At 39.0% G+C, this 144,179-nt stretch overlaps 1 protein-coding gene across 1 annotated transcript; it reads right to left on the bottom strand.

Moving 5' to 3' along the window:
• Positions 1–6,489: 6,489 nt before the first annotated feature.
• Positions 6,490–81,722, bottom strand: LOC128733992 (uncharacterized). Its single transcript, XM_053827942.1, has 4 exons — positions 81,331–81,722; positions 17,726–18,056; positions 8,666–11,696; positions 6,490–7,647 (listed from the first exon to the last, which is right to left on the bottom strand). The coding sequence occupies exons 1-4, from the start codon at positions 81,355–81,357 to the stop codon at positions 7,260–7,262; spliced, it is 3,777 nt and encodes a 1,258-aa protein (XP_053683917.1). The 5' UTR covers positions 81,358–81,722; the 3' UTR covers positions 6,490–7,259.
• Between the last annotated feature and the right edge of the window lie 62,457 nt (positions 81,723–144,179).

Below are 144,179 nucleotides of genomic sequence, written 5' to 3' on the forward strand. Positions count from 1 at the left end.
AAGTTACGATGCTGTTATCGATAATTCGATGAGCTGCATATTTTGCATGCATGTTGCTGAACTAAAATTGTTTATACTTTCCATGGTTATTACTAGCTTTAACGGTTTGCCAGTCGTTATTGGATACGAATATTCGAGTTTTTGAATATTAGCCAAAATTTATATATTTGATAATACTTTTACGCCCTAATTTGAATACGTCTTTAAATATTATTGTTTAGACTCTACAATAAACAATATCAAAATTCTTCGCCTTTTCAAGATATCAAATTTGGCTCAGGCAGTTTTTCACGTTTTACATTATATTTCCTTTTCACTATTACTTCTACAACAAGTTTAAAAGTGTTGTTAGAAAACCTATCACCTTAAAGCAAATGAGTTCAGTATTCCTATGCTATCGAGCCCTATTGATAGCACAAGCATATCGTAGCATCGTACTGTGCTAGCGGTATGCAGCAGATGTGACGATATGGAAACTCGCAGTATCTGGACTGGTATGGTAGTGATGCTGAGCAGGATCAAGGACACCGTCGCAGTAGATACTAACGACCGGCATCGGTAGGTGCGTGGGATGTTGAAGGCCCGATACGAATTTAAATTTGTTAGAAGTAGAGAAGTAGAGACGGAGGAGGAAGCGTGGTGGTATGCTTTGCTGCTAAGCTATAGTATGTGGCCATCCTTGATTGTTGATGGAAAACTTGGGGCAAACTGTGATAATGTTGTTTACGAGATATTTGTCCTGCTGGTTATTGACACCCTGGAGTTTGTTAGCTGGAGCATTTCAGCAGCAACTATTTGTATATATTAACGTTATCTGTTTTTCCGTATCGTACAGAAAAAATGTAATAAAAGCCTTGATTTGTTGAATAAACACTATGTGAGTCAGTGTTTTTGCATAGATCGTTGATTTTTGGCGGTGACCGACATTACCCGGTAGATGCTGTGACATGTGATTAATTATTCATTTCTGTGACCCAATTAGGCATCCACCAGAACGAAATACGATTAAAGCTTATGTTTTACAGCGACCCCATGTACAGCAGTTTACATTATATTCTATCATTCTACATTCGATAACATGTGATGCAATATTAATTTCCCATCAGATGCTAAACTATTAAAGCTGCTTAACCGTTGTCATTCGTAAAATGAATATGTCTTTGACTTGGTGTAACAACACACCAATATATTAGGGAAGCTAATACAATACATTTTAAAAAAACTCTTTTTTAATATCCATGTAGATGATCGATTATGGAATAAGTAATTATATGCGTTCTCACGAACAACGATTTCAGCAGCAAACACGTTGATGTATGTTCATGTACCTACTAAATAACACCACTCCCTAGATAACTGAGAAGCCGCTTCCGGTGCATGCACGCCGACGTAATTCAAACTTTCACTTAATTTGAATTTCGCCCAGGCAGAAACGCCCCGAAGTATACTACACAATATGTATACCTTCCCACATGTACGTAGTATAGATTTAGGGCGATTCAAGTAAGAGTTGGGTTTTACCCATGATTTTTACCGTGGGTGTTACCTCATTATTGGATAGTGACATAGGTAACACATAACTTACTGCCAAAACAAAACATTACGCAATCGTGAAGTATCACTATGATTTGGCGAACAAGAAAAAAGTATTTCAATAATTTTTTATAGTTAGAATAGAGTTTATCCGATTTTTTCCTTATTCCTCCCACGTTGGACTACGTCTCTCAGGATAGTAGCTGGTACTGGGCTAATTCCAAAAATTAATGCGAGCACCGCGAAGGAATGAAATATTTTAAACGCTAATAGCTGTCAATTTTGAATGGATTTTGATGGTTTGAATACCCATCGATTCATAATAGTTGTAGCAGTTATGTGGTTTTTATTACAATTTTCACTTTCAATCACTAAAAAGCAGTGTTGGGCACCGCTAATTCGCTAACCGATACAATTTGCTCGTTAACCGTGGAAATTTCGCTAATCACTAATCGCAAATTGCAAATTAACAGTTACTGTTTATTTTTGAACATATCGCAATAACTTGCATTGTAATCTATCGCTGTACAAATTATTTGTAATTTACATTTATTACATGGCTTTTCTTAATTTACCTAAGATCAAAACCTATTATAATGGATAAAATGCTTTACAGGTTATTAATTTTAAAATAAACAGCGGCACTTCATTTGGAATCATGGCCCAGCAACAATTTGGCTAGTCTGAGTGTAAATTATAAAGTATAACTAGCGTTTCTCGATTGGTCGGTTAGCGAATTAGCGAATTAGCGGTGCCCAACACTGCTAAAAAGTGAAAGTTAACGAAAAGTGTCAAGGTCAAATACATTTTCTTCATGATTACTTTGCCTCACAGGCAGGGACGATAGTTAAACACATCATTTGTTTAGTGTGGTTTCCTTTTACAAAATAAGTTACAAAACACCTTGTCCCAACAGGTCGAAGATTATTCAATTCGAAGATTATACCAATTTGATATTTGTGTTTGGGAAATATGGCAGAGTGCAAAAACACCCGACACCCCTTTTCTTCTACCAATTTTATCATTTGAACGTTTAACCTAGTCCAATTTGATGTCCTGAAAGTAAACTATTTTGTTAAAGTGTAAAACCACCCTTCTTCTTCAACCGGTTTTCTCTTTAACATTGAATTGCGTCCAATGTGATGTCCGTCAAGTGAAACGTCCGTCAGTGAAACGTCATAGAAAAGTGACCGGTTACCCTTTCGTTTTGCCAGATTGCATCCATATACTACAAGAATATGCTCGGAACTGTTGTCTTGCACGGAAATAGAGCTGAAGGGATATTTGTACATGTGACGTGACGCAGCAATTCTCAAAGCGAGGAAAATCAGCGCCTCGGTTAAGAGAGAGAATAGTGTTTGAACGTTTCATTTGCTGCTTTGCGTCAGTTAGTAGCTTGCAGTTTTTTACATAATTTCGATTGTATTTCTGTCAAGTATGCAAATAGCCGTGAAGTAGAGGGCCGAAAGGAAGTAGTAAGATGCAGCCAACAAACATTTTTGTTATACAATATAAGCTATTGTATAGCAAAAATGTTTGTTGTCCAGGCGATATTTCCGCTTTTATTACCCGTATAGCGGTTGAAAAAGCTATCAACGCATGCATTAAAAAAAGGACTTTTTTCGAACGGTGATAAAAAAACTTAAACAGCTAATTGAGTTGGATAAATTTCCCATGGAAGGTAATTATATTAGCTTACTTGCAAAAAGAATCTACAGCTCTATCAGTCGAACTCTAACCGTGATGGCGGAAACAGTGATGCTTCTCCATTCAGAAGAGCGCTCGTTCAAAGAACGGTGCCCCGCCGCGTCGATAACGGACATCGTGCGGTACTTTGTGGGCGCCGGATACGCTCGTTCCAGCATCTACAACATCTTGGCACTATTGGACAACAATCAGAGCATCGAAAGAAAACCCGGTTCCAGACGGCCGACAACCCTGAGCGACAAGAAGCTCTAAAGGATGCTGGAGAGGAAGACCGAGGGAAAAGTGGCCACATCGCTGCGTGCGCTTGGCCGGGAGGTCGATGCAACCAGCCAAACAGTGAAAAAGTACCTGGTGAACATAGACATACATGTCAGGAAGCGGCAGTCCCGTCCACTGGTCCCGGAGCTGTAGGCAATGACGCAGCGCCAGCGGCTTAATAAAAGATGGTCAACACGATTTTCCCGGTGAATCGCGACGTGGCGGTGGTGATGGACGACAAGACCTATCTCACTCTGAATGCCAACGATTGGCAGGGCACTTCATATTTTACTTCCCCCACGAAGGAAGTGAGCTCCGAGGTGAAGTTCATTTCACACACCAAGTTTTTCAAGAAGGCGCTGCTGTGAGAAGGGAATGTCAAAGCTTTTCTTCTTTCGCTCCTGACTGGCCGTATATGCGGAAATATATAGTACGAAGTGCCTGCCGGAAGTTACGTCGTTCATCAAGAAATACCATAAGGACGAAGCCGCGGTGTTCTGGCCGGATCCTGCGTCGGCCCACTACTCGAAGCGATCGTTGGAGGAGATAAGTGGCTGAATATAATAGCTGAATATAAGTTGGCGAACCCGCCCAAAGTCCAATCGAGAATGTCTGGCCAAATCTGAAGCGTAAGATCTACTTCGACAATTTTGTCGCGAAAACTGAGGAGGAACTGATAAATAAAACGAAGAAAGAACTCAAAAACATGCATGCACATGTGAACTACACTTATGTTTGCATCCACCATGGCGAATGTTTCGGTTAACTGCCGGAAGGCCGTTCGCAAGGACGTAGAATTTCTTTTTAAGAAAGCTAATATAATTATTTTCCATGGGAAATTTATCGAACTCAATTAGCTGTCTTAGTTTTTTTATCACCATCCGAAACAAGTCCATTTTTTAACGCATACGTTATTCAACAAAAATGTTTGTGGGGAGAGGACGTAAGCTAATTAATATTTTAACTGGCTGTCTACATGTTAGTTGTAAGACAATTATACTTCAAATCATTCCTTCACAATGAATGGCCCTATCAAAAATTTTGTGGAAATTGACGTTTGCGAATCAGTGTCAAAAATGATAACTCAGAATAGTTATTTATTTTTTAATTTATCCGTAGTTGTAAGCAAGCTCCTTAAGTAAGCTAACTTCGTCAAGTGCACACCCACCAGTTTCAAGCCAGTTACTTAAAGTTGACTAGTGCTGCAAGTCATGTAAAATAGTCAATTACTTCAACTTTAAGAAACTGAAAAATTTAGATACAAACTTGAGGATATTTAACCTTAACTTCATTTAACAAATGTATATAAATGTTTTGGGGCTTTTATTACAATACAGCTAATTATAAATTAAATTGTCAAGCATTGTCGAATTGTACCTGCATTCGTAGTCCTACACACTTAAAAAAAAGTGCCGAAGTCAGCAAAATTTTGCCGAGATTTGGACAGCCGAGCGTTCGGTAAAATTTTTTATGATGCCAAACGTTAGTAAAGATCCGTAAACGTCGAATTGCAAAACTGAAATTTTTACCGAACGCTCGGCTGTCCAAATCTCGGCAAATTTTGCTGAGTTTTTTAAGTGTGTATGTGAACCCCTAGTTCGTTCCCCTTGGCATAGACCTCCATAAGTAAGATTCGGAGGTGTATTGTCAACGGAAATCGTACATACTACGAGTACTGATGAACTGACATGACACATGGCAGAAAATCCTTTAAACACCATCATCCTACACATTTTGCTTTCACACTAGCACCCTCTGTTATGCATGTTGCGGAGTAGCTTGCATTTGCAGGATCTTATGCTGCAGAGTTTTTACATTTGTATGGTTTTATACTGAAAATTCGGAGCAATACCCGCGCGCCACGGTGTGGTAATGTTGCTTTTTTGAAAAATGAGTAGTTTTTGATTGGACAATGGAATTAACGCGAGTGTCTCGTCTGTTTGTCTGTGCTACTAGCTCCAATGCATTTAGGATGCAAATTTTGCTGCCGTACGAAGTACTCCTTGTACAAATACTCATAAGAACGGGTGTTCTCTAAAACCACAACCATGGTAGCGCTTTAGCGCTTGTCGTTCGAAAACTCCAAGTTCTCACTAGTCCTACTCTAGCATTGTTCATGGCTCATGTGTTTAGCATCGTGGGCAGCGTGCAGGAAGACAAAGACAAAAGATGAATCACAAGCTTGCATCTGTTAAGGTATTTGACAGACCTGTGAAACCACGCCCCGGCTGCGAGCCGAATTAAAATGTTCTTCTCCGCTCTCTGTTTCGGTGCATTTTGGCGACTCGCTAATGAAACAAACCGACACCGTATCTCGGAGCCAATATATGGTGCGGTGCTATGTGTTCGGAGCGCACCGTGCGATACCGTGCCAGAGCGTCAATTTGGGTTAGAGTGCGAAGCACGAGTATGGAGCCTGAGTAACATAACAAGTCTACTCGGTAACCAATAAACATTACCGTTTATTGGCATATTATTTTTACTGCAAGTTGCTATATATTAGCATTTTGACTGCATAGCTGTAGGAAATGGGCATCCAAAATTCTATTTTAGCTCTTCTGGATTCTGGTCAGTAATCAGCTGCAAATCAGCATTGTCAGCGCTATAAGAGGGTTAGCAGTAAAGTAGGCGTATTTTGCCAAAGTAGTTTTCGAGTTGTATTTAAGGTGGCTTAAATGCTTATTGGCTTGCATTTAAATTGCATTTCTAATGTTTATTGGTTAGCTGGGTAGTATTTGAAAAATAGCTGAAGCTGGTCAGATACGTAGACATGACATATTGTAAGAAAGTCGGGAGCAAATGCTGTTACATGTCATATTTAACGTCTTATACTTTTCTTCAGAAATAAACGCTACTATCCTTTCTGCTACAATGTACATTTATTTTCAGGAAAAAAGAATCAGCTGCAACAGATCTATGTATTAAACAATGAAATAAACTAGATTTATTCAACATTTGTAACAATTAGTGTCATATTGCTTCTGAGTGGCATTGTGGCGAAATTTAGTAAGAAATAATAATTTACAAATTAAATTTCGAAATTCATCACGTATCTAGAGCAAATTTACCAGTACAATATTATTATACAGAACATAAATAAATTTATCGTAATGGTACTTTCTTATATTCCAATCCTTTCCATATGAAAACAATTTATCTAAAAATGTCTATATGGAAAGTGAATTGAATTTTTCGTCAATGAATTTTGTGTTTTTTTTTCTTCATTCGACTACTGCGTAAAATACTGCGCATTTCGTTATAGTTTCGAACTACGTACTACTGACTTTGTTGGTCATTTCATGGATTTCTGTATTTCTAAACATATGAGTTCAGAACTCATAATATACGGTACCACTGGTCGAGTTGTGTGCTAATTCGATAGTTGTTATCCGCTATTTTATATGGTCGATTTACCAGAAACAATTCGGGCTTATTCTAAGAAGTTATGGTTTTTATTATGTACAGAAATTTTCTCCTACGCGCGAGCCTACAATAAGCTATTAAACTATTAAAATGAAAGGTTGTCCTGTGTCAATACTAGATTCTATATATGGAATTTCGCTGAGCGAGTTGGTCTATGGTAAGCTTGTCGAAATCATTTAGGAAGGAAATACTAATTAATCTCAAGCATTCTGCACACTCCTGGCAATAGAAAACATTTGAACTATTCATAAGACTTGATCTATTTCACACTTGACTCAGTAGCTCTCATTAACATAAACACACTCACATGCTCTAATTCTTTTTCGACTGTTTTTTTTTCAATTCTTGATATTACTATAACCCGAATTGATCTGTATTCTACGATATTTACTGTTGATTGGGTACACGTATATTGGTTTATGCTCCGATGGTTCTGGTTGTTCATCTTCCAGAGATGAAGAGTCACTAAGACCATGGCTGTACAGATCCTCGTCCTTTCCGCCGTTGTAATCGCTGTAGTCATGCGTGATATGTTGTCGGGAGTCCTCAGCTGTTTCCATCTGTTCCACAATTCCACTATCGACTATGGGCATTTCATCCAGATTGTGCGTGTTGGCATTTTCTTCGGCAACTTTCACGAAGGCCAGCGACAATTCACCGTTCAGGTGTGTTACACCCTTAGTGGCAATGTCGTACATGAAGATTTCCTGGTCGTCGTTTTCGTTTCTGCAAAAGGAAAAGTGGAAAAGAACATCATTTTGATTAAAACCACTTTTTCGTTCGGTTAAAAAAGCAAACCCTTGGGTATAAACGCCTTAAAGCTTTGGCCCTTATTTATCAACAGACTTCGTAACTGGTTACTAGAGTACAGACTAATTATGGGGCTAGTGCAACGGCCCTACTGGCTCTAGCAGCACCGCCTTGCTCAATTGTTTTCAAATATTTGAAAAATTAGTTAACAAATTTGTAATCTAGTATATTGTCAGAGATGTTTAGAAAAATTGCCAATTGATTGATTCAAATATCTTTGAAATGTATTGAGGATTATAAGTATAAGTATTGAATTATAAGTATGTAAAATGTTACCACTTTGATACATGTCACATACAACGCCAATTTGGAAGGCTTTTTCAACCAATCATGAAGCGAGAATTTCTAGTTGGACAATGGATCATAATTCTTGAGAATTGACTGAATTATAAGGATGTAAAATATTTTCAGTTTGATGACTTTTTTTCTAACCAATGACGAAGCGAGAATTTTTATTGAACTTCTAACGATCAACGTCGTCAAAACAATACAAACAAGTTGATGTTTACTGCTATTGTTCAATATTGAAAATTGTTCATGAATCCGCTAAGTTATTAGCGTTTAGAACCTGCCTACTTTTCGAGTTAGATGTTTTGGAATAATACCCTATCTAGCCAAGGTTTGCCGTAAGACGTAGCTGTATGTTAAAAGAAAAAAGTTCAACTGATCTCTAGCGTTTTAAGATAATATCATTTGTAGCAATAATTTCGAATTCGCGAGGATGGAGTCTTAAAAGTATAGTATTGATAAGTATCCTGATTCTGAATAGTTTAGCATACTGAATTAGTCATTTTAGATGTAACTAACCATATTTTCCTATAACCAAAAAAAACTCACTATTCAGATTTCGTCTGCATCAAATCCGAATAAAAAGAATATCGTTTTCGAAACAATCTACAAAAACCTGCACATATTTTTACTAAATCATACTTACTTAGTAACAAGTAAGACAACACTCTGGAGATCTACATCGGTTTTTCCTTCTCGCTCGAGCCATCGTTTGAAGTTTTCTGTCGAAGGTTTCTTTATCAGCTGCTTTAGTGCCTCGTCAGCGATAAACTTTATTTTCTGTGTATCCAGCATTGCGTCCCTTTCGAATCGTGATTGCTCCTCTGCACTCTTGCCGTCCCGATCCGTGTCGGCGTTTATAACGAAGCTGTTGTTCAAACCAGTAGTGTCAACCGGGGCCAGCACGACGACACTGGAAATTTTTCTACCACGCAGCTCCGGGGCATCCGGGATCGGAAACTGTGCTCCGTTGATTTTCAACGGTAGATAGCGATTGTAGGCAGTTTCGGCACTATCGGAGTTCGCCTGTACACCAACCGACGGTAGTACGGTAGAATCCTGTTTAATGTACCGATCGGTAATGTTCTTCTGATTAGAAGAATCGAACCGCACTACTTTCAAGTCTACGTTTTGTTTTTCCGGCATTGTTACCAGTGTCGTCTCATATTGACCTTGTCGTTCACCTTCCGTTTGACCTTCGACGACATATTTTACTCTCTTGTCTTTAGCATCGTAATTCTTGCTAATAAATTTCTTCGCCACCTTATCACCGTTAGGTTTCACCACCGAAAGTACATTGCTGGAGCTGGCCAACTGTGAGGCTCCACCTGAGCTGTAGAAATTAGCCAGGTGCTCTGCGGGAAGATTCTCTAGTGCAGTTTCTCCTAGTTTATCATAGTCCAATACGCTGATATCGGCGTTTTCTAGAATACCGGAAGAGAGCAGATGTTGACGAATATCATCTGGTACTTCATCGGGAAGATCCAGTAAGGCTTTCTGTTTCTTCTCACTGTTTCCGGATTGTGCTGGTGCCTCTGCAAGGGTTGTAGTTGAAGGGCGTTGAGTGGTTGTGGTTCGCGTAGTTGTGTGTTGGATTGGGGTATGTTCGGGTGTGGTGGTCGTGCGAGTTCCGAATGGCGCTTGCGTTTGTGTCTGGAAATTATTGTAGTGCTGTTGAAGTTGTTGTGTATGTTGTTGTTGTTGATGTTGCTGCTGCTGCTGATGCTGCTGTTGCTGCTGATGATGCTGTTGCTGCTGCTGCTGCTGATGCTGCTGTTGTTGCACTGGTTGATTTTGGAAATTTGATGCGAAACCAGGAGCAGTGGGAGGTCGAGTTGGTCCTCCGTTCCAGATGAAAGATTTATGCTGCTGTTGTTGTTGCTGCTGCGATTGCGACTGGTAATTGTTACGGGGTGACACATTGATAAATTGAGTAATCTTATTGGCCAGGCGGACGTTATGGTTGATAGGTTCGGAGTTAGGAATGATTTGAGGTGCAGCATTGCTGACATACTGTTGAGGAGTTGGCAGAGGCTGAACGAAGTTGCGCTGTGAATGGCTTTCAACTTGAGGAGCCACCGAGTGGCTTATTAACTCCTGAGAGGGCAGAATCTTGTACGCAGGTCCTCGAGCGAATTGTTCATTCTGTGCGCCGGTATTTGGAGTTTGTGGTTGCTTCCGTTGATGGTCATTATTAACGTGCTCGGTGATGTGGGTTTCGTATTTGGGAACGCTAGCGACTACTTCTCCGCCAATGGGCAGGATGTTTTGGAGGTTGTTCTGATGGCCAGCCGCGGTGGTATGATAGTCGGGTGTCCGCGTGGTACCTAGATTGGGAGCGGCTTGTTGGACGAGTCCGCCTTGCACGGGTGGGATGTATTCGAGGAAGTTACCGCGGTTTGCTGGAGGCCGATTATTTTCTGGAAATCGTGGCTGCTGTTGCTGTGGCTGGTATGGAGGCAATGTTTGTGGCAATGGCGTTGGTGCAAAGTTATGACTGGTAGGTTTTGGAACCAGTTGTGTTTGTTGGTGTTTGTAGAAGTTATTGAAGGGTTGATTATATTGAGTTTGTGCTGCAGGTTGGGTGTATTGTTGCCTCAGTGGAGGTTGATTGTTTATGTTGTGTAGTGGAATAGGTATCGGTTTGGGCTGAGATTGTTGTTGGAATTCTGGAGGTGGCTGGCGATGTTGTTGAGGTTGAGGTAAAAATTGCTGTTGTTGCGCAGGTGGCTGCCGAACGGGGGGTTGTTGAACAAACTGTTGTGATTGTGCTTGTGGTGCACGATACTGCTGCGGTGGAGGTTGATGAACAAAGTTTCTGCCTTGATCGAACTGTTGGAAGCGATTTGGGGGTCCTTGGAATTGCTGGAATTGATACTGTGACTGAGCGCGATATTGGGGCACTGGTGTTGGAGTAGCGTAATTTTGAACATAGTTTTGTTGCAGTTGTGGAGGCTGCTGATGGTATTGTGGTTGCGGAGCGAATGGAGCTGCCGTTGGAAACGACCTTTGTTGAACAAACTGTTGATGTTGTTGGTAGAATTGATCGGCTTTATGTTGACTAGAATGGTGATGGTGTTGGTGTTGCGGAGGTGGAAGAACCTGCGTTTGTTGTGGATGTTGATGAAACTGCTGTTGAGATCTCGAAGTTTGTTGACCTTGCGGTAGAGCTACGACAGGCTGTGCAACACTTTCACTTTCAGTTTCTGATACCTGGTGACCACTCTGGTGTTTATCTTCTACACCAAAGGATATGCGAATGCCACTGTTGCTGTGGTATTTTTCGGAATCGGGATTAATGATCGCCCTTAAAGTTGTAGTCTTTAGCGGCGGGTTTGGAGTGACCACGAATTGTTCTTCATGCACAGGATTATGAACTTCTTCTTCCTCAGTCTCATCGGGTATAGGCTTTATGGCAGGCACTGGTGAATCCAAAACAATTCCATTCTTTTCATCCTTGTGATACTTTACGTAGAAAACTTGTACTTCTTCTTTTTTCTTCGGAATCGAACTTGCAACTTGCCCATGTTCATAAGGGACCGATTCGTTGCTCTCCTTGATGATGATTTCGATTATTGGTTCTGGTGCTTCTAGGTAGACTGGCTGATGGTGATGATGTGAAGATGCTGGTCCTGTGTGGAAGTTGCCAACCGTATTTGAGAGTTCACTCTCGAAACCTGGTGGATAGATAAATGAGAGGTTAGTATGGGAGTTATTTGTATTAAGCTTTTAGTAGTATTTTAATAGCTGAACGGATTATTTAATCAAAGAAGAAAAATTCTGCAAATAAAACCTGTAGAATTATCTAGAGACAAATTAAAATGTATTATTTGCAACCGAACTCAGGACAAATATCCTATGAATCCTATTAAAATGGATTACTTTAATTGTATAGATTTCACCTCTTGTTTGAAATTAATACTTCAACTGCTTCTCCTTAAACAGCTTTTGAGTTTTCTTGGTAAAAAAATGTATCTTACTTGGTCTGGTAAACTTGCGAACTTTTGTGGTAGCCATCAAAAGCTTTTTTTATTAGATCTCAAGTAAACTGTTTTTGAAGGAATTTATATCTGCTTATGAAATCAGTTCGTCTTGTTTACATAACTGGTTCAAATTGTTATAATATCAATTATCTTATAGATAAGCCGTCTTGCTCAAACCTTTGTGGGGGTATGTGGCAGGACTATAATCATCATCATTATCATTATTTTTTTAGCTTGAAAAAACTCGACAATTGCTCGAACAAGAAAACTGAGAACGAGAGAATTGGAGGTTTGCTCCGTAAAAAGCAACGTTTGCCTAGCACGGACAGTGGCTATTGACGGTGATGAACTGGAAGTGGTTGATGAGTTCGTATATTTGGCTACCTTGGTCACCTCCGACAATAATATGAGTAATGAGATCCAACGACGCATTCAAGCTGGATATCGAGCCTACTTTTCCCTCCGCAAGACGCTTCGATCAAGAAATATACGCCGCCGCACAAAACTGACGATGTACAAAACGCTAGTCAGATCGGTAGTCCTCTACGGACTTGAGACATTAACTTTGCTTACGGAAGACAAACGTGCACTTGCCGCATTTTAACAAAAAGTGTTATGGACTATTTTTGGCGGAGTGCAAATGGATAGCGGAGAGTGGCGGAGGCGTATGAATTACGAGCTACAGACACTGCTTGGAGAGATTCCCTTCGTACACCTGGCGAATGTTGTCGCAAGGGGGTCGGACAACTGTGCAGTGAAATTCATTCTCGTCAGGAAGCCCACCTGCACCAGGAATAGAGCGGTTCAACGTGCTAGATGATTTGACGCGCAACGAATTGATGACGAGTTGCCCAGAACCGAGTATAACATTTTTGACACGGCAAGAATCGCCCCGACTTTCGGCTAATAAAGTAGTAAGTAGTAGTATAAAATATTGGTCGCAATATTGGTTTACGGATTACCTACGAATGGCCGAAACATAAATGGCCGAATCACGGATGGCCGAAACATAAATGGCCGAAATACCAAATGGCATAATATATCTAATGGCCGAATCACAAATGGCTGAATCACGAATGACCGAATCACAAAAGGCCGAAACACGAATGCCCGAACGCCATATTCTGTCGAAAATATTCATGGCCTTCAACCTGCACAATCGTTGGGTACATGCTGTCCTTACTCGCAGCTGCTCATTCGGATTTAACTAAGGGATAATCCCTACTAGTCAGTAAACCTAGGAAAATGCCTGCACGTAAATAGTAGTGGTTTCTACGAGGGGGCTACCTTCCGCAGTGGCCGGCGCTTCGGGTTAACGGCGGGTCAACGGCGCACACTCGCGGCAATCATCTAGGATACATTTGCTACTGACACTGACACGGTCTCGCACCTTATAATGAACGTAAATCATTTGCAGGGCGCTGCGAGTGGAACAGAAAGCAACAGAGGGAAAAATTTTAAGGGTTTTTCAGGGGGATGTGGTTTTGTTTTATAGTAAATAGTTGTGTTGCTTATTTTGTTTTTTGTTTGAATAAAGTTATTTGTTAACTGCTTGCCAATTTATGTGTTTTATTGAATAGTTATTTAGGCATTCCTAGAAAATTCGGCCTTTCGTGATTCGGCCTAACGAAATTTCGGCCTTCTGTGACTGTTGTTGAAATTCGGCCATTTGGATTTCGGCTATTCGTGATTCGGCCATTTGGTACCAACCCTGGTTTACAGCCTCTTATCGAACAACTCTCATCGCTTCTTCCTTGTGGTACCAACCGAAATACAACCAATCTTGGTGGAGGTCAGGTAACCAACCCCGGTACAGGGTCATATACTAACAGGAAAGGAGGGCTCTTTCGAGCTGGATTGATCCTCTGACGAGTCACGGGATTAGTGCCGGAAGCTGTCATCATGAAAAATCAAGACGAAATGAACGAAATATTACAAATTCGTACTTAAACAGTCGGAATGGACCCATGCGAGGAAAACGGACTACGGATGAAAAACTCGGGACGTGGAATTGTCGAACTCTCAACGTCCAAGGGAGCACTCGAGAGCGTAATAAAGAACCGCAAGTTCGACGTTGTAGCTCTGCAGGGCGCGTGTTAGAAGGGTTCTTCAATATAAACATCATCAATGTGTACAGCCTCACCTCGGACGTACCGATGACGACAAGAAGGAATTCTTCGTGCGGATGAAACGTACGATTACATGACTATTAAAAGATCGTCATAGGGGATTTCAATGCTCAGATCGGCCAGGAGAGTTGGTTGAAATGTGCCCAGAACTTTCCGTTGTGAACAGCATCCGGTATCGACCGACGTCAGTCTTGGTTGAATCTCGCGAAGCTGGAGCAGCGTGACCGAGCCGTAAACGACGCGTAGTCATTTGAAGCTACGCATCCGGAAGAGGACAAGTTGGACGAACATTTCATGGAATATTATTAAAACAGCCATTAACAGTGTAGCATAGAGCATCGCATGTCCCATGATGAGCACGGAATCTGCGGGACGACTTTTACACATTGGCGTAGCCAGCAAATTTCCCTGGAGGGGGAGGGTTCACTTTAAAAAAAATTCTTTAACCCTGTTACACCGGCTGCCACCGCTAGCATAGGGTTTTGGGAATTATCAGGCGGGCTTCAAGCGGGCCCGCGCATCTGCGGACCGGATGTTTACCATCCGACAGATCTCGCAGAAATATCGGGAGTACTACTTACCTTCTCATCACATCTTTATTGATTTTAAAGCAGCATGCGATTGAGTAGATCGAGACCAACTATGGCAGGTAATGCACGGACATGGTTTTCCGGATAAACTGACGCAACTGATCAGAGCTACATTGGATCGAGTGATGTGTTTCGTGCGCATCTCCGGTATACTTTCGAGTCCCTTTGAGACACGGAAAGGTTTGAGACAAGGTGGCAGCTTATCTTGTGTGCTATTCAACATCGCTCTTGAGGGGGTTATCCGATGAAAGCGGAATCTAGGAGGATTGAGCTAAATTTAAATGCGTCCAAAAACAAATACATGAAAGGAATAGGCTCAAAGGAAACAAACGCGTGCCTCCCATGGACGGGATTTTTGATGACGACGAACTAGAAGTTGCAGATGAGTTCGTGTGTTTAGAGTCGCTGGTAACCGCGGAAAACAACACTGGTAAGGAGATCCTGCGGCGTATTTAAGCTGGAAATTGGGCCTACTTTGCCCGTCGTAAAACGCTAATATCAAGAAGCACACATACTGCGCACTCTGTGACACTGCACACGGAGGACATACGCGACCTTGCCATGTTCAATCGGAAGGTACTGCGGAATGAGTTACAACTTCTGAGATAACCGGAAAATTGCCGACTAGTGGCCCAAGATAGATTTGAATGGAGACGACTGCTTGAAACAGGATGAGCATGGAATCATCCAGTCCAAAACACCCATGGATTCAAGGTACACTCAAGTCTTTTTTTACACAGTTTGTTTTTTTCGATTACTCGAAAACGGTGCAGCTAAGGAACTATTTACAATCTACGTGAGGAATGTCGAGCTACTTCCAAATGTATTGAGAAATAAATGAATGGTCTCTCAGTTACCCCGTTCTTAATACTCAAAAAACTAAACCGTGTAAAAAAAGTACTTGAGTGTACATTGAAAAAGGCTAGACCTGACTGCGTATATGTCTGGGTGCCCGGACACTTTGGCATACCAGGCAATGAAGCGGCGGATCGACTAGCATCCCTTGGAAGAGGAAGCAAACTCTACACCCGTGAAATCCCTAGCAAAGATGCTAAAAAGGCTGTTGATGACGCTGTACAGACAAAATGGGCTGTAATGTGGGATAGAAACCCAAGCCAGTTACGAAAAATCAAAAATACAACAAATCCTTGGCGAGATCGACAAAACTGGAGAGAGCGGGTGGTTCTATCAAGAATACGGACGGGGCACACTCGAGTGACTCACGACATGACCGGCCGTGACGACTTCCAGAAAAAGTGTGAAATCTGTCAAGTAACCCGTACAATGGAACACATAATATGTGTATGCCCGGAATTCTATGGACCTAGACAGGACTTTGGCAATTCATCGAGTCTACGTGATGCACTCAGCGAAGATCCCACTGCGGAAACCAGATTGATTTTATTCCTCAAAGAAGCGAAACTATATGATAGTATATAATGAATATTAGCGTAGAATATAAGATTAGATTAGATAGTATATATTAATATTAATGTAGTTAGTTATTAGTATTAGTGCAGTTAGTTAGTTAGTTATTAGTTATTAATGTACCGAAATCTTGTAATGAAAATTGTAAAAAAATTTCTTGGGGCGAACCAACCAACGGTTGAAAGCCCCATCAAATAGTAAATAAATAAATAACAGGATGAGCTGGGGTGGGAACTAGGCTACTGATGGCTATTGACGACGACGACAACTACGCGTTTGCGATGCCTAGTGAATAAAAAAATACATCGACGCAGTGGGAATTGTCCTGAATTTTTATCCGGTTTTGAAATTCTGATTGGCGAAAATTTCTAGAGGGAGCCTGGTCTCCCAGGAACCCCCTCTAGCTACGCTAATGCTTGTATGGTGATTAATATAGGAGGTGATGGATGAAATGAGCTTAGCACTGACGGCAAGAATGTGTAGTGTCATTCGTCAGAACGTGGAAAGACTCATACAGTAGCGTACCCGAATCATCCGGAAAAATACACACTCCTTGGAAGAACATCAGTATGCGGAGCTGGAGCAGCTGCATCATTCATAGGAGTCGCAAAAGTTCTACCAGAAACTGAACGCATCTCGCAAAGGCTTTGTCCGAGAGCCGAAGTGTGTCGGGATAAAAATGGCATTAGTTTGACGGACGATCGTGAGGTGACCGGATAATGGAAGCAACAGTTTGAAGCAGAACAGAATGGCGCCCAGGCGGTGGGCAGTAGCGATGGGGAAAGCAATTTCATCTATAGTGTTCACAATACCTTCCTTGCGAATTGCGAATAGATTGGTGGGAATTCATCAAACCGGCTTCAATGAAGGACGGAATGAACGACAGATCGTGTTCATTTGAATTACATAGAGGGCTTCATCAAGGTGATGCGTCTCTGATGCGTAACGTAGTACTAGGTACAAGGTTTTATGAACAGCGTGGATATTAACACGCGGGGACGCCAATTCATTTGCTTTGGCGATACGATGAACATTATCGTGTCAGCAGAACATCTGTGACTGGAAAATATTTGTGGCCGACATTGTCAGCAGAACATGCTGGCCGGCGGAACCGAGGCCAACCGACGCCCTTTGGACTGTAGTGTAATGATCGATGAGCGATGAATTCGAGATAGTTGACAAATTTATTTTGCATAGTTCATTGGTGATGGCGATCAATGACACCGCACACCGGCCATGATATTTGGGAGTGTATTATCAGCAAAAGCGATCGAACCGACTAACCCCCGTACAAAGTGTATCCTATACAAGACGCTCATAAAATCAATTGTCCTCTACGGGCGTGAAACGTGAACAATGCTCTATGGGAGATCTGCGAGTGCTCGGAGATTTCGATAGACGAGTGCTAAGAACGATCTTCGGCGGCGTACAAGAGAGCGGAATTTGGAGACGGAGGATGAACCATGAATTCCTATTAGTTTATAAAAGCGTGCCAGGCAAAAAGTCCTATTTTCTAATTAAATAATCCGATGCAGAAATTTATAATCTTATGTCTCAATTAGAATCACTTAATTACCATGGTAGGGATGTGCTGGGGGCGCTCCTACTAGCGCCTGTGGGTGGTGCGCATAGTTGTTCGATTGATAGTAAGAACTGGGATCTTGATAGGCGCTCGAGATTCGGCGTTCCGCCCCGAGTGGCACCGTTTGATAGTAGTTGTAGCCGTTGTGAATTCCCAACTCCAAATTTCGCTTTCCGCGAACGTCTAGGTTGGTGGCCTTTTCGGTGGCATTCCCTTTGGTCTCTACGGTCTCCTCCTTTTTGGTTTCACTACTGTCCGGGCTCGTTATCTCGGAGGTGTCGTTTTTCGCTTCCACACAGTGATGTAATACCAGCACGGTAATTATCTGGAGTAGAGAAATAACAAAGAAAAAAAAAACATGAAACACAATTAGATTAAAGGGGAAACGGAGATCGTCTGAAAAGATATAAACACGTGATCTGCCCTAATGACAATTATGTAGATCCCGTCCATTTACGGCGGACACATATCACAATTTAGTGGAGGAAATTTTAGTTTATCTACTTTATTTATAGCAGCGTTTCTCACAAATCACGTCGTCTAGCCAACGGACAATCGCGGAGGCTGACGGCGATTAGAAAGACCACCGCAGGGTTTTTTTATGCTCGGACACCCGTAATTGCTAACTTTTTGTCTGTTTTGCTGTATTTCAACAATCGATTGGTGTACCAATTAGCTCTCGACAATAGTGACGCTTTTCTTGGCGTTTATGGGAATGAGGTAATCCGGCTGCAAGTGGCTACTAAGCGGCAATGAAAGCGGAAGGGTTCAACGCCTTAAGGTTGCTTCCGATTATCGTACCAAAGACAAGATCGGAACATTTGATCAACGCTCGCCTGCTCACTCAAGTCCATGTGTCTACGTATACATTCAGACAATAGCTTGTACGTAAAATGGTTATTGTGCTTAGTTGTACGTAACAGATGACAGAGCCGACTTAAATGAGTCGTTTTAGGTACTATAGATAGTCTCAAAATGCTTGCTAGGTGATACGATCTAATTGGTCTGTGTACAAATAATACCGACGATAGCGGAAAGCTTTGTTTAAGTTTACTGTCTTTGGTGTTCCTATTCAGCCGATAGTAAGAAAAAACTGAGCGCCTGCTTTTCATAAATAAATAAAATATATGAATTATATTAACTTTGTTCTTGTACTGCAATAATTTTATTTAACTATCACATACAATATTTTTAAGTGTACTGTTTTTTTTGTCTTAATTTTTTTTTTCATTTTTGTAGACGCAGTTTGTCGGCAGTTTTTTTTTCATTTTTATAGAGGAAATTGTAGAAGTTATATTTTTGGAAGTTTTTGGAGCGTCTTAGTAGAATATTTTTAGGATTCGTAAATGTTTTGATGGGCATCCAACCATCTTGCTATCTCGTGATGTCGGAACGTTTCCATTATCATTTAGAACTTTCCAATTTTGATAAAGTACAGAAAAACTAAAAATTGGAAATATTCAGCTTCTGGATGTAACTTTTTTGCCATCGAAATTAAGCTTTTTGAGTGGTTTAATTCCTAAATGTTGCCCAGAGCATGAAGTATTTCGATTTAATACCTTTTCAAGTAACGTCTGCATTGAAATAATACGTAATTTCATTTGCGTATGCAAAATTGTGAACACTTTAAAAAAATGTATAATGATGGGGTGAAATGGACAACTGCTAGTGTGGGTAAGATGGTCAGTGAACATATTAAAATAAAATTGTTGATTTTGCTTTTTAGTGATATCTCAAGCATATAAATGAAAATTTAACCGGCAAACGTGAACTTCAAACAAATTAGCAGCGGCCAGGCATGAAACAGTTTTTGAAATGCTTGTTCATATTGCAGCTGCCAAACAATTTGCTATTGGCTGCCTCTAGTGGAAGGGAAAGGGCTGCCTCCTTCATTTTTTGCGCTCTACACCACGATATTTTACGTATTCAATTTGTTAAGGGTCAAAAATAATAATATGCTCTTAGTTGGGGCGATTTACAATACCTGTCCATCTTACCCCCACACATTGTCCGTTTCACCCGCAGCACTAAAAAAGTTCACGTTTTCGGACCATTTTTAATACTCAAAATACACTTTGAAAAACATTTTTTGCTAAATATTTCACTAGCTGCTTTTGAAAACAATATATTGAACTGAAGTAAACTGTATTTAGGTTTTATAAATCATAAGTTCTCTGTATTATATTAGCCGTTCTTCTTAACCTGTTCGTCTTACCCACAGCTCCCCTACCTAAATCCAAGCAGTCAATTTGTGTCGTTAAAGTATCGTTTCAAGCAACGATGCTATTTGATCTGGTTTGGAAATTTGATTATCTGTATTGTTAAAATATCAGCATTAAATAATTTCATATATCAGTGTAATATTATTGAGAAAAAGTATTCGGATGTACATAAATGACGTCCTTAGGCGCACCAGATGCGACTGCTAGGTCGATTTCGCGAAAACTAAGCGGCCGTGGAGACATAGCTCAAACCGCTAGAGCGATTTTCTATTTATTCCGATTTGGTTCAACCTTAAACACGATGTGGTTGGAGTTCGTCACTTTCAGTCAGCTTAATTCATTGACTACGCTCAAAACATAACTCATTTATTAAACTATTTTGCAAACAAATTTCAATAATTCAATAATTTCAAACAATTTTCTATCGTGAAGACAAACGTCTGTTAAACATCTAAACTCCCTGCATCGTCCTCTATTAGCGTAAGGAACCTATTTTAAGCAGTCTAGTCATATCAGTGACTGCCTTATTACAAGCGATAGGTTGACTAAATGGGGAATATCAGCATACCAATTTTCATGTTAACTTTAATTCTTCAAGCTGTTGTCATTGAAAGTTAGCAGCTGAAAAAAATGTAAGTTTTTTGAACACAATTTTTAAGTTACCATGTTTCTTGTCCAAAACACAGTAAATTGTGTTTGTATGAATTACATCTATGGTTAGGTGATTCGAGTTAAAATTCTTATTAAACGATTCTGAAAATCAGCTCATTTATGTTTAATTGATTAAAATAGGCGACCCCGGATTAATCCGTTCCTTACCCTACTAACTTAGCTATCGTTTCTTCTTTTCTGCTAGTTGTCTAGGCTTTTCAGAAGAAACCAAATAGATACAAACCGCAAATGTACTAAAAATGTGGGCTGGCTCATACTGAAACACAGATTTAAGACAAACACTCACAAAGTGGTCCCTGGTACCTAGTTCATGAGAGCCTCGCCTCGCATCGCTCATAACGAAACATAAGTGGATTGGAAAGAGGAAAGAAAACGAAGAGACGCATTGGTAGGTGTTCCAAAAGCCGGCGGTAATGATTATTATCGGCAACGACGCGAAAATGACGCAACATGCCGGTGCATCGCGGCTTCTGTTCGTGATTATGTACGAAATGGAGAAGAAAAAAGTAAACAAAACAATGCAATCAGTTGCTCTACCGCGCACTGCTCGGCTCAGTTTTGCAATTTTACCAGCTGTACAACCGCAGAAGTTCGTATTGAAATGATTTTATCGACCGTGATGTGGTTGAGTCGCCCTTCAGGTACCCTATGTTTAAAGGGCGACAAATTAAAACGACCTCTCGGTTGAGAGGAAAACTTTACTACATCTGTCTAACTTTAAAAGAAAATAATGAACATGTTACAAGGTACATGTCGATATCGATTCTTATTTTCTGTGTCAGTAAAGTAAAGGAGAGTCTAGGTGCTACATTCCAATTTCAGAGCCTGATCGGATTTAATTTGACTTCGCAGTCAGCTGTTAGAGTACAGGACAATTTCACGATTTTATTGACACTAACTCCTAGTTGCTCCTAGTTGAGGTTCATGTGACGGGTGGTTTCTTAGACCCAAGTCGTATCTCGGGGCAAATTGGAAGGTGTGTGTTAGTATTCTTAATTATATAAACTCGCTCCAGTTCATAAAAAAATAAATCGGATTACGTCGTTACTCTATTCTGAGCATAAAATCGTTGGTAAAGTATAATGGATAACACTCAAAAATCTATTAGTTGTCTGCACCGAAGCATGTTGATACAATAGACTGAGACCAATTCCGGTTGATTCTAGTGAAACATAATACATTCGAGCTGACAAGCGCGAGTCTCGTGAAAATTTGATTTCATTAGTGTTAACTTGATGAAGACTCACTGGAGTCACTGGAGGAATTTTTCAGATGACAGGCTGATGAATGATTTCTGTTTGTGAACCTATGGAAAAGGTATCCGCGCGACCATCATTGCGGACGCCTCGGACACCTTAGTTTATCGCCTTATCGTGATTATGTTTATGCGATATTGACTTCTGATGACTATTAATCATCTCACCAGTTAGAGCCGTGCTGCTTCCACCAATAGACGAACACTGAGGTCCCATGAAACGGGAAAATAGCGTGAAACGAAAGAGAAAGTTTTTTTTTGTAGAGCTAGAAGTTTGCTCTTTTAATTTTCTTTATCATCTTCTTAGGACCGGCGAGCAGTCGAGCGTGTTTAGATGATCGATGGCGTCAATTTTTGTCGGCGGGCAACACATTCAAATAGTCAACACTATAATTTCACACATTAGAATCGAGGAAAAAAATATAGTCAACAATGAGAGAATCCAAAAACTTGACGTAGGCATTTCATCTGTAAGTTGATTTTCTTTAAGTTCGTTGAAAATGCACGTCTCTGTTATAGCAATTTTTTTTCGTAAAAGATTCATCCTAGAACATGTGAGTACAACAAGGATCAAATTCAGGTGTGCATTAAAAATGGACCCATTTTAGTGTTTTTCCATGTGAATCCACCAATGGCCGCCAATCGTAGTACAGAAAAAGAATTGACAGTGCTATCAGTTGATTTGCAGCAGCCCTCGTGAAAACATTCAAGTAACTACGCTCGATGCTTTGTTCATACTGCCAACTCCATCCCGCAGCGCAAAATGGACATCGTGGAACACTTCATGTCCACCAGATATAGCCGATCCGTCATTTACAATATCGTCTTCTGGAGAAAGGCAAGAGCGTAGGACGGAAGTCGTGTTCCGGTTGCGTGATGGAGCTGCGTAACCATAAAGCTGAAGAAGCAGACTGTGAGCAAGATGGCCTCTTCGTTCTGCCCTTTAGGCCGGGGTGTCGAAGCAACCGGTCAAACGGTGAAGAAGTAACTGGGTAAAATGGATATTTTCATACGGAAGCGTCAGTCACGGCCGTTTGCATCTGAGCAACAGGCAATCACTCAGAAGGAGAGGCTGGAGATGCTAGTGACAATCATCTTTGAATGAAGAAACCTACTTGGCACTGAACGGCTGACTGACAGGGGACAGGGTACTCCAGGGTGTAAGTGATGACGTCAAATATTTTTCCCACACCACGTTCCCGTTCTTCTGTGGCTGACAATTCAAGCCGCTATTTTTTTCTTCGGGACTTGCAGTGAACGTGGAGATATACAGTACGAAGTGCCAGCCGGAAGTTGCCGCCTTCGCCAAGAAGTGTCACTCGAAGGCGGATATGGTTTTTTGGCCGGATTTGACCGCGGCCTATTATGCCGAGAGATTACTGGACTCTAAGTTGCCTCGTTCTTAATAATCGAAAAAACAAACCGTGTAGAAAAGTGCACGAGTGTAGATGGATCGGCTGAGGATAAATGTTGTACCGGAGACCGTCAATCCTCCCAGTGTTTCCAAGATGCACTCGATAGAAAATTTTTGGGCGAACTTCAAAAGGACAATCTATCCAATGATTTCGTGGCCGAAACGCAGAAGCAAATGATCGCCAAGGCCACAAAAGAGCCGAAGAACACGCTGTAGAAAATGACCCATTGGGTATTTTCTCTTGAAAATTTGTGTGAAAGTATTGTTTACACTGTATTTTTGTCGCTTTTTTAGAAAATGGGAAAAATGGCGTCACCCGAAAAGCAATGTCGTGAATAGATTTTGCGCAAGCACCTGCAAAATCCTCAACTCTTTCATCGGCTCATAGGAAAACAACTCGGAATCGTGCAGTCAACGGTGAGTCGTGTGATTAATCGTTATTACGAAACTCTGTGCCTCGAATGGATCGAGCATTGCGGTCAGAATGGATGTTCTATTAGTGATCACAATGACACTTAAAAGCGTTTAGGCGGAATCCCAATGCTTCGGTCAGCGATGTGGCCAAAAAGTTGAATCTGACCAAGTCTTTCGTCCAGGGAGCCAAGGATCGAGAAGGACTACCATATATACAAAAGGCAGAAATTTCCAAATCGTGACGAACGGCAATATACGTTAGAAAAGTCTCAGGGCCGGAAACTGTACACCCAGATGCTGACGAAGCCTCATTGTCTCATCATGGATGATGAGACTTACGTCGAGGCGGATTGCCGGCAGTTTCCTGGGCTACTGTTTTTCAACGCCCAGCCTAAGTTTGATGTTATCGAATAAGGAAGTATGGAAGCAGGAACTTTCAAAGCTTGCCAAGAAATACATGATTTGGCAAGTGATCTGCTCTTGTGGCAAACGGAGTCTGCTTCCTCTGTTGAAATATCGCGAGGGACCAGCGATTTGCTGTCCGGATCTAGCTTCGTGTCACTATTCAAACAATGTCCTGGAGTAGTACGAAGCCAACGGGGTCACTTTTGTACCCGACGGCATGAACCCCTCCACTCCACCCCCTCCAACGCACCGGGATTAACGCCTATCGAAAAATAATGGACTATTATGAGGGCACTACGAAAGCATCCCAAAGAGGTCAAATCTGTGGAAATCATGAAGGAAAAGTTGGTTTCCGTACAGAAGAAGCTGCAGCCATATGTTGTACAGAACCTGTGTAAGGTACGTTAAGTGTAAGGTACTAACATATGGTTACGGTATTGAAGTTATTGAAGGTATTACGGTATGGAAGAAATAAATATGCCAAAATCTTACTAATGGGTCATATTTTAGTGTCCGAAAGTTGGAAAAAGATCAGGTGAATAAGTAAATTTTTACAGTGTTTTTTTCCGTGATGTAATTTGATGTAGGATACCGTTTAGTAAATTTGAAAAAGTACTGTAAATTTAACCCTTTTGACATGTACATAAATGGAACGTCGCAAATTATATAAAATTACGAGTTATTTCACAATAAAAAAAATTTCTTAGCATGTGTTGCTATTTACGTTTTGTTTAATGGAAATATATATGTGATTTTTGTTACAAACTTCCTTTCAATGGCTGGTTTAAACAATATAAATAATAATATTTTTTACGGGGGCCGCCCATTTGGCATAATGCTAGTTGTCATAAAGCCATTTGGTATAATCATAAAGGGCCATTTGACATAACGATAATTTCGCAAAACTCCTTAAACATCATTTTATGACCTCGTGATCTCTTTCTTAGATGATTTAGGGTCATACAACCGCAGGCCACGAGTGTTTGCCAATGACTCGCTGTCGAAGAAATTACCTCTATCTTGTTTTATTCGTTTCACTAGGTTTACCGACTACAAGTTAATTTTCCTTAGCCCTCGCATTAGTCTCTGGTAAACATAGCAAAATGAACTCGCACTCGGTTTGTTTACATCTCAATTGTTGCTATTACAACCAAATTGTTTATATGCTGTACGTATATAATTGCTCATCATAAGTTAAACGTTATTCGTTTCAACTGCTATTTTTCGACTGATATATATATGTATCGAATAATTGGGCTTTTGGCCGTAGAGTTAATAAATTATAGCAGTTATTCGTTTTACTGAATGCTCGTTCAGTTGGTTTCTTTATAATAAAATAATACATACTCGAATTCTACCAATACATTTTCCCTTTTAGTACATCTTACACCCACATTCGAATGCGACCAAATATGAGTAGCGTTCGAAAATTTGTCACCTGTTGACGGGATTGATGGCGATCTCGGTTTACGGCTTAATTGATTAGTTACTCGATTTCCTAATCCTATTCTTTGGATACTTCTCTATCTTCAGACGCAGGAAGCGGGATCGGTAGTAAAAGCTTACGACAAGCAAGAAAACATTCACAGAAAGTTAATGATTCTGACAATGCCGACAGACAACTGTCATGGCAACACCTTGGTTCTGAAAGAACGCACGCGGCTCGAGAGCGCGACGGCACAGAACAAGTTAGGGCAATTAAGACATTATACCGGTTCTGATGCAACTCTGGACGTTCTAATTAGGGAGGACGCAAAACGTGATAGGATTTTATGTTTTCTTCGTGTACCTATCTATCTTTCATCGGCAGTCATTAAAAGCGGTTTTTGAGAGCGGGAGGCAGAGGCCTTCACATAGCGGAAAAAGAGAACCGTTCAATCCGTTGATCGAGATTACGTAAAAATGCGGCAGCCAGGGTTATTGGCTTTTATTTTCATCGAGTATTTTAGTTGTTATAGATTTTATCGTTTCTTCCATAGTCTAAAGCTGTGCACTAGCTACGGGTCCTTCAATCAGGCGCATTCTGAGGTCTATGACCTTCATCTGAAAGCTTTTAGAATGAAGCAATAGAAATGATAATATTTTTCATTGCACTGATAGTAACTACCGGTCAAGTTAAGAAGAAAATACTTTAAAATTGTAAACTCTGTACACAAGTTAGATAGTTCGATGTTCCACAATTTTTTTTACCAGTGAATAGTGATAAAGACAAGTTAATTAAATACTGTTGAGTGCTGTTGTATTACACTACTTACTCGTATATGAATTAAGAAGCGTAATCGTGGTGAATGACCCTTTGGGTTAAAACCACTCAAAAAAAAAAAAAAGCGTAATCGTGACTTTTTGAACCAAATAACATAATTTTTGGTCTAATTGATTGAAAGTGAAGGCTAATATTCTGACATTGTTTTGTTTTGGAACATAAGCTCTATTATGCCCATAACCCTGAACTTTCATGACGATGTGCCTATTATTTTTTCTAAATATTGAAATAGTTTCTGTCCGCCCAGCAGCAAAACCACCAGTGCGCCCGTCTCCAGCTGGCAAGATTTGCTACATGATTAAAAGTTCCTAATATAGAAGCCAATCGCGAGTAGGTAAATCGTTATGAAACACATTACTATTACTAATATTAGCTGTGCTACCGATCTCTGCTCTTCCGGACAATAGACCGTGCACCGCGGGCCCGTTACTTGCCAAGCGAAGGAACAGACATGAGAAACGATGTCTGCTCCGTCGTCGGTCAACATTATTTAATGATCAGCACCTTCGACCCACGCAGCATCGATCAAACCGACATCCCGGTTCAAGGGCCATGAGGACGGACCATAAAACATTCTACTTTCGCTTGTCCGCTCGGATGGCTTGATTGATCTTCAATGTCTTACAAGCATGATTCATGATTTCATGAGAGTAGGTACCACGAAGGTTGAGATTCTTTGTACCGAAAGGAATAATATTTTGGCAGCAAGAAAGAGTTAGAGATTCACAAAGCTCAGTGAAACTGAATTGTGTATGTTAGAATTGTAAGAGTGAAAATTAATAGGATAAGCTGAGTTAACAGTTAATCGTATTTTCGTTGGAACACCTTAATGATGTATCAGTAAAAATGACAGGTTCGGCTTTCGATGAAATTGAAAGTAGAGATAAGAAATGCTTTAGTCTAGACATGTGCAGAACATTTTCATGACTAGGCAGATTCAATTTCGTAATTAAACCACGGACATTCTACGGCCTCAGATGATGAAGAAAATATAGGTTTTCTCTGTTTTAAATGTTGGTACGCGCTTTTGGGTGGTAATGGGGTATTGATGATTTTCATTTTTTCTCGGCTTTTTTCATGTGCCGATGACCATGATCGAATCATATTGGAAAATTGCGGTTAGAAATGAAGACGTAAATGCGATCCAGTTTGCTTCTCCATTGGCGTTGTTGCATTGCTTATTTCCATACAACGCTGCCGATTTAGCAGCACAAATAATTGACGGCCTTCGATGACTTTTCCAACAAGAAAGGTTTTTTCTCTTCTTTTTGTGACTGTGCCTACCGGCCTTTCGTAAGGTGTTGCTCTTACTGACTTTTTCCATCAATTCGGAACCAACAACCCGGTCAATATTTACTCAGATGGATAATTCTTGCGAGAGGTCATTCAAAGTTTCACAGATCTTATGAATGACCAGTAAAGTCTGACTAAAGGCAAATCTGGACGCCTCTCATGCGTTACCGTAACGCCTATTGTGGTAAGAACTGGAACCATTTGGACATAACTTTGAAGAACATTCTCGCTCGAGAAGGGTAGAGGTCTTATAGTGCCAGTAAACATCCGAATCGGCACTTGAAGCAGAATTTGGTAGCCCAGAAGTGTGCTAGGCGTTTGTGCGAGCAAGTTTTAAGTTTTGATGGATGACGAAACCTACGTCTGCGTGAAAATGAATATCAAGCAATTTTCTGGTCAAAAATTTTACATTGGGCGTGGCGATGTGCCAGGCAGGTATAAGATCGTGTTTGCTGATAAATTCACAAAATAGGCTATGATCTGACAAAGAATATGTAGCTGTTGACTGAGCCTTTAATCACTTCCTGAACAATGACAACAAGTCATTGATTGGTCAACAAGATTTTTCCATTTATTCGCAAACATATTCTGGCTTGATTCAGCTAACTGTCACTACTTTAAAGTGGTGCTAGAGTGGTATGCAACTAATAATGTCGATTTCGTGCTAAAAGAGATGAACCCTCCAATTGTCCGGAGTTTCGATCCATTGAAAAATTTTGGGTAATTGTCAAACAACGACTTCGACGAAGCGGGGGATAATCAATAGTAAAAGTCTTCAAAAAAAACTTCAAAATTTTTTCTTTGTACAAAGTACAAAGTACAGAATTTCAGACACAACATGCTTAGCGATTCATTTTTCACGGAATGGATCCTGTTGGGAAAGCAATTGAAAAAACTCTTTCCGCTTCCATCGAATTCTGACGAATGCTTCGAAGCACATCAAGCATTATTGATAATTTTGGAAGATCTCTGTGCTTATGTTGCACTCAATAGTGGTAAAATAAGAGTTTTGCGTTCCTGCCAAGTTCTTGAGTTTTCTTTCATCGACAAACCGGATCATCCTTCAAAAGCGCCTTCTTCTTCATCACCATTCACAGGTACCATCTCTCATTGACTTGGTAAACGACTGGGCAATGCATACCATCGGTCCCTTGCGCACTGGGCATAAAATAGACCCTACAGAGGTCCATAGTCTCTTACCCAGCATCTCCCTACCTCCTCGTGCTACCAGCCGGGATACGAGCAACATCGATGGAGATCGGGTAATCAACCCCGGTGGAAACCTAGGTCGTATGCTGACAGGATAGGAGGGATCCTTCGAGCTACTTGGCTCTCCGGCGATACTGTGGAGTTAGTTGTGGGCTTTAGAAGCCCAAACCGCTAAAAAACCAAAGCAATGAACTCCGTCAGTAATATAATAACTCTAATCGGAACGATCGGCAAAGATCCAGGCGACGAAAACGGACTAACGATTGGAAATTAGGAACGAGGAACTGTCGGTCTCTAAATTTCTTCGGAAGTACTCAGGTGCTTTCTAAAGAAGCAAAGAGCCTCATGTTCGACATCGTAGCGCTGCAGGAGGTATTCTGGAAACGAACGATAGTACGTACGTATAGGGATAGTCATACCATCTGCCAGAGCTGGGCACAGCATTAAGGGTCGATTTTTTAATATTAGCATAATTAACGAGCACAGCCGTCACCTCGGAAGTACCGATGATGACAAAGACGAATTTTACGCACAATTGGGGCGCGAAATCATCATCGGGGATTATAATGCTCAGGTTGGTCAGGAGGAGGAATTTAAACCGATTATTGGACGGTTCAGCGCACACTCGCAAACGAACAAAAACGGCCTAAGATTTGTCGGCTTCGCCGCCTTCAAGAACATGACCATACGTAGTACCTTCTTCCAGCATAATCTCTACCATCGGTACACCTGGAGATTATCCAACCAGACGGAATCACAAATCGATCACATTTTCATAGATGGTCGGCACTTTTCAGCCATTATCGACGTCAAAACCTATCCGGGCGTTAACGTTGATTCAGATCACTACCTACGTCAAAAACTATCTGTTGTGAACAACATACGATACCGGTGCCCGCCACGGTATAATCTAACGCGACTGAAGCAACCCGATGTCGCCGAAAGCTACTCGTTATCTCTCGAAAACACGCGGCCTCTTCCGGCCGTTGAGCCGGGCCGTGAGCTGGATGAAACCCTTTTTGAGGACTGTTGGAATGCCGTTAAAACAGTCTTTAACAGCGTAGCGGAAAACGCCTTAAGCCGTATGGCACTGAATCGACGTAACGATTGGTTTGACGAGGAGTGCCGGCAGATTTTGGATGAGAAGAATGCATCACGGGTACAAATGCTACGTAAGTGCCACCCGTCAGAATGTGGAGCAATACAAACAGAAGCGGAGAAAGCAAACCCGACTCTTCCAGGAGAAGAAACGCCACCAGGAGGAGGAGGAGTGCGAAGAACTCGAGCAGTTGCACCGGTTTCACGACACACGGAAGTTCTATCAGAGGCTTAACGAATCTCACAAAGGCTTTGTGCCGCTGGCCGAAATGTGCAGAGATAAAGAAGGAGGTATCCTGACTGACGACCGTGCGGTGATCGAAATGTGGACGCAGCACTACGATGAACACCTGAATGGTGTGCAAGCGGAAGACCATGATGATGGATAATCAATAATTCAATAGATCAATAGATTTGTCGGAAGTTATCAGGGTTGCTTCATGGAGGGTAGACCTACAATGGACCAAATCTTCACCCTGTAGCAGATGCTCCAAAAGTGCCTCGAATTTCGAGTCCCCACGCATCATCTGTTCACTGATTTCAAAGCTGCATATAATAATGTAAACCGGCCAGAGCTATAGAAAATTCTGGACGAACACGGTTTTCCGGATAAATTTTAATGCAAAGACAATCACGACACCTCAAGATTAAATATACACAATTATCTCAAGATAAATCAGCCCAACTATATATTCCCATGTACGGGGTAAGTGGTGGGCCATCATCATCATCATCATCATCATCATCATCATCATCATCATCATCATCATCATCATCATCATCATCATCATCATCATCATCATCATCATCATCATCATCATCATCATCATCATCATCATCATCATCATCATCATCATCATCATCATCATCATCATCATCATCATCATCATCATCATCATCATCATCATCATCATCATCATCATCATCATCATCATCATCATCATCATCATCATCATCATCATCATCATCATCATCATCATCATCATCATCATCATCATCATCATCATCATCATCATCATCATCATCATCATCATCATCATCATCATCATCATCATCATTATCATCATCATCATCATCATCATCATCATCATCATCATCATCATCATCATCATCATCATCATCATCATCATCATCATCATCATCATCATCATCATCATCATCATCATCATCATCATCATCATCATCATCATCATCATCATCATCATCATCATCATCATCATCATCATCATCATCATCATCATCATCATCATCATCATCATCATCATCATCATCATCATCATCATCATCATCATCATCATCATCATCATCATCATCATCATCATCATCATCATCATCATCATCATCATCATCATCATCATCATCATCATCATCATCATCATCATCATCATCATCATCATCATCATCATCATCATCATCATCATCATCATCATCATTATCATCATCATCATCATCATCATCATCATCATCATCATCATCAAGAGCTTGTATTCATATTTGATAAGTTCCTTCTTTCTTGAAAAAGTGATTATAGCATATTTGCTTGAATAAATCTTCATACGTTTTGTGCAACTCCAAGCTGTTGTCCAAACTGTCCAGTTGCTGTTGAACCGGAAGAACATCGGCGATAAAGCGAATCTGACTGAAGATTTTTATATCGTCAGCGAAAAACGAACAGGGGACGCTCAGTTTGAAATTCGCTTCGTTGCGGTATATAAGGAAATTCAATGGACCGAGATGGCTACCTTGAGGAATCACAGACGAAGCACCAAATTCACCAGTACGATTGAAGCCTAGTAACAGCACCGATTCATGTCTTTGACTTTTAGTCATGAACTAGAAAGTTAGAATATTATTCTTTGAATTCGATTTCACCACTCATTTGTGGCCGTCTCAGGTTGAGGTCGTGGACAACCAATTTTACGGTTGAACAATCAACCAACAATCAGTGGTTTGTGGGTATCGCATCCACTATATCCACTATTCAGCATAGTGAAAAGTGATGAAAAATACCGGTATAAATTGTGTTTCTGCATTTGCCATCGGTGATTTTGTTTCTACGAGGCGGTAGAAATGTATTGGAGGAGGTGTATCTAATCTGAGTTACCTATGATGTCCAAGATATCAATTATATAAAACTGGTACATCAAAATCAGTTCTGTTTACCCACTATATGATACAGAGAATGTTTAATCTATATGAAATAAATAAATAAAAAAACCTGTGAATAATTTTAGATTCAGTAACTTTTTCCATGTTGGCCATAAAGTTCTACAATGAAAAAATCACATAAAACAAAATATCTACCACCTGGCCCAAACTCACACTGTGCAACCGTTGCCGTTGTACAGCAGCCTAGTGTACATTACCGTCAATATCGTTTGTTGATGCAATCGAGCACTAATTGTAAAGCAGGGTTACCGCGTGGTAGCCCCGGTATGTGGAGCGGAGATTGGTATGGCCACGCGCATTCATCACCATTTGCAGCATCTCTTGCGATCAGCTGGTGGCATTGTGGCTGCGTTGAGCTGCAGTAAACAAACAGTGTGCGTTTTTTTTTCTACAGACTACCAATATGGTAAATTCATACCATATCTGTCTGGTTTGTGTGGTTGGGGAAGGTAAAGTTCATGATTATATACGGTGGGTAATAGTGCCTAACATTATCAGTTGATAGTCACGAAATAGAAATTGCATTCTCTCCCAGTTGGTGTGGTTAATATTATATTTTTAGATAATGCAGTTTAATGAAAATATGTAAATTTTTTATTATATTGGTCAAAAAAATCATTAAGTAGTGTTAAAGTAAACTTTACTACAATCATTTTCAGATGAATTTCAACAACAAAGTGCTTATTAAATCTAAATTGAAATTTACTAGATTATTTCGCATAGTAATAAAAAAGCATGACAATTATTTGCTAACGCCATTGTTGGTATTACTAGGCGTCCATTGTACTCACGATAATCTATTGTAACTTATGAGTGACCGGTCTACGGCAGCAGAGGTACAGTCGTTGATTGTTTACATCGTGAAAGTGAATATCAAATAAACGTTGCAACTTGTGCTGCTTAACACTGCTACAAAAACGGTGGTGCAATTCTTTAAACTTCTCGGACAACTATTATTGTACTAACTTTCCATAAAACCTATGAGGAACATTGAGATAAAATGACACCTTCACATTTGTGGTTGTGTGATTCTAATTTAAATTAGAACCAAAACGACTGAAACATTTTTCAGACAAATAATTTTGAATGATTTGAGCACGTTGATAGTTATCAAAAAAAATTATGAAAATCTTCAACCCAAAAGTATCATACCCAAAAGTTGCTGACTACTTTCCCCTACACTTTGCATGCAGTTATTCTTTCGGTGTTTCAAAGTTTTAGTTGTAAAACAGATCTGGCAGAGTAATCAAAACTGGTAAATAGAAGTAATTACCTATATTCAGGATTAGGAGTATGAGGAGGGGTGTTTTTGATGTCAACAATGCAACCAGGAAGAAATCATGGAACACCTCGAGGTGTGTACATTTGTTACTCAATTTTTCCTTTTTAACCGGTCTTACCACGAGCGAAATTATAGAAATCGACTACAATAGTGCAATTTTTTGCCATTCGAGCGATGACATTGTAATAGTTTTTGTACCAGTCTAAAGCTAATTTGAATGTTTTTATTGGAAATTTATTGAGAAGTATCCATTAATACTGTATAAAGATAGGAAAATAGCCAATAGTTTTCGTGCCATTACTCAGATGTTTTATTGAAAATTTATTGAGGACATTTAAACTGTTTATATAGAGATTGCTTTCCACAGAAATGTGATTGAAAAAAGAAATCCTGGTGTGATAGAGCAGATACTCAATATAGGTATTTTCTTATTTCTAGCTTCTGTACCAACGTAAGGTTTTATACAATAAGATTACCGGAGTATTAAGGCATACTTTTTCTATGCACTTGATTTTCAGGAAATCAACTTTGTCTATGTTTAAAATAAACAAACGTTCGTTGATCCATTGTGATCAATTGATTTGACCAAATTTGACTGAATTGCGGAAAGGTTATAAATTAAAATGTTATCACGGAATGAGGAAATAACATCTTAGAGAAAATTAAATTTTATCGTGGTTGACTGGAAGATCGGTTAACTAGAAGACACTAAAAAGGAAGTTAAATCGGTAAAACGTAAAAAAACTACTTAGTTTTGTGAAATTTATAGTCAAACATGGCGGAAGTCAATTATTGCAACATCATTAGTTGTTAACCAGCTCCATTAGTTTTCACTATCTCTTGTGCCTGTAGGATGACTATTAGATGGTTTGATGGTCGATGGTATGGTAATGACAAACGGTTTTTATCTGAACAAATTGGTGTGAAAACTCTCAGAGGATGTAGGAAATTGTAGACACGTTCCATCCAAATGGTAAAGCATACATCAAAACTGGTATCGCAGGGGTTTAATAGAAAGGATAGTTTTAAAACGAAGGTTATTCGAATATTTATGGTCTAATTTGGAAATTAAGGCTTGATAACATAATCCAACAGGTGTTTTACAATTGTGAGCAATGGTAAAAACAGACAAGGAACAATTACCAAGTTTATCGAACCAATGCCGGTCAGTCAGGTGTTTATTGGTGGTAAAGGTACTTACATAACAAACCGATGAGCTATAAATGTGTACAGGCTTGGCACTTACTGTTTGTTTTGATTTTGCTTCAGGTAAATCGAATTTGAAAAAGTGGTGTATAATTGCCCTATACAGAGTTAATGTAGAGTAGAGTTAATGATTATCTACAATATTGCTGAAGAAAGTATAGTTTTATCTTTTGTATTTATGACGCAATCCCGCTGCTACTCCGTTGCTAGTAACAAGAGTCTCTTTTTGCGACATTGAGACTCTATAGCGCAATAAATACAAAAGATAAAGCTATACTTCCTTCAACAATATCGTAGATAATATTTAACTCTGCAATTGCCCTATAAAAACAAAACCTTGAGGTCAAACGTCTTGGTAAGACTTTTGACCCTCCGTTATCGACAGACTTCACAGTGGGCTGCTAGAGTACAGGACAATTGCAGAGCCAGTTGCTACGATCCTATTGACTCTAACAGCCTCTCTCAGTCGAGATTCGAACATACGACTGGCTTATTAGGTCAGCATCATACCCCAAGGTAAACGAGGTGGGAGGAGGTAGGAAGGTAGTATCATACAAAAAAAAACCAAATGCGAAAAGTGGTCGGGTTTAGAGCATTAATAACTTTGCGATTTACAGGTCGATTTTTAATTGCATCGATCGATCGGAAAATCTTCTACGTATTGATTCGTATGGCATAAAAGATTCTATTTAGCAAGTTACTATAGGAAAAAATACCTAGGACTTTATTTATCAATTTATTAAAGGACATAAATGACTAAAAATCTTGAAAAAATCGTTATTTTTTCATTTAATATTTGGATCCTACAGTCTTTCCGCTTATTTTGATACTAATTTTGTAATGATCCGACCACGGAAAGTGGCCGAAAAACGATCACACATAAGCATTACAGTGTGGCGTGGGACAACCTCGACGGAATAAGTCTGTCGACGGTGCAAAGTCTGTCGTATAAAAACAGAAAGTCAAGTTTCGATAACGAAATGTAGCACCTAGGCTTTGCTTTACTTTTTATCGTCCTACCTACATATTAGTAGATTCCATGGAAGATAAAGGGTGTCCTACTTCAAATTGCATCACGGAAGAAACGCTGTAGGAAATTACCCAATGGGTATTTTCTCTTGAAAATTTTGGGTAGAAGTAGTTTAGAGTGTGTTGTTTAATTATATTTTTATCGCTGAAAAAGTGACCTTTTTCGAAAATTGGAAATAATGGCGTCACCCGAAAAGCAACGCCGCGAATTTATTTTCCGCAAGCACCTGGAAAATTCTCAACTCTCTCATCATGGATGATGAAACTAACGTCAAGGCGGACTTCCGGCAGCTTCTGGGGCTATTGTACTTCACCGTCCAGCACAAGTTTGATGTTCCGGAGGAAGTAAGGATGCAGAAACTTTCCAAGTTTGCCAAGAAATACATGATTTGGCAAGCAATCTGCTCATGTGGCAAACAGAGTGCGTCGTTCGTGACTACCGAGACTGTAAACGGGCAGATCTACCTCAAGGAGTGTCTACAAAAGCGTCTGCTGCCTCTGTTGAACACGAGGTTCCTACGATCTTCTGGGCGACTCAAGCTTCTTGCCACTATTCAAAGGGTGTCTTGGAGTAGCCAACGGGGTCACTTTCGTACCCAAGGACATGAACCCCCGCCCCCCAACGCACCGGAACTAGGGTCCATCGTAAAACACTGGCCTATTATCCTAAGCATCGTACGGAGAAGAAGCTGCAGCGAGATGTTGCACAAAACTTTTTGATTGGAGTTAAGAGTATGGTGCGATCATACGGTTATAGTATTGATGTTGAATGAAATAAATATGCCAAGAGCTTTTTTCTCCCTGTTGGGTATATTGGGTACCCCTGCGACCAGTAATTTGATCTATTGTGGCGGGCCCCTATTTACTGTAAGCCACGTCAAGGTGTCGTATCACTATTAGTAGGAGTGATTTCCACTTGTTGACTAATGGCATTGTCCCAATAAGGTATAATACAACGAATAAAGTTAATTGCCTTATTCGGAGAACTTGTCCACATAACTGAGGGTTGTATTAAATCCTCCCCAAAAAATTTGCTCCTTCTATGATAAAGTGCTACGCAGTTACAAAGCAGATGTTCCGCATCTTTGCTATCTAGGTTACAAAGCCAAGAGCTTACTAATGGGTTATTTTTCATTGTTTGAAAGTTTGAAAAGGCTCGGTCAATTAGGTAATTTTCATCAGCGTTTCTTCCGTAATGCAGTTTGATGTGGGACCCCCTTTAGCAATGTCCCAGCACCTGATCTATCTTCAAGAAGTCAAACGAGAAATCAGGTTGCTGAAGACCAAAAATGCCGCTGCGCGCTGGTAAGGACCGCCTACCGGCAAAGCTTTATAAACATAGCTGAGAAACGATGACAATAGCATTACACTGGGTTCTTTCCAAGATTTTGGAAAAGCAGAAGCTACCGGAGAAATGCATGGAAGGAGTGGTTTGCCCCATCTACAAACTGGGTGATCGGCTGGACTGCTGCAACTGTCGCAGGTAACTTATAGCGCAAGGTTTCGTACGGTATTACCAGGCGAGCTTCATGGGGGCTCGCGCAAAACAAAGCAAAGTCATGGTTATAAACGTCTTTCAGAACTTGACCCTTCTTTATCGATAGACTTCGCAACCGGTTATTAGAGTACAGGAAAATTACGGGGCTAGTGCAAAGATCCTATTAACTCCATAACGACACCGTCCAGTCGAGATTCGAACATACGACGACTGGCCAGCATCGTACCCTGGAGCTAACTGGGCGAGCGCAACTACGGACCTGATTTTTACCAGTCGACAGATCCTACAGAAATGTCAGGAGTAGAACATGCCTACTACATTGGTCCCAGTGATGTGTTTCATCTCGAGAACACTGTCGAGTCTTTCCGCGAAGGTTGAGTCAAGGTGACGGTTTATCCTGCATGCTGTTCAACAGCGCTCTTGAGGGGGTGATCCGACGAGCGGTCATCAAAACGAGAGGAACGATTTTGATCAAGGGCAGCGGACTCCTAGGTTTTGTAGATGACTTTGAAATCATAGCTAGGATCTTTGCGATGGAGGGGGCAATCTAGGCTAGACTGAAAGCGGAGTCTAGGCGGATTAGGCTAAAAATAAATGCATCGAAAACTAAATATATGAAAGGAAGAGGCTCAAAGGAAACTAACATGTGCCTCCCACGGACGGTAACCGTCCACGGCGACGAACTTGAAGTGGTAGATGAGTTTGGTGTATCGCTGGTGCTGGCGGACAACAACACTAGTAAGGAGATCCAGTGGCGTAATCAAGCGGGAAACCGGGCCTACTTTACCCTTCACAAAACGCTACGATCAAGAAGCATACGCCGCCGTGCGAAGCTGACAATGTACAAAACCCTGATTAGACCAGTAGTTCTTTATGATTTAAAACCGTGACGCTGCTCAAGAAGGACCTACGCGCCCTTGCCGTGTTCGAGCGGAAGGTATTACGGACGACATTTGGCGGAGTACAAATTGAAAGCGAGTGGCGGAGGTGTAAAATTACGAGCTACATGTACTGCTTGGAGAGATTTCCATTGTCCATCTGGCGAAAGTCGGTAGGTTACGGTGGGCGGAACACGTCGTAGGAATGCCGGATAATACAATGAAACCTGTTCTCTTAAAGGACCCCACCGGCACCACGAACAGGGGGGCTCAACGTGCAAGATGGCTTGATCAGGTTGAAAGTGATTTGCGTCTTTTGAAACAATAAATTCGCGACGAGTGGTGCGAGTTGGATTGGATGAGTTGGATGAAGACGACTGCTTGAAACAGCACGTGCCACTCCAGCTCTAGCCTGCTGACGACGACGATTACCTTCTCGTAAGACAAAGTCCTACGTCAAAACTTATAAAGACAAATGCACATAGAAATAACTTTGAAATCTATCGAGGATTGAACGTATACAATGTTACCACTTTGATAAATGTTACATACATGTATGTATAGCATGTATACATATATGCTGCATATGAAGAATCGAATGATAATATGCAAGGATACATGTGATAGTAGCAGAGATAAAGAGACTTACGTAGTCCTGCGTCACCTACTATATGCGGTCGTGTCTCGACCACAACCCTTTCGATTTTTTTTGCTTATTTGCCTACAGCGCCTCAACGAAACAGAATTCGAAAAAGTAGTGTTAAGGGCAATTGTAGAGTTGATTATTGTCTACAATATTGTTGCAATAAGTTCGAAAAAAGGCACAAATCTTCCACATGATTGTGAGGAACGTGCTGCTCGAGCCAAAGATGCTGATGGGCTTATCTACTGTATTTACGGTGCTCCCAGTTGGCCTCGAGGAATGATGCTGACCTAATAAGCCAGTCGTCGTACATTCGAATCTCGGCTGGGAGAGACTGTTAGAGTCAATAAGATCGTAGCAACTGGCCCTGCAATTGTCCTATATTGTAACAGCTGACTGCAGTCTGTCGTAGAAAAACCGAAGGTCAAGTTTCGTTAACGGAATGTAGCACCTAGACTTTGTTCTGCTATTCACGGCGCTATGGGGCTGCTACCCCGTGGGTAGACAAACGAGCACTCTTTTATCTACCAACGAGGTAGCAGCCTCATAGCGCCGTAAATACAGTAGATCTTCAATAATACTGTAGATGATGACTAACTCGACAGTTGCCCTTTATACTACTTTTTCGAATTGTGTTTCGTTGTAGCGCTGTAGCCAAATGACCATCTAGTGAGCAAAAAACCGAAAATGAAACTTGATTTCTCATATTTCTAAAGTGCACCCCAATATAGAAAACAAAAACGTAGTTCAACATTCAAATTGCTACGCAATCTAGAACAACAAAACAAACTTTATGATGTAGGTAGTCCGGAGCTCTTGGATTGCTAACCTGTGCTGTATTATCATTAGAAGTAACCTATGTTCACGAGCGACATCAAATAAAAATCATAAACATAACGCAACTGAAAGGATAAATTGATTGCTTGGACATTGGACATTTAACCTCAGAACGGTCATAGTTTTTTATAGTTTTTTTTCCAAGGGTCGATTTTATGAATCAATAAGCAAAAACAAATAAACTGACAGCATGAAGTAGCATATTCATCAATAAACCGATAAATTTTCAGTTAGAATAGAAAAGATGATTGCGAATTGATTTACGAATTCATATGGAACGTTTTACCGGAGTCTATAAATCTCCAGCTCAAACATCACATCACGCCATCGTTGTAAAGTCAGCGAAATTAAAACGGGCTTAAGCAAGAACGGTTAACAGCTGCTGTAATGATTAAAGTGTGATTTTTTCAAGACCTATTTCGCCTATAGAGGCAGCTGGTGCACTATGATTATGCAATTTATGACAGTGAATTGCATTTACGAAAGCTTTTAAGGTCCATAAAGAAATAAATCAAATAATTCGCATAAAAGAATTATGACATTGATTTGCGACATTCATTACTTCAGAGATTCAAACCCATAAAAATAGAAAGAGTTGATTCTGAGGCACATTGCTAAACGTCATATACGTTTATTTAGCATTTATTTAGTATTTATTTAACATCATTGTCATTTATTGATCTTTGTATTTAGCTTTCCTCGTTATGGATTTGAAGCCGTCATAACTATGCTATAGCACCTTTTTTATATTCGATCTCATTCACGTGCCATTTAAAACCGCTAACGATTATATACGGATATCGAAAATTTATATGTACAAATCCAAAAAGACCAACTTATCTTAATTATACCCTATTATACCTAGAGTAAAACTTGTTGTCGCGTCGGTCATAGTCGCGTTGCCGGACACCAGCATCGCCATCTTCATAATTGAGGTTGTGTAATAGGAGGAAACCAGTTCATCCGTCTAGCCGTTGCGAGCGGATGAAAGTAAAAGTAACGCTGGCTGGCACAACGCGGTTTGGCCAGCGAGCAGCTGTGATCCTGCGATCGACCTCAGAAGGTAAAATGGGATAATATAGTAATTTACTGCTAAGCCATCTACTTTATCGTGGTTTAATGATTGCTATCGTTGCGATCGGAGATGTACCGCGAACTTTAGCCAGGCAAAAGGTGAGCTTTAAAAACTGTATGATTGCGAGCATTGTAAAAGTCGATATTAATTCGAGTAATTTGGGGAATGTATCTACTGTCCATGCTGTCTGCAAACTAGTCAAACCAGAAACGTTATCAACTTGCACTTTCCTTTGAAAGTGGTTCTTTGGAATGCAGGAGCCGTCCGACAGGAGAATGTTGGAATGAGTGTGGGAAAGATCGCGGCATGAATAAACAATGTTTGTGCACTTTACATAATATGGTCGTGATATTTTTGTAATGAATTACCTTGGGGTTATTACCATACAAATGGTAGGTTGGAGCAAGGTGGAGGACATAGGACCGTCTGAAACGAGCGATCCCTATCTTACTATGTTACTGCGTTAAACGGAGACCGAAGATTTCGTTGCTCGTTGTGAGTTCGGACTCGGTAATTTATGTCCGCTAGATAGGGTCCGCTGATATTATCAACTTTTTCTCCTAATCTTCCACTAATTTCACATGTGCCGGTCATTACAGTCACAGCTTTGATGCTGGTTTATGCGTGGACAGGCGTAACCCGTGAGATAGATATCATTTCAAACGTGCTTAAAAACGGGGCAGTGAACAGATTTATGATTATGGTATTAGCAACAGATTTATAATGATTGGCCTTTTCTAGAATTGTACAGTATTGGAATGCTCTCGTTTTTCTTGAAAGTTGCTCTCTAGAAGTATTTAACGGGATTCTTTTGTAGCGTTATAGTTTGTGTGATTTTATTGATTTCGTTTTATGGCCATGGAATAGGGTAGATTTTTTCTACATCGTGTTCACACTATGTATAGTATTTAAATATGCACACGACGATTGTGATGGTAGCCATGATGATTGAGAAATTAAAAACAGAAATTTTCTATTTCAGATTTCAATTGTAAAGACTTTTTTATACTTTGGAACAAATAGAAATCGATGAATAAAAAAATAACGCTTTGTCTTCTTTTTTTTTGTTTCTTAGGTTGAATTTTGTTTACAAAGCTTAAAAGTCACAAAAGTCTTCTGCAATCTCCTACGAAGAAATTGCAACAAGTATATTACAATACCTTGCGGCTGGATTTCGAAGAACGAGATTTTATAGGAGCTTTTTTCCAAGAAGCAACAACCAAGGATTCTTTTCACATTTTAGACACGTGCCCAATTTGCAATTTAAGGTTCGTCGTCGCCTATTTCAAGCAGTCAGCTTTATTCACCTCGATTTTGGGCCACTCGTCGTCCATTTCCCAGGCGTCTCGGAAGTCGCAAATCATGTTCTACCTGGCTGAGCCATCTTGCATGTTGTACCCCTCTGTTTCTGGGGCCGGTGTAGTTGTCGTCCGGCATCCTAACAACGTGCCCGGCTGATCGGAGCTTACCGACTTTCAGCAGATGGAAATCTCTCCTAGCAGTGCCTATAGCTCATGATTCATACATCCCTGCCACTCTCCGCTTTTAGTTTGCACTCCACAAAATATCATCCGTAGCACCTTCCGCTTGCACATAGCACATAGTTGGCGACTTTTACTAAAAATCGCACCTCTCGTTCCGATGCCCGCTCGTCGGAGCGATGTTGAATAGCATGCAAGATAAACCATCTCCTGGTCTCAACCCTCGTCGCATTTTGAAGGAACTCGAGAGTGTCCCTGAAAAGCGCACGAAATTATTCACTCGATCCAATGTAGCTCTGATTAGTTGCGTTAGTTTGGCCAGAAAACCGTGTTCGTGCATAATCTTCTGTTGCTGGTCTCGACCTCCTGTGTCGTATGCTGCTTTGAAATCAGCAAAGCTTTAATGCATGGGCACGTTGTACTCTCGACATTTCTGCATGATTTTTACCATCCGATAGGGTAAAAATTTGATCCGCAGTGGCGCGAATCCCCATAAAATTCGCTTGATAATTCCCTACGAAATCTTGTGCTATCGGTAACAACCGAAGTAACAGAATCCGGGAGAGTACCTTGTAGGCGGTGTTTACTAGCAATATGCCGCAATAGTTGCAACATCCTTTTTGTAGATGAGACAAACCACTCATTGCTTCCATTCATCCGGTAGCCTCTCATCCTCTCAAATCTTGGTAACACTTTTATAAATTTACAGCCTTGTACACAAAATACAGCCATAAAAAGAAAAAGAAGAAAAAAAGATGGCTGAAATAATAAAAATAAAAATTCTTCTTTACAAAACCATGCCAGTTGTTAGTTGTGTCATTGTAACTTTAGGAAATATCACATGAAATAGATCTCAAGGTTTGCTGAAACATCAACTTGAAACTGTTGGAGCCCTTGGCAAAAGAGGGGCCCACTGTTTGGAGGAATTAAAAGTTTAATTCTCATTTTTAACCATTTTCAACCAATCAAGTACAAAAGTTCCAATATTTTATGACATCGTGTTAGCAGTGGTCCCGTTTCACCAAGAATAACTCAACAACAGTATGTCTAGAATGTGATAATGTGAAGAAACAACATTAGGTGTATTACGGAATGGTATTTCGATTTTCAGCAAAGTGAATTTCTGCCAAAATACCAGAATTGGAGATTTTTCTTCAACAAGCTGACGTAATGCAGTGTATTTTGTTGACAACTCGACCATAAAGAAAACGCCGGACGCAATGAAATAAGGCACCTCCTTCTCTTGCAGAGAAAAAGCGGACGCATGGTAGTTTTTCTGTTGGCATGTTAAAACAGTCTTCTCTATTGTAAGTTGAGGTATGCTCAACGAGCAGTATAATTAATGTTGAAATCGTTGAAATCAATATGTTGCAAACGAACCAAACACTTAAAATTAAGTACAAATGTAATTATCACATTAAGACTGTTTAATGACACCAAGCAACTGAACGAGTTCGGGTTAAATCGGTTTACAGTCGCCAATTCAAAGGTTACCAGTCCATTAGTTTGAGATGGCTATTTTAACCACTGTCGTTTTTTTTTGATTACCAGTAAAAAATACTATAGAAGTATATCAATTACCATGCACGATGGGCTATTATCTCACCACCTATCATCGAGTTCGATGAAATTGAGAGTAGAGATCTATCTTCGAGAACCGGTTAGGAGTTTTTGTTTCGCGAATACGTGTAGCACAACGATCAGTAACTACCAATTCAAGAAATCAGGTACGTTCATTGCTTGGTCACGAAAGTAATCCATCTGGAAAATTCAATACTTGCTATTATCCAGCCTTCATAAAAAAAATGTAATCAAAAGCCACACCAATACATTGCAGTAATACTACCAGCATCAGGATCAGTGTGCATAGCAAAAGCAGATTGCAATTTCTTTCTTAGCTCTATAGGATAAAAGGTGATCCATGAAGTAGTGACCCCTGTACTTGCTGCAATAGTCGTTCATTCACAGTTGGCAGCAAAATCAAACGGTTGCGACCGTTACGTCTCGTACGCCCTTTTGTGTCAAAGAAACATACAGTCGTTTCAGGTCACATTTGGCGAGCCAATTTCACACTTCCATATGCAACTGACACAGAAGGTGATCAGCGGTAAAAAGCGGAAGTAAATTTTCAAAGATAGGAGCACTAAAGTTTCACCCTCGGTGCCCTATTTGGTCTAACGACGTTAGCGTGGAGTCACTTGAGCATTTTAGTTTTGGTTAGCCGCAACGTAATAGTTCCAAAGAGGGTATGAGCAGAAGTTGGGGAATATAAAACTTCATTAGGCGTTTTATGCGTAAATGATTTCAGCAATATCCATGAATAAATAGGGCTTTTTGCAACTTAATTACCTACTAAGGTTAAATGGCGCACAAGTAACCTAATTAACGCTTTGATCTGATTTTAATGCTTCATGAAAACATTTTAAGTAAGTACTTATGCCATTTGAAACGATAACTAAAGTAAAAAGACGTTCATTTGATTCAATTCTGGTTTTTTCTAGTGCTTGTTAAATTACCTTGGGCTAATTAAAAATAGAAAATTACATACTATGCATATGACTATAACCATCAAATATAGTATATAGTATTTTAGCTATTCAGAAGCAATGAACAGCAAAAATAAATATGGTAATTTTAAACAATTAATGAAGTACTGATAATCACGGTATTTAGAAACAATTTAACTGCTTTTTTATTATCTTCAAAACTGGCTCTTGCAAACTTCTTCTGAATACACGATGTATGCTCCGAACACAGGTAATACTTCATACAGCATTCCTGATCTTCAACGCCGATTAACAGGTGAAAGGCAAGCTACCGCGCAACTGCTTTGTCATCTTCTTTGGCGCTCCGGTGGCGTATAATGTTGGTGGTCAGTCTGCAATTTCGGTGCAGACCGCGACCTGAACGTCCCTCGTAAAAGTTAATGCAATTAACTTGCAATCAGTGTCTCAGTGTGTGGTGTAAGAGTTTATCCAACAAACGTGATTTTTTTGCACTCCTTCCCCTGTCCGCTTAACATCTATTACTGTCGATGCAACATGCGTTTTTTTTTAACTTTCGGTGAACCTTCACTGCTCCGTACAGTGCGGTGGCTTTGAGTTTAGAGTTATCATGGGTGGGGATTACTTTTAAAAATATAGGAAAAAATCATTCAAGATAAAGTGTATCTTTCGATATAAGTATTCAAATAGATCGTTTTGATAATAAACGGAGAGTAATAACATTATTATTTCCACACATAGGCAGGGATCGCACGATCACTTTGACTCAATTCACATTCATTTGACAGTACTGTCTCAGCCAAGCAAAATTTTACAAAGTTGTGTATGGGATATTTGTAGAATTAGTTACTATCTACAATTTTGTTGAATAATGTTTTGCTGTATCTTTTGTAGTTACGGTGCTACAACGCTGGTAGCTCATTACTAGCTAAGTGAACGTTCACATGGCTACTAATGAGCTACCAGCATTCAGCTTTATTCAGAAAAGTTGTAAATAATAACCAGTTCTTCAATCATCCCATAAAAAGCTTTTTTAAATTCTGCTGGACTGAAACGGTACTGTCAAATGGATGTGAATTGAGTCAAAGTGATTGTGCCATCCCTGCACATAGGCCATCATACCGCAAGGTTGCGTTATCTATCAAGAATCAAAGTTAGTTACGCTGTGGTAGCTTGATGCCTGGCGTTAGCTTAAAACGAAGATTATCTCTTCCAACTGCAATGATGTTTCATAATCATTAGGTATCAGCATTTATGATCCGAACAGCGCGCTACAATGATTAGCGGCTGTTGAAGAATTGGAACATGAAATGAATTCAAAAGATTAAATGATGTTGTATATAGATAATTAATAAGAAAACCCGATTTTTAAACTATAGTCCACGGTCTTCAAATTCGATTTTCTAGATTAGTCCTACTCTGTAACGACAACCATAGTATCCCGTACCATTTTATGCTTATTTTCGAAAGTACCACGGAAAACCATTACAAATTTACCATGATTCTGGTGTAAGGTTTGGTAGGGTTAATTTCTAATTTCCGTCGTAGTAAGTAAAGCCATTCTAATTTTCATCATTTGTTGGATGGATTTAAAGAATACTCCAAAAGTTCTTATGCTGATTTGATTAAAACACACTTACCTTCCGATCCGTGAACTTTGAAATCACTGAAAAGCGATTATTAAAGCATATTATTGAAATTACGCAACTGACTTTATTTCTTAAACGTACCGTTTTAAAAACCGTCCATTAAAATTTTTCATCGTCCGAACTAAAAATCACAACAATGGTTACGAAGCTAACGCGCATATATTTGTGTAGGACGGCATGATAAATGTTATTCTGCAAAATTTCTGCAGGTCAGGCAAGTTTTCCTGGCTGTAGAATAACGACAATGCCTTGCGTGAGTTATTTTCATTTATGAATGACGGAAATTAAAACAAATACTCGACGTTTTCTTCTTCGTCGCACGAAAAAACGTAGGAAATTTGGCTGGTAGGAATTCTTCAATGATAAAAAGCATTTAAATAGATCTCAACTCACTTTGATTGATCGCGTATGATAGACAAGAAACTAAAATGTTAGGGAATAACTAGTTTTGCATTGTGTGTCAGAAAAATGCTGATATTTTTAATAATTTGTGCTGGATAGGACGGGAATCGGCAATTACGACGTAGCAGCAACATACCCTACATGTTTTTATTCAATTTTAATTCCTTTCTTGTAATTTTGACCACAATTTTGTTATTTTTATGCCTCATGGTTGCGACGAAAATAATTCATAGTAATAGTAACTCATAGTAAGTCAGCATAATTTTTCAGATTGTATTATTGACGATAGGGAACCAAATTAAAATCATTTATAAATTGCATTTGCTAAATTTTTTAAGTGCGACACTTTGATTTGTTGTGCAAGGTTTATGTGTTCAGCTTTGGTTTTCAGCTTTGGCTGCAGCTGCTTTTTAGCTTTTAGTTTTTTCTACTTTTGTTAAGGTGGAAGTCTACCGAAACCATCTATGATAACATAAGCACATTCAAATCGCATACAATAATAATATTGGTGTATGGTTGCACCCGAGATCTATTCACTCAAAGCACTTCCAGAGTAACTAAAGCTAATTGCTGAGCTAACAACTAAGCTTGAGAGTTTAATAAAATTTCAAACTCAAACAATAATAAATTTGAAAAATCTAACTAAGATATTCTCAACACCACAGTTTTTTACGCTTCTAAGTAATTCGACAATCCGACATTGATTCGCTGGTAAATTGGTGTAAACTCAACGGAATGGACGTGAATGTGCAGAAATGTAATGTCATCTCATTCTGCAGAAATAGGCATCTCACCTTGTTCGAGTACAAAATGGATTCAGCCAGTATCACACGAGTCGATTCTGTTAAAGATTTGGGCATTCTTCTAGACAACAAATTGTGTTTCACTCAGCACATTACAGCTACTACTCCTAAAGCGTACGCTATTCTGGGCTTCATAAGAAGGAATACGCAGCAGATTACCGACTCTTATTGCTTGAAGTCTCTCTACTGTGTGGTTGTACGCAGTATCCTTTAGTATGGGGCGCTTGTATGGGCGCCCTACCACGCTGTCCCGGGGATGATCCAATTCGACTGCCTCCTTACGAACATCGATGCGCTTTAATACATCTGCCAACGTTGGCGAATAGGACGGCTTTGCTGCAACGACTATTCATCTTTGATCTGCTAGGAGGTAATATCGACAGCCCGGAGCTCCTAAGTCGAGTCCGATTTAACGTTTCACCAAGGCATACTCGACGAGCTGATTTCTTCATGCTTCCATTGCACCGTACTCAGTTCGCTCAAAACAATCCATTTGACGTATGTTGTCGTGTATTTTATACTGTTTCTGAAGATTATGATTTTAATGTTACCCGGACTACTTCCAAACTTAGAATAAGTAATTACTAAGAACTGTCTGTACGAAATTTCGAAGACTAGTATAAATAAATAAATAAAGAAATAAATTCTAGCGATTGTATCTCTAAATAAAGCTAAGCGCTTAAATAAGTGACTAAAACTCGCATAAATAATCCACGCAAAGATTTTCGCTACACCTAAATACAAGGAATATATAAAAAATAATACCGTTCTGTCAAGTTTCGCTACTGTTTGAATGACATTATTAAATAATGTCTAAAATGCAAAAAATGTCTAAGATTTTTAGGCATTTTCAATCGATTATAGAATTTTTACGATACCGACCTTTTGTTTATGTATTTGGAAATGGAGAAATGAAGATATGAATCTCTAAAATATATGAATTTTTGTATTGAGGTGCGCACGTTAAAGCAAACGAGCGGACGAGCGCGCGCGCTTCGTCGACACGTTGGTACACTTAAGTGCATCGCATCAAAGGCGGCGTCTTCAAGAGTTAGAGCATAAATTGAGCGTAACCGCTCGCTTCACATTAACACACGCACCAAGATATAAAATCTCATAGCTTCCAGAGTTTTCATTTCTCCATGGCCAATTTTTTCTTGCTTCTTCGAGAAAAACCAAAAAATATTATAAAATAAAAAACTTAACTTTGAAAATATTGCAATTGTTTTAAAAAATGCACTATTTAACTATTGCAAGCAGCATTTGAAAAAATGCTGTATGGGAGCCCCCCTCTTAGAAGAGGGAGGGGTCTCAGTACACAACACAAAAGAATCTTGCCTCCAAAAACCCCCACATACCAAATTTGATTCCATTTGCTTGATTAGTTCTCCAGATATGAGGAAATATGTATTTCATTTGTTCCCCTATTAGAGCGGGGAGGGATCATTTTTTTTGTATGCCAGAAGGGCACTGGGTTCAAAAATACCACTGCGACAGTCACGAAGATTGTCTTTTGTAGCTGACCCCGATTGCTGTACATAGTTTGCGGATTGCTCATACCCATTGATGGAGTTGAGCTAGGTTGTAAGACTGTGCCCTAATTAGGTACTACATGGTTAATAAAACCAACTACCTTCTTGGGATGAAGTTTCCATACAGAGTATGGATTTAATAGTTAGCTTTCGAAAAAGCTGTAGTTGGAAGACGCAAGAGCTCCACAGGAGCAGAGCAAGTGCGCTGAACTTTCTAGCGCAAAAGCGGCAAATGTTGGTTTATTTATTTATGTTTTATTAACGTCAGCAGGTAAAATATCACCCCAATGATGGAATTAACTAACTAACATATTTACAATTCTCGACTGTATAGATTATTAACATAAAACACGTCTAAAATTACACTTGTTTGTTTCTCGAGACACATTAAAGCCAAATACATGGTAACATTGATTGGATAGACGAGACATACAGCGCACTGGTTCATGTAGACCATAATTCGTCCTAGCTGGAATAATACTGAGAAACGAGTGATATCGTAGCTTGCGGCGACGTATATTGATATCCAGCATGCTGAGGAGTATTGAACAATCAACGTTAAGTTAAGACCTTGCCAATTCTCTTTAAATGGTAAAGAGTTAGACAATGTCCCGTGAGGAGTCCTGTAATTGTGCGCAGTTCCCTACGCGTAGATTTTTAACTACTGCAGGGTCTAGGTATATAAACTGTTTAGCTTGTCTACAGCCTTGCGCTTGGTATCAACTGGATGTTATTCCTAACTTTTCCCAGGTCAGTAATTCGCTTTTGACAGCGGATATGGAGTTGCCCAGAAACGGTTCGGGGCCTATGAACTGATGAGCAGATCCTTGTCTCACTGTCACTATGCTGTCGGCAAGCTCAATGCCCTTGATTCCGCAGTGTCCACGCATCCAGAATAGTGAAACTTTGGTCTGGCGGGAGAGCTCCTTTAAGGTTTAAGGTAAAATCCAAACTAATTTGGATGCACATTTGGAGAACTTGAGAGCCAGCAGTGCAGCCATCCGTAAAGATTCCGATTTTCGCATGTCTATACTTTCGTTTTAGACATATCTTGGCGCAGATGTATATTGCATATACTTCCGCTTGGAGCACGGTGGGCCATTTGCCCAGTGGGAAAGCTTCCTGTAAATGGGGAGGGGTCATAATTCGTCATAGAAAAAAATCCTGCCTCCTAAAATTCCCTCATGCCAAATTTGGTTCCATTTATTTGATTAGTTCTCGAGTTATGCAGAAATTTGTGTTTTATTTGTATGAGTGCTCCCCCCCCATCATGAAGAGGGAAGGGGTCATAATGCGTTGTAGAAATTTGTATTTTATTTGTTTGGGAGCCCCCCGTCTTAAAGGGGAGAAGGGTCATAATTCACTATAGAAAAAATTCTTGCCTCCTAAAACCCCCACATACCCAATTTGGTTCCATTTGCTTGATTAGTTCTCGAGTTAAGTAGAAATTTGTATTTCATTTGTATGAGAGACCCCCTCATCCCCTCCCCTCTTAGGGGGGAGGGACCTCGAGAAAGGTTCTTATGATGGTTAGAGAATCTCTAACCATCATAAGAACCTTTCTCGGCCCCAAAAACGAAGACTGTCGATAAAGGAGGATCAAGTTCTCAACAGGACGTTTTTATAACAGGACCCATGGCTTTGCTTTGCTTTGTACGGCATCTCCTCCCAAGTAACAATTCTAGAGCCACTTGGTTTTGCTAAAATTTTATATTGTTTTTGTTTTATTTTATTATTTTATTTGATTATGGTTTTACGCAATTCCAAGAGGTATCAGTCAAAATACACTTACGGCTAGCTATAAAATCATAATAAACCTGTCAGTAATGCAAATTTGTTGTAGTTGCTCATATTACCACGATAAAACAGCACACGGAAAGAAATTTGATTCCGATGCCATGAATAAAATCATGAAATCATGAAATGTGAATTCCTGTCAAATCATGCCTGAACTGCCATATCAGTAACACCCTGTCCAATGAGATTTATTGCTGCCATTTTGAAAAAAATTAGAGTTCAACACCGAAATCATTTTTTTATGCGAGGTCATATTGCCATATTGTAGTATAGGGTAAATGATTTTGAAATGGACCTAGTCGAATTCTGATCTTGAATGGACCTATTTTTAAATAAGAATTTTAGGATATAATTATCAAGTCTTTGTACTGTATTTAGCTTTTATGTTTATCTTTAATCATTTCTGAACGTAAATATACTAAAATTAAATTAAAATTATAACCAAAACCACTTTATTGCCGCCTATTTAAAAGTAGCTGTTTTTCAGCGTTTCGGCAGTCACCATAGAGCATTTTCAAACTGTTACTACCCGGGACCCTTCTGGTTTGAAATAAAACAATACTCTTAAAATGATGCTAAAATATGTGTAATTTCAATTTAGGTATTTAAAAGTTCAGTAAAACCACTAAAATCTTCAAATCCCTTAAAAATGTTAACCCCCTTTTTTGATCTTGAATGGACCTAGTATTGATTTTAGAATGGACCTAGTTTTGCGCTCCGAGACATCACTGGCGGTAGCTATTATTGCCTACCACTAACGAACACGCCGTTGTATATTCCATAAAACTGTTTGTTGTCACTATAGTATCTCCGTTTATAATTAATCTATAAGCACGAGATATTGAAAGTAGGCTTGATTTATAGCCTAAATAAAAACTTAATTATATTGATAAAACTAACTATCACTCATCCTTTTTCGTAGTTGCTTCATAGTGTTTGTACATTGTAGCCTCTAGTTTTGAAACTAAAAAGTATTCCTAATTAGTTAGCTAACATATGTCATTTTATGCTTAAAACAATATAAACTTAATTTATTCTCAGTATTGTACAAAAATTTTAACCATCATTGATTAAAAGATAAGATGGATCAAAAGATAAGAGGGATACTAACTGCCTTCTGTTAAGGGGGCATAGTACCTTTTCAATTTTTTAAAACCTAAATTTTTTTATTGATTATTTCGAAAGATTAACATTTTGACCATATGTGTTTGAAGTCGTTTGCATGAATTCCAAATATTGACAAAGTTACAGCTATTTGTACCGCGCATGTCTGGAGCGATTAAACAACGAGTAAAAACTTCAATGTCGTTTTTCTCAAAACCAGGTTTTGAAAGTCGGTACCATAAATATCTCAAGAACGGCTCAAGCAATTCTTATGATTCTTTTTTTGTTTGAGAGCCAACAAAATTATCTAGTGTTTGACCCATCCTTTTCTTGATATTGTAATTTTTGAATTTTTTAGAAATGTTTAAAGTCAATTTTTCGCTTAAAAACCATACTTTTATGTTTCAATGTCCGCCATATTGTTATGTGTTCGAATTCTAAAAAAGGATGAATCAAACACGAGATAATTTAATGTTCTTTCATGTCGTTTTGGAATTTTTCAATTCGGATAAGCCCCCTAGCGCCAATCCATGGTACCGCAATTCATGTTTTTTTTGAACGACTATCTTCACGGAGCCGTAGGGGCAAGGGTAAGAGGTTCCCTTATGAAAACAAAATTGCAAATATTAGTATAAAATGCAATGTTTCGAATGCAAAAAACCCGATTCAATTTGCCTTTCGCGTTATCGAGAAAAAATTATTTGAAATTAGGCAAAAAATATGGTGTAAAAGGTAGTATGCCCCTTAAAAAAGAGCTATTTTTGCTTCATTTGCATTTAGCACAAAACCAGTTACACTTAAATTTTTCGATTGGATTTTACGTATTTGTTTTAGCACGAAGCAAAAGTGTAATCTATATAATCTATATAAGTAATCTATATAAGTAGAGTAAAATTTTCCCAATTTGTTCGCCTTATGTAAAAAAAAATCCCAAATTATGCTAAACGGGACAATTCTTGTATCATTAAAAGTAATGCACAGAAGAATGAAACAAGTTATTTGAGAATACAATTCTGAAGATTTATATATAGCTTTATTGTATAGGAAACTCTAATATTGGAACTTCGAATTGAGTTACGAAGCTAATATTCCAAACTCTATTTAAAGTGGTTATCCCTGCTTAACTATCTACGGGCAACATCGTAAAAATAGTTGGAAGCAAAATTTTTTTTCATGGACAAATAACGTCCTGTATTTTCCATATAAATACAGCAAAAAGTTTTGCTGTAAGTTTAAGTTTTGACAAAACTCAGATGAGAAATAGTTTAAACACGCTAATCAAGCATATACCAAAGCTTCAAAACACCTTTAGCGCGCTGACCGAAAACCCTAAGGCCAATAAAATTCAACCGGATCCTGTAGTCACAAAATCAGACTCGTCTGAGTAAAAAGAAGCAGCCACTTCTGATGGTTAAGAACGCCAACTTCCTCACCCTCGTGAAACTTTGTGATGCCCAACCGCCCTACAAAATTACCCGGTTTGGCAATAAAATCATCTGTGCGTCAATGGAGGATTTAGAAATTAGGTAAAGGCCTGGATAATGATATGGTGCAAAAAATATAAAATTTGGATCAATATCTGGACCATTTTCGAACTGGATATGCCTAAAAAAATAATATTGTATTTGATAATTTTCTAGTTTAGTTAACATAATTATGAGGTTCAGAATAAAGTAAAATTAGGCCATTACAAATATTTTATAAAGTTTTCATCCTTCCGGTGTTGGGCCACTAAAGGGAGGGGGGGGGGGGTACAAAGTGAATTTTTTAATCGAGCAAAAAACATGGGTTTGAAGCATTTTTATTTAAAGTTTAAGCGTGAAAACCAAATCTGTTCTTGCTCTTAATATATACGTTATTATTTTCCATGCAAAAATGTACGAAAAGAAGACAAAAACGAGAGAATTTTTTTTGGACGATTTTCGGAAACTCCGAATTCGAATTTCCATTTCTGTTTCGTGCTATAAGTGTTAAGTACACTCATTTTTCGAGTTTTTCAGGCTATAGAGCCCACGGACAATTGATTTTATGCTCATATCCTCCAAATTTTTTTAGCCCACCGATTTTTCAAGCCAATTTCCAAAGGGGGGTGGGTGACAAAAACTTAAAAAATATTTTGCAAAGGCCTTTTATTCCGCCGATAAGTAAGCAGGTTGACTTCACATCACCTTTTGGTCGATTGACAGATAGATTAAAAATCAGTTTAGTAAAATATTTAAAATCATGCAACCGGACTAACGTTGTACTACGTCATCCGTGGTCGTATCTTATACACAACCCCTCTGATTTTTTTCTTGGGGGATGTAAAGTTTTCTTTAAGCACCTCTCCCCTCTGACTTGTGACAAAATTAATACCTCCTTGTCCACCGAAATTGAGTGACTCTGAGATCTAAAGTATTCATTTTTGAAATTTCCTATTTTCTATCTGGTACAGTTCTTCATCGACTATCATTTAAAATTAAAACCTAGTATCTAAGCTTACCTTTAAACCTAGTAGAATTACCAAGTTTAATTTTTTCAAGCACCATTTACAGTATGATTTCGAATTTGACAACAAATGCGTGTCGCCTATGTTGCCAAAATCGAAACCGTGGCAAAATCTAGACCATTTTTCAACTGAAAAAATTGCATATAAATGTGTCAAAAATTGAATAATTACCACTAATTAACGAATTTTTCACGATTGCAACGGTTTTATATTCAAAATGTTCGACAGGGGCTGTCGCAAACCTTTAGATGCTTTGCAGTAAGACGTAGTCCTACGTCAGTAAAAGTCTGACCTTTCGAAATATGTAGTCACTAAATAAAAACTCGAACCCAGCTGTACTTGATAAACTACGTTTAATACAAGTTATATTACATATTTTTAATGAATGGTTTAAATTTTTGAAACTAATAGGCGACATAATTTTTTTATGACGTGGAAATCGTTTCAACCATATCTGAACAACAGGTAATAGTAAATTCCCAATATACAAATGTCACACACAGATACATACACTACGCATATCAAGTCACTGAAACATTGTTCAATTGTTGGGCTGACCTAAAAACAAGACCCTCGGTGACTGTGACCGATTTCAAATTTTTCAACCGACTTTCATACCTTTCTAACAGAGTATAAGAAAGGTAAAAGCTGTTCAACCTTGTGTCCTATTAATAAATAACAGTAGTATAGTTGTACTATTAAAAAAAAATTCTTTGTTATTATTTTGTTCATTTACATGGAAGAAACTATGACAATCCTAATTTAGGTCCATTTCAAAATCAAAAATAGGTCCAATTCAAGATCATGTTGGGTCCATTCAAGATCAAAAAAAGGCTTTGGCAAAAAACGATATATTTAATAAAAGTTTCATCAATTATACATTTTTAAAGTACTGATAATGTAGAAAAAAGGTGGTACTTTCCAACAAATAGTAACATCACCACATATTATTTATAAATGACGAGTAAATTGAGCAGGAGTGCGAGTGGTGGTGTTAAAAAGCGCTAAATAGGTCCATTCAAGATCAATTACCCTATATTTTGTTTTAATTCTCGAGAAAAATTCTGCAAAGGAAAGTGTTTTGCAGAATGAAAATTATTATCAATCGGTTTCCCTGTCACGGGAAACAACTAAAATGATTTTACTTAAAATTGAGATTGACTAACTGAATTTATTTTGGAATTGGAATTGGAAAATTTCGATGGCGCGTGGATTTCATCTACCTATCTTATCAATATGCACGATAAAAATTAATGCGCATATTCTGCAAACCGACGGAGACTGCTGAAAATTGATGTTTTATTACGGTCGTTATCAACCAAATCGATTAGGATGATCTGACAGTAAAATTTAGCTTTTCTGCTGCTTTCTGCGCATGTATTTTCAAGGTAACACATCTGACAGACTGATTTAGCTTTTCTTAACCAGAGCAAGCTGTATTCTTTATAGCTTAGTAGCGCAAAGCGTCAATAAATTGTGGTGGTAGAATCAAGCAGTGAAACCAACCCCCGGGCATCTACCATGTTTCCTGAAACCGACACAAAATGAGGTGGCGCTACAAGCGTTTTGCTTTTAATACGCAGCATTCACAGGGCAGTGAAGTGATGCGATCAAGCCAACAAAACATAATCACGTAGAAGTGAAGAATTTTAAATGAATCTCGATAACAATTCATCAATAAAATAATTTACTTTCAACTAACAGAAAACGTTGCCTTTAGGACAAGAAATAAATGATAATGCAGCGAAAATCACTTGTGGCGCTGCAGAAATATCACGTGAATCGTTCTTTTACATGCACACTAGCGATCCAATACGTATAAAAGTGATCCAGTGATCCAGCTATGTTGGCTTCACCTATTTTGTTCGCAAACGTCAAAGTTGCCACCGGGGTGAGTGAAACGCAATATCGGTTTTGTTGCTGCTTTCTTCAGGGTGTGAGAAGACTACTCAAGCTTATAATCTGATTCTTAAAGAGGTTATAAAAACCTTCTGAAGAGTGGGCCCCTTGGTCGGAAGGCACTTTTATAGCGAACATCAGGGAGTTCTGGTAGAGCTCATAGTTTTATTATCGGTTTTATAAAATTAGTCATAAACGTAATAAAATGAATCGTACACAATTCTGTGTACGGATTTTGGGTGGACTGAATTCATTCGAATTTCAGAGGGCCTAAAGACCGCTTCATCAGAAGTTGAGTGACTTTAGTGCGCAAACCTCTTACGTTCTGATAGTAAATCGAGGATACATGATCGGATGTAACCCTTGGTTCCGTGCAGGACAGTTAACGACCGGAAGAATGCTGAACTGGAGGAGTATCAACATTTCGATGTTATTAATACTTGCCTGTGCCTCTGACAACAGGATGGAAGGCGTCGTCTCCTTGCTCAAGCACAGAACCAGCATGATCATAGGATGCTGGACTGACGCACGAATTAGGTGAGTTAGAAGTGTTGAGAAGGTCTACAGTTTTCAGAATACCGACGACTGGAATAACTCACTGTTTTGCCATAAACGCAGAACCTTTCACAAAAATTACGTCAATATTATTTGCACTATGTTAATCTTTTCAGCTTATTTCCCTAACAAATTGATTACGTTGTTTTTTGCTTGTATGAATACCGTTCTGATTCAAACTTCGAACACTTCAGCTATGCTGAAACTTTCTTCAAAGAAAAATGTTCGAAAACGTCTTTATTCTACTCCCATAAATGGTTTAATAGCATGGCAATTTAATTATTTTCGTGGCAACATTTTAAAAATGAGGATAAAATGTTAATTTACATTGAAAAACACTAAAAAACTGCTGTTCGGTTTTGATTCAAACTTCGAACACTTTCATGGTCGACATTCAAAGCTCGAATATTTCAGTCTCTGACATCGAACAGTTGTATTATTTTGAAAAGTATTAATGTTTTCGTGTCATTCAACTTAAATAAGTGAAAATTCATCCTTTTTCTAAACACTGTCTTTTTAAATCCACCTAACAGTATGATTTAAATTTTTCACACAATAATTAGTTTCAATCTGTACTTCTGTAGTCAATTGCTAATATTTTCAAACTCTGTACCACAGCTAAAGCAAGTTAACTTCGTACAGCTTTACAATGCAGATAATTCATTTTCCCGAAGGAAAATCCGGAAAAACCGGATATTATTCGTGGGTGTTCGAAGTTTGAATCACACCTCAAAACGTGATTCAAACTTCGAACACTTTTTATTTATCTAATATCTTTGAAATAATGCATGAAATATTGTATTTTAGCTATGCTTTAGTACATATCTATTTTGCACTTACCTAATAATCGCGAAGTAGGAAGGTAAATATTCTAAAATTGGTAAAATAATGCAAACGAAAAAACAGCTACTTTTGCACAAAACGCTAAGAGTGTGCGAACGAAGTTAAAATATGAGTTCTCACTTTTTTCCAGCGCCTGCTGATTTCTTACAAGGAGTCCTACAGTTTAATGTCATACCTCACCGGATAGAGGACATTCTAACGAACATGGTGGTGCACAATAAGCATAATATTTTATCAAATTAGCGATACTGACGAGCATTTTATTCTGAAGTGTTCGAAGTTTGAGACTGTTCTAAGTTTGAATCAGAACGGTATATCTAAACTATGAATGCTCTCCGATCTGTTTCATGTTCCATCCGGAAACCTCATATACATATATAATAAATCATAAAGAAATAGTAGATCTTCCTACTCGCAAAGTTAGTTTTTAAGTTCAGGCCTCAACTTCCCAGAAATGAGCAATTGCTCTGTTTGTTTAGAAAATCTGTGCATTCCTGGCATAAACAAGAATATGTAATATTAATACCGCTTTTTATTTTAGTGCTCTTTACTTGCCGCTCATTAGTAGCTGCACTGACGGGTACGTCTCAATCATTCCTAATGTTACAACATTTAATCTATGCAATGCTTCTGGGGATGCGTTTACCTCGTTTTACGGTGATCGCTTTAACACCTGACCGCTGTTTAGCGGTACAAAATTTCCGCTTGCTTCCGATTCATCACCGGTTACACAGTTTGGTTGCGGCGGCCGATAGGTACAAAGCTTTATAAAAAGAAAAACAAAACGCGTTCGACACCGGTTGCAGCTGTGTACATGTGACTTGAGTTTTGATAGCATTATTTAGTAACCGAGGCTGCAATTGCAGACAATCATCGATAAACTGGGTAACTGTTGAAGGTGTTGAAAGTTTAGCGAACACCCGCTCGCGTCGACATTTTCGGTTACATAACAGTAGTGTATCGACTCGACGATGTTGTTGGCAATTAACAAATAATGATGACCGTTTTCAGTAATATCACCGATCGATCGTAAACCACTTAATACAGCTGGTTTGCTGTTTATCGTTGACTATTGGCATTCACACTGGCGGTAATTAGCTTCGATCGGTTCCGTTCTTGTGATTGGTTTGTTGCTTACCTGTGGATGAAACAATAAAATTATGATAAGTGGGTATGTTTTAAAGCCGCATGATTTTTTTTTGTAAATGGTGTAATTTTATTATTGGTTTGTTCATTCAAAGTGCTTTAAATATGATCATCTTCATTAAAACATGAATGAATTCTTTTTGGCACTGAATTCTAGTTCCGCAGAAACTAACTTTTATTCGGTTTTTTGGGCGGTGCCGCCCATAATTTTTCTGTACTATAATAACCGGCTGCGAAGTCTGTCAATAAAGAAGGGTCAAGTTCTGAAGGACGTTCATACCCATGGCTTTGCTTTTTACATTTTGCAATTCCGCGCTTATGAAAAACTGGTGCCGAATTTACTTCTCCTACAACTAAGCAGTTGTTTTAATTCGTTGAATTCGTTGGTGAAGCATTCATCCTTGTAATAAATGTTAATGTTGTACGGCTGTGATGGAAGTGAAAATTCTATTAATAGGAATTAAATACAATTACCCTAGATATGCCAAAACATAGTTGGGTTTCTTACTAAAATTATCATTTCGAGTATCTTAACAAATAGTAACACCAACATTCATTCAACCTAAGCATCAACTCATCTCTACATAACGTAACCACGCCGAAAATGCGTCCCATTTCCTAATGGGCAGCACGCGAACGGCACACTTGTCCGCTAGACCTAATTGTTTTCTTAGCTGCGCAGGTACACTGAATAGGTAGGTACTAGCTGCCACTCGGCTATGCCACCGACAGCCATCAACAACCGTCATCGCCGCCGCCAGTGCCAAGTCTACTTAAGTGAGGCTCAACTTCCTGCCAACTTCACATACATTCACTCACCATAGCAACATTGCAGTTGAGTCCGGCGAAAAACAAACATTATGTAAATCGTAAGAAAATTTCCCGCGCTCATCTCGACGGATAGCTCGTTTTTTATTTCATTTTTTTGTTGCTGCCCACTGCATTAGGAAATTTGCACTGATGATCTTTGAAATTCGTATAAACAAGACAAACAAGATATGAAGAGGATTCCCCGCTGGTTACTCTGGCCGGATGGTAGTCATAATGCGTGGCTCCGCAGTGCACCACCGATTTACGATAGGTTCGGTTGATGCTGCCAGTAGTAGGTCACCGATTCAATGATCCATGATCATATAACGACGATTGTTGTTGCTTATGAGTGTTCTGTCTAGTTTGTCATCCATGAAATACTAAAAAATGCAAGGCTGCATATGGGCGATAAATTGTGCTTTTTCGGACAAGGTCCGGAACGGTTGATGGCAGAAAAGCAGGTTAACCAAATCAAATGCATGTCAGCTAAATGAACAATGTAAAACAAAAGCCAGTTAATGATAATAAATGAACACGGTTACCTCTAATGAAGGCGGAGTGTGCTGACCTTTATGCACTGGTCCGAGTACAATGCTGACTTCTTGTCGAACCAAGATTTATAACTATGTAACTGGGTATGCTGGGCAAACACCAAGCTAAAGGAAAAACAGTACGGAACGCAATCGTGGTTTTAGTTTCAATTGCATTCGCTTATTTTCATCGCAGTTCACACGTACAAATGACAAATTTTATAGTACAAAATGAATGTGAATAAAAAAATTAGCAGAGGTACCCTTAGCTTGCTAATGTTTAGTTTCTCAAACAGTTGTGATTGCTGCACGGAACAACTGCATTTTATGATAACACAATTCACATTGGGGCTTATGAGCATGTTTATGTCAATAAATAGAATGAAACAACTTCAGCAAATCTCCGAATAGGCAGTGGTTGGCATAATGTGTCCACCGTTATTTTTCAACTGTATAAACATGAATGAGGTTAATATTGTGTATGTAGCTGGGGCTTGACTACAGAAACTATAGATTATAGAGGCGACAAGGCACTCAAAATCCGATAAATTTTGAATCAAAGCGGAGAGCACCATTATAAATAAAGGTAAATGGTGTCTGTAGGCTTGACACTGTCACTGTCAAGTTGACAGAGGATTGTCCACGAATGACAAACATATTGCTTACTTAATGGTGATTCTGCTAAAAATAGCAAGTGCTGAATACCGAAAGATTTCAGGTTGATCACAATATAGTAAAATACAAAAATTGCTATTTTTGGTACTAATACCAAAACTGCAAAGCCAAAATGCTACACTCCGTTTTTCGAAACTTGACCGGCTGTTTTTATACGACAGACTTCGCAACCAGCTGTAAGAGTACAAAACAATTGCGTGGCTAGTGCTGCGATCCTATTGACTCTACCGGCTGCCGGTTATACAGAACACGTGAAACATAACTCTCGCATAAAAAAGCAACTTTAGTGTACCAGTCGGGAACAAAAGTAACTTTAGTGTACCAGTACCATGTCCATTGCCACTGTGGTATAAAAAATCCAGTTTCTAGTGTTTAGGTTTAAAAATTGGTCGAAAAACACGAAATTGATCCGAGGCCCGGAGGGCCAAGCCACATATACCAGTCGATAAGGTTCGACGAAATGAGCAATGTCTGTGTGTGTGTATGTATGTGATGATTTTTTCTATCGCCTGTTTCTCGGAGATGGGTGAACTGATTTGTTTGCTATTACTTTTGTTTGAAAGGTATTATTGCCTAGTAGATCACTATTGAATTGTTTCGTGGTCCAACATTCCGTTTAAAAGTTATAAGTAAGAATGTAAAAATTACGCAACACGATTTTCTCTAAAACTACATGACCGATTTCAACAATCTTAGTATCAAATGAAAGCTCTTGTTAACGTTAAATTGTTCAGGAATTTTTATGGAAAACAAACAAGTAGTTTAAAAGTCATGCTTAAAAAACCTGTTTTGACAAGGTAATAATTATCGCCTGTTTCTCAGAGATGGCCAAACTAATTTATGCGCTATTAGTCTCATTTGAAAGGTAATACAGTGGTATTCCGATTATATCTACACCTGGTTAATCTACGCCCGAACTTAGGTACCCCCGATTTTGTCTACCATTTAGACCCATTTTAGAGGTTTTATCTACCTTTTTTTAAATTGTCATTTCGGCATGAAAATTTGGAAGATTTCATGAATTTATGCATATCAGGGAATATTTCTCTGTATTTTATAGTCTACTATATGGCATCTGTGGTATGTAATTATACACAGAATGGGTCAAATACGCAAAGTAACTTCCATTTATTTTGTAACGCGTATTTTAAACATTTCATAATGATCCTTTGTGATTTTCTATATTGTAACGCTAACGGGCACACCCCGTCTCCGCTAGAAACTATTATTACCTTTCTTTCCATAAAAATTCTAATCTTTTGAACCATTGAACCGATTTTAATAATTTTATTACCAAATAAAAGGAATTTTAATGAGCTTTCAGAAAAAACCCGATTTAATCCACCTAGTGGTGAAAGGAACCTTTGTTATACGATCTTATTTGCTATTTGAGATAGAACTCGACACGTCTTCGGAACATAATTCATCTATTGGTTATCATTACATAGTGCGTTGGTTTACATAAAATTTTTGAAAATTGAAAAAGTTTATAAAATTTGAACAAAATAGGAAATAGTTACAAATCGTTGTTTAACTAATGTATATTCTTCAACTAACTTATTGTGAGCAAAATGTCATAATTATTTAATGCATTAATAATTTAAATTGTTGGGAAAAAGAATGCAGCAAAACTATCAGCCAATGTGAAATGTTTAAAATGTATCCGTCTGCTGGTCGAGTACTTCAGAGTCAAAATTAGGGTATTCTTTATAATCAAAGTTCTACAGTTCCTAAACAAGCAAACATACAGGTATACTATTTTCAGCAAAGTTGTGTATTTTTACCATTTGTACAATTTTGTAGTACATGAAATAGTCCTGCAACAATTACAAAAAGTGCAAAAATAAAAAAACTGATTTTACAAATTCATATACAATAAATAAGGTTTTTCTATCTTCACTGCAGAGATAGAAGGTTACGGTCTTTAGCAAAATTTTTTGTCATAATATGTTCTATAACTTTGCAAAACACATCAATGTGTTATATTGACACTGAAAAAAAAAATTTTATTTCACTTTTAGGGGGATTAATCAAAATTTAAATCCCACCAGACGATAGAGCTTTCAATTTCTAGAAACTCTTCCAAAGGTTCGATAAACCTAAAACCAAGTTTTCCTACTCAAAACTCTAGTGCACACGTTTTCGTCGGTTTGGGGCTATTTTGCGCGCGAGTAACTGTGTTACAAAAGTTGGCGCGAGTGTTCGAGGGTTAATATCTTTTGATCGGTAGAACCAATTCTTATGAAATTTTGCATATATATTCGTAGTGTGAAAACCTCTCGTTTGATATTAAAATAATTGAAATAATGTAAATTATCTTGGTTAAAATCATTATAAATTATTGTTAATTTTGGTGTGGTGTATACGGTTACTCATAACTTTCAAATTAAACGTCCAATCAAAAAATCATTCAATAGTGATCTATTAGGATATGTTATCTTTCAAATGAGACTAATAGCGCATAAATCGGTTTGGCCATTTCTAAGAAACAGGCGATAATTATTACCTTGTCAAAACAGGTTTTTTAAGCATAACTTTTAAACTACTTGTTTGTTTTCAAATAAAAATTCTTGTAAAATTTAGCTTTAATAAGAGTTTTCATTTGATACTAAGATCGTTGAAATCGGTCATGTAGTTCCGGAGAAACCCGTGTCACGTATTTTTCACATTTTTGCTTATAACTTTTAAACGAAACGTCGTATCACGAAACAACTCAATAGTGATCTACTAGACAATAACACCTTTCAAACAAAAGTAATAGCGAACGATTCGGTTCAGCCGTCTCTGAGAAATAGGCGATAGAAAAAATCATTACATACATACACACACACACACACACACAGACATTGCTCAAATCGTCGAACCCTATCGATTGGTATATGTGACTTGGCCCTCCGGGCCTCGGATCAATTTCGTGTTTTTCGACCAATTTTTAAACCTTTGTTATAGTATAACAAAGGTAAAAACATTAAACTGACGTTCAAAATTTTTTATGATTGCAAAAACATTTTTTGTAGGAGCCTTGAAACTCTTAAAATCACTTAAAACATTTAAAATATTCGTTTTTGCCTTTCTACTATATAAATATATGGTATAAAGGTATAGCAATCCCTCGAAAACCCGGAAATGGAAAGAAGGTTTTATTTTTTCATTATACTTTCAATGGTAAGCTAGTTGTTTACATACGATATCAAAAAACAGATATCTGACATTTTTAGCGTTTGAGATACTATTTTTTAAGAAATAAAAATGCGAAAATGCAATGGACTCGCATGGCGTTTTATTTTAGAGACGCATTTCTTTGTCAAAAACCCCTTTTATAATAAGTAAAAACAAAAACCATACATCTCCATTGTATTCTCGATACTTTATGAAAACTTTGAATTTCTTTGGTCTACACACCATGGAAACATAAAAAATGAATGTTTTCAATGTTTTTGCGATAGTAAAAAAAGTTTGGGCTTAAGTCCAATTTTTTTTCTGAAAAGCTCATTAAAATATTTTCCATTTGGTATTAACATCATTGAAATCGGTTCAATGAATCAAAAGTTATGAATTTTCAAAGAAAAAAAAGTTGGAAAAAATGGTAACTTTTGGGACCACACTGACTCAGAAAAGAGAACCCTAAGTACCAAATAAAAATACGGATCTCAAATTTACTGCAAAGGAATAAGTAAACAAAATTTAAATAAAATCGGAGCAATTTTGAATTTCAATATGTCCTTTTTCATAATATTGCTGAGTTGACATGCATTATGGTTAATGGTTGATATGAATAAAATGAGCCCTATGAGTAAGATTACGCTAAAATAATACATAATTCAAGAAAATGATCAATATTAACAATATTTTTTGTTCATTTAAATAATTTTGAAGCAATTTATTTTTCCCCAAATTTCTCTACTTTCCAAATATATCTACCAAAAATTTTCGGATGGGTAGATAAAATCGGTAAACCACTGTATATCCTAATAGATCACTGTTGATGTACAATCAACGAAGGAAAATCTGGTTCCAAGTTTTTAATCGTATATTAAGGCGACGATAAAAACTTCCTATATTCGAATACAATATTTATATAGCTTATATAGGGTTATTTTCAGTTTAGTTTTCTTCACTTACGTTTAGTGTTTCCAATTTACTTCTTCTTTCCTATGGTTCTTCCTCTTATCACTTCTCTTTTTCCTTTACTACAACCTTTGGCTATCTCTCGCATCTTCCTCTATCTTGCATTCTGTATTAATAATTTTAAGCTATTTATTAGAATCTTGCATGTTACTTTTCAAATTTCCTACCGGTACAAATTGCATACACAAGTTAGCTCGGTTAAGCATCAGCATTAGCATACTGCACTCATTGCGTAGGATACGTAACCTAGAGAGCGATTTTTCATTAGGTTCGATTTAGTTTGCACAATATTTTAGTATATTTACCTAGCATTTAAGCAGTAGTATGTAATTTAAGTTGCTAAGTAGTTTTAAGCACTTTGAGCCCTAATAGGTACGTAATTCTAGCATGTAGCCACCAAATATTAATTAGTTTTAAGTAAATGATCTCACCGCATGTAAATCACTTTTCACTGTTTCGTCTGCCGACTGTTTACTTTTTCGCCGATGATGACACTTGCTACGCCTGAGTTGCCAGATATTTTGAGCCGCTACAAAAGATGAGGCGCACCGACCACTTGACTTGTTTTCTGATTGGATGTTTAATTTGAAAGTTATGAGCAATCGTATACGACACATCAAAATTTACAATAATTTATTAAGATTTCATCTAAGATAGTTTATCTAATGATTTTGACATCAAATTAGAGAATTTAATGCTGTAAATATATCTGCAAAATTTAAGAATAATTGGTTTTGCCGGTCAAGAGATATTAACCCTCGAACACTCGCGCCAATTTTAGTAACACGCTTACTCGCGAGCACAATTGCCCAAACCCAAAAAAACGTGCGCACTATAGTTTTGACTGGGAAAACTTGGTTTTAGGTTTATCGAATCTTTGGAAGACTCTCTTAAAATAAAATTGAAAGCTCTATCGTCTGGTGGAATTTAAATTTTGATTAATCCACATAAAAGTGAAATAAAATAATTATTTTTCTTCAGTTTTAATATAACACATTGATGTGTTTTGCAAAGTTATAGAGCATATCATTACAAGAAATTTTGCTGAAGACAGTAACGTTCTATCTCTTCAGTGAAGATAGATCTTATTTAAATCTTATTTATTAATTTGTAAAATCAATTTTTCTATTTTAGCTCTTTTTGTAATTGTTGTATGACTTTTTCATGTATTACAAAATTGAACAAATAGTAAAAATACACAACTTTGCTCAATATAGTATACCTCTATGTTTACTTGTTTAGAAACTGTAGAACTTTGAGTATAAAAAATACCCTAATTTTGATCCCGGTTTACTCGACTACCAGCAGACGGATACATTTCAAATATTTTACATTTGCTGATTGTTTTGCTGCATACAGACACCATTTTTCCATATGAAGAAACAAGAGAAAATTCCAGTTCGGACCAATTCTGGTACACCTCACATGCTGATTGCTTCGTTTCTGTGATGGTAGTTTATGTTTATGATCTATTTTTCCAACAATTTAACCCTCTAACGATGTTGCCCGTTATCATGAAAGTACACTCAAAAGAAGCTTAAGTTCTGATTTTCATGCAAAAATAATTATCTGGAGGAGCGCCAGGTTAGAAAAAGTCCAATTTCTCTTTTTCGGTTTTCAAGTCTAATGCTCTACCCAGATATTTTTTCAACTCAAATACATTACAAAATTGATATAAAGCATGAAATTTACTCATAGAAAATTTTTAAGGTCAATCACTTTGTTCTAGATGTGGGTTTTCATCCAAATGAAAAAAGGAAATATTCGCGCATTAATTATTTTCGAAATTTTTCGGAATTTTTATTTTTGAAAAATGATAACTTTTGAATGCATAGTCAGAATGTTGTGATATTAATATCAAAATGTCAAGAAATCTGTTCTGAACACATTTTGCTGATTGTCAATTCAAAACAAATTTCGTATGCGGCTCTGGAGCTCCAAAAGCGAAGGCCGTCTACAGACGGCCTTACCCGTTAGAGGGTTAAAGTATTACTGCATTGAATAATTATGGCGTTTTGCTCATAACAAGTTTATATACGAATACACGTTACGAATATACGTTAGATAAACAACGATTTGTAACTTTATAACAATATGGCGTTCAAAAACCTACACGTCTTGCACAAAATACAACAGCGTGAGTAACCGAAGGTTAAACAAAAATTAATGAAATTTATTCAAGAAAACTTTATTGTTGTGAATCAAATAGAATGGAAATTATGCATAGTTCAAAAACCTATAAACTAGACCTTTACTAGGCAATGTATATGTTAAAGAATAATATTTCCTCTTACAACTTACTTTTACTTGCTCCTGTGTTGTTAAAAATTTTTAAACTTATTCAATTTTCAAAAATTTTATGTAAACCAACGCACTACGCAACGTTAACCAATAGATGAAGTATGTTCCGAACACGTGTCGATTTCTATCTCAAATAGCAAGTTGACCGTATAACAAAGGTTCCTTTCACCACTAGGTGGATTAAATCGGGGTTTTGCTTTCATTTTAGCAATATAGTGTCTTGGGGATATTTGTTCATATGAATGCTTCCCACAACGTGAAAATGTCAAATGTTAGTAACGAAAAAGTTATTTTTTGACACTAGAGATAGAGGCATAGTTTCTTCGGTGAAATTGGAGAAAATGTCGAAACTAGCAACTTTGCTGAAAAAATGAAATTTCTATCCTTAGCGTATACAGAGTTATAAAGCATTTTCTTTGGAAGTGGTTTAAAAATTAGTTTTTCATACTTAACTTTTGTTAGTTAAATTTTAGAAATTCAACTTGTAAATTAGCGTTGGCAGACTCAGAAGAAAAAAAGTCCGTAGTTTTATCTGTGGTTTGATCACCGAAGATAGGGTTATAATTTCGTTTCAGATTGAGAAAGAAGTAAAATTTAAATAAATTTAAGTTTGAATGAAAGTTTTGCCGACGTTTATGCTTTATTTGACGGTTTGTTAGCATTAAATATTTGTTAGCTTTTCTGGAAACTAAAAGCTAATTTTGATGTGCACTGTTTTCTAATAAACAGGTGGTAGTCGGAAGAAGCCAAGTCTGCTGAGTAAGCCGCATGTGCAAGACCTTCCTAACCAATAAAGAAATGACGTTCACTTGGCTACCAACGGGGTAGCAGCATTGTAGTACCCCAAATACAAAAGATACAGCGAAATATTACATAAAATTTGAAAATCGTATTTTTACAGGAGTGACGTTTTATTACGTCGAGTTTACTCCACTCGCCACTGGAATATTTATGTGTATTTCATCCATTTCCCGTGACCAAAAGAAAAGTCTGTACAATCAAAATCTTTAATAAAAAATAATGATTTTATCAAAACTTTTAGTCATTTATGTCCCCTTATTATTGGAAAAACCTCTCCAATGTGCATAAACTACATCAGTTTCTTTCAAGTTCTTCGACTGGTTTTCAAACAAAAAATATGGTAATGAGCTCTGCTCGCTGTGAGCATCACGTTTCATTGAAGTTTGTACTTATTCCACACGTAATTGCCACAGCCTTACATTTGACTAAAATAAGACTTCCTCATAATGACAAAGCCAAGAGATGAACCGAGCCCAGTAAACAATTTGGGTTGTATATCTCGATTGCAATTGCAACTGAGAAATACGACATCATATTTGAACCAAAAAGTTATATTTCACACCACATAAGAACATATAAGCCTACCAAAGTGGAGGCAATATTAACAGTCGTTTGTAATTCTATCTTGCACTCTATACGCGGGTTTTAGAACACGCAACTTAATTCTCCTGAATATATGATTAAGATATAACTTAATATATCATCTATAATGCTTTATAATTCACAGTCATGAGTTGTATATGAGCACATGCACGACTGCGAAACAACTTATTGTTCACTCTGTTTTGGCATATTCTAATCATAATTCAATTCCAATATGAAATTGACCATACGATTTAAAGTAAGCTTTCTTTTACGATCTTGTGTTATCTGGGATGCAGCATATATATCTGCTCTTAAATAGTATACCTATTTCAAATAATTGGTCGGTGTTAAGTCATACCGAACCAAGTTTATAGCTATTGATGGTTCGAAATCATCTCATAACTCCGACTGTTTGCAACATTTATGTAATCTGATTAGAGTAAAATGTAACTGAGAAATTTTTTGATCGTTTGCTGTCATTAACTCATTTTTTAAATTTTGCGACTTGGTCCGGTCTGATTTAACACCGACCAATTCATTTACTTAGTAGTTGTCCAGATGTCGAAATTTTTAATGTTTAAATTGTTAAAACAGCCGCATTTAATAAAGAAGTGAAATATTTACTACTAACAGCGAAATTTTTTGGTCAATCCGGATTGAATTGGAAGACATTTTAGTGTTCATTTGCTCCTAGTTGATAGATACAGTTCATTCAATTTTAACCCGGATTTCGTTATAAACGATTAGAAATTGGTGAACATGAAAATATATCTTAAAAATAAGTATTCCAGCTCCTTTTTTTGGCAATCTTTTGAGGAAATTTTTTGCTGATAATATCTTTCCTGCGTTTCTGAAAACAACTGCTTCCACTTTCATGAATAAATGTTACGATGAACTGAATTCTTGAAGCAAGTGATTTTCAGGATTTTTATTCTTTTTAGCCATAAATTAGGAACGAAAAAAACGGTGTCGTGAATAAAGAACTATACCTGTGAATAAAATTTCATAAAAATCTAGAATTTTTCGACCGACAATTTTGAAATTTTTTGACAATTTTGGAATTTTAGTGGAATACTCCGGAAAAGCTTAGATACCAATATAATAAACTCTGGAAGAGCAAAGCCATAAAGTCACATTACTGTTTAACAAACTCGAAATCCTTGAAAAATTAGAAAATTAGGAACCATGCAAGACTCGAGCCACAAATTCTGGTATTTGATACCTAAACTCTGATTGTGTATGCCTAATTAAATTAGAATTAAGTCAACAAAATATTAGCGGTTAATTGATTCCAAAAGGAAATTACCCAAAGTTAATCGATGATCGGCATTAACATGATAAACCGCTCCGTTCAATAACCTCTTTCAACCATTCCGGTGACCGGTCGGACCGGATGGCGAAACACAATCGTACGCAAATATTATTAGAAAACGGACCTGATGTCTGTCGTGTCGTTTACCGGTTTGCTCGCATCTCGCCGTGGTTTTCTCCTACAATATGTTATGCCGATCTCTTCACGCTTACTAATTTTTCAATCATCACCAAAAGCTGTGCAGCAGCAGCAGCAGCGAACTCTTCCATGTGGGATCAAGATTTTGGTCGGATCCGGTCGGATCTGATGAAAGATCTCTAGTATTTTGAATACAAATAATGCACGCAAGTCAGCAGAGTGCGTGTCATTGTCTTCGACCTTAACGGTTGAGCCTATCATTCGTTGAGGATGGCATTCGGAGAAACTTAACGTCTACGAGACGATATTTGCCCATAATATGAAATTTATGCCAACCGTCGTCGGGCGGCGGGTCTGGTTTTGAATATTTGCCTAACGAATTGATCATAAATTGATAAATGACTTTTTTCCGTTTTGATTTCACCTTCCGCAAATAAATGAACTTTTTTATAATCAATATAGCTAAAAATAAAATCTATCGAAAGTTGATCCTCGGTGAAGGCGTAGGTTCGAGAAAAGTTGTGTGATCTTGAAAACGAAATTTTTCTATGTTATGTGATCAACATCAGACGTGGCGAAATATTTTTGAATAGTTGATTTATGCTGTTGATTTAATTGCTCGGTTTCTGAATTTATTCTATCGGCGTAAATGATACAAACGATAATAATTCATTAAAATTATCAGGTTATCAGCCACGGTGAACAAACTGATCTGTCAGAAGTTCGATTAGAAAATTGTGAGATTTGCGCATAAAAATATGTGAAAACAATCATCGGGTTCCCTTCTGAATTCATCCGGAAATCTCTCTACATGGCCAGCCCATTGTTATAGTTTGTCGTGTTTTACTTACATAATTTGTTATTCATGCGACAACGTGCACTCCTTCCTCCGGTTTATTTTCAAGAATTGATTTGGTAGCCAACAGCGTCTTGTATCAGCCTCGTAGATTGCGGATTTTTAGAGAACTTGTCAACTGGCAGAACTTTAGTTACTTAGCCGTGATTGCGTATAATAGTAATGTCACATGTCACTAGTGTTTTTTTTCCTTGTGTGGACTCATCGCTGCAACCAATTTTATAGATCTATTATGATATCCCCAGGTGTTTGTTGTAACTTGCACTGCCTTTCTTCTGCTGTTATCGATATTGAATAAATTTTGAGCAATTTGAATAGCTATAGTGCATTTAACTATAAGAATGACTTTTTTCACTGTCAACAGGCTTTTACTACTGCTCTACACTACCGTTCTTCGAAGAAAACGACTGCTGTATTGAACAGTAGATTCAACAGTCCGGCACATTGCTTCACACTATTTAACGTTACAAACTACTCTACAGACAATCTTATCCGTTAGAGTGGTAATTTATAATTTTCTATATATATTCATTCAATTCTGCAAAAATTATCTTTTGTGTTTACGTATATGTTTCTATAAATCATGTAAATATTATTAAATTAAATAAAGTGTCGATAAAGTAAATTATATGACGCTCACAAATATTTACGCACCCTTGGAAAGAATATATAATTATTGCACGCAGTACGTTCTTGTGAATTTTACTGACAAATAAGGATCTTGTGGAATAAGGAATGGTGATTTAAACATATAGTCAACTGATTTATAGATATTTCTGATCAATTAAAAAATAATTATTATGGCAGAGAATGGCTAGGTCACACCGCTGCACTATGGTCGAAAAAGCAAAAATTCCAGACAAAAATCAATATCTCGAAAACCACTGTCTCTACATATTTCATGTGTTCAGAAGATTTTGTTTAGAAAAAAGAGCTATCTTTTGATATAATTAGTCATTAGTGTGGTTCACTTTTACTTGTTATAATTTTTTTAACTTTTTAGTCTTGCGATATACAGCAATACTTTCTACTACAAAATTGTAAATAATTTATTTTGCAGAAAGTTTGCTGAAGAAACCAAATTTGTATCTCATCTGTGTATCGCTATACAACGAATTTTCTAGATTATGTCAGGGTGGATCTTGAAAAACCAGTTTTTTTGCTCTAACTTTTTTATTTGAAACCCAATTCGGAAACTGTGTTTCGGTGACTTTTAGAGCGTAAAATGATACATTTTTTAAAACTTCCGTTCATTCCGTTTTCGAAAATATGTACCAACGAAAGTGTGAGACGCCGTGGAAAACTATAATATTTTGAATCGAAAACCTCTATATCTTCCTTCGGATAATAGATAGCAACTATCTAGAAATTTTAAGCGGTTTTTTTAGCGGCACCAATTCACGAAACACGGCAAACATTTGCTCGTACAAGCGAGACACAGCTTCATCAACACTGCATTCAATCAAAATATCCTCCCAGCGAACGTCAGCAAATGATCTGTTAAGTAGCTCAAAATCGCATCGATTGAAATCGAAGGCAAACGGATCCTCAGCGCTATCGGAATTTGTTTTCTCATCGGCTAATTCAAATAGCAACACAAAGGGTCGGTGGTGGCGGTCAACTCCAAGCAATGGTACCGGTGGCTCAATTTGAATCTAAAGCGCAAATAAAACTAATATTTGTTGTACAAGACAAAGAATATTTGTCCACATTCCTTTTATTTTGCTGCGCTTTCCCAAATAAGAACTTTGCCGCAACAATACTAACAATACTGAAAAGAATGCAGCACCCGCGATATTGCTGTATAGTTGTAATGGTTTGTACCATACATGCCCGTGCAGTCTGCTGGTAATAGAATACACAGGAAATGGTGTCGCAAGCTTAAGATAAATCGCCACAACCTCATCATTTATCGCAACTATAATTCAAATTTAAATGCCTTTAATCAATACCAAAATGCACTCAAATATTCAGTAAATGTTATCCAAACAATTGGTATGAAAAACTTGTCTCGAATAAATAGATTTTTAACATAATTCATGAATATTGTTCAGCCTAACACTTTTGAAGAATAAATCTTAGTGGCCTGTGGCTCGTTTTTGTTCACCATCTCGTTCCTCCGTTAAATCTTTCAGGACGTCGAAGTAAATTGACGAGCAACATTTCAAAAGGTCCAATATGCAAATGAAAGATTCTCTTTGCGTCTCCCCTCTTAAGGGACCGTGCAATAATTACGTAAGGCCTTTTTCCTCATTTTTGAACCCCCCCTCCCCCCTATATAAGATTTTGTAAGATTTTGGCCAATCCCCCCTCCCCCCGTACAAATTCTTAGTAAGATTTTTTGAAACATCAAAATTCAAGTTTTATTTAAAAAGATAGACATTGAAAGAATATTGAAACAGTCAAACAAGTTCATAAAAACCAAAGTTCAAACAAATTCATAAAAAAAAACAAATAATATCAATTATCTATTGTAAATCCCTTAATGGCCCCCTCACGAACAGAACGTATTTCAGCATTGAGGTTGTCAATAAATGTTGGTGTATGCTCAGAAACTCACTAGCGTTCACTTAATTCGCATTGATCCAATCTAAATCGTCTGAAAACGTGTTCTCGTCAAGTAGTATACAAAGAACTTCTTTGCCTCTTCTAGATGACACGCGACATGGTCTTATGTTGGAATTGGCACTGCGTTGCGTCTAATGTACAGATCTGCAATGACCGTGGTTTCCTTTGAAGCAAAATACTGACCCCACTCTGGCCACATACGGCAGGCAAGATATTTGGGAACAGAAGAACAATATATCCCAAGAAACATGTTTGTTGTATAGTAGCTTATCAAGCACTTGTTCCATTGGTACAGCTATACATTAATTGTGTAAGCTACTTTTAAACAAAAATATTTCTCGTGATATCATAAGGGATTGCGGCTGCCTTGTGGGATTGAGATAGGAAATTGCAACGAAATATGTTGGAATGATCCCGGGCAATCTGTAGAAACGAATTTGGTGAATTTCACATCGTTCTGCATAAATAGTATGAGCGCCAAAGCGCAAGTGGATACAGTTTATACTGATTTGAAGGCCGCTTTTGATACCGTTAATCATACTATTCTTTTAAGCAAGTTGGAGAAACTTGGGTGTACCACAAGATTGTGCAGATGGTTGGAAACTTACCTTACGGATAGGAAACTTTTCGTACAACTTGGCAACTGCCGGCCTGCCGCGTTTACAAATGGTTCTGGTGTCCCACAGGGTAGCAATTTGGGGCCATTGCTATTCTGTATCTACATAAATGATGCAGCGTTACTACTCAATGAAGATGGAAGGCTTTTCTTCGCTGATGATCTGAAAATCTATCTTGAAGTCAGAAGAATCGAGGACTGCAGAATGTTGCAGAAGCTTCTGGACTTGTTAAGTGACTGGTGCGTAAGGAATCAATTGTTACTGAGTGTGGAGAAATGTTGCGTCATCAATTTCCATCGCACTAGAAGCGCAATAGAGTTCGATTACGAAATTTCCGGATCAAAATTGAATCGCGTGGAACAGGTGAAGGACCTTGGAGTATTACTTGACGAGAAACTCACCATGAAGTCCCACATTTCTGCCATCGTTGACAAGTCCAATCGTAGTCTTGGGTTCATATTTACGATTGCTGGTGAATTGAATGACCCGATCTGCTTCAAAGCTCTCTATTGCTCTATTGTACGGTCAACGCTGGAATTTGCGAGCATCGTTTGGAACCTGCACGAGTTTGTCTGGTCCGCCAGACTGGAAAACGTACAGCGAAAATTTGTTCGATATGCACTTCGTCATCTTCCGTGGAGGGATCAGCAAAACTTAACACCGTACGAAGACCGCTGTCGTATGTTGGGTTTAAGCACGCTAAGTCGACGTAGAGAGGTTTCGTAATCGTTGTCTGGCTGCAAGCTTTTAACTGGCGAATATGATGCACCGGACATCCTATCGCAAATCGGACTCTACGCACCTTCAAGAGTCTTACGACCCAGAATGATTCTACAGGAAGAATCCTATTCAACGCAATATGCTGCCAACTCTCCCATCGCTTCCATGATCAGACAATTCAACTGCTTTGCTGACCTTTTTATTTTTGACGAACCATCACGCATTTACCGCTAACGAATTCGTGCACTTGACAATGTAAATACTAACAATTAAGTAACTTTTAAGTATTCATTTAGACCCAAATTGTCCTATGAATTATACGAATAAATTATAAATTATAAATAATAGCATAAACCGATGACATCAGAGACTCTGGAACAAGTAGGCCAACTGCTGTTTCCTTGAGTGGACAAGGCTAAAATACTCAGCAGGTTGCTATGCATTTCCTTGCAGCATGAAAGATTTCGACACTTCACAACTTACCTCATCAATTTAAAAATTTTTGTAACAAATAACATAAGTTGCTATTAAAGATGTGACTTTTTCATAATTTTTTCGTGTGTGAAAATCTTACGTAAGAAATGATTAAGCCCCCCTCCCCCCCAAATAAGATTTTGTAAGATTTCGCGGCACCCCCCCTCCCCCCATAATGCCTTACGTAATTAGTGCACGGCCCCTAAGCTTATCACGACGGCATAAATGCACTTGAATGCGTCCATCTAGCTTGCGATAGATAGATGCGATAGATGCGTTATTGACTAGCTAATCTTTAAGAAAAATTGGGTCGAAATGCATTTATGCCGCCGCACAGTGCGCCGAAACGTGAAGTTTTTCGCATGTAGTGAGTTTAGGAACATTTCTTAGTATAACAAGCCCCTTCATGTGAGAGAAATTTTTGGGTGATTAATTCCCTTACAAGTGAAATACGAAAATTATTTTCTCGTATATTCGAGATACAGGTTTAGTACTTTCGGAAAAGTTGTAGTAAATATTAATACAAACAACTTTGTTAAAGACACCATACTTGTATCTCTTCATGAAAATTATCTATGAAGCATTATTCGTGGACAAACCCATTAAAACAGTTTTTAAACCCTGACTTATTTTGGTCAATTTTTTCGTGTTCATAGTGTTCTAGAAAGTTGTTTATCTTGCTAAAATCGACGTTTCTGTAGAACATTATTATATGTTATTTTCTAAAGTCTCGGAGATTTTGAGCTTTTTTTGGTGAAAAATAGTACTTCTTTGAGCTTAAATATTTCCCAAGGTTGCTCATGGTGGCAGATCAAACAACTCCTACTTAAAAGTACAACAAAAAACCTGTAAAAGCAAGTGTCAATTGACTGTATCTGTTTGTATCCTCAAAAGTTATAGTTATTTTAAAAATCCATCTCAGTCATGTTTACAGAATAATTAAACTGTACTTCGGATGCAATAAACGCCATTTTGTTTACGTTGACAATCGCTTTCTAACAAGTTAAGTTACCAGCAATTTTTTCGCTTATTTTCGAGTCGAAAATGAATGTAGACTTAAAATTATTTGACGCAATTAATAAGAGAAAAGCTTCCAAATAACTAACTTATGCCTGGGGTATAAAAGCACAGCATTTTTAAGGCAAACCTGGATGAATAGTTGCACGTATTTCGAATCAATTTAGAACCTCTGTTGTCGATTCACCGGGGCCTAAACTGGTAACTTCCAATTTTTTCTAGGAACATGATAAATGGGGTATAAAATCTGGCAGACACGAGGCGTAGTCGGTTAAGCTGAGTAAGTTTTTCCAAAAGGTTTTAGTTAGCCCTAGCCGTAAGCTAACAAGCATATTAAAACCTTTTTCTAAAATGAACGCAAAACTACATATTTGAATAACACTTGGAGCAAAAATCGTTTAAATAAATTCAGTGACAGTTTGTACCCGGTTCGCGCTGACAATTCGGTGCGCAAAAACAATCCCAGCTGGCTCTTCTGTCTCAGTGGTCAAAACTGACCGAAAAAAGGGAACTTTTTGTCTGTGTTCTTGTTGTCGCTGTTTTTAAGGGGTAAAACTTTTCTTATCATTATTCAAAAAGGCATGCTTGCTGTGCAAGTTGAAAAAGTCAGAAAATCGAACGACGATCAAGTTTTCCACAAAAATGTCGTGTAAGGAAATGTTCTTGAAAATCTCTGGGAAAAGTATGAAATTAGCATTTTGCCTGTAGTACAAAAACCTTGAGTAAAATGGGGGAAAACAGACTTCCAGATTATGTTATATTAAAATAAAATTGTTCATATAGGGTAGATGATCCATTAGTTGCGCCACTAAGCACAATATAACTTCATTTTGCTTGTTTATTGAGGTATATGCTTCAATTAATGCTTGTGGGATATAACTTTATCAAATACAAGGTATTTGTCACAAGGCAAGACAACTGCTTTCGTTGTACGAGAAGCTTTATAAAGAAAAAATGAATTTTTCGACTCAATTATATTGTACCAACAGTTGCGCTAATATTTCCTTAATTAAGTTTGATGTTCCTTTAATTATGGTATTCCATATACATTGCTAGGTTGCTAAGTGAAAAAACATCGTAGCAAAATTATAGATGAGCGCCTATAGTTGTGCGCTCCAACTGCGCGTTGGATTTTGGAAAATTGGCATTTTAGCAAATAATGCTTTAATTTTAAATGGTGTAGTCTAACTACCAATACTTCTAAAAACTTGTTTTATATAATGAATGTAATTGTTTTATCTAAAATGCTGCGGTGACGAAAATATGCATTAATAATGAATAGTAGCGCAACTATTGGTACTACCACAACTACTGGATCAACTACCCTACCTTTTTCCTAAAATTCTTCTTCTTTCCTTACCATAGAATCTCAAATTAGAGCGAGTTTGTACATGATTATTTTAAAACTATTAGAAATAAGGGGTGAATAAGGTAAAATGAGTTACTTTTCGTCATTTCTGCGCGTTGAGATCATCACCAATCGATTTCTCGTGATTTTTTTCAAAAGAAAAGTCACTTAGCGTCAAAATAGCGACAATAAAAAGCTTCGTTTTTTCGGTCGATTCTGCCCACTGTGCACTGTATTACATTAAATTTGTAAGAAATTGTCAAACAATAGAATGTTAAATAATCCGGCATAATCGAGGCCAGTTAATCGATTATCTAATAATCGGAACATGAAGCAATCGATTAAAAATTAATCGATTATTTCAGCGGATAATCGATTAGTTCGATTAATCGAGAGGTACTCGAACATCACTAGTTTATAGGTGTCCATTTTAATAGACTAGTTGTTTATACTAGAATGTTCTTTCTTTACTTTGGCTTATTCTTCTTCTTCTTATTTTTCTTGTATGAAAATGTGGGTTCAAGAAACTTTTATGGCAGTATTATAAATCCATCTTATAGAACAATGACATAAAATTTTATCAAGTTTCAAGGAAGGAGAAAAACATCGATTTTAATCGGCAATCCAAGTATCCTTTAAAACCGGTTGGAAGATAAATTCACTTAAGCCCGAAACACAATGCATACGGATTTTACTACGTTGCGGCAATTTGGCAGTTTTTACATGGGTTTTCTGTCAAATTTCCGCAACGTAGTAAAATCCGTATGCATTGTGTCTGGGGCTTTACTGATAATGCAGTTTATGGGTGTTTCTTCAAATCTTTTTCAATCATGCTTTAGAACTGCTAATCAAATAAGACTACTTGAGGATTATTTGAGGAAAACTATTATGAAATCTGATAGACTCTGTAATGCTCTGAGAAAACTTCTATAAGAAATGAGTAATATAAGTTTGATTTGGAATTGTTACTCTTGTCGTCCTCTCGTACATCACACGTTATTTAATTAGCAGATTATCATAAAGATTGTTATTGTTATAGTTTAATTGTAAATACTGTACGATCAAGTTCAACTTCGAGAAAATCAAACAAGATTGTTATATTAACAAACATATCTGTGAACATATCTGGTTTTTCTTTTATTTATTTTTCTCAGAATTTTCATTTTCACAAAGTTCACCTATCGGGGAGAGTAGTCAACAGTGAGACAACAAGGAATAATGAGTCAACGGGAATAGCTACGTCATGAAACATTCAAGATCCATGATATTTTCATGGATATTGAAGTTTATGAACCTACATTGCACAATGTAGTTTGAGAAAAATTTGTTGATTTTTTCAAATATTTTTCAACAAAAATCCGTTTTAAGTCAACTAAATTTTTTTGAAATCATTTTCAGCAACAAAATACATATCAAATTTGAATTTAAATTTCTGCATAGCATCACATAGAAATAAGAGTTAATATTTTAAAATATATGACAATCGAATTGTTTGCTAGCTCCGCTAGTTCACTATTCATAAAACATTCCTATTGGCAACGGTGAGACACAGAGACGTGGGTGACACTGAAACATAGCTTTCGCCATGCAATTTTTTTCGAATTTTTTTATGTGTTCAATTGGAAATCAATTCATAGGGATTGACTGTAAATGAATTCTAAAGTGTGAGTTAAAAGTCAGATGTTCAGGATTTGTCCTTCAAATCATATGTGTATAAATGTATATGTGAAAATAATCGGAATTTTCAATCGTACCTGACAAGATTGTATGCTTTTTAGACACAATAAACAGCAAGATCTTTAAATTATTCTTTATTACCCAAAAATATGGTTTAAATTGATTTCAAATAGGTGTCTCAGTATGCAATATTCTTTATCTCACTCTTCCCACCTATTGGTTAACAGTGAGACAAAATTCCACCTTGAAATTTGTGGTTATAACTAATTTTGCTTATAACCAACATGGCTGAAACTTTTTTTCAAACAACTAGAAGGATATACCTTTCAAATGGATCGAAGAGCTCGTTAGTAAAAAAAAATTGAAAATTTTTAGAAAATGTCTCAATGTAGACGTCTCTCCCCTGCATAAGCCAGCATTAATATTTTATCAAAACACATCAATAGTTTCATAGCAAAACCAGTTGCTACCTCTTCCATGCTCACTTTTCTCCTACGTATCATTCGAAAGCTACAGCCGGCGCAGCTTCCCGTTTGGTGCTGATCACACCCAGGCACGAACTTGTCGCTTTGGCACAGGAAAATGACTGTTCCGCGTGGCAATCGCAGTAAAATTTCCCAATCGTTTCTACCAACATGCTCGCTGATGGCGGCAGACCAGTGCGTGTTCAGCGAGCAGTTATGCTGAACTAAGATGGCTAAGCCTACGCCTTGTGCGTTGATTTACGCCAGGAAGAAACCGTTGAGACAGAGGCAGCCGCGGTATTATGTTTATAAATTTCAGCTCACATCCGAATGGGTCTATCGATTGGATTCAATCATTAGCATACATGATTGATCGGCACCGACGACTGCTGTATGGGAACTCTCTTTTCATCCATCGTTGATTGAATTAGTTCCGGAAGTGAGCTAACAGCTACGTTGCATCGGGATTGGATTGAAAACGCCGATCCGATGGCGCACAAAGTCAGAGCTGCCACAAAGAATCGCTCGAAAGGTAACACCCGCCCGCTCGAACGGTGATCTCGCGCTGCCTAACAAGCGACCAACCCGCTCAAGTGGGTCTCGAAGTCAGTCCGTGATGGTTTTGAAGTGGCACATGCAACACAATCTGGGTGGTTAGATCTGTACCACTCAATGAAACAAGTGTTTGACATAAAGAGCGACGTAAGTGCACGCAGACTGAGTAATAAAATTTGCACACAGCCTGGTATGTTCGAGATCACAACATGATAACATCCATTTTAATTATGGGTGCTCAAAGGTCGGACACTTCACGGGTCTGTGGAATATTTGTATTTTAAGCTTTATGATCTTTGCTTGAAGTCGAGCGCAGTAAAATGCCAAGCAGATGTAATAAAGAAATGAAACGGGAAGAGGGCATAAATATTGTACTTTAATTAGTTAAAATCCTTATTGATTCAATAACAGTTGTATTTGCTACGCTACAGCACATCTCAGTATATAAATAAATTAGAAAAGAGAGAACATAAAACCAGCTAACGAAAGTCAAATTCAACATGGTAACGCAATTATTTTACTTTGCAATAAGAAATTTATTTAAAAGAGAGAAAGACTTGTCAATTTCAAAGGATTTATTACTTACTAAGCGGAAACATAAGCGGAAACGGAATAAAGAACTAATCATTCACTAATCATTTTGCAATTTTCATAGGTCCTTGTCAATAACGGAGTAGCAGCACACGGGCGGTATCCTATGCTTATGCTTATGCTTAATAAAGAAATAATCATTCACTAATTATTTTTGTAATATAAATTAATCACAAAATTTACCATGCGCGTGAAATCAAATTATAAAAAATATATTGATAAATTTATAAATGCTTGTCATTAAATTTTTGCAAATAATAAAAATAAAAAATAAATTTAATAGATGGACAAGTTAAACCGAAGTGTGGTAATCAAACTGTTTATCCCTACATCTTTCGTCGTAATCAAAATCGTCAGATGAACTTACCACAAAGTACAGCTTCATCTTGCGCATACGTCTCTGTTGGTCTATCGGGCGATCAAGAAAGTTGCAATTCACAAACTCGCACTGTCGAGGTACCCTGCCTGCTCGAGGCAACACTCAGCATCAACACTACAACACAGGAACTGACTGGTCTTAAGCTTCCCTCCTGTTGTGCACTTTTACCTCCGAGGGACTATGGACACTTTCTCCCTAAGATCTCTACGTTTTCGCAACGCAGATTGGGTGACACTTAATTTTTCATTTCTTTGTGTAAAGCAAATACTCAATCACTCTTGTTTTTCGAGCTCCTTTTTCAGTTTGGTCACTGCTGTTTAATACTTGGTCGCGGGGTTGAATTTTCACACAACAAGCTCGTTACTTTACTTTATTTTGTAATGATTTATCACGCTTTATGTTGAGGCATAGTTGAATACTGTTTCTTCTTGTCTTATTTTTCTTTGCTGGCATATCTCACTTTCGTTGACTCGGCCGTTTCATTATTTTCCCAATGGCTCAGCTCCCAAGTTATCAGAGGGACGGGCACTTGCCCTCTGAGTTGTTTGCAACAAATGGAAAAGCACTTTCAAAACGAAGCAACTAGTTGGTCACAAGGAAACCTTTCACACAGGATTGGAAATATATTACTGCAATACCGCAAAATATCACTTGCAATTGGTTTCCGGTTTGAAATCTGCCTGACAATTTAATTCATAAACTATCCCAGTATGAAGAATTCTAGATCAAGCGATGTGCGACAGAATGAAGACACACCGTTATACCGTCTGCTCCAGCTCCAATGTTCTGGATGTCCACGTCCAAGCGTCAAAGAAAAAATGCGTCCCAAAGTCCAACAATACGTCTAACTTCTCCGACCGTTTGAGGTCTACTGAATTTCTGCTACATTAGTTAAACAAATTTTTATAAACTTCAATCGGCCTTGCAGACTCCTCCAGATGCAGTTGACTCTCACTCTCAACCGTCAGCCATATGGAAACCTCGCGGGTTCCGCATAAGATTCACTCTCACTTTCATTCTCCGAAGAGCCTCGATGCCGCCACTAACATTCACTTTCAACCAACAACCAGCAGCACAGTGACGAGCCGCCTTGCATCATCATTGGAGCAGCGGCGGCGGCGGCGACCCGTACTTAAGGTGTTTTGGTCGGTCATCAGGCGGTGCGCGAGGTTCCCGCTAGTAAGCTTTTGTCTCATCGCTGCTGGCGAATGTCCGCTGAGGGAAGAGAGGCCCGCTCTGTGAAAGCTCGCGGTTTGGTAGCTCAGAGAGTCAAGCGAGAAACCTGCTAGTTGAGTCATGCATATGCTTGGGAGCGAGCTGAATATGCTATGACGTTAAGTTCAAAAAAAGTTGTTGATACAGGTTATCAAGAATGGTATAACAAAATACCTACATAATATTTATTTAATCTATTTTGTTCTCTCTAATACTACGAACCGGAGTGTGGCAATGTAACACTCTGACCTCTTGACCGAATGAGGTCGAAATTGGCATATCCCATCGATTTCATCAAACTGGCAATGTAATCGAAAACAAAATACGACGACAAGCCGGTTGACATTTAAAATAATTTACTACGTATTTCATTTATCTAAACGTTATTGTTTTCGACCATTTCACAATATTTTACAAAAAATCAGAGAACTTGTAATTTTCATGAAAAAGTTTAAACAGGATTTTCTTGCGTAAAACATATGAAATGTACAAGGTTTAAATTATATAATTATAATGATTCATTTATAGATTTAATATACTGGATAGGATTTGATATAATTTTACCGAAAACTAGAGGTCCCGACGCGCGTTGCTACGTCATTTATGAAAGGGGATTGGAGTGTAATGTTGAAGTTTTGCTTAATTTTAATTGTTCGACATAGACCTGTCTTTTTGACAAACCAAGATATTCCTAAGTCATACCGCAAATTTATTATTGCTAAAAACAATCTAGATTTCATTATTAACTAATATTGAAAACGGTTCAGGTGAGCTAAATTGAAGACCAACAATTGAAAAGGGCTCGAGTCGAAAATGTAAATAAACCGAGTGGGGGTTCATTTTCCTATGCTAGTGTATGCATCCATATGCAACGAATAACTCTCATTCGGTTTTGGCATAATTTTGCTTTGATATTGTATTTTAATTTTCTCTGAGAGTGTCACTTCTCTATAAGTATTTTCTAATATTTTCTCTATAGGGTATTTTCAGCCAATTAAGCGATGGCATCTATTTTTTCGGCCTATGGCCTAGTTCTAGTGGAGGAACAAGTGGTTTTGACGTTCTTTGAATGAAAAATAGTAGATTACCCACAGTCTTGAGAAAATAATTATAACATATTAAAATTGTATGTCGGCAAAGTATTTCTATTGGCTAAAGAAGAGGTAAATAGGCTGAATTTAGAAACCTGCTGAAAATACCCTCACGTACCCTAAGTATGTAATTAAAACCATGTTCCCACATTTCGAGAATAAAATTGAACAAATTCATAGGTAAATTTATAAGAAAAGGGATCAAATAGTATAGAAGTAATAAGTAAACAAATTGTCGATAAAATTGATTAGAACTCAAGCCATAATCCAATTCGAACACAACTTGGGTAACATTTGTCGGACGATCTATCAGCCTTCGGATAATGTTTATTCATTTCGAGTTAAAATTTACACCACGTTAACTCGACTAACAACACAGGTTATTAAACAATTTCTCTACATAAACAATAATATTGTTGTACCGAAGTGCAACCAACTAAACTGTACATTTCCTACAGCACTCATTTATCTACATCTTCGTGTATTCAAATATGGCTGAATTACCTGACATAGCTTATAAGACCGCTGCTGATTTCTAATTGGTCATTGAAGTTCCAAATTTTCCTTTTCTTTTCAGTACGTACAGAATGTGATTTTGAAAAATACCTTTTACAGCATTTGTTTTGCATTTAATGTTCGAAATTCTATTTGTATTTCTGGCTTCCGTTTGCCATTCTCATTTCTTTTTCACAATTTCTTTCTCATTTACCTTTTCAATTTTCCTTTTCATTTTTTCTCTTCTGCATTTCCGTCTCTCCTTTTTCTTTCCTACTACCGTTTCTCATTTATCTTATAATTTAATTTTTCCTTTAGCATTTGCTCTTTCCAATTTTCTTTTCGCTATTCCATTTCACTTTACCATTTACCATTCCTCTTTCCTGCTCATTCGCTGTATTTGCTCTTATTTTCTTTTCCCGTTTACCTCCTAGCTCCTACATACTCTTATTTCGTTTCCTTTTCGATATTCCTTTGGCGCTTTCTTCTTTGCCTTTCCCTTATCTCCTAGATTTCCATGAACATGGTTTTTTTCCTTTCTTATTATTTTTTACCTCTTCCTTTTGTAATTTTTCTCCGCTATTTTCTTTTAACATTTACTATTTAGTTTCTTATTTTCCTTTTTCCATTTCATTTTTCCTTTACTTTCTCCTGTTTTTTTGTTGCATATTTTCCTTTCATATTCTTTTTTCCATTCCTCATATCTCTATATTTTTCTTGAATATTTTAGCTCTTTTTCGTTTTTTTTCTCTCGATTTCGATTACCCGTTTTCCATAAATTTTCTAATTTATATTTTCTCTTTCCCGTTTACATATCCTATTTTCCCTCTCCATTTCTTTTTCCTCCTTTCTCTTTTTGTTCCCTTCTTCCTTCTGCCATTTTAATCTTTCATTTGACTCTTCCATTCTTTGTTTCCGGTTTTCTTTTAGATTCGACGCTTATTTTATTTTCTATCTATTACTTTTCCAAATCACCAATTTTCTTTTGTATACCTCCTTTTTATTTTTATTTTTCTATTTAATTTTTTTCCACATGTCTTTGACCAAACTCGTGTTTTAGTCTTTGACCTTGAAATGCGGTCAGGCATTAACCCCTCTAAGGTCTACATCATTTTTAGCACCGCAAAATTCATTAAAATGGCCATAACTTTTTTATCTTTCAATATTTTTTCACAAAATTTGGGAATTTTGCCGAAAATATTTTCTATTTTCATAATATCTATAGATAATGGCCATATGCCTTATGGTCCCGAAGTTATTCCGGAGTTCCTTGGAGGACCGAGATATGACTTTTTTAGATAAAGTTGCCAAATATCTAAAATTTGTTTGAAATCTGTTGATTTTTGTAAACATATCATCGACTGTGGACATATCAGTTACTTTGCCGCAGTTATGAGCCATGGTGCGCGCCATCCGGATCCGGGGGACACTGTAAATCCGGAACCGGTTCCCGTAACGGGACGTTTCAGCATCAGTAAAGCATGTCGTGTCGCATATCAAACAACATCAGCATTCGACAAAATAGCGATTGGTGATCATCTCATGTCTCTCAGCGGCCGTATGACTGGTTCCGGGTCCGGGAGGGTTTTTTTCTGATTCAAGCACGGAACGGATTTCGGAGGAACTTCTTCGGGACCTGGAGACGACCATATGGCTTCTGAGAGACATGAGATGATCGCCAATCGCTATTTTGTCGAATGCTGATGTTTTTTGATATGCGACACGACATGCTTTACTGATGCTGAAACGTCCCGTTACGGGAACCGGTTCCGGATTTATAGTGTCCCCTCGGATCCGGATGGCGCGCACCATGGCTTATAACTGCGGCAAAGTAACTGATATGTCCACAGTCGATGATATGTTTACAAAAATCAACAGATTTCAAACAAATTTTAGATATTTGGCAACTTTATCTAAAAAAGCCACATCTCGGTCCCCCAAGGAACTCCGGAATAACTCCGGGACCATAAGGCATATGGCCATTATCTATAGATATTATGAAAATAGAAAATATTTTCGGCAAAATTCCCAAATTTGGTGAAAAAATATTGAAAGACAAAAAAGTTATGGCCATTTTAGTGAATTTTGCGGTGCTAAAAATGATGTAGACCTTAGAGGGGTTAATATTAATATTTTTTGAAACGATGGTTTTACAATTGATGGAGGGACGGTAGGGGAAAGTAATGGAATTTTTTTGAAAAGGAGGGGAAAGAGTGGAAATGAAGGGGGGTAATAAGTAGCTACGCTTAACAAGTTGACGTTGTGACTCCTATCTTTTGTCCAATGCTGGAAGGTGCATGGGTCGAACCAAGCTATAATCAGAGATTATAACCGGATTTGAACCCACAACACCTGCCAAGGCGTGTGGCTCACTGGTACCCGTGACCTTTGAACCATAGAGGCGCTGGACAAAAGAAGACTGCGCAACCCCCCTTATTAATGTAGCGACCTATCTGGTTTTTTGGGTTATTTTTAGACACACAGATTGTGCCTCTTCCTCCGTCAACTGTAGAAACCACCGACCGAGAAGTTTTGATCTAACTTATTTTTACTTTCAGGACGACGACACTATGCAGGCCCCTACGACTGCGTGTGACGTTGTTCGTCCGTAAGCATGTTAGTCCGCGTTTCTCAGCGTGGGTCTTCGGAGAAAGGCTTCGTTCCTATGAAATTGACCAAACACGTGTTTTAGTCTTTGACCTTGAAATGCGGAGTAGTTTACGCGGATGGTAGACCGAGTATCAGTTGTGCTGATTGGTCTAAGGCCAGTGGTTGTGATGGGCGCTTTTAACACTTGGGCGGTAGAGTGGGGAAGTCAACGCACCAACCATAGGGTTCGGATTCTGCTTGAGGCTCTGGCAAAACACAACGTAGACCTGGCCAACATCGGCACCATAAGTACCATAAAGAATGGTGCAGAGTCTATCATCGACCATCGACGTGACATTCGGCAGTCCTGGTCTGATAGGAGACTGGAGGGTAGACAATGGCTACAATCACAGTGACCAACAGGCGGGTCCGCTATGTAGTCGGTCAGATAACGAGGCGGCAGGCGGCGGGTAGAGTCAACACTCCAACCACCCGTAGATGGAAGACATCATACTTCGATTCCAAAGTATTTGTGGAAGCGATCCGAAGAGAGTGTGGTGATCGCGATATGCCCGATCCGAACGCTGATCATTTGGTTGAGGTACTGTCGCGAGCGTGTGATGCCACCATGCTTAGGGAAAGCCGACCTAGGTATGGTAGGTCAATAGGTATGGTAGGTATGGTAGGGCTTACTGGTGGACAGAAGAAATTGTGGAACTGCTTTCGTGTGAGGATAATTATGCAAAGAGCTCGTTCGGACGAAGACAGGGCTGAATGTCGGCGAGCATTTGTTGCTGCACGCGCAGCGCTTCAAAGTGGAATAAAAACTAGCAAGTGAGCCTGCTTTGAAAGGTTATGTGCTAGTGCCATTGCAAACCCGTGGGGTGATGCCTACAGGGTCGAAATGGCAAAGACCGAGGGCGTGATGGCGCCCGCAGAGCGATCGCCAGAGATACTGGAGCGGATCATCAAGGGTCGGCCTCCATGCGGAACATCCAAAGTATCGTGGGCGACGGTGGTTTAGGGGTTGGGGAGGAACTCATTGAGATCGCTAAATTCCTAAAGGTGAGCAAGGCACCGGGGTCAGACGGAATCCCGAATATGACCATTAAAGCGGCTATTCTAGAGGTCCCCGAATTATTCGGGGCAGTAATCAGAAAATGCCTGGAAGATGGCCACTTCCCGTACAGATGGCAGCGACAGAACCTGGTCCTATTGCTGAAGCGGTGGTGCGTAGTTCTCACGGTCGACGTGAAAAATGCGTTTAATAGCGCTAGCTGAGACTCCATAACCAACTCGCTTCGGAACGTCCAACTGGTGTCGTGGTACAGGATTTTGGAAAATTATATCCAGAATCGTGTGCTACGCTACAACACGGAAGAGGGTCAGAAGTGCGTTCTAATCACCGCAGGGGTTTCGCAAGGTTCCATACTGGGCGGGTGTTGTGGAACGTCATGTATGACGAGGTGTTGAAGCTAAAGTTCCTGGTAGGGGTTGTGATTGTCGGCTTAGCGGACGACATCACCTTGAAGTCTACGGAGAATCTATCAGAGAGGTTGAGTTGACGGTTGCCCACTCTATAAGCATTGTTGAAGATTGGATGCGCTCCAGGAAACTGGAGCTAGCGCATCATAAAACAAAGGTTATCGTGCTGAACAACCGCTAGACGGTGCAGCAAGCAAATATCAGCGTCGGGGACTGTACTATTTCGTTAACGCGGTCCTTAAAGCTCCTGGGAGTCATGGCCGACGTCATGCTCAAGTTCGGGAGCCACGTCGACTATGCCCGCAAGAAGGATTCCACAGCTATTTCGGCATTGTCTCGTATGATGTCTAATAGCTCTGCAGTATATGGCAGCAAGCGAAGGCTATTAGCCAACGTGGTCCAGTCCATATTCAGGTATGGCGGGCCGGTGTGGTCATCGGCGTTAGGTATCAAAAGCAATCTAGCTAAGCTGGAAAACACCTATCGTCTCATGTGCGTGAGATTGGCGAGTGCGTATCGCACAGATTCACATGCCGCAATCTGCGTCTTAGCGGGTATGATGCCTATTGACAAAACTCGTGTTTTTAGTCTTTGACCTTGAAATGCAGTCAGGCATTCATATGAATATTTTTTTGAAACGATGGTTCTAAAATTGATGGAGGGACGGTAGGGGAAAATAATGATTTTTTTTTTGAAAAAGGAGGGGAAAGAGTGGAAAGGAAGGGGGGGGCGGTGTAATAGGTAGCTACACAAGTTGTCGTTGTGACTCCTACCTTAATGCTGGAAGGTGCAAGGGTCGAACCAAGCTATAATCAAAGATTATAACCGGATTTGAACCCACAACACCCGCCAGGGCGTGTGGCTCGCTGGTACCCGTGTACCTTTGAATCAGGGCGCTATTCTCACGGTCACTTCACCTCACCTCACTTCTTTCACTTTCCTGTCCTGTCTCCTTTTGAATGAAACCATTTCAGGAGTTTGGGTTCTATTCCAACTTTTACTAGTTTGAAGAGTAATAAAGTTACGTTTATTCTGTCAAATGTCTTACTAAAGTCCATGTAAATAGTTTCTAATTCTATGTTTTCAAATAGTTTTCAAAATTCAAATAGTTCAGGAATGCAAGAGATAATGGCAATTCCACGGTAGTTGCAGATATCCGATTTTGTTCCCGATTTCAAGATATGGACTCAATTCCCATATTTCAGGGATTGTCCATTTTTTAGATTCATGTTAAATAGGCATTCTAATAGTGCAGTAAATTTTATGACCAGATTTTTGAGAAATATGGGTGCTATTCTATCTTTCGACACATGCAGGTCATTGACTACTTCAAATACTTAAAATTTTGATAGTTAGGAAATAGACATATCATTAGAAATTTCAGGGATCATAAGAAATATTCCCGATCGCGGACTTCTTTAGAAAATCCTGTACTGCAAAGAGATGGAAAATTTCTTTAGAATTGTTTCCCATAAGCCTGCCAAGTTTCATTTGGTATGAAGAATTATTATTATTACTAAATGCTAAGACCTTTCGCCTTAGTTTGAATCTAAAGGAAACAGGAGAAATGGTTATTTTCAGCTTGAATAGATGACAAATAAATTATATATTCATTTGAGGATGGCTCGTTTCGCTGTTATGAAGCAGCTGCTTTTCCCAGTACTAATTTAACTATTGGAATACGAAGTGTGATTTTTAAACTAACATTTCTGAACGTTTGTAGTTTGTAGGTCATACAAATGACTTTTCTTAACCATTTAGGTATCTACACAATTGTGTGAGTTCACAAGGATATTGTATGCAGCATTACATTGTAAAAATAGTACAGAAGAAATCATCTTATTCTAACAAGATTTTATGGAGATTAAAAGAGATGGGTAAAAATATGTGTTATGTGAAATCTGGGGTGACATTGCGATTCTCGTATCGAGTGATTTTGGTTCGTTTCGAGCACGTTAAACAAATGGCCGAAACGAACCAAAATCACTCGAAACGAGAAGCGCAATGTCACCCCTGATTGATTAGAAAAAATCTGATTTTCTTTCTGCAATCCCGTAAACGCCCCCTACCAATAACTAAATGTAGTACCTATAACACAATATTTGTTTGTACGGTGTATTTACTAACGATGCATTTTATTGTTAGAATTTTGCTGGAATACGCGAAAAAGTTTTTGTTTTCAGATTTCTTGGGCCGCTTGTGTTCCCTCTATAAAAATTAAATTTCGTTTTCATACTATGCCTGGAAAATGATTCATCGTCGATTGTATCAGTGATTAAGAAATCACTCAACTAACGACCTTATGAGGCAGTCAGTTGATGTGCCATAAAGTTGTTACTTTCTTATTGATGGCCTGATTGATGGGCAATATAATTTTGTTTCCTTTACGTAATCCAAAAAAATTTAAATTTGACGCATCACATTTCACACCGGGCACTGTCGCAACTTCAAATGCTAACCCCGGCAAACACACAGGTTTGTGGGATAAAATGTCCCACCAGCAGACCATTTGAGGCCACCACCTGCTGTAAACTCTAAGCTGCGAAGCCGAAGACATTGCGGGGACCATCTTCGAGCGCTGCTGCTTTGAATTATTGAAAGTCACGGAGCAGGTTTCCGAAGAAGAACATTTAGAAATGTGAATCGTCGGGGCGGCATTTTTCGAATTAGACACCGTTTTACGCAATAACTAGGTTTGACATAGATTCGGAAAGGTCTTCGAAGCATCAAAACAAGCAAAAGGTTTTGAGTTCGCGGATCTCACACTAAGATGATTTTTGCTATCAAAATATCACCCATCTTTATATCTGTCCGAAATCATTCGCCAATGGGGTTGTGCAAGGCCATGCTCACTTTTGGGTTGACATCACTCTATCTAACGATCTGCATTAATGCCGGCGTTTATATTTTTGGACCACGAGCCAAAAAATCAGCCGACTTTAATCAGCCCAAAGAGTGTAACATGTGTCCGATCTGGCAAAGATGCGCACACCTGAAGAAGGTCAACGAGCGGAAGGCTTTAAAATGAACCGTCGAAAGTTTCACTCATGGATGATGGTCTGACCGGTGTGTACACAATAGTGTCTGCGGGCTTAAATATCTTCATCAATCACTGTCCTGCGGCGAAATGGATGCGAAATGTGAATTGATTACGATCATCTAGTAACATCTGATGACCTTTTCCGAGCAAGCCGACGCGTTGTGTCTTCTATTTATTATCAATCTAGTTGCTAACGCAGAGTGGCGTAATTTTGTTTTCAGATTTCTTAATCGCACTGCATGACGCAAAGGATGTTACAGTCTTAGTTAATTTTTATATCATTATACAAGTTACTGCTAAGTATTTGCTAAAAGTTACTTAAATTAATTGAAAATTCACTTAATATTCAATTTTGCATAACGCATAAAAAATTCACAGACAGGTGTCATTTTTTTGCTCTTTTTGCACATTGCACGAAAAACCGTGCTACAATCCAGAACAAGCTAATTGGTTCGTGCTTAGAATTTACCTAGGATGAGACGCACTACACTAATGCACGTACTCCACCTTCTGCTTAAAGTTTGATGGTTTATGTTTTATCAAATGACAGTCTAAACTAAAAATATGTCTGGCGCTTGCTTTTCGAGACCTGCATGTTGGACACTAATGTTAAATGTTTCAAAATTATTATACAGTTTGGATCGCAGAGTAATAAAATTTTATGAAATTTTGTACACGGACATAGAAAACTTATATGGAAAGTTTCTCCGACATCGCTTAAATATTTAAAAATCATAGCTTTTGAACCAATGAACAACGGAAAATATTTCTTTTATGAAAATGGAAAACTTCTTAGCAATATAGAAGCAAAATATTTAAAAACGACTGCATGGTTGACATAGGACTACGTTAGTCTGGTTGTTGTATGGTTTTGAATATGAGCTTTTCTGGGATAATTTGGTTACTCTGTAAAAGACTGTATAATAATGGTGAGTGTGATTTTTGATTTTTTTGCTGAGCATTCTGCAGTCTAAAGGCCCAGACACAATCGCTTTGCCAGCTCACCCTTTGAAACCTCGAAGACGGTTGGGGCAGAATACGCTCGGCCATCGGAGAGGTACTAGGTATTGAGCCTCGCAGTACACAAAATGATTGGTTTGATGAGGAATGCTAACAAGCGGTGGAGGGGAAAAACTGCTTGGAAAAATTATCTAAGTATCTAGAGAGAACCTGACCAAATACCGACGAGCTAGGAACCAGTTGATCCTGAGGAGAAAAAAGCGCCAAAAGGAGGACAGAGATCGTGAAGACTTAGGGCAACTATTCCAAGCTAATGACACGCGCAAGTTTTATGAGAAGGTGAACCAAACTCGAAAGGGCTACACACCGAAACCTGACATGTGTAGGGACGAGGGAGGGAATCTAATCACAAACGAGCGCGAGTTGGTCGACAGATGGAAGGAGTTATTCGATGAATACCACAATGGCGAAGTCGCAGAGGGAGGCGGAACGGAAATTAACCTAGGAGCGCCCATGGAAGATAGTAATGTCCTAGCACCTGATCTCCAAGAAGTCAAACGAGAAATCAGGCCGCTGAAGACCAATAAAGCCGCTGGGAAGGACCGCCTACCGGAAGAGCTTTATAAACATGGCGGGGAAACGCTAGCAAAGGCTCTACACTGGGTTATTTCGAGGATTTGGGAGGGGGAAAAGCTACCGAAGTAATGGATGGAAGGAGTGATTTGTCCCATCTACAAAAAGGGCGATCGACTAAACTGCTGCAACTATCGCGGTATGCTGGCACTCTCCTAGATCCAGAGCAGAAGGTTTCGTATGGAATTATCAGGCGGATTTCATGGGGGCTCGCGCAACTACGGACCTAATTTTTACTATCCGACAGATCTTGCAGAAATGTCGGGAGTGCAATGTGCCCACGCATCACATATTTATTGATTTCAAAGCAGTATACGATACAGTCGATCGAGACAAGCTATGACAGATGATGCACGAACACGGTTTTCCGGACAAACTGACGCAACTAATCAGAGCTACATTGGGTCGAGTGATGTGTTTCGTCCGCATCTCTGGGACACTCTCGAGTCCCTTCGAGACGCGGCGAGGGTTGAGACAAGGTGACGGTTTATCCTGCATCGTTCAAGTAAGGAGATCCAGCGGCGCATCCAAGCGGGAAATCGGGCCTGCTTTGCCCTTCGTAAAACGCTACGATCAGGAAGCATACACCGCCGCACGAAGCTAACAATTTACAAAACTCTTATTAGACCGGTAGTTCTTTATGGACTTGAAGCCGTGACGCTGCTCACGGAAAACATACGCGCCCTTGCCGTGTTCCAGCGGAAAGTGCTGCGGACGATATTTGGCGGAGTACAAACTGAAAGCGGAGAGTGGCGGAGGCGTATGAATCACGAGCTACAGGCACTGCTTGGGGAGACTCCCATCGTACACCTAGCGAATGTTAGCAGGCTACGGTGGGCCGGAGACGTCGTAAGGATGCCGGACGACAGTGCGACGAAAATAGTCCTCTTGAACAACCCCACCGGCACCAGGAACAGGGGGGCCCAACGTGCACGATGGCTCGACCAGGTCGAAAGCGATTTGCGACTTCTGAGACGACTAAGAAATGGGCGACGAGTGCCCCAAGACCGAGTTGAATGGAGACGAGGGCTTGAAACAGCATGAGCCACCCCGGCTATATGTTGAAGAAGAATGGAGTTGGTCAATGCCATACAATATTAAGTAAAATGCTGTGAGAATGAGAAGAATCCTGATACTGGACATTATATTTTCATTATTGATTATCATCGATCGCATATCAATAGATTTGCCAAACGATCCAAGAATTTTACTACAAACTGTGCAGATTGTGTCCATTCAGTAAGTAGAGATTGATCAGTATCAGAAGGTTTAACTAAGTTGGATACCTCTATGGGCGGCTGACCCGACAGCATTCCTCCAGTGTTTTTGAAAAAGTTAGCATTAAAACTTACAGCTTCATTGTTTTGGCTTTTTAACATATCACTAGAATCCGGTGAAAAATCTCATACCTCATTCCTGTTTTTAAAAGCGGTAAAAAGTCTGACATAAGTAACTATCGAGGAATTGCTATTATTTCTTGTATTCCCAAACTTTTTGAAGCAATTATTAACCTTCCTAGTGCATTGGGGTCGTTTTCGACCCATCGGCATACTTACAAAGCTTGATACTCAGTAACGGTACGAGCTAGAGACTTGAAATTTTCTGACTTTTCCTAACTTTGGAAAATTAGCATTGTGGGGGAGTTTCAGCTTTCAGCGACATCTAGGAGAGCCACAGCAAAAAAAGTTACATATTATGCATTGAGGGTCGAAAACGACCCAAGTTTTGAAATTGCTCTCATTCATCCATTTTCAATCCGAATTTCGTTTTCTTTACCTCGTTTAAAAGATATGGCCAAAAACTAGCACCCAAGGTATGTTGGGGAATATTTGTTGACTGATGGCCACTTCTGCGTCGGTTCCGGAACACTCACTACCAGGTCCCGGGGAACATTTTTATATTTTGAGATAATTCATTTTGCGGCACATCAAATCACATTGGCTTGATAAAATAAGACTAGTGGAAGTACAATGGGGACATTTTGGACCCGATTGGCCACTTCCCCATCGGTTACGGAACATCCGGTACCTGGTTTTTGAGTCCATTTTTGAATTTTAGGATGATTTCTATTGCGGCACGTCAAATTTCATCTCATTGATAACATAAGACTATTGAAAGTATAATAAACACATGTTGAAGGCAAATGGCCACATCAGCATCGGTCCTGGAACATCCGATACCCGGTTTTTGGGGACATTTTTGTATTTTAGGATAACTCATAATGCGACATATCAAATCACATCGGCTTGATAAAATAAGACTGATGGAAGTAAAACAATGTCATTTAGAAGCCAAATGGCCACTTTACCATCGGTACTGGGTCATCCGGTACCAGTTTCGGGGGACATCTTTAGCTTTTGAGATAATTCACCATGCGGCACCTTAAATCACATCGCGTTGATAAAATAACAACAATGGAAGTATAATGGGGCGTCAGTCGCATATAATCCGGTACCCGGTATTTGTAATGAACCGTAAAACGGGGTAACTCGGGGCAGATGAATTACCCTGTAATTCAAAAATGTCCCCGAAACCCGGATACCGGATAGTCCGGAACCGATGGTGAAATGGTAATTTTGGCTCCAAAATATTTCCATTGTACTTCCATTAGTGTTATTTCATCAAGCCAATGTGATTTGATGTGGCGCATGATGAATTATCCTATCCAAAAATGTTCTCAAACCGTGCACCCGATGTTCCGGAACCGATGATGAAATGGCCATTTGTCTTCAAATGGTCCCCATAGCTCTTGTAACTGTTTTATTTGATCAAGGCGTTGTGATTTGATGTGTCGCAAGATGAATTATTTCATAATCCAAAAATATCCCGCGGAACCAGGTACCGGATGTTGCGGAACCGATGGTAAAATGGCCATTTGGCTTCTAAGTGACCTTATTTTATTTTCATCAGTCTTATTTAATCAAGCCGATGTGATTTGATGTGTCGCAAGATGGGTTATCCTAAAATACAAAAATGGACCCAAAACCCGGGTACCGGATGTTCCTGGACCAATGCTGATGTAGCCATTTGCCTTCAAAATGTCTTTATTATACTTTCAATAGTCTTACGTTATCAAGCTGATGTAATTTGACGTGTCGCAAGATAAATCATCCTAAAATTCAAAAATGGACTCAAAAACCAGGTACCGGATGTTCCGTAACCGATGGGGAAGTGGCCATTCGGGTCCAAAATGTCCCCATTGTACTTCCACTAGTCTTATTTTATCAAGCCAATGTGATTTGATGTGCCGCAAAATGAATTATCTCAAAATATAAAAATGTTCCCCGGGACCTGGTAGTGGGTGTTCCGGAACCGACGCAGAAGTGGCCATCAGTCAACAAATATTCCCCAACATACCTTGGGTGCTAGTTTTTGGCCATAGCTTTCAAACGAGGTAAAGAAAACGAAATTCGGATTGAAAATGGATGAATGAAAGCAATTTCAAAACTTGGGTCGTTTTCGACCCTTAATGCATAATATGTAACTTTTTTCTAATGCATTAGGAAGGTTAATGAAACCTTGTTCAATCAATTCAAAAGTAGAATATCTAATATGCAACATGGGTTTTTTAAGGGCCGCCCAACTAATACGAATCTAATAGGACTCTAGTTTCTGATAATAATAAACAGAAGTTGGCGCTAGTGTTTCATCAAGCGCCATGCGTGAGAGTATGCTTGAAACTATCAATGTTTTCCTGTTGAATATAACAGATGTCGTTACTTCGTAAAGCATATTGTACATTTCGGAAACAGCCTAATTTTACGCGACAATAAATTTATTCAGCGCAGCAACAGTACTCTCTCATGCATCTTAGTTTCTTTTGTGTTAATCGCTAATCGAAATATAACGTTTGAAACCTGAACCAATAAATAGTTTTTAGACATTGTTTTTATTTATCGCGTTCATGTGGTGAAATATAATTTCTTCAAATTGAAAGATCCCAAACATATTCAGCAAAATCACTTTACCGAGTTCTCGGAAGAATGGTAGTAGCTTGCTATGGAGAGGTATAGGAAAAGTTTTTTTTTATCAAAATTGGACAGAAATTATAAAAATTAAGCATAACAGGAGTTATTATTAGACTCAAAACTAACATTTATTGAACACTACAACACAATTATCAACAGAGCTAACAGTATGCCAGGATTTATTTAAAAACACCCTTTAGTCACACACACATTGCGCAGTTTGTCGAGCCCTGTCGATTGGTATATGTGACCTTGCGAGTATCAGATCAATTTCGTGTTTATCGACCAATTCCTAAATTGTATACCGTCATCCGGGGATACTTGCAACACCGGGGTTACTTGCAACACTTCTGCGCATTGCGCTTTTGACAGCTCTAACGCATTTGTTAGTTAACATAACCATTTGTACCCAATGCCATTTTAAAGAAGGGACGTTTACCTATTGTTTAGTTAAGTTTAATCCATTACATCATTGTTTTGCTTGTTTTTATACGATTGGAAAGCAATTTCACTTTCAGAGTAGAAAAAATGGTTGTGCAAAGTTCGGAAGTTATACTAAGTCAAAGTTCAAAAGTGTTGCAAGTATCCCCGGATGACGGTAGTATAAAAAGCAACCATCAGACCAACATCAAAGCTCAAAGCTAACTGGGTGGTTTTGTTATAGTAACAAATGTAATAACGACACAAAAATAGTATAAAAAGGTTCAAATATAATACAAAAAGATAAAAATTATATAAAAATAATATATCACACTGGACACAAGTGATACAAAAATGATGCAATAAAACAATTCTGATATCCGATGGTAAAAAATACGAAAAATGATTCCAAAATAATATAATAATGGCATTAAAATGAGACAAAAACAACAACAAAATGTTACCAAATTTATTCGAACATGACATAAAATAACGCAAAAATTATCCGATAACTTCATTGCATTAAAAAGACATCACATCATAGAAATTTTTAACAGACGCTTCTCAATATTAAAAAAAGATGTTATGAATTATCTACATATAAGAGAAGGGTTCTTTCATGGGCTAAGTGTTACAAAAGACATCTCCAATTATAATCGAGTTTCGTTGTGAAATCCTGTCCACTGGACAGTTCGGAAGGATAAAGTTTATAAAAATCAGACCGACCACAAATGCTTGTCGGGTAATTCATATTTATAGAGGAAATCATCAATGGCCAAAAGTTGAACGGTCGATCGATCAGTGCAGTGGGCACCGCAGCCAAGCCAATCGTCGGCAAAACGTGACTCCAGAAAACCCGCTTCGCCTCGGGGTGAAACACTCTCTCTGCACACAGCCAGGGGGAACAAATAGAAGCAAGTAAGAAAAAAACAATCAGGTATGAGATGGCTAAAATCGATCGTCAACAGCAGCGTTGGCTGGTGCTGGTCGTCTTGTTGTTGCGGATTTCATCACTATCTGCTTCATCTGCCACGCTCGTTGACTTGCCGATAATCGCGCATTTGCGAGAAGAATCTGCCATAACGACAAAGGCGAATTTCGCCTCGTACGGCCCAATATGGCTAAGCCGAGAAAGTATGCAACGAAATGTGAAATAATAAACTAAGTACTTCAAAAGAGCGGGTAGCGTAACAACTGGCGGGAAGAGTCAATCAATTTCCTACGGTTATCGATTATCTTTGTAATTCCGCGATTGCACAGCATGCAGAGCTGGTACTGATTGCTTGCGGATTTTGGTTTTGACATAAAAAGCCGTCAGAGCATTGATTACTGTTCGTTTTGGTATTGTTTCAAATTGATTTTTGATGACATGAGATATGGTCTAAATAAAGAGGAATGAATTAGAAATACATTGTGTATTTATGAGCGTTGTACATTTTTTTTTTGGTTGGTTTTAACCCAAAGGGTCATTCACCACGAAGCGTTGTACATGATCCGTACAATAAATTCAGCAGTTTTACTGTAATTGTTCTATTTGTGATTAACTTTTTCTTTTTTGCAATCTCAGCCAAAGATATTCAATTCGTCTCTTCATTTAAATACAATTACTACTGTATTGAGCCACAAAACGAATCGTGTGTCGAATTTTAAGATGCATGCGTGCATCGCATGGTTGAAAAAGAGATGCTCTGTGATTCACAACGTCAATTGGTCATTCTGATCACGAGTGCCGGGGATAAAAGTATCAATGGTTGACACGAAAATTTGAACTCAAGCAAATTCAGGATAAAAACAGAAAAAGATCTTTTTCTTATGATATGCTATTTGTTTCAGAATTGGAATACAAAGTGCCACGATTGAGTGCGTAGTTATGGGGTCGCCACGTTTCTTGTGAGCGAGTAATAATGAATTTTCGAATTTTGTTTAAAATAAAGCGGCGTTTTACTAAGTAAATAATATTTATGGATCCTTATATCGCTCACAACACACGATGCATTAATGTTTTGATTACATTTTCTTGAATTTATAATCCTAAATAAGGATACTGATATCCCAGGCAATATCCCACGTAGCAAATCAAAGTAGCCACTATATTTGTAACCTTAAGTTTTATTATGGTTGATGTTTATGTCCAGAAACACTCGGCAGCATAGTATTTTTATCTTAATAATTATGTTACGTAAATTTGAAAAAATCAGTAACAAAAGAGATTATATCACTCGACATATGATTAGCCTTAGTAATACAGTTAATCTGAGAAAACTGGTTTTGTATTAAAGCTGTGTCATATGCAGATGTTCGCACAATAGCTTGTTAGCTTGTGAAGGGTGCTAAGTTCTGTTAAACTCATTTTCCAGATCGAGATACATCAAGCTAGCGCTGGAGCGACGCCTTATACCAATAACCAACCCGAGACCTATAGCATCCCGTGGACATTCACACGACAAGGGGTAATAACTTGTTGAGTGTAAGATCTCCATTCGTTGATAATAATATAAACACTCCGCTGTTATGTTGTTGCATGGAATACACCATATACCTATTGCTGCTGATTCCATTCACCAGCACTTACCGTTGCGATACGGGGTGTCCCCCAGAAATGTCACAACCGTTAAACTGACATGTAAACGAATCGAAAGTCAAATCAGTTCCAAGGGAACTTTTTTTTTGGTAATCCTCTTGCCAGTGGCAACCGCCGTGTAGCAAAGGGAAAGTGAAATATGGAGGAGATTAATTAGGTACCGTAGTCCGGGGGCGAATTGATCACTCCGGAGTGAAATTGATCAAACGTACAGCTAACACAAACTTAAGTTTTCGAAGGTATTATGAAATCAAATTTTAAACATTTTTTTTGTGATATATATTTAATATACTGAACAATCAGTAAAGATTTCTTTTATTGACAGTTGTCAAAAAACCACTCAATAAATTAGGTTGGTATGCAGGTATTTTAATCTTCCTCTAAATAGTATATTATTCGTTTCGAGATTTAGCACTACATGTACGAAAACAGCTGTTTTTTCAACCTTGAGTCCATTGTTATCTTTTGGTTACCGTACTGATTTAAACTTCGGATACTTAAGCTATGCTAAACCTTTGTACCAAGTAAAATGTTCGAAGGTATTATAATTTCATCTTATTAAGCAGTTCAGTAACGTGAGAATTTAGATTTTTCATTATTTTTAGGAAGGGAGGAATGTCTAATGCGAAGAATGATTGATTGAGTGAACTGAAAAATTTCGATATAGACCAACAAAATTTTCGGGTAGTGCAATGCTAGGTAGGACTCGCACCCACAGTCTTTCGATTGGCGCACGACTGTTTTTCTAATTAAACTACCAGCGACCGATATATCAGTTTGTCTAATATCTAGTTTTGTTATCATTCTCTCGACCTATCATCCACACATACGTATCACACATTCCCCTGCGACGGTATTATTTTTATAGTACTGATCTTTGTTTCTGCTCATTTAGTCATTAACGAGTTACTAGCATTGTAGCGCCGTACAACAAAACTTGATTCAGCAAAATTGTAGATAATAACTAATTCTACAAATGTCCGATATAAAACTTTGTCAAATTTTGCTTGGCTGAGACGGTACTGTCAAATGAATGTGAATTGAGTCAAAGTGATCGTGCCATCGCTGCTGGTGTTAAAATACTTACCGAAGTGAATATCGGTATTTTGAAGGACTAAGTGCTTCCCTGGGTGAAGGCCAACTTCTCTGAGGATCAATACGCCAAAGTAACGTTTGTTGTATAATAGCTTATCAAGCACTTGTTTCACGGGAACTAGCTGAACAATGATTATGCCATAAATTTTCGCATTTTCCCTGCCACACCCTGTATATAGTGAACAGATGATCAAATTGTGGCCCGTGGACTGATTGGTGGGATAATGGAGGGTGAGAAAGTATAAGTTTAAAGGACATGGTCGACTAAAAGTTTTTATTTCAGATTTTTCATATTAATTTTGTAATGATTCAGCTTCGGGAAGTAGACGAAAAACAATTATTCACAGAAGGATTCCTGTGCTGCGCGGAACAAACTCGAACTTTCTTTCGGAAAATGTTATAAAAGTTTTCTCCAAACTTCTGCCAAAAAAAGTAGGTTTGTTTCTGTCATAGGGAGATTTGATTAGGCCTGCTCCATTCCTACATCCGAGATCTGGGTACTACTGAACTGGTATAAACTTTTTTTTGTTAGATTATAGTCATTTTAACAGCTTGGGTCATTCGTGACTTCTGCGGGTTGGGATTTGAATCCGGCTCCTCGGCGTGAGAGGCGTAAATGTTAACCACTAAACCGGGACGGACACCGGACATAAACCAGTTTTTCGAAGCCCACACTCGTGTGGTCTAATTTTCTCACACACGCGTACTCATTCTAACGAACACACCGGCATAAGCATCCCTTTAAAGCTCCCGCTCTTATTTCTTCATGCACTGCAACGAATTTTTGCGAGTGTGTGTTTAGCTAACAGCTACAGTCGTCGCTCGTCGTTCGTCGTCAATGTTGCGAATTGAGCGAGAAGTCGACCATGCCTACTCATACGCGAAATAGTATGAGAATCATAGCATTTCACGCTTACGCCGAACACGGAGGCACAAAAGAAACAGCTGCCGGTGCTGTGTACAGACATTCTGCTACCCACACACTCGCGCACGCACATCGTCTTTCTGCAAAGCTTATTCTTGAGTCAAAAAATTCACGGGGAATCAGCTGCCTGTGAGGCTGGTGGCGCACTGGGATACAAATTTTGCATTAGTTTTTTTTCTTCTTCTTCTTCATCGCCCTCGATTAGACTCACGGGCGGAAGTACGAGCCGTCGTAAGTAATCCGTATCAGCAGATTGGGCTGCAAAGACGATAGCGTGCAAAGCGAGATCACTTTTCTTTACATGTTTATTTCTCGTACTTCTACCGATCTAGTAAACAAAAATGTAGTTCCACGTTAAAATGGCCCATTTTTGTTAATTCGTCTTATTTTATTGCGTTACTTGCGGACCCGGCAATTTCCAAAAATTACTTGTATATTCTTTAGCTACAACTTTATCCAAGAAATTATCCTTATATCTCTTTTCTATAAAAAGTTATTATATGTTATGTGTTTACAAGGCAAACAGGAACTTAGTCGTTGATTTCACATTAATTGTCTTTTAGAGTTGAACAACTTTGCTGAACATCGTAGGGAGCTATTTTGAACCACAAAAAACTTTCCGTTTAATTTTCGCTGCTGGACCACTATGCAGTGTATTTATCATTACTTAACACCTGAAGTTTAGGTTAATTGATAATTGCTATACAGAAGTTTACATGATTTTCCACGTTGATAAGACATGTCGATTTTTTAGAGTGTAAGTATAGAATAGGAATAGAAACAAAATCTTTTAACATTTGTAACACTCTAACAGGCCCTATAGACAGCTTTCGCTTTTAGTGCCTCAGTGCTTCACTTAATCTGATGAATGTGTCCGACTTGAGTGCACATTAAAAAAGATGTGGAGGTTTTATGCCTGTTGGAGGAGAAACCTGAAAGGGGTTTACTCCAACGGGCTTTTCCCTGCTCCATGGGAAAAAAGTAAAGAAATCTTATAAATAAAAATGGATTTCTGTCTGTCTGTCGGGATGTTCCTTATAGAATCGAAAACGACTGAACCAATCGGCGTGAAAATTTGCATGTAAAGATTTTTGGGGCCAGGGAAGGTTCTTATGATGCTTAGATCAACTATACTGGTCGCAGTAATGAGTCCACACATGGAAAAAAATAAATGATGGTTAGAGACCCCTCTCTCCACTAAGAGGGGGGGCTCCCATACAAATGATATACAAATTTCCTCATAACTCGAGAACTAATCAAGCAAATGGAACCAAATTTGGCATGTGAAGGTTTTAGGAGGCAAGAATTTTTTCTACGGTGAATTAGGACCCCTCCCCACTTTAGGAGGGGGGAGGGGGCTCCTATACAAATGAAATACAAATTTACTCATAACTCGAGAACTAATCAATCAAATGGAACCATATTTGGCACCCCCTCTTATAGGGGAGAGGAGTCATAATTCCCCTTCTAAAGAGGGGAGGAGTCTCAATTTACCATAAAATAAATTCTTGTCACCAAAAACACCCACATGCCAAATTTTGTTCTATTTCCTTGATTAGTTCCCGAGTTATGCAGAAATTTGTGTTTCATTTGTATGGGAGCCCCCTCTTAGTGGGGGGAGGGGTCTCTAACCATCACTAAAACCTTTCCGGGTCCCAAAAACCTCTACATGCAAATTTTCACGCCGATTGGTTCAGTAGTTTTTGATTCTATAAGGAACATCCCGACAGACAGACAGGCAGAAATCCATTTTTTTTATATATAAGATAAGATTTTGCTCAAATGTAATTTTAGATTCAGGTTGAAGCCTCTCTATCTATTGCAGTCTCGCTAGTACCTGCTATACCCACCATAATTCGCCAGGCTCATGTCTTTGTTCAGTCAACAACGTTGGAAATAATTTCAATTCTGAAGCTGAGGAGATTGAACTTGAATTAATGCTTTCAGTCTGTACGATGCGAAATTTAAATAAAATAATGTAAATAACAGCGAAATTTCCTAAACTATAATGTTTTGTTGATAGAGGCATAGGTTCCTTGCACAAGACGCCTGATACAATCATATAAAAATATATTACCTGGTTTGATTGCATGCTATGTAGAAAATTGTTTTCGGATAAATGTTTAAATGATATGTTCACTCGCCAATTGTGGTACTTGAATTTTATACGTTCATAAAAGGCACGTTATTTCATAATAAAAGCAAGTTTCAAATAGAATAGAAATCATTTATAGGATGTGTAATGGTTTATTTGATCATGGTAATTTGACCGTTTCTATTGTGAAAATAGCGCTAAAGCGCTATGAAAAGCAATTCTCCAACACAATTAAAGCAACCATTACCATTATTTTATGCGTTTATTGCCAACTTTACGTTGGCGCAAAGTGTAAACTCAAAGTCACATAGTTCTTTTGAGAAAGCGCACCTGAAGCGCTCAATAGGTCCTCATTTGACATCGGATGCCTCCTTATTCATGCGTTTTTCACTTTCATTCATGGCTTCGTGAAGTCGAAAACTACCTGTCGTGACGACTTTACTCTCTCCCAGAGGCCAAAGCCCAAACCATTATGACACTCGGCGACACATCGCTTTTTGGAATGCCGCAAAGGCGTGAACTACTAGCCGTATGCACTTGATCTTCGCTAGGCGACTCGGAGAAATTTGCGTAAGATAATACTAACGACAAAGGCTCATCATCACGCTTGTCTTCCCAAATCGGATTCTCTGCTGAAATATAATACAATTCGTGGTCGGCAAACTTTCGTCCATTGCGCTCATCCTCTTTCATTTTCAGATGTAGATTACGTTAGGGTTGTTCATATTGGGTTTTAAATAGTAGTCAATTTTACCTAGATGAATGAAGCCTACATGTTTTGGAACGGGTGATTTTTCTACTCTCAATTTTCATAATGATCATAAGCGATTAAAATGTAAAAATGTAAAAGAGCAACCCTCACCTGAGTAATTCGTGACTCTCGGAAAAGGCAACACTACAATGTCTCCTTCGTATATATCACTAAACATTGTGAATTTCTCTTTCGCTTACAAAAAAAACTTGTAATTTACATAAATTCGGATCGGCTGCTGCCAGCTGGTATCGCTACTCACAAGTTCAATCAGTTTCCATGTGCGTATCCCTGCTTATACTGTTGCTACGTCTTCCTTAACCTGCCCACAACTTGTTTCGGCTGCACCTTTATGAGTGTAAAAAAGTGAAACCATCACCTTCGTCAACCAGCCATTGACCGGTTTTTATCGGTATCCGATCGACCTGTTTGGCGGACAATAATGGACAGTACGCGTGAACATAGCATTGAAGCCGTGGGTTTTTTTGTTTGTTTTCTTGACATCACAAGTGAAAATTATGTAAAACGGCGACCGTTGGGCTCGGAAGTAGACCTCCCACTTTTTCTTCGAGATTCACTGATGCATACCACGCTTGGGAACCGTTTGGAATGCGTTTGGCTGGGAACTCTGCCTTAAACTTGCTTGTCATCAGCTAATGGATTCGGTTGATTGTTGTGAATGAATTAACTTTAAAACACAACGGAATGGCAATGGCATAAAACGAGATCTTAACCGGGTTCTGGTTATGATAAGAAAACGTCTAATGATGATGAAATATCACGTCATCCATCCTGATTAATTATTTGCACTGCACATTTTCAAGCCCATAGCTTTTTATGAGGGCATTGGCATTGAAACGTTTTTTCATGTTTTTATAATGTGCTGTGCAGACCGAAGAAACCTACAAAAAATGGATTTTTTTGATAGCTGAGAATTGTTACGTTACATATTAAAAAGTCAAAAATGTATCATTTTTAGTTTTTGATACTTTTTAATCAAATAAAATTGCGACGATGCAATGCAGACACATGGTGTTTTGTTACTGAAGAAGATGCAACGGAAGTAGCAAGATGCAAACAACGGTATTATGGCTATATTATTGATTGTTCTTTAGAACAATAAAGTAATGCCTAGTTACTCGTTCTCTCGTATAATTTAATATTTTACGGCGAACAGTCAGCACATTTATATCTTCGCCTATTATTTTTGTTTTTCACGTACCCCATTGATGACAGACCTGCTACGTCATTACTGATAGCTGTGCAAAACATCGATCTCAATGCAGAGTTGATCGTGTTGAGCTGTTGTTCTTAAGGGCCAAACTGGACGAAGCATCAACGCATCCGTCAGCGCCAATTTGACAGTTAACCCATGAGAAAATTATTAGAATAACGCTGAGGGACGCGTTAACGCAGCATTCTGTTTGGCCTCTCACTCGATTAACCGAGTGTGATTGGATGGTGGAGATGTGAGTTCGACTAGGGCTGGCTAACACCGCAAAAAAGTTTGTGAATCCATCTTGATGCTTATTAGAAGTGGAGACATAGGGAAACTGGGAGTAATATGCACCATTTCAGGAAATTAAGCTTTATTCCTACTAAAGTGGTACCAACCGGAATACGAGCATCAGTGGCATCAACGATTGGCTATAAAATTTTGTGGATCGTAGGAAATGATCTCAAAACAAGTACAAGGCCAATTGCGGTACAGCACCATATCATCCTGGAGATGCGGAGCATGCTGAACCGGGTAAAAATGCATCCTTTCCATACTACAGGTTCAAGAGCTGCTACCTACGAGTAAACCTAAGCGGCTTGAGTTTTACAAGATTATACAAGCAAAAGTGTAGGCGAACCCTAAATTTATGAAAAACATTGTTGTTGCCGTTATTGTTTTTCATACGTGTCAGATTGTGTTCGTCGCATGCGATAATCCAGTGTGCTATGCGGGATGTATGAGTTCGTGCAGTTTTTTGATACTAATTCAACACCCAACATGATACGTTTAAAATGAAATTGCAACGAAACTAAAAGAGATAGGCGTCTCACGTGAAAAAACGAATTGTAGAACCGTATCAGAGTTTCAAATTGGTGAATAAAAGCAATCAGTTTTACATACGTTTTTAGGAGGAATTTGATAAAAACGCCTTGAAAACACTAATTCCAAAGCTTTTTGCTTCTAAAAAGTTACTAAATTTCATGAACCAGGAGGTTTAAGTGCAATGTTCAATAGGGGGAAGTCATCTATGGCCGGACAGCCTCTTTGGCCGGACACTAAGATTTCTCAAAAACAAAGATCGATAAAAACATTCGGAAAGCATGGAACAATAGTAAATTACACGATTTTATGATGTCCCAATTACAAGACGTCTTTGTTTCAAAAGCTGAACAAATGAGAACTGTCAAACGGTTCAACCATTAAAACAAAGAAAATCGAGTAAATTTCATACAACAAGTGCAGTTGCAAATGTTTTTAATGAATAAAAAATGCAATACTATTGAGCGTTGGCTTGATAAAGTTATTTGTTCAAAACAGTTTAAATTTGACATGAAAATATAAGATTTTGAAGAAAAAACTTAATTTTTTGAAATTGTGTAAGAAAGTAATCAGCAAAATATACTTACTTCATCTAGGATTGCTATATCTTTGATTCCTATGTAAAATAATACTAGGATCTTTTTCTTCTATTGATGCTGGTTTTAATAGATCAGTTTATCATGTCCGAGAATAGAAGACAGCTTTCGATTTGAGCTAATTTGTACTCAAAATACTATTTCAAAATCAACCTTGTAGCGCAAATTTTGTTGCTTTGTATTTTTTTGCTAAATAGAGGTAATAAAGTCGGTATTTTTTGTGTTTTATCTTGAAAACCTAAAGTGTCCGAGCATAGACGACTTCCCCCTACAAAATTTGCTCAGCTTTCGAATGAAAGAAACAGAATCTAGCTAGCTGGCATAGTTAAAGAAAAGCTGAAGAAAAACAGAACCGAAAACTAGAAATGTTTAACGCTTGAGATTTGACCATATGCGTAGAAGGATTTTTTTTGTCAAATGTGGTCCTCTATCACCCCTTGAAATATCTATGCTAAACTACCTAACAGCTACCTAAATATATGATTTGGCAAGCGATCTGCTCCTGTGGCAAACGGAGTGTGCCATTTGTGACTGCCGGAGCTGTAAACGAGCAGATCTACCTCAAGGAGTGTCTACAGAAGCGTCTGCTTCCGCTGTTGAAGCAACACCAGGGCCCTACGATCTTCTGGCCGGACCTAGCTTCGTGCCACTAATCAAAGGATGTCCTGGAGTGGTACGAAGCCAACGGGATTACTTTCGTACCCAAGGACATGAACCGCCCTATGGCACCGGAACGAAGGCCCATCAAAAAATACTGAGCTATTATGAAGCAGGTACTACGGAAGCATCCCTAGGAGGTCAAATCTGAGAAAGACATGATGAAAAAGTGGGTTTCCGTACAGAAGAAGCTGCAGCCAGATGTTGTACAGAACCTTGTAAGTGGAGTTAAGCGAAAGGTGGGAGCATACGGTTATGGTATTGAAGTTGAATGAAATAAGCATGCCAAAAGCTTACAAATGGGTTATATTTTATTGTCTAAAAGTTTGAAAAGGATCGGTCAATTAGGTAATTTTCTATAGCGTTTCTTCCGTGGTGCAATTTCATGTGGGACACCCTTTATTTACATAAACTCTTTACACACAAAAAGTTTTTATGCATGTAAATAGGGCTATGAGTTAAAATTTGTTAAAGGTACTTATATCTTCAGAGTAATAAATTTGGTCAATCTTTTGTTCGGTAAGTTTTCTTTTGAATGGCATTTATCGACCGTTTGTGTTTTTTCGTACATATATGCAATCCTTTAACGCAGTGGCTCCCAACATTTTTTGGCTGACGTACCCGCTGGCGGAATTCCAAATACTATTTTGCTGTAAGCTAAATTTTTAGCGAACCCCTGGGCTTCTCTGCTTTAATGGATAAAGCCGTCTCTGCTTTTAGAGCGTAAGAGCCACTTGCGAAATGGGCAATATGAAAAATGTGTCTATTCTATCACTTTTTCGTGTCACGATTTTTTTTTGCTTTTCTGGCATGCCACCCTATTAAAGTAAGACGTAGTCCTACGTCAAAGACGAACATCTAAAACAAAATGATCGACCTCAACATTTTTCTGTGAGTAATTTATATGGTCTATATTATATTGTAAAAAATGAGATTTGAAAAAAATCTCAGTAGAGAATGTTGGACATAAAAAACAAGGCGCTCTTACAGATATTTATTTTTGAATAAAAATCAAAACATGGCGCTCTTACAGATACTTATTTTTCCATAAAAATCAAAACTTAGCTCATGTCTTTTGAGTGTACCTTTATGAATCGTTTTTACAATGTTGTCCGTTAGAGGGTTAATTTCTAATTTTCATCATCATGCACCTTTGTACTAGTTAGGCTACACAATCGTGCATGCAATCCCAACGATATAGGTTCACGAAGTGTTCTGTCGCAAACCGAAGTTTTTGCAATCCGATAATCTGCCCCCGTTTGTCTCATTTTCAAACTAATCTTGTCTATGCTTAACTTTGAACGAGCGATTGTCCCCAGAGGCAATGATTTGCATAAACAGGTAAAGCATACCAACTATTCAGTAAACGTAACAGTTTCCTAACGCCTCTTCTTGATTACCTCTGCACGGTGGTGCTCCTAATGTTACACACTGAGTTCAGCCGGTAAGCCGTCCACAATTCTGCTAACGGATGAGGCAATTGGCATGTACAGACCGACTGCATTCGGTCAAGCCATCACGGTAGGGAAGAGATGAAGTTTCCCTTTCATTTTCCTTCGGTCGGTCTCTTCACTGTGTACCGCCGAATCGTGTGTACATCTCGTTTCAGTTTAACGATACTGACGCTCACTTTTTAGTTTTACCTCAGACCCACTTTTGCCCTCAAGTGCTGTTTAAGCCAGTGTCCCCCGGAGCGTTCGTCTGATCGAGTTGGTTGTTCAAGTGGAAAATCGCAGCATAAGATAATTCGCTTCCTATAATGACCTTCTACATTTCAGAGTTTTTTTTCTGTGCCAGCTAAGTGACGATACTTCTGCTGGACCTCTTTCAAAGTTCATACACATATCGATTAGCTTAGTGGTAAGTGAGTAGCTTTTGTACACCCTTGCCTTGTTCGGTACCGGACCGGTTAAACGCGGTAGTTAATCCTGGAGCAGTGACTTAACACTTTCGATTTTTACCCCTGCCTGCCACGTTTGGTAGTTTCTTATGTAACGCGCAACGGCACGCAACAGGTTCGCCGTTTCCTCGTGGGAATGTCGCATTGAAATCTCTCGTGCATCATCATTCACTAATGCCAATGGCACTGATTCCATTCAACCGAATCGCGGTCAAACCTACATGGGGATCTATTTTACTTACTTACCCACAAACCAAATGACCCTTGAGGGCTGCAGAAAATAACATAATGGAAAAATTGCACTTGTTCGAGGATGCTAGCAGCCACAATAGGTAAGACCTCAAATTATAAACAAACTTTTTGGCTGAAGGGTTACCTCGGGTAAATAGTCAACATATGCGGTTTGTAAAACTTTGTGTTTCTTAGAGCGATGTTCTTGAGCAGTGAATGCTTTTAGTGAGTTACGGTCATTGCATTGTTTAACATCTTAATGTAGAGGCTATAAAATTCAAGAACAGTTGAAAGTTTCATTAAAAGATTTTATGACCATTCTATGAAATGCAATATTAAGTGTGCAATTCGCTACTACTTCGTAGTTCTTTAACCTTGCATCTTCATCGTTGAACTGCAAGATCAACAACATATGGCTAAAGTCAGTGAAAATAAAGATTGATCTTTAATATGTTATAAGTCACATGTTTCGCTCCATATTTGCAGCAAACAGAGCTAAGTCACGATCTGAAAAAATTTCGCAAACCATACTTGTAGGTAGGAACGTGCACCATTTGTGTACGACTGCATAGTTCGTAAAAATGGACCACAGAGTCTTCTCCGGCAATAAACAGTAACGGTTATGGTATAATGAGCAGAAGACGAACCGACCTGTCAATTTACTGCGCTAGTACTGCCAAGATGACCTCGGACTACGAATGGCGATGTCCGGTTTATTCGCTGTTTATTTAACTATACAATTAGTACCTACATGTCAAGAAATCGTCGTTAGACCGCCTCATTGCGGATACACCAAAGTTTATTTGTTCAGGCGCTCTTTTCGAAGTTGTTCAAATACTTTCGTTAGAGTAGAAAAGCATGCCTTAATTTATTTGATGCTCGCGTACATACAAAATTTAGTCGTCATTTTAGTGCAGACATGGACCAATAAGAAAGTTTAGTGTAGACTATAAATATTACCATATAGTAGTTGCGTGTCCAAACTTGCAAGGGAATTAAAATTAGTCAATGTTTATGTGCTCTTGATCAGGCTGCAACTAAGAGCCCTTCAAGCTGCAATGTGAAATTCAACCTAGTTTAGGAATGTATCCTTTCACGAAGAGGGCCGGCACAAAAGAACCAGTTAATCTGCACTGGGATCTGGGTCATTGTTGTCTTGAATGAAACGAAAAAGCCGGTTCACTAGCAAGTAACCATCCAAGAGAAGTATTGAGCCAGAATCCTTTTGTGCTGTTTCATCAAGTGCTCCAGAAATGAGACTCGATGAATGGGAATAGACGAGCATAAAAACAAATTGGAATGGCATAAACGGGCTAAGGCAATCAAGAATGTTTATAGAACCTCATAGTGAAAAAAGTCGAGTACTGCTTAGGCTCTACAAAAAACACAAGTACAGTCAGTACGCAATCATGGGGCACATACAATAGTGGGTCATTTTAACTTTAACGACCGATTTATGTTTAAATATTAGCTATTGATTGATCAAATTAATATTCCTACCTATGAGTAATAATTTTATCATTCAATAAGTGTAATAACAAACATAAATCGAAAGTTAAAGTTAAAATGACCCACAATTATGTGCTGACTGTATTATGGTAGGATTATGCATAGGTCATCTATCGGGCAAAGATCATTTCATGAAGATAACCAATAGTGCTTTCTAATTTGCGGTTATGTTAGTGGTTTGTTTTCTCTCAGTTTAAAAACCATACAACAGTGCCATAGAAAAACCAACAACAGGAACAATAAATCGCGTGTATGTATACGAGGCAAAGTGTGCATACGGTTACCAGTGTTGCAATATTTTGGCAGCGTTTACTGTGATTGAAATATTTCTTCTTCTGCTTCAGTTTGCGGGGGTGGCTCATGCCGTTTCAAGCACTCGTCTCCATTCAACTCGGTCTTGGGCCACTCGTCGCCAATTTCCTAGTCGTCTCAGAAGTCGCAAACCGCTTTCGACCTAGTCGAACCATCGTGCTCGATGGGCCCCCCTGTTCCTGGTGCCGGAGGGGTTGTTGAAGAGGACTATTCTCGTCGCACTGTCGTCCGGCATCCTTACGACGTGTCTGGCCCACCGTAGCCTGATAACTTTCACTAGATGTACGATGGGAGTCTCCCCAAGCAGTGCCTGTAACTCGTGATTCATACGCCTCCGCCACTCTCCGCTTTCAGTTTGTACTCCGCCAAATATCGTCCGCAGCACTTTCCGCTCTAACACAGCAAGGGCGCGTATGTCCTTCGTGAGCTACATCACGGCTTCAAGTCCATAAAGTACTACAGATCTAATAAGGGTTTTGTAAGCTTCGTGCGGCGGCGTATGCTTCCTGATAGTAGCGTTTCACGAAGGGCAAAGTAGGCCCGATTTCCCGCTTGGATGCGCCGCTGGATCTCCTTACTAGTGTTGTTGTCCGTGGTCACCAGCAATCCCAAGTACACGCACTCCTCTACCACTTCTAGTTCGTCGCCGTCAACGGTTACCGTCCGTAGGAGACGCGTGTTTATTTCCTTTCAGCCTCTTCCTTCTATGTATTTGATCTTTGACGCATTTATTTTTAGCCCAATTCTCCTAGACTCCGCTTTCAGTCTGGCGTAGATTGCCGCTGCCGTCGTTTCTGGCAATGATATCGAAGTCATCTGCAAAGCCTAGAAGTTGGCTACCCTTAGTAAAAATCGTACCTCTCGTTTCAATGCCCGCTCGTCGGATCACCCCCTCGAAAGCGATGTTGAACAGCATGCAGGATAAACCGTCACCTTGTCTCAACCCTCGCCGCGTCTCGAAGGGACTCAAGAGTGTTCCAGAGATGTGTACGAAACACATCACTCAATCCAATGTAGCTCTGATTAGTCGCGTCAGTTTGTCCGGAAACCGTTCGTGCATTATCTGCCATAGCTTGTCTCGATCGACTGTATCGTATGCTGCTTTGAAATCAATAAAGATGTGATTCGTGGGCACGTTGTACTCCCGACATTTCTGCAAGATCTGTTGGATAGTAAAAATTTGGTCCGTAGTTGCGCGAGCCCCCATGAAACCCGCCTGATAATTCCTTACGAAACCTTGTGCTATCGGTGACAACCGGCATAACCGGCGTTGTAGGCGGCGTTTACCAGCGTAATACCGCGATAGTTGCAGCAGTCTAGCCGATCACCCTTTTTGTAGATGGGACAAACCACTCCTTCCACCCATTCCTCCGGTAGCTTTTCCTCCTCCCAAATCATCGAAATAACCCAGTGTAGAGCCTTTGCTAGCGTTTCTCCGCCATGTATATAAAGCTCTGCCGGTAGGTGGTCCTTCCTAGCGGCATTATCGGTCTTCAGCAGCCCGACTTCTCGTTTGACTTCTTGGAGATCAGGTGCTAGGACATTACTATCTTCCATGGGCGCTCCTAGGTTAATTTCCGTTCCGCCTCCTTCTGCGACTTCGCCATTGAGGTGTTCATCGATGAACTGCTTCCATCTGTCGACCACCTCGCGCTCGTTTGTGATTAGATTCCCTCCCTCGTCCCTACACATGTCAGGTTTCGGTGTGTAGCCCTTCCGAGTTTGGTTCACCTTCTCATAAAACTTGCGCGTGTCATTAGCTCGGAATAGTTGCTCTAATTCTTCACGATCTCTGTCCTCCTTTTGGCCCTTTTTTCTCCTCAGGATCAACTGGTTCCTAGCTCGTCGGTATTTGGCCAGGTTCTCTCTAGATACTTAGATAATTTTTCCAAGCAGTTTTTCCCCTCCACCGCTTGTTTGCATTCACCATCAAACCAATCATTTTGTGTACTCCGAAGCTCAATACCTAGTGCCGCGGTAGCGGCCTCCCCGATGGCCGAGCGTATTCAGCCCCAACCGTCTTCGAGGTTTGAAGCACCTAACTCCTCGGAAGAAGGCAGTGCCTCATTCAGTACTCGCGCGTAGTTCTCGGCAGCTTGTGGGTTATCTAGCTGCCTGATGTTCAGTCGAGGAGGGCGGCTTTGACGTGTCCGGTATACGGACAGCTTTGAGCGCACATATACTGCTACTAGGTAATGGTCAGAATCAATATCCGCACCCTGACGGGAGCGTACGTTCGTGATGTTAGAGAATAAGCGGCCCTCTATGAGAACGTGGTCAATTTGGTTCATTGTACGTTGGTCAGGTGATCTCCAGGTGGCTTTGTGGATATCCTTGCGCAGGAAAAAGGTGCTTCGGATCACCAGGCCTCGGGAAGCTGCGAAGTTTATACATAGTTGGCCGTTATCGTTTGTGTCGGTGTGCAGGCTATGGGGTCCTACCACCGGTCTATACATTTCTTCCCTACCGACTACCGACCTGGGCGTTCATATCCCCGATGACGATCTTGATGTCCCGTGACGAGCAGCTGTCGTACGTTGCCTCCAGCCTCGCGTAGAACGCTTCTTTCTCATCGTCGGGTCTACCTTCGTACGGGCAGTGCACGTTAATGATGCTATAATTGAAGAAACGGCCCTTTATCATCAATACACACATTCTCTCGTTGATCGCCTTCCAACCTATCACGCGATCCTGCATTCCGCCCAGCACTACAAAGCCCTTTCCCAGTTCGTTGGTAGCGCCACCGCTCTGGTAAAACTGGGCCTTTCCGCCACGGATCTTCCATACCTTCTCTCCTTTGCGACAGATTTCCTGCAGAGCTACGATGCCGAGTTTGCGGGGTTCCAGCTGTTCAATCAGCACCCGCTCGCAACCTGAGAAATTTAGCGATCTGCAGTTCCAAGTCCCGAGTCTCCATTCGTCGTCCTTGTTCCGTCGCCTAGGTCGATGCCGAATATTCCCCTCCGAATATGCTTGAATGTTGTTAGTTTAAGTTTAATTTAGGTGTGTAGCCGTACTGGGGCAACACTACCGAGTCTCGCGATGGGGCTGCCATCTTATAGTGCCGAGACTCACTATACCTCCTTCTCGGTTAGTATACGACCTTAGTTTCCACCGGAGTTGGTTACCCGATCTCCGCTAAGGTTGCTCGTATTCCGGCTGGTACTACGAGGAGGTCGGGATCGGAGTTGTTGGATAAGAGGCTAACGACCACTATGGGGCTATATTCCGCATTATCCAGCCGTTTACGAACCATCGTTTATCTACCCGGTATTTAAATCTGGCGATCGTCTTAATGTGATAAATTACCATGGAAATCCACTGCGGCATCTAAATTATTTGAAATAATAGTGAGTGGTGTGATACTGTCCCGCGCTAAGGGCTACATTTCAATGGCTCAGCACGGTTTCATGCCTGTACGGTCTGTCTATACTAATCTGTTAGAAATCACATCCATGTGTCATCAAAAAGTATGTGGACGATTTGGTTACAGCCATTCCACTGGACAAACTGGATCATGTAGTCGACACTTTCAACAGTTACAATCCCAATATCCAATTCACTTGTGAGATTGAGGAGAACAACCGGTTACCCTTTCTGGACATGCTGTTAGTGAGGCACGATGACCAGCACATCTCCACCGAATGGTATCAGAAACCCATTGCGAGTGGCCGTTTCCTAAATTATCTGTCAGCGCATCCCCCACATCAAAAAATAAATATGGCCATCAACTTCATCAACAGAGTCGACAAACTGTCTCCCGGTCTGTCAGAAGCGTCGAAATTGGAGATAATGCACCGACATTTGGAGCTGAATGATTATCCGAAAAAACTACGCAACCGCCTCATCAACAGAAGAAACACCCGACAAAATATTGTCAACCAACCGGACCAAAACAACGCAGATACTACTTACCGGTCAATATTATACATTCCCTACCTCACTGACAAAATAGGCAAATACCTGAAAAAAGACTACTCTAGCGTAAAATTAGCCACACGAAACACAAACTTAGCTAAACAATATTATACACAAACAAAAGATAAAATAGCAAAAGATGAACACTGCAATGTAATTTATGGCATCCCCTGTAATGATTGTAAGTCACAGTATATAGGTATGACAACGAACAAATTAAAAACTAGAATTAGTGGACACAAATCAAACATAAATGCGTTACAAAAATTGATTAGCTCAGATACTAGTTTCGATGATTCACAATTTACAACACTCAGTGAAAAAACAGCATTGTTGGCACATTGCATAAAAACAAAACACACTTTCAATCTTCACGACACAACAATACTCGACCAACACCAGAATATGGCAGCACTGCCGATTCTCGAGATGTGCCACATAGCGACAAACACCAACACAGTCAACAAGAGAAGTGACATCGCAGGCCTTACACGCTTAAAAAATTTGACCCACTTTCACGAAAAGTGGAACAGCTCAAAACATGCGTATATTTTACACACTATTTTGAGTAACTCTTACTCCTTTTATGAGTTCCACCGTAGAAGCTCATTAATGAGCAATATTTACTCAAAAATGAGTGCCATTTCACCCAAAACTGAGTAGTACTTACACAAATTACGAGTAAATTTAACTCAGTTATGAGGTCGACCTAAACTACTCAGAATTTAGAAATTGCCATTACTCAAATTTTTGGGCTGTTCCACTTTTTGTCATAGTGAGTCGGTTTTTACTCATTTTTGAGTTGAAAGTCACTCATTTCTGAGTTAATCTTATTCATTCGCGGGTTAAATTTTTTAAGCGTGTAGTACAACATACGCCGGCATCTTTCATACCATTGTCAACAATAGCAAACAGAACGCAGGACAAACCGCTGCATGTGAATGATGTGATGGCGGTATGAGCAGAATTGTTTAGTGTGTGATGTTAGTGTACGTTTCTGTTTTTATTTTTGTTTTTTTATTTATATGCATGACGATACATTTGACGCACAATGACGATACCTATATAAACAATAATACGACAAAACGAATAGCTATGTAAGTACACTGAGAAAAATTTGTTTGTAAGAAATGTTTCCGATTAATGTAAAACCATATATATTTTGTGTACCCCTTTCCCTTACAGCTCTTTGAAAAAGACATAATATAATGTTGAAACGTTAGGGCAAAGCTAAATTTCGTTTGTTTTTTCTGACTGATGAGCCGATAAAACCCAAGTCTAAAGAATTATTGAATACAGTCGATAACCACGTCAAATGTTATTTATATAGATTTATAAGCGAAGTTTGATCGTATTAATCATACTCTTACGAAAACTATCTCGGCTTGGTGCTTCTCAACAAATGGTTGAACTCATACCTCAGTGGTAGAGTACTGCGTGTAAATTTGGATCTAGTGTTTCATCACCATTCCCCAGTCTGAAGTTCCACAAGGTAGCATTTCTACATATAATTTTTATTCAACATCAACAGACTACAATTGTCCTAATGATGGTTTCTTATACTATTACTAATCACACAGTCAAACAATTACAAATATACACAGATTTTCTTAAACGTCATTGGTAGAGAAAAATACAGAAAAGTTTCGGCGGATAGTTTCACGTGACAGATTAAAATCAAAGTCAGCGGCAACTCTATTGAAGACTCGCTGTACTCCGGTCATAGCACTGTTTTGTCCATAGTTGGTGCGTTGAAACGGTAGTCGCAGCATTGCGTCATTCCGCAGTGCCCTGGAACGTACATTCAGATTAATCGTACCTAAGATGGCAGGACAATCGATTCTTCCCTGCAACATATCAGCAGGAAACAAAGCTCTCGCGACGTTCCTTCGCGCCTGAAGTGTCTCCAAATGGATCAACCGGCATCGTCTCTCGTAACTCGGCAATCGGAACGGATCTAGCCAAGGTAGATGACGGAGCGCAAAACGTAAGAAGCGGCGTTGAATCGACTCAACCCTAGCAACTCCGTTTTGGTAATACGGATGCCAGACGATGGAACCGTATTCGAGAGTCGAACGGATGAGTGAGCAGTATAATGCCTTAAGACAATACACGTTGGTGAAGCCTTTAGCGATGCGGAAGACGAATCCTAGAGTTCTGGATGCTTTGTCCACAATGTAGGAAATGTGTCGTCTAAAGGATAACTGACTGTCCAAGATAATGCCGAGATCTTTCACTTGGTCGACACGTTGGATTTCAGTACCAACGAGCTTGTAGTTGAAAATCACTGGTTGACGGATTCGGGCGAAAGAAATAATGGAGCATTTTTCAGGATTCACGTGCATGCAGTTCAAGTTACACCAATCCATAAAGGTGTCAAGCTCTCGTTGAAGACGGATTGCATCGACATTGGAGCGAATCCTCAAGTAGATCTTCAGATCATCGGCGTAGGATAAACGAGGGCCTTCAAGAACGTGGTTGACATCATTGAAGTATAGCAGGAAGATTAACGGTCCCAAATGACTGCCTTGTGGGATTCCAGACGAAGCCGAAAATGCATTAGATTGAAAACCCTCAACCGTCACAATCAGTTTACGACCTACGACATGGGAATTAAACCAACGCAGCACACTTCCGCTGATACCGAGTCTTTCCAATTTGGCAATTGCAATAGCATGATTGATTTTGTCGAACGCCGCAGATAAATCAGTATAGATGACGTCCGTTTGAACACGGTCCGCTAAGCTTTCTGCAATATATGATGTGAGACACATGAGATTTGTAGTGGTTGATCTGCCGGCGATGAATCCATGTTGATCATCACTTAGGTATTGTTTGCAGTGTGACAGCAGCGGAGTCATGATTACAAGCTCGAATAACTTCGAAATGGCACATAATGATGAGATTCCTCGGTAGTTATTGATGTCTTTCCGATCTCCTTTCTTATGAACAGGAAACATATGGGCAGTTTTCCATACGGACGGAAATACCCCGCTTGAGACGGACAGGCTAAACACCAGCTGAAGGGGGATAAGTAGGTCAGCGATGTGCTTTTTTAAAAACTCAGACGGTATGCCATCTGGGCCGGCTTTAGTCGAAGATTTTAACATTGAGGCGGCTCTAGAGATCACTGTTTCGTCGATATTAAGAGTACCCAGCGTATTCGCAGTCATTAGCGCAACATTGTTGGCAGCCTGAGTAACTTGGTCGTAACTTGGGATCACTTCATCGCAAAACGTTCGCCCGAATTTATCAGCAAATAGTTGACTGATATACTGAGGATCCGAAGCGACTTCACCATTCAGGGTCATGGTTGAGGGAAGGCCCGATTCTTTACGCTGATCGCTAACATACTTCCAAAAAGTTTTCGGTTTCAACTTCAGATTACGCTGAATTCTGTGTAGGTGTCGTCTATAGCAATCCCGACTGGTTCGTTTGTATGCAGCGTTCAATCTGATGTAATGCTCACGCAGCGAAAGGGTGCGGAACTTGGAGTATGTCCTAAGCGCAGCCCTTTTTTCCGTCTTCAGAATACGAAGCTCGCGGGTCAACCAAGGTTTACTGTTTGGCGAATGTACTATCTTAGGTACATGACGATCGATTGCGTGCCCAATTATATGAGAAAGAGTCAATGCTGCGTTGTCGGCATCGTTTCCGTCGAGAACACCAATCCAGTCAATAGTTGCAAAGAATTCGGCAATTCTTTGGTGATCAGCATTCCGAAAGTCGTACGAAACAGGCGGGATGATTTTCATATGATCAGAATGATGGTCCTGGAGGGCTAGGATGAGTGGAGGGTGGTGTCTTACTAGCTTAACCAGAGGCGACGGAGCGAGCGAAATCACTGGCGCAACATCCTGTACGCTGACGAAGCAGAGATCCAGACTGCGATTGTTCTCGTTGATCACGTGGTTGATTTGTCGCAATGTGGCAGAGCTATAACAGTCGAGAAGCCGTAAAGCTCCGAGGTGTACAATGGAGTGACCGGGATCCGGATGGAGAAAACCATTGCTGGATGGTTGCCACAGTAGTCCTGGAAGGTTGAAATCCCCGATAACAATTAGCTCGTCGGTTGCGGTAGCCACATCGATAACTGACCTAACGAACTGGGAGTGAATATCGATTAGAGCTTCATCGCGTACTCGATCAGGCGGAATGTAAATTCCACACACAAAAAGGTTGCTGTTTGCGAGTTCGATACATTGATCATTGATGGTATTGAGTTACACAAAGTGGACCGAGTTAGTGACCTAGGCGTCTTGCTAGGCACAAAACTGACGTCTAACTTACATCGTGAGTTAATAATCTTTAAAGCATCTTGGCAGCTTGGATCAATCTTTAAGATTGGACAACATGCCCAATTTGGTTCCATTTGCTTGATTAGTTCTTGAGTTATGAGGAAATTTGTATTTCATTTGTATGGGAGCCCCCCTTCTTAAAGCAGCAAGGGGTTCACCATAGAAGAAATTCCTGCCTCCAAAAACACCCGCATGCCAAATTTGGTTCCATTTGCTTGATTAGTTCTCGAGTTATGAGAAAATTTGTATTTCATTTGTATGGGAGTCCCCCCTCTTAGAAGCGAAGGGGTCTCGATTCACCATAGAAAAAATTCCTGCCTCCTAAAACCCCCACATGCTAAATTTGGTTCCATTCGCTTGATTAGTTCTCAAGTTATGAGGAAATTTGTGTTGCATTTTTATAGGATCCCCCTCTTAAAATGGGAAGGCATCTCAGAACACTTTAGAAAAAAAAATCCTGCCTTCAAAACCCCCACATACTAAATTTGGTTCCATTTACTTGATTAGATCTTGAGTTATGAAGAAATTTGAATTTCATTTGTATGGGAGGCCCCCTTCTTAAAGAAGGAAGGGGTCCTAATTCACCATAGAAAAAAATACTACCTTCAAAAATCCCCACATGCCAAATTTGGTTCCATTTGCTTGATTAGATCTCGAATTATGCAGATATTTATGTTTCATTTGTATGGAAGCCCGCCTCTTAGAGGAGGGAGGGGTCTCTAACCATCATAAGAATCTTCCCCGGTCCCAAAAACCTCTGCATACAAATTTTCACGTCCCATTTCTACAAAAACATCATGCAGATGGACAATACGTGTTTTGGCCGGATAGATCATCATCGCATTACGCCAAAAAAACACAATCGTTCCTGAATACCCATTCAATCCCATTTTTACCTAAAAACCACGACTCGAAAATCTGCCTCAGTGCGCCCAATCGAAGATTTCTTCGGGATTTTGAGTTCCTTGGTGTACAAAAATAACTGGAGAGCCACGAATTGCAAACAGTTTATTAGTTTATTGGTAGAATCAAGAGATGTATTCGCAAAGTTGATATGACGGCCGTACAACGCTCCTGTTTCGACGTCAAATGAAAACTTCGCCGAACAGCTGATTTCGGACCGTTTTTAAATGTACAATTTTTTTTCAACAATGGATATTGTATCTTTGATTTCGGTAAATCAGATCTTCTTCAAGTATATTTGTCTTTTTTTGACAGCTTGATAAAAAAATTCCAAAATTTAAGTTGCCACCCGTTATTTGTACGAGAGTCCTTATCTTCTTACCACAGGGGTGAGGGGTCTCAAACCATCATAAAATAAATTCATGCCTCCAAAAACCCCCACATGCCAAATCTGGTTTCATTTGCTTGATTAGATCTCGTGTTATGAGGAAATTTGTATTACATTTGTATGGGATCCCCCTTCATAAAAAAGGCAAAGGTCCTAATTCATTATGGAAAAAATTCTTGCCTCCAAAACCCCCGCATGCCAAATTTGATTCCATTTGCTTAATTAGTTCTCGAGGTTTGAGGAAATTTGTGTTTCATTTATGCCCTCCATAAAATTGTTCTCTTATCCTTTCCATAAAATTGCTGATCATTTTATCTATCCAACGACATATAAATTGTACAGTTTCCTTCAGGTGTTTAGTAGTTATTAACATTTGAAATATTTCATTCAAACGTTACACTTCTATTTTCGTTTGCACAAAGTGCTACCCAGTCCCAGTATAGTAAACAAAGATGTAGTCCTACGTCAAAAATTTTGTCACACTTTACAATAGTGAAGCAATCAAAAGTGTAAAGTGTTTCCCGTCGGTAGGCAACCAGAAGCAAGATAAATAAGTTGGGAGTTTTACTGGTGTTCGAAATCGCTGAAGAGTTATGTATCAGGAAAATTGGTTTTAATGTTTTATTGCGAAACAAATGATCTTTTTATACGGTTCGCATTCCATCATGACACTAACCTAAATTATGCTTTGATTTGATTTTATGCAGCGCACCATTTGTTCGGAATCTAATGATATGGCAAAGGACTTGAAGTTGTTGATGAAACACTATGGTTTTCGTCACAAAAAAGATAATGGTCTCGAGGGTGTACATGCAAGGGTTTCCATACCGTGCATTGGCACATAAACCAAGAAAACTGACTGGAACGGATGTTAAACAAAAAATAGATATTGAAATAAACAATTTTTCCAAACAAAATTTGCGATTTTAGTTGGAGTTCGTCACAATAATTTTGGAATATTTTTTATGCAAGTGTAATAAAATACTTTCATTGTGGCAGATGATGGACTAATTAACAATAGTTGAATTCCGGCAATTCTAAAATTATGTATATAGTTAGAGATTTGTAACGTAATTTTGTAATAATTTTTACTGAAAAAAAAATTTACAAAATGTTGACCCTTTCCGTAGTATAAATATAGTACACCTTTACCAGCAATCGAAGCAATCAATTCGAATGATCATAGATTTTACCTATTTTACTCAGTCGTATCACAAAGACATCTTTTGCGCAAGTAGTGCGAAATCCTTTCTAAATCATGCATCTTCCTCGTGGGCCAACCGGATGGTACTGAGGCAGTCAATTACGGTCGGGGTCATCGAGTCGGTAAATCAGTGGAATGATTTCGTTTCGCGTGCTGACTTTAATTCTGACTTCGAATTCACTGCAATGAGTGTAATGGTGCGCAGCTCAAAAGTTCGTCTTAATGTTTATACATCAGGCAACTTATTCCAATATTAAGCGCACAGGTACTTTCGAGAGTAAAAACACAAAGTAAAATAATAATATATTTCATTACACTTATGACATATTCTGCAGCGTTATGGAACACCTTGAGCAACCATTTTTTCTATACGATCCAATTTATATTTACCTAAATTTCTAGCATATGACTGGAAAAATAACTAACTAAGAGAGATCTTTTTCCCCTCTTATATGTCACAGATAAAGTCACAGTCACAGTTACCATTTCAACTGATTCACTAGTAAATGCACTTACTTATGGTGTTTCGCAACGCTAGAATGTGTCTTTAGTAACAAGTTATTACACAGTTAAACAGCGACTTAACGTTTGCGAATTTACTCTCTCTTTTTTCAACTCATTGGTATACAACAACCAGCATTAATTTAACACCTTGCAAATACAAATGGTCATACACACATTATAGAGCTGGCAAATAATGGATAAATTGATCAAGCTCTTAATATTCATGTTCGATTAACTTTTAAACCTTTCACAGCATATTAAATTTTATATAGGTATGATTGAAGTTGAATGCCGAAGTTGGAAATAGAGTCATAAACAGACTTTAGCATAATTAGATAGATGATGCTCGAAGATATCGGAGCAGCAGTCCATATGTTATGGCACCGTAACTTTTCTACATAAAAATAATTAACATCGACGATTTGCACAGAGAAAGGATAGGGACAGCGCGGCGGCGAGGCTCAATTTTGTCCAAACACGAAAACATTCGAATCGAAACCGTAAATGAGAGATTTCTTTCCTTGGATTCACGAGCTGTCGGCGAAATTGTTTCCACCAAAGGCTCTCGCGCGTTTGAATGGATCATTTTACGCTTGAAATGTTAGAACTCAAGCTCGCACCTGTTGAAGGCAATGCATCGCGCGAAGATGTAATTTAGCTACCATCAATGCTTAAATGGTGCATTAGCATCGCGCTGCGATTTTACCATCCGATCCAATGTCAATCTTAGCAAAGCACTTCACGAGGAAACTATTTTTATGCTAATGTTTTCCTATAATTAGATTGAAAATTGAGGTGATCTTAGTAGCACAAAACATAGCACAAAAACACATGGTTTGTTCGCTTTCAAATATGTGCATTGATATCAAGGTAAATGCGTAAATGTGGCTACATATGTTTGAACTACATATGAGTTATTTCATCTGGAATCAGTTTAGCAATTGGATTAGTTTAGATTTGTTATTTCAGAGGCTTTCAGACTGCGATTGGTTGTTCTCTTAGTTTACCAATTTTTGAAATAGGTAGGAATAGATTCAAAGAAAGCCGGTCGCATCTGTTTCCTTCAAGCACTTCATTAACACCAGATATAGTGAAGTGCAATGTCCGAAATGGCTCTAGCAAAATGACACTAGGTTTGGGATGCTCAAGGAATTGGCTGCCCAGAATCAAAAACATCCCATCAAGAAGACTGGCATCATCTCCTCCTCGCGCCCATAAAAATTACAATTAACAGAAGCAACAGCGCACCCCTCCCGACAAAAGTTGAAGCTGTGTGTATATGTATTGGTGGAAAAAGATGTGTGCGAGTGTGGCAATGCATTACATAAGTGTTTGTGTAAATCCACATTCTAATATATACACACTAGTATGTGTTACTCCAACTTTAACTCGGCACACTCTTAAATGAGTTTATCCGTAAATTGGTTGGATTTAGCTAAAACTTGGGTAACACTACTCAAAATGCCCTTAAAGTGTACAAACTCAGATTTTGAGTAGTTTTTCAACCAAAAAATTGGTTCGTGGGAACTTAAAATGCGTTATTTGTCACTGAGAATAATTCAATAATCGGTAGCAAGTAACCAATATTGGTTGAATTTATTACCCAAAATTTAAGTTTGTACATTTAAGCGCATTTTGAGTAGTTTCAACCAAGTTTTAGGTAAATCCGACGTATTTATAGAAAGAATCATTTAAGAGTGCAGATAGCATTGTTGTTACTGTCGCTCGAGTTTTGGCAGAGTTGCCAGTCTTCTTGATGGAGTGTTTTTGCCAGAATCGAGTGTAGTAGTAACGAGTTCTGGATACGGCAGGAGTCACCAAAGCTCAAAGCTACTGCAGCTGCAGAAAAAGAAAATGCTGTACAGTTACACTGATTAACTTAGCAACCATATCAATTTCTAGTGCAAGCCAAGGTTAGTCAAGAGAGGTTTTCTAATGTTCAAATTTGTTTTTCACCCCCGCTGGGTTGCCCTTAACGATCACCGAAATTTTCAAAGCGGAAACTGTTGAATGTATAAACAACGTCGATGGTTGCTAACCAATCGTTCCGCGCACTCCTGTTTTACAAACTGTGAAAACTAGATCACCTATTTTAACTCACCTTGGTGCAAGCGAAGTTACATTTCCAGGGATTGAGTGTGGATTGCAAAGTAACCTCTTTCTTCTCCTCTAGCAGCATAGAACCGGGATAACTCGTGCTGTATCAAGAGCTTGTCTTCATTGTACTCGGTCCGAATTCGCTTCAACTAAATATGTTGTATTAACAATATAATTCACTCTACTACAATCCTGAAGACACGACTTCTAGCACCATAGCGGCATAAATGGTTACCAATGTACACCGTGAATTCGATACATCTATCGGAAACAACTCAACATTTAGTATAGAGTTTAGCCAATTCTAGATAGGATTAACGAGAAATTAGCCCTCAACGTGTATTAATTACTACCTTGACTGCTTTGAGTGTATTAGTAAATAGGTCTTAATGGCTCTTTAGTTGCAATTTTTTAAATGTAGTACAGTAGATTCGCTGGAATAAATGATTGTCTGCCTTACATTATCGATAATCTTTCATATGCAGCTCAGTTCCATTCACAAAAATGTTTTTCTGACGAAAAAACTGCTTATGAGCACATGCACTTCAAAATCATCTCAGCATAAAATATAAAACATAAAACACACACACAACATTAACCATGAGGTTAATCGCATTTTACTTGAATATTTAAAACAAAACCGGATATTCACTTCACTTGAAATGCAAGATTTAGAAATATTTAATAATAGCACATCAATATCTGGCTCACTTTCCGTCAATATATCTCCGCAGTTGGGAAAAATTCACAAAATATGAAAGCACACGAGCATCTAGTCTACATTTGCGCATGCAAAAGTCACTCTGCCTGCACTATGAAAAAATCTGTATGTACAACTGGCTTAAAAACTTGCGCAGTTTTCATCCACCGAACTTTTCACTTAAAATTTGCGTTTCAGCGGATTTTACTCATATAAGCCGTTTTATCTGAAAATCTAAGTTTTATAGTAAGTTTTATTTACATTATTCTTAAACATAAGACGAAATGCATGCCAACTGCAAACCAGATGTTCCCAAAATTATGCGAATGAGCGTGCCGATTTTTTAGAGTGCATCTATTTCATGTGACAGGGGGATTTTCGTATTCTTCCTTTTACCTCTTGCTCGCAGCAAGCCAGTGATGCCATACAAAATATTAAAATTGTTGCTTTTACGTAAATTAATCTAACAGATGACATGGCAACATTACATTGGGTAAAGAATACCAGAGAATTTTGTGTTAAGCTCTCGCGTGACTTTAGCTGAAATGTTTATCATATGTTATACAATACTCCCGTGTTTTAATAACATTGCTCGTCAATCTGCAATGGTACACACACAAAACGTTTGGTGATTAGTCACTTACAGTTTTTATTCTATTCGTAAAACAATACAAATATAAAATGATGATATCCTAATGGTCACTAATAAAAGCATAAGAAAATTAGCTCTCGCTTGGTATGTTCGCGCTTGCGACATTTGTCGTTTTGTTGGCTATATCTACGATTCACGACTAAGAAGCTCTACACTTACACTTTTGCACTCAGGGAATAGACCAAATCATCATGCCGTAAATTGTCGACTAACATTTGAGAAGGACTAAAAAGCCAAACGTCAAACAGACCGAGTGAGAGTTCACTTTTCTATGCTGTTTCAGCAAAAAATAATTCTCATTCGGTTTGGTTGACCTTTGGTTTATTGGCCCTTTTATAATGTTATTCGACAATTGACAGATACCGGTGCCCTTGTTTACATTTTGGACTATTTTCTTTGTCATTTATATCGAATGTAGCGTGTGTGTTTAACATTTTACAAGTATAATGGCTTTTCTAATTCAGTTATGCTGTTGTTTAAACAAGAAACAGGCCTTTTAAACAACTAAATCTTTGCTGGATTCTGTCGTTTGTTATGTAAACAAGGGAACCAGTATAGTATGGATAGTAACATAATTAATTTTTATACCTAACGTTACAATCTAGAAGGATAACGTCATAGAGTTAGAGATAGCACAATCTATCTACCGCACCTTTTTCTAGGTTGCACGCTAAAAAAATTTATCACAAAAACCTTTTAGTCACATTGTCGTCCGCAAGAGCGTCTTGCGTCTTTTCGGATATATCTTCTTGCTACCTTTAGTTCTTCAAGCTGTTACCATTGGAAGACACTATTGTTGAGCTAAACTTTTGATTTTTCGCTTTAAAAGTTGGAGCGATGGAACTAATTTTGATCAGACCGAACATATTTTCAAGGTGCTTTTTTAAGCAGTCCTAAAATTTGAATTTTTATACGCCCCCTTAAAAAATCCCTCGAACTTTTCCCCCTATTCAGTAAGTTCGCGTTCCTATCCGCGACCTACTAATCGGCATCTGCATTAATAGATTTGATGATATACGGTCCGACTGCAGAACAGTGTTGTCAAAGCAAATAACATTGAAACACATCGTTGCTTCAAAATTACTTCAATCAGTTTCGAACGGACTTGTGAAACGATACCGCCGGACCCGCTTACCATTCAGATAATCAACAGCTACATCTGCAGCCGATTACGCAGTATTTCCGCAACATTTTTTGCAAAATGAATCTTCAATTGTGTTTAATCTATCAACGTTGTATGAGTCCGTACAGGACTAACGATTTGATTAGCGTTTTGTATCATGGTCAGTTTTGTGTGGCGGCGTTTGCTTCTTGATCGAAGCATCTTGCGGAAAGAAAAGGAGGTACGACTTCCAGCTTGAATGCTTCGTCTTTACTCGTATTATTACTAGCAGTAACCACTTCCAGTTCATCACCGTCAATAGTCACTACCAGTGGGAGGCATACGTTGCTTTCCCTGGTGCCTCTTCCTACCACATATTTGGTTTCTGACGCATTGACTTGTCACCAAGTCTTCGCAACCTCCGTCTTTAGTTTGGCGTGAAAGTACGAAGACCAGGAGTTGGTTACTTTTGCCGAAGATTGTTCCTTTAGTTTCTAAGCTCGCTCCTATGATCACATCTCAATAGCGATATTAAATAACATACAGGACACTCAGGAACCCTCGGTGCAATTCGAAAGAATTCGAGAGTGGCCCCGAAATACGCACATCACTCGCTCTACGGTAGCTTTGATCAGCTGGGTCAGTTTGCCCGGAAAACTGTTTTCGTGTATTATTTGTCAAGACTGTTCGTGTTCGATTTTATCGTATGTTGCCTTGAAATTCACGAAAATATGATCCGCTTCCTTGTCACCGTAGCGTCTACCTTCTTGTGATTAGTGCAAGTTTATGATAGAGTAATGAAGAAACGCGGCCTTTTATTATCGCTAACATACACATCCTCTCGTTGATAGCTTTTAAGGTAGAAGTACATTTTTGTTTACTATGTTGGGGTGCACTTTAGAAGTAGAGATATGAAAATGTAACGAATGGAGGTTACGTTTTGCACGCATATAACTCAGTTAATTTTTCAATCACAGGATAAAATTCGAGGAAATGTATCTGCATTTGGAAGGTAAAGTAGTTTGCGCAAACACAAATATGTGGCGTCGGTAAAACCGAAAAATAGGTAAGTGAAAAAAATATTCATTCTGTGAAAAATTTTGTCAGGCGACAGGCGCTTTTCGGAACCAAGTGAAGGCCGTTTGCGACACCAATCACTTACTTGCTATGCGAGCTAAACGGTGCTGCCACACGGATAAGTTTGTTCGATTTGTAAAGCAGAACAGGGGTTTACTAAAGAGTGTTAAAGGCAGACAATACTTTGCACAAATTTTCCCAAACTTTCCATATGGCAATTCTATGAGAGTGTATGAGCTCGATTTGTGCTTACATTGGCGAATAAGCATGCTTTTGTTTCTCAGGCAGAGATGCCACAATTGCCAGATATGAAATTTGGGACCCATCAATTATTTTAGTTTCTGTGAGTTGTTCCTGAAATTTGAAGTATAAGTATAAAATGAAAATAAAATACTCCAAAGCTACACAGGACGCTTCTTTTTAGTTGACTTTTCCATTTCATACCCTTTCACTTTTTGAGCTAACTTCGTTATCAAACTAATATTTGTGTTAAAAGTGACTTTTTTTGGCTGCCTTAAATACAGCAATGTGGTAAATGAAGAGGATAGCCAGGTATTTTTCAAATAAATTTGTTAAGATGAATTGCTCCAGACTCTGATATGATTGCGTGTTTCAATACAACAACGCGAAAAAGCTCTTTTGCCACATCTTGCTACAAACTAATTCAATCTGTTGTAGGTACTAACCTGTTGCATCTTATGTTGCAAAACATTTGCACTTACAGTCAGCCACGTAGCCAGATGGGGGGGCCCGGGGGCCCAAATTTGATTTTAACTGTTTTATATGCATATTATTGCGTTTAGAACTACAATACATTAAATGTATTGTGATGTATTATATTTATAAGCAATAAGATATGCATATAATGTATTAGGAGCCAAGATAAGGCTCCTGGCCCCCACCTCTGGCTACGTGGCTGCTTACAGTCGCTCGATATCGCAGAAGCAGTGAATGGCAGTGAGTGAGTCCATTATTAGAAGGTACCTACGGTATTTATCACCTGCCAGCCGGTAAATTTATGGGAAATTATGTTTTCTGTACGCGACAGCTACTACCCATGAAGACAGATGTGGGTTAGCAGCATCAATGCGGATGAGCTATGGTCCTATTTCTGCGCAAAGCAAATAGCCGGTTTCGTTCGACGGCTTACATACCTACACGAAACTTGCATAACCCTGGTGAGACTCTTTACAAATCGGCACTCAGCCGTTCAATCGTGGACCACACGATTGATGTCTTTATTTCCCTATGTATACAGATTAACCGACACGATTCGCGCAATAATGAAAGGATGGGCGACGATAGTCCCCACATTCAATCATTGCACGCCTTTGTAGACTATTGGATTGATATTGGAGAGCTATTAATTTCACTATTGCTTGTCAATTTTTCTCAACTGCATATTTGTGAATCACTGTGGTGAGAGGTTTCCTATTCATCGACAACAAATGTCTTATTAGCCACCGATCGGTTTCTTCTGTAGTTACACACTGGTGAAAAAAGCTTTGAAAACGATCAAAAATCTAAAAACTTTCATTAGTATGGAAAAACGACTGCTATACCTTGAAACATTCGACAAATGACAATAGGTACAAAAGGGGGTCTACCACTCAAAGTATCTGACGGATTTTGAGCCAATATAGAATATAGGCCGTTTCTAAGCGTACAAAATATTGCTACGAGGCTGATACGCAACCATGTTTATTACCTCGTTAATCTGAGTGCAATGTATTTCGAGTCGCAATCATTGTTATTTTTGACCAATTTGCCTATATCCTGGAGCCACTGTAGCTCTGTGGTGGTCCGTGGTCCTAAGCCTAACACTTCTCTTCTCGTATTACATAAAGTGCTGTTACCGTCTTGATCACCTCTGAAACTAATTTTATAAATAAGCGTTTATTACCATTCCTCACTCAACTCCTACTGTAAGCTATGCTAAAAACTTGCGGTATAATTCGTTGCTGTACGCTTATATACAACTGCAAAATACACCGTTTAATGTTTGATCTACTATTTTAGGAAAGTTTGGAGTTCTTGCTACTATTCAATTAAGTTGCCGCTTAGAAATAACAATCATTTACCTTTCCCGATGATTATAGGGTAGCAACCGATTTACTATAACAAATTGTGTTGATTGCACCTTAGAGTATGCCGTTATTAAATTGCTCATCTAGAGCTCTAACATTTTATTATACCAACCAGACGACTACTTATAAAATTGCATTTTCTTTATTGTATGATTATATTTTCGAAACTGATAATAAAATTGAAAACAACTTGTCTGTTCATTCGCCCTTTAAAATAATATAATAACTGGAGAGTCTGACATATTTTTATTGGTAATAACCGTTTACGGTACGTAAATAACAACCGCTTTGAAGGATTGTTGGTCATGTCCAACTGCGGCACGATTCCATTGCGCAAACGTTTAACTGTAATGCTGTTTAAGAATAAATTCATGTCCAGGCAGATTTAATTCAATCAGTGTGTCAACCAAGGCAAGCTCTTTTTACCTTTGTTATACTTCATCTAATTGAAAAGGGCTTAGAAATTGGTCGAAAAATACGAAATTGATCATAGGCTTCATCAGATATTCGGCACCAATATCAATGACCGCGGAGTTCAACAAGCGCACGCTTGGATTCCTAAGACAATAGAAGACAGCTTGGACACACCTGAAACATCTATTTTTAAGAAGGGAGGAATGTCTGATGCGAGGAATGATTTATTGAGCAAACTGGAAAATTTCGATTTAGACCAAAAAAACCTGAAACATGTTCGGAGCAGGGACCGAAACGGTTACATTTTTTCTATACATTTGCTAGTATGCAGTGCTATGTCAGAATCACAGCCAATACCGTCGCTTCATACTGTTTCTGTATTGAGAGAGTCTATCTCTTGATGCATTGAAACTAGCTCGAATACGCACATGATAATAAGCAAACATTCTTATTTGCACTGTGACCAGTCGCAGAAAATGTCACAGTATAGAAATGACAGGGATTCGCCGCTTTTTGTTTACAGTGCAAGCTGGAATAGTATGGACAAGTGATATTGATGCGTTTTGCATCTGAACTTTGTGAAAAAACCTGAAAAAAAATTGTTGCATTATGGTACAATTTTGTGGCTGGTCACAAACTCACAACTTTAAAGATCTTGTAAGAATAGATGCAGTAGAGTATGTTTTCAGTTTTGGAAACGTTCTTCTTTGAATCCGCATTATTTGGGGCATACGAAAGAAGCAGCAAACGAGAATACCAAAAACCAGTATACTTTTTGTCATGCATGGTGCTAGAATATTGAAGCGTGTCTTCGTCGCTCCGAAGTATATACGACACGATGAGCAAGCGATGTTATCGTTATTCTGGTATTTCTTCTCGGTGCGTGTGTACTAGAAATCTGCCGAATGACTGGTCGCAAGAAAAAATGTCAAATGTCTCCAGATTTTGGTCACCAACCAATACATTTTACGTCCCTGGTTCGGAGACGTAATCCTGACTTAGCGATTTAGCTTAAAGTTCGCTTTCGCGAGTAGGTTTTAGCGCCAGGAGCAGTCAGTTTTGAGTAGACCCTCGAGTAATTATAACGTGTAACAATTTGCATTATTACTTGTAAACGTTTAAGTGATTGAATGAAATATTTTTTAATGAACGTGAACAAGCATTTAACGTACACGGCCATTTCTGCCCAGGAAACCAAGACGATTATTCCGTAAATTTCAAGACGAAAGATGCTAGTCTGCCTCCAGTCCCCTCGAATACCTACCAAGTGAACATGCATCGTCCACGACAGCGCACATCCATCCGGTACGAGGTCTGCCGCGAAGCCTAGAGTCTCTTACTGGTTCTCTGCTGAGAATAGTTTTGGCTATTTTTTCGTCAGATATTCTTCCTACGAGCCCAGCCCACCGCAGTCTGCCACATTGTACTACCTTCGCTATATCAGCATATTTGTATACTTAAGATAGCTAGTGGTTTATGCCTTTGCGTCACGCTCCATTTTCCATTTTGCAACCAAATATATATCGCGGACTTTTACGCTCAAAAACCTCAAGCACTCGTCGATTAGGGTCCCTTAGCGTCCATAATTCATGTCCGTAGAGGGCCACCGGGAGCGTTAGTGCTCTGTAGAGCACCAATTTTGTGCTAATTTGCAAACTACGAGACTTTAGGGGGATACGCAATCCGTGGAAAGCCTGATTCACGGCTACAATTTGTCGTTTTACTTTGAGGGCTACATCATTGTCACATATTTCGACCTTACCAAGGCATATGTATTCTTCCACTGCTTCATATCGTTCTCCACCCAGCTCCAGCTCAGCAACAGGACGTTCGCTGCCAGCAACGATGTTCTTCGTTTTGGCGGTGTTAATGGTAAGTCCCACTCTCGCTGCTTCCCATTTAAAAGGCCTAAAGGTCTCTTCCACTGTTCTGCGGTTGATTCCGATGATATCGATGTCATTCATAAAACCAAGAAGTATGTGAAATTTCGTGCTGATAGTTCCGTTCCTTTTTCACGTTTGTTCTTCGTTTTACACCTTCCAAGGCAGGATAGATGGTGCACCGCTTTGTTTCAGTCTATTCAACGTCACGAAAGCGGCAGAGGTCCTCGCTATTCTGATTCAGCGTCTCACGAATCAGCGTACCTAGTTTCGTCGCAAAAACATGTTCTAGCATTATCTACCACAGTTCATTTCGTTTGACTAAATCGGACGCCGCCAAACAGTCCATAAACAGATGATGAGTAAGCAAGTTGTACTTCCGGAACTTGTCTAGCAGCTGATGCAGGGTAAACATCAAATCCGTCGAAGAGCGACCCTCACGAAAACCTGATCGGTACTCCTCGACGAAGGGCTTTGCTAACGGTCTCAGCTTACAGAATAGGATACGGGAGAGCAAATTATAGGCAAAACTGAGCAAAGTATTGCCTCAATAGTTTTTATATGTTAGTAGATGTCCTTTTTTAAAAATAGGGCAAAAAAGGTCATCCAACCAATCCAGCATTTGTTCTTCCTCCCATTTCCTAATAATGATCCGGTGGATTGCTTCGTATAGCTTTCTCGCTTTTAGAAGTTCAGTCAGAGAATATCATGCTTTCCGGCAGCCTTACCGTTTATCAGCTCACATATTGCTTTCTTAACCTCTTCCTGTGCTGGTGGGCCTTACAGTTTGGCGATCGCTCACGATTCTGATCCTGTTCTTGCTGATATCCGTGTTTACCTTTCTATTCAACAGCGTCTGGAAGTGCTCCTCTCATCTTGCTGCTACCGCCGTTTTGTCATTAAGCAGATTGCCAGCACTATCGTTGCACATCACAGGCATGGCGAAATTCCTGCTCCTCACCGTTTTGTAGAAACTTCGTGTGTCTTTACTTACTTATCTTGGCTCCTGTCCCTCAGGATTTGACCTGCAATATAAACCGTCGTCGTCCTGAAAGTAAAAAACAAGTTAGATTAAAAAACTTCTCGGTCGGTGGTTTCTACAGTAGGTGGATGAAGAGGCACAACTTGTGTCTAAAAATAGCCCAACCCATGTCGCTACGGTTAATAAGGGGGGTTGTGCAGACTTCTTTTGTCCAGCGCCTCTATGGTTCAAAGGTACACGGGTACCAGCGAGCCACACGCCCTGGCAGGGTGGCAGGTTGTGGGTTCAAATCCGGTTATAATCTCTGATTATAACTTGGTTCGACCCACGCACCTTACAGCATTGGACAAAAGATAGGAGTCACAACGACAACTTGTTAAGCGTAGCTACCTATTACCCCCCCCTTCCTCTTCACTCTTCCCCTCCATTCTGAAAAAAATCCTGCTTTATTTACTTTCCCTTACCGTCCCTTCATCAATTGAAGTATCATCGTTTCAAAAAAATATTAATATAAACCTCCGCATACTAACTCGGTCCTTGGCTGGGCGTCTCCAATTTCTCGACTGTCCCACACTTTCCGGATCATGTTTCACTTGGTCTAACCATCGAGCACGCACGAGCACCTCTGCGTCTGGTACCAACCGGACTCGAGGCAAAAACCATTTTATGGGGTTGTTGTCCGGTATTCTCGTAACATGTTCCGCCCATTGTACCCTTCCAACTTTAGCAACTTTCTGGATACTGGGTTCGCTGGAGAGTTGTGCCAGCGTGTGGTTCATCCTTCTCCTCTATACACCGTTCTCACATATACCGCCAAAGGTGATTCTATGCACATGACGTTTGAAAACGGCCAGTGCTTTCAAGTCCCCATCGAGTATTGTCCACGTTTGGTACGGGGATAAAGCTTACCAGACCTTAGGGTCTTGTGGAGTACGTAGTAAGAACGACTTTCGGCAAGAATACGTCTGCGTATTATCTACTGCAGTTGTTAGCCGATGTCATCTTCAATCCGAGATATACAAATTCGTCCACCACCTGGAACTCGTCCCCATTCCGTCGACTACCATACTACTGTCTATGCAAGCTCGATCGCGCTCGGTTCCTCCTACTAACAGATACTTGGTTTTGGACGTATTCACCACTAATGCAACCTTTACTGCATCACGTTTCAGTTTGGTACTGCTTAGCAACCGCCTGAAACGTCCTTCCGACAATGTCCACAACCTTAGCGAAACCGATAAATTGGCAAGATTCGTTGAAGATCGTGGCCCGCATGTTAAACCCGCACGTTGCATAACACCTTCTAGCGCGATATTGAATAGGAGATAGGAAATACCATCGCCTTGTCGAAGTTCTCTGCATGCTTCAAGCGGGCTTGATAAGGTGCCGGAATCCTCACACAACACCGAACATCATCCATCGTGGCCTTAATTAGTTTTGTCAGCTACTTGGGAAAGCCGTTTTCGTCCATAATTTTCCCTAGCTCTTCACGGTCGATAGTAGACGGCCTTCAAATCTATGAATAAGTGGTGCGTAGGGACTTGATATTCGCTGGACACATAAATGATCTGTCGCAGCACAAAGATTTGGTCCGTTGTCGATCTCCCGTCTACAAACCCGGTTTAATAACTTCTCTTCTGTTCTGTTTCCAAGTTCCTAACTATCAGCCGGTGCTGACAGGTAGCCAACCTATCCGGACCCATCTTGGTAAGGTCCACTGCGATACCATCCTTGCCAACTACCTTGTTCTTGAGCTGCTTGATGGCTTCGATCACTTCACCTATCGTGGGGGTCGGCACATCACCATCATCCGCGGTACTGATGGTACATTCTCCCTGCTGTCTTAATATTCCGTCTCCGCGACGGTTCAGGTGCTCATTGCAATGCTGCTTACACCTATCGATCACCTCACGTTCATCCAACAAGATCCTTCCGTCTTTATCTCGATATGTTTCTGCTCGCGGCACGAAGCCTTTGCGGGGTTCGTTCGGTTTATTGTAAAATTTACGCGTGTCTTGAGAGCGATACAGCTGTTCCATGTCCTCGCACTCGATTTCTTCCAGGTGGTGCTTATTATCCCTGAAAAAGTGGGTTCGCTGTCTTCGTTGCTGTCTATATCGTTCCACGTTTTGACGAGTCCCCTGCTGCAGCATCGACGCCCGCGCTGCATTGTTCTCATCTAACATCCTCTGGTATACCTTGTCGAATCAGTCGCTACGTCGACTCCTCTCAGCGAACCCAATGGAACCTTCCGCTGTGCCCTTAATGGTTGTTTTAATGCTATCCCAGCAATCCTCGAGCGGGGCTTTGTTTAGCTCTCCTTCACCCGGCAGCGCAATCTCAAGGCGATGGTTTGTAGTTGGGCCTGTACCAACCCCCTGTGTCGCCGGAGGACTCTCGTGACAGTCCCATACTGACAGTCCCCTGTCAGCATACGACCTTAGTTTCCACTGGGGTTGGTCACCCGATCCCCGCTAGTGTTACTCGTATAGTCGTATGGTAAGAATAGGAGTTGCTGAATAAGAGCCTGAGACCACTATGGGGTTTGTTTCATACATTATCCAGCCGTTTACTGACCAAAACTTCGTGCGTCATTGCTGACGAATCGATCATCTGCGCCGGTGAGCTCCTTGCACTTACATATACTTAAACTCCAGTCTCTCTGTACCTTTCTCTATTCTGACGACTCATGGCCTGGTTTTATTCATCTGTCACTCACAAGCAATCGGCATCAAACCCTCGCTGTTTTCCACGTCTCATGCCTGCCACTTCTCTCGCAGTTGTTTCAATGGTAGTATGCAGGTTTCTCAACAGCCCACTTATATCTACTTCCTTTTCTTCTTGTTGTTCTCCGATTCGTTGATCAAGCTTTCTGGTGAAGTCAACCGCTGGATGTTGAAACGCAGCGTCCTCACAGTGCGAGCCTTCGCCATGTTCGACACCTCTGCGCGAATCATACACATGACGAGATGGTCAAAGTCGACATTTGGTTCCCGAAAAGACCGTACATCTATGACATCCAAAGAGTGTCAACCGTCATTCAAGACATGACATCTAAGGTACTTAGGTATTGCTTGCGGGACACAGCATTTCATATCCAGCCTATCACTCCGAAACAGACGCTACTTGAGCCGCCCCTCACCTGGGGAACAAGCACTCAAGTTCGCACCTCCTAGTTTACCTGCGGTGATGCAAATTCATAACTTTGGAATCATTCGACCGATTTTAATAATTTTGATGGCGAATGCAAGGTATGTTAACGAACTTTTAATAAAAATTGTAACCTAAATGAATTTTTATAAACTATATTTGCAGACCCCTAGAAGGGGTGAGATTGTGCCAAAGTTCATGCATTTCCAGTAAAATTAGGTTTCATTGTAACTAAACCATCTCTACGGTACTTGTTAATTGAACAATTTAGTATATATTGGCAGGTTTCAAATCAACTTTGTTCCTAAATTGTGTGTATACTGAGCTGAAGAACAAAAACATATGCTTTTTGGCACAATCTCGCCCCGGATGACGGTATCAAAGATAAATACATACCTCGTAATTTTTTTTCCTCAAATTAAAGGTAGATTACATTTTACGGTTTGGTTTCTGAAGCCAAATAAAATCAGCAAAAGCAGAAAATTCAAGCAATCCAAAGTAAATGTTACCAGATAAATCAGTCAGCTGACACAATCCTATACTTTCACCACAAAATATTTCAGGAATGTTTGTCCATCACTCAGCCGCTTACAATACGTGCATAATTAACGAATTATCAATCCTCTACCCTGCGGATGCACGCACTGCATACCTTCCACAACGGAGGTACGCCGGCTGCGACATCGAACTGCGAGGGTTGTAGATTTGCTCAATCTTAAAGTTCGATTCGTAAATTTGCATAAGCGGCATTCCACGTCAACTGCCTCTGCCGCGGAAGTCTTTAAGTCTTTCTTAAATATAGCCAATTGATATTAAGTTGAATTTAGCATCACGGTAAATTGATTGTGCAAAAGGTGTACAATAAATTTCATTTTATTTTTAATGTTTTAGCAAAAACACAATCTGTTTATACACTTTGTTTTTCTCAAAATAAGGTTCATTCACCTCTATACTAAAAGTGGATGAGTCATGTTATGAGACGATGTCAATCTGTGCGTTTATTGTGGCATTTAACCTGACGGTTCCATCGCACCCTACGCATAACTTGCCCCAAAATGCAAATTAATGAGTTTTTCATGTCAGTAGACGAGACGGCCAAACGTAGTTAGTAAATTTGATAAAAATGCTGATGGGATAGGATTATTGACATTGACACTTTGTGTTAAAGTGTCCGTAAGCAAACGTTTGCCTTTGATAGAAAAAGTTTGAATTAAAACATGTCCATATCATTATTTTATGCACACCTTACAAACCGTTGATGGGAGTATGTCTTACCAAGTAACCAAATTTTCTAATCAAATTTCTATAATTTTGATGAAACCTTTAATACATATTTACTATGACCAAATGCATGACTGAGATCGAACATTGCCTTATTTTATTTGTTTGATATTTATATGAACATGTAAACATGTAAATGTTTGACGAATCTTTCGAATCGAGTTTCTGAAAATCAAGTTTAATTCATTATTCAGGATTTTCTAATCTTTTGCAACGCTGACGAGAATTCACTTTTCGAACATTATTTTACTTTGAAAAATTATCAACATTTCAGCAAATTCTCAGATTTCAGATAAAATGGAATTCTCGGGACTGTTCGTAATATTAAATGTTTTTTGTTCAACCTCAAGTTATTACATGGAAGGAGTTAACGTTATATAACTTTAGAATGGGGGTTATGTCCATCGTTATCTATTGATAGATATGGGGATTCAACGTAAAACGTAATTTTTGTGTGATGCCTAACCATTATGTATATTTCAGGATTACGTGCGACGCATAAACAACAATCACTTTTTTGTGAATGACCAACTATTTTGAGCAGTCAATATGAGAACAAGGTCCATGTAATTATTGCCTACTCCATTTCACCAAACACCTCGTTGCCGTAATATTTCCGGCAATAACCTTCACAGTCATTTTACAAACGATACTAATACTGACGTGTTTCCGATAATAATTGCCAGGTATATTGGACCGGATGATTGGCTTGGTCTGATGGTAATACCAGAATGATTTTCTATTCATAACACAGCAGTGGTGTTTGCTAGTGGAATGATTCGGAAATGTGCTGTATATTTCAGTGCAAGCAGCCACCGCAAGATCAGTAATTTTGCGCATCTTAACATTTAGATTTAGATTAGAGTCTTGTTTAATGTCCTCGCTCATCTCTGTTGAAGAAGTGTCCGCTAGAAATTATTAAATGTGGTTAAAATTACTCTTGCGAAATGGAGTGTTAAGTAATGTAAGAGTTGTAAATAAACCGAATGACTAAATTGAGTGTTAAGTAATGTAAGAGTTGTAAATAAACCGAATGGGCATAAGAAAATTTTATTTAAACAAAGACACATTAGCTTCAGACGAACCAGATATAACTTAGCTTCTTGCTTAACTGTCTTCACATTATTTGGATCGTAGTAGTACCAAATTAAAACATACAGTAGCTACTCCGTTTTAATGACCAATTTTGTACCATCGCACTCGGCTACAGCATCATTTATTTTCTGCCGCAAAGTGGTTCCGTCCGATAAGTAGATTTATTTCCGCTCACTGTTGGAATTTCAAGATCGCTGCAGTCGCGATGCTGCTGCGATCGGATTAGCTCTCTCGGTGAACCAAATGTAACTGTTGGAACCATGATTTAACATCAACCGGTGGTGGACCGCAGCATGATTTGCATGCTGAGGGAACGTGCGTGTCATAATGAATTTGGAGCGTGCTTTGGAGCTAGTGGAGCTTTCGAGGACGGACACCATCACCGTCGACTAACAGGAGCTTCACGCTGGTCGTCAGTCAGTTACTTAATCGACCGGCAACAGGTAGTACCGAATACCTAACCCGTACGTGCTTGCTTTCATAATTGGCCTATTGGCTACACGCATGCTGACGCTGCGGACGACGAGGATGATGGCGTATCCGATTTGGTAGTTCACGGTTTGTCGGGCACGGCGAAATGTAGGGAATCGATAAAAGTTTAAACAGAACACATCTTTTATGGATCAACGGCACTGCTGTATGATATATTTCGTGCGTTTACCAAATGTGTATAATTTGGTGGGCTCCAATTACATAAGCAGCACACTTTTGGGGCTCAAATACGAAGCAAACATCTGCGCGATGTGGGGAAATTTTTGGATTATTTTATTTATTTGTGCCTTCAGCTCGATTCAATTTAAACGAGGTCTGCCATCGACGTCTGCATTGAGCAATAAGAGATCGCAAAGGTCAATATCGTTGAAGTGGCCGTCGTTGAACCTGAAAAATGCGATTACCGACAAAATTGCTGAATTATAACAGGTGCATGTTAAAGCGAATTAAATAATCGACCATTTTCAAGCAATAACGGGTTGAATTGTTCGACTGGATTGCTTTGTGTAGTAGTAATCAAATGATAATTTACTGCAAATGTGAATCGCAAAGTATGGGGCATATAAAAGCTCTATCAAGAGAATAAAACCTGCTATTTCTTACCAGCAATATGTAACTTGGGGTCTCAGGTATCAGGAATCAGCATTTGCGGCTCGAACTGCACGTTCCTTATGATGGTGTGGAAGATGTGTGCTTTGCCCATCTAGCCCGCGTCTGAATTTGATAACACAAACACATATGAACTTTACTGTACCCCTAAGGGTTGCTGTAACCCTTGATAGTTAACTTATCAACACTCCGTGGAAGGTGTACACATGTTAACGAAGAATTTATAGTTATAAATATACTATACCGCTTTTGATAAAATACATTAAAATATCTCGTAATTTCAGTTTCCTGAAATCCGATTTATTTAAGGGGTTATATACAGGGTGTTAGGTAGCTTAGTGCAAATATTTCAGGGGGTAATAGAGAATCATATTTGGCGAAAAAAAAAATCCTTCTACGCATATGGCCAAATCTCAATCGTTACAGAGTTATTGAACATTTTCAGTTTTCGGTTCTGTTTACCTTAAATTAGCTCTGGTACAAAAACCTAGCTAGCTCAATCCCGTTACTTTCATTCGAAAGCTGAGAAAATTTTGTATTGAAAATTGCGTTTAAACCTCCCACTTTTTGAGATTTAGTAACTTTTAAGAAGCAAAAAGCTTTGAAATAAGTGTTTCTCAAGGCATTTTTATCGAATTTTTCCTAAAAATGTGTAATAAAACTGATTGCTGTTATTCACCCAATTAAAGCTCTAGTACCGTTCTGCAATTAGTTCTCTGACGTAAAACATCTATCTCTTTTTGTTTCGTTGCCGTTTTATTTTAAACGTATGGTTTTGAGTGTTGAATTAGTATCTAAAAACGACTCGAATTCATACATCACGCATAGCACACTAGATTAACGCGTGCGAGGGACACGGTTAGACGCATATGGAAAACAGCTGACTTTCGGGTCTCTCTTGGACGTTTCTGAAAACAATTGCAGTATTAAAATGTATTCTCCGGGACTACTCGTGAACATTCACCTTTGTTATGGCTTCGCTAATTGTGTAGCAACGACAGCCCAGTAGGAGTATGGTTGCAGATTTTCTGATCGTCGGCTACCTAATGCAAGTAAGTGAACATAAATCCAGAAGTGTTCGTTTTGTTGCACAATGATTTTCATTCAGAGACTTCTACGACAACGCACTTCTACGGCTTCCGAGAAGGAACATTGTTTTCAACGAGGCTTTAAGGGAAGCCTCAGCCTCATTAGCAAGTGGCGTCAGCAATTGACCTCAAAATTTTGCGAATCGTGGGTAATAATTTCAAGACAAGCACGAGGCAAATTGCGGCACAGTCCCTAGTCACCATGGAGGTGTGGAACCTATTGTACCGGTAAAAAAGCATCCTTTCCATACTTCAGGTTCAAGAGCTGCTGCCAGCGAATGAACCTAAGCGGCTTGAGTTTTGCAGGATTATGCAAGCAAAAGTGGCGGCAAACCCTCAATTCATGAAAAACATTATTGTCTTTTTTTCATACGTGTCAGAATGTGTTCCTCGCACGTGGTAATCTAGTGTGATATGCGTGATGTATGAATTCTTGCAGTTCAGATACTAATTCAACACCCATAACCATACATTTAAAATAAAATGGCAACGAAACAAAAGAGATAGACGTTTTACGTCAGAGAACTAATTGTAGAGCGGTATTAGAGCTTTAAATTGGTGAATAACATAATTTCGTCAAATATGATCCTCTATCACCCCCTGAAATATTTGCACTAAGCTAGCTAACACCCTGTATAGCTAGAATTTTCGAATTTTTTTCTTGATCTTAATGTACATATATTTTTTTATGTATGCACACAGAAAATTTCATGCCAGTCCGTCAAATATTAAGGAAGTTATACGCATATTTGTAACGACGTGTCAGAGCGTTGACTCTTCAAGATGGTGATCAATTGGTTCCTTGCTCGTCGATATAAGAGGGCGGCTTTGACGTATCTCGTATACGATTTAACAGTTTTGTACGGTTTACAGAAGCGCCAGTTAGGTTTCCTTTCTTGGAAACCTTAATCAAGATGTCCTACATCCAGTTTATTCACCGTAAATGTTGCTGTTCCCTGGAACCCCCTGTATTGGAAATCTGATGCAACATTTGCGTTTGACTCAGCCTGCGTCTTTGATGCAGGTCTATTATTCTTCATCAGTTCCGCCAGGCGGTAGTTCTGATTTACACTGCGGCAGATTCTCTAAAAGGGCCGACTATTAGAGTTCGGCCACGCACCATTTGTTCGTTGACTTTAAAGCCGCATGTGATTCCATCGACCGGATAGAACTATGGAAAATCAAGTTCTTTCGAATCACAAAGGGGGCTTCGTCTAGGTGATGGTTTCTCATGACTGCTGTTCAACATAGCGCTACAAGGTATTATGAACCGCGCGGATATCAACACGCAACGTTACAATAGATCAATAATGTTGTGGTCAAAGTGATAAGCCCATACAAAAAAAAATCAACACGCGGGGTACGATCTTCAACAAATCTACAGTGTGACACATATATATTCGAACAAAAATCGCCTTATACTTGCAGCGGCATATACAATTAATACAATCAAACTAAGACCATGTGTGTGTCATCATGGCTAAAGTCTCACTTAACGTAGTTTCATTTTCGTATTGTGATTCGTGCGGTGTGCACGTACCCGAGTTTGAGTTACGGTCATTGATAATAAATAAATTCCGAAGCGGTGCTACATGCGGCCCTATTTTTCGTGACTTCAAACATCTCGGCATAAAAAGAGGATTTGTATACTATACACTATTTGTCGAGACGGGCTCTGTTGAAAATCGTAAAGAAAACGAAGCGTTAGAACTGCAGAGGTGAAAAAGGTTGTTCGAGAGCGAATTCGTCGCAGTTGCGACCGGTCTGCACCGAAAATGGCAGTTCAGCTGAATATCAAAAGGAAATCTCTTTGTCGAATTTTGAAAATGGATCTGGATATGAAAGCATTCAAAAAACGTAGAATGCATGCGTTAACGGAAGCCACAAAACAAAAACGGCAGGAAAGATGCAAACTGCTACTCCATCGGCACTAGGGCTGTCTAACCGGTAGTACCGGTAGTACCGAAATACCGGTTTTGGCAAAGCAAAAAACCGGTATTTCCGGTATTTTCTAATATCTTAGTTTTTTCAAACTCCTTATTAGAAAAAGAACTAAGTTTGATGGAAGATTGTAAAACTCATAGAAAAACAACTTGGTGTTAATGTTGGCGAGATTCTGCGACTACTAACAATGAAGAAGGTGAAATTGTGGGTCAAATAATTATAGCTTTTGAACCCGTTTAAGGCACAGTAGTTCAATTTATTTTTAAACAACTTGATATTTAAAAGCCATCAAATTATTCGAAGTTCTCAAATAACGAATTTAGGAAACAAGATCAGGGCGCAGCAACGTCATTTATAAGTAAATCACTACTCAACAATGAATTAAT

The sequence above is a fragment of the Sabethes cyaneus genome, chromosome 2 (assembly GCF_943734655.1).
Source record: "Sabethes cyaneus chromosome 2, idSabCyanKW18_F2, whole genome shotgun sequence".
NCBI lineage: Eukaryota > Metazoa > Arthropoda > Insecta > Diptera > Culicidae > Sabethes > Sabethes cyaneus.

Coding starts and splice junctions, on each gene's coding strand:
- LOC128733992 (XM_053827942.1), bottom strand. CDS start 81,357: ATGCGCAAGATGAAGCTGTACTTTGTG. Junction 11,697..17,725: donor CCCAGCACATCCCTACCATG/GTAATTAAGTGA, acceptor TCTATCCACCAG/GTTTCGAGAGTGAACTCTCA. Junction 7,648..8,665: donor GTTGTCTTACTTGTTACTAA/GTAAGTATGATT, acceptor TTCCTTTTGCAG/AAACGAAAACGACGACCAGG.